Below are 144,179 nucleotides of genomic sequence, written 5' to 3'. Positions count from 1 at the left end.
GAATTATTTCTCCTCAGTCCTTCAGCTCCTCTCAGGCTGCAGAAACACTGCCACCAGATTTAGGCAAAGTGGGATCCTGAAAGTGAGCCATCTCAGTGTTGGAACATGCCCTTGCCTCAAATGTGGACATTTTCTGCGCTGCGCTGCCATTTCTTGTAGCCTCCCTGGGGCTTTGCCTGCAGGCTTTTGTGCAGATGGTTTCCAGCAGCTTGTGGTCAGACTGAACCTTCAGAGGCATGCTGAGCGCATACTGATGGGACTCGGTCATGGCGAACGCAGTTGCCAACAGCTCCTTTCAATTTGAGCATAATTCTTCTCAGCCTGCCAGAAGATAAGTGGTGTGGAACCCAAAGATCATCGGAATGGCAGAACAATAAAAGAGCAAAACAGGGACAACGCATGCAAATCTAATATCTCCCCTTCCCAGAAGAACCCACTTCCCAGCCTTTCTTCTGTGAACATCCATCCATCTATGAAAATTCCATTTCCCTTCAACCTAGGCTAGGCTTTCATCCTGTTCAGCCTCCCAAAGGCTTCTTTTACCCAGCTCTGCTCTTTCTATCTCACCCAGTCATTGCTAAGCCACCATATGTTGTTGGACACCCAACTCTACCATCCTCTGGGAAGCGTAGCCAATGGTCAGGATAGACGAGAGATTTTGGTTTTTCTAATACAGTTCAAAAACACAAACCTTTATTCCTGCAGTCTGAAGTAGTCTGTTCTACCATCTCAGGTCTCTACAACCGCAGTGAAGCAGAATTAGGTGGATATGTGGTAAATCCAGCTTTAGTTATGGGTCTGGACAAAAATTCAACTCATGCTACGGAATTGTTACTGTGTTGAAAGCAGTGGCCAACATCCAGAGGGAGGATTTCGTTGCTAATAATTTTCAAACTGATGTTATTCATCCCACTTTCATTGAAATTCTTGGAAATTTAAGCAGCTTTTTACTCCTTGCCAATGGAGGTTCTCTGCATCAAATATGATAGTGACTAGATCATAGCAATGTTATAAGAAACATAAATTGTGTGGTTTGAATAGAAACTGCAACATACCTTAGCTACAAAGCTGCTTCAATGGCTCTGCAATTAATCTCATCAGCAACAGAATATTTTCGCCCATTTCCCTTTCACAGAGAAAATATTCATTTTTATCAGAGTTATTAACTGAGGCAATACTTCCACTTTCTTCCCGCTTCTCACTCCCTTAAGAGGTTTTTAATGAGTTTTAGAATGAGAAGCATCTGTGTGATTTAGGTGATTAAGTCCTCCCCCACCCCCTTTTTTTTGTTTTGTTTTTTTTGTTTTGCACAAAGGGCTAATACTAATTCAGGCTGCAACACTGCTTCCATTTCCACCTTGCAAAACGGCTCTATGCCACACTGAAAATGGCTGCAATTGTATGCGCATCACATGTTCGGTTTCTGCACTGGTGGGAATCACCATGTATAAATGCAAAAAATAACTTCATACAGAGTTTGGACCAAGGACTATTTTCACATCCATTTTAGTATCATAAGAGGATAGTTATTCATTTATTTACTAGTTGAAATACTTACACCTCATCCTTCACTTAAAAATGAAAAAAAAAAATGAAGAGCTGCTTACACAATCATAAAACAACAGAACAATCACAAATGCAATAAAACTCAGTGTTAAAAATTACATCACATCAACAGAATAGTGGAAAACTAAAGACCAATTTGTTTCTTGGTCATTGATCACTGTTGTAGATATATCTTCCTAGCCAAGGTCCATGTGGACTAGAGAAGTTGAATAAAACAATTTTTTTTGGTTGTTCGATTGTTTTTAAAAAAATACATATCTGATGTGTAGCAGATCTGTAATGGAACAATTTTGTTATTCGGCAGAATTGTACTTTAATTTCTCGCTAACATATTTCTACATAAACCAAGTCAGCATAAGTGACTCCTTGAAAAGTGGGCTTCAATAATAGTTTTTCCTCCAGAGGTAAAATCAGTCGAATTACCACCCTAATTGAGAGTTCCTTTGCAATGTGTGGGCAGGAGAATGAAATAAGCAACAGCCTGGTCTTTTCCAAACAAGGGAAGTTTGAAAGGCTATGATTGAAGGTTTATTTCAGGAAAAACGGCTGCATCAAATTGACAGCCACATGTACTCCTCTCACATAAGGGTGGTTGAATTCTTTGAAATGTCTTCCTCTCTTTTTTGCAATATAAATATATTCAGGAGCACTGAGATGAATATAGCTGGCTTCCATCCGTACTCCTAGGAAGAGCAGTTAAGGGGGTATTGAAGCTTGTAAATCTCCCTCTCTGCAGGAAGGTGGAGAGGAAGGTCAGTGTACAGAGAAAGAGTTGGGAGACAGTGAGGGGGACAATGCTAGCACACTTCTCTGCCTGCTGTGCCCTTTGCAACTTTACTGTCCCCTATTCAAAACATCTGGAAAGGGGTACTTTTTGTGCATTCTTCCTTTAAATTTGAATCACCCAGCATCATATGACACAAAATGTCTTTGGCTGCCCCTAGTGGCAGAACTTGATAATTACAAAACTGTGATGTGACTGTTCACCTACTTCTTTTCTTCTCATAATATTGACGTTTTGGTGGCATGCATAAATGTAATCCATGTGTAACCTGAAAATTTAAAGCTGCCTAATTGCTAAGCTTCCTGGGATGCATTTAATTATACTATTTCAGTTTTATTTTGCTACTGCTAGGAAGCAGCATGCGAGAAAATGAAAGGTACTGCCAGCTACAAATCCAAAGCTAATATATAGCCTTCGTTTAATTATGCCAAATGAAAGCAGGCTGGCAGCAGAGTTCCTAATGATTACACTCTGTTTTAATTATCTGTTTTATTTGAAGGCTTAACTGAATCGCCCTCTGCTATATTTGCACTGTGTTATCAGTTGTCACTGATCCCTAAATCATTTTCCAGGTTAGTGCTACCCATGATAAATTCCTTTAATAGCCCAAAACCCATGGCTGAAAACAAAACAAAACATTTGTTTAATTTAGACATCCATTGGTCACCACACACCAGTAATTACAGGAGAAGAATAAGTATTCCTCACTCTGCTTCTGGTGACAAAAAACAGAGCACAGTTGAAGTATGGCTTTGAAAAATAGCAGTATTGTTAACAGGGCTGTATTTTCCCAGGGGTGCAAGGGGGTGGACTACCCGGGTGCCAAATTCTGGGGGGGGGGCTCACAGTTTTTGCTGTTCCCCTCCTTAAAAGCTGAACAACTTTGACCTGACCCTCCCCCCCAAAAAAAAATTAGGCGGCACTCCGGCGGCACATATTCCAAAGACAGACCTGATTGTTAATGCACATACTATATCCCCAAAATTAGTGAGTGTAAGGCATGCTGTTCAGTTGTAATTGGACACCTTTTCATTTGTTGTTGATGGTGAAGACCTGGGTCTCTCCCGGCCTAGTCCACTATGCCACTGAGATATTTGGGTGGTGGTTGCAGTGTTTATTATCATGGCACACATGAAGCTTGGTAATAATCTGAGTGTGGGAAGAAGCAAATGAACTAAAATAATTAAAAGCTGTGGCAAGCTGTTCATGCACCGAGCTCTATACAAATTCAGAAGTAAAAAATAAACCCATGGAAAGTTGTTAATACATGGGTTTCACTACGATTTATTTGCTGCATCTATATCCCACCTTTTTCTCTAAGGAGCGCAAAATGTTGCACATGGTTCTCCACCTCCTCATTTAACCTCCACCACAACCCTGTGAGGTAAGTTAGGCTGAGAGGTGATGAATGGCCCAATGTCACCCAGTGAGCTTTGTGGTTGAGTGGGGATTTGAACCCTCTGACGCTCTAATCACTATACCATACTGATTCTACAGGACATGGGTGGCGCTGTGGGTTAAACCACTGAGCCTCTTGGGCTTGCTGATCAGAAGGTTGGCGGTTCGAATCCCCGCGATGGGGTGAGCTCCCGTTGCTCGGTCCCAGCTCCTGCCCACCTAGCAGTTCGAAAACACATCAAAGTGCAAGTAGATAAATAGGTACCGCTCCGGCAGGAAGGTAAATGGTGTTTCCGTGCACTGCTCTGGTTCGCCAGAAGTGGCTTAGTCATGCTGACCACATGACCGAGAAGCTATACGCCGGCTCCATTGGCCAATAAAGCAAGATGAGCGCTGCAACCCCAGAGTCGGTCATGACTGGACCTAATGGTCAGGGGTCCCTTTACCTTTACTGATTCTACAAGAACAAATAATTTGGAGTTACAAAACCTCGAGAGAAATTTAGATGAGAATTTTTGGGGGGAGAACCATCCCTAAACATATATCGATGGGATAGAAACTACTTGGGGAGGAAACTTCACAGAAATTGCTTCTTCGGTGTACAAACATTATAAGTAAATGTCTCTAGAATGCAATTCATCCATAGCACTGTCTCCTCTTAAACCTTGCAACATCCCCCCCCCTCCTGTTTTGGATGCAGCCCTTGAAACTGAGCAACGGTGCCTTGCCTGAGGCCATGCAGTGGGTTCCTCTCTGAGGAAGAATTTGAACCGAGCTTTCTGAGGTGCAAATCCAACACTTCCTCCTGCAGACCACATTCTTACTGCAGCATCAGCAACAGATTGCCTCAGCACACTCCTCAAACACAGCTAGCTGGAGGGATGAGGAACAGCAGGGAATTAGTGTTGCACTGACATTTCAACCAAGGTACATACTTTTGATCTGCCTTAAATAAAGAAGCTGACCCCATTTTTATCCAGTAAACAAGAGGCCCCTAGTGTTATATTGAAAATCAATCTTCTTGTCCAAGCATTTGAACTTGTTTTCTATCAGCCTTTTTTGGTGTTTACCATCAAAACGTTAGCACAACTACAAGGAAAGAGAGCCAAGAGAACAAACAGCCAAAAAGCAAAACAGGTATACAAGAACAGAGATCCTCCTATGAATTGTCTGGTAGACCAACTCAGTTTCCTCTTCTCCAACATTTGCACGAAGTTCTCCATTTTCAAATGGACACATGAAGCTACCTTATGATGCGTTATACTATTGATCTGTTTAATCTAGCACAATTAGCAGCTCGGGTATTTACTCATCTAGAGTAGGACTGAAATTGCTTTTTAAAAAGTGGTTTTTTGAAATACCAAAAAAATGGTTTTTTGTTCCTTTCCCTCCAGCTGCTCCTGAACTGTTGGAGAATTTCAGTTCTCACCTAGATAATCTTTGGCAAAATGACCTCCTTAGTTTCACAACCTCATTTTGGAACTTTTTATTTTTCTTTCCCCCTCGTCCCTCTTACCTCCTGCTTTCTGTAGCATCTTGCCTAGTTAATCGTTCTGAGGTTTATCTTCTGTGAAAAAAAATGTTCTGTGGGTTTGTGTTTTGGGGCTCTGGCTCCACCTCTCTCTCGTACTAAATTTATTTTTGTAATGGTGCCCTCATGACTTCCACAAAGTTTCAGATATGCCCACAGTCCCCAAAAGGCTGGGAACAACCTGCAGTAATCATTTTGCTTATTTTGTTTCCGAAGTTATGAATCAGCTTGCAATTGTACAATACCTTAACGAAAAGCTTCCCTGTGAGGTGCACAACAGCACCAACAATGATTAGAAACTGTCAGGTGCATTATTATTATTATTATTATTATTATTATTATTATTATTATTATTATGTCTTTCTTCCAGGATCTCTGCACAATGAATAGCCGAGATGCTAAAACAAATATATACATTTCTCCAAAGTAGAACTAAAACATGTACCATTCACCAGGGGTTCAGTACATTAAAGTAATGGTGAAGGCATTAGCAGCAGTAATTGCAGAATTTTCAGCTTGTGCTTCCCAATGAAACCTTGCGCCTACTAGAGCATCCATTAACAAAAAGGGAAAAAACATATCGGAAAGAAGTTTCCTCTTGTGAGCAATTTGATTGCCTGAAAGGCCAGGCAAGAAGACTTTAGATTAAGCAAAGTAAAATATAAGCAGCTGGTGATTCCTATTACTGCTATTTGAGGCATTAAGATAGAAAGAAACCTAAAAGGATCAACAGTGTGATAGAAAAGGCTGGACACAAACAGCTAGCTTTCAGGTGGATTAAGGTTCAAAATAGATGTAATGGTGGCAACAGCCGTGTATAAAGGGGATGTAGGAGTCTAACAGAGGCAAAAATTGGGTGGTGAATAGGAATTTTTCACATGCCGGTCAGATTGTGCAATTAATTAGACACACTAAGTTAAATCAGGGAGTCCATGAAGTCCATGAAGTGGCTCTGTAGACTCAGCACCTCCTCTCCAAAATGCTGCATCTTGCATTTGCCAACTTCAATGCCTCTTTTTTTCCTCCCCTTCTTCCTCCTGCTAAGCAGGAGTGGCTCAACCCCCCCCCCCCTGCCTGCTGCTGGCTTCATTCCCTCAGAGACAGCAACCATGCTTGTAAACTGCATCTAACTATGGCTGAAAATAAAAAGTTAGAGATTTTTTTGCTCTCTTTTTTTTAAAAAAAAACCACATTAAAACAAAAAACCCTTTAAATATTTCCTGCAAAGATCACCCACTTCTGTAAAAGCAGAAAGCAAATTTCAAAGCCAATCTTAGATTTCCTATTATAGTCAATGAGGGAGAAAGAGCTTCAGATACAAAGATATGTACCCAAATTATTTGAAAGAAGAAAGGCACAGAACAAATCTGAAACAGAACCTGCTACTTCCCAACAGTACAGCAACAAGGTGAATACTGTGGTTATTACACAGCCCTAATTTATACATCAAAAGTGTTGTGTGCATTACAAATACTTAATCCCTTCTTCTGCATTGTGTCCCCAATTCCATCATCCCATATTGAATATGATAAAAGAACTATTTGAGAATCCCTCGATGGCAAATCCCCACCCCCAGTTTTCTGCATGTAACCACCCTGACATGGGGCATTTTGCAGCTGTTCTAATTTTACTCTCTTTTGGCTATTTTATGTGGGGGTTTTTTCAGCATATTATTCTATGGAGATCTATCAAATATTGAATATATATACCTGTGCGAACGAAACCCTACACTAACTCCTAGTTTGTGTGCCTGACACCAAAGTCAGAGATAATAAGGTACATTCAACAATCATGACAGATAAATATTTGATAGGAATCCATTAATCCTATGAGTGCTGCACTTTGGGGAGTTTATATGGAAAAGCCATTAGGGCATCTCGCCAGGTCATTTTTTTCCACATGGCTTAAAACATCTAAGAACTAGAGATTTGCTGTATTTGCATATGGGGACAGGTTAGATATGTTCCATGACTGTGCTTCTGTAAACTGTGAGTTTTGCCAAATTAATTCTGCCATTATATATATATATATATATATATATATATATATATATATCTCACAAGTAATGTGCAGAATTCTTCTTCCTTGTTTGCTCAGTTGCATAATCCTTTGTTTCCTTAAAATCTCAGCTTTAATCTGTTTTTCACCCTCTTTTTTTGCCAGTGGATAAAAGGCAATTATTCTTGTTTGCCATCTCAAGCATACCCTGCTAACCAAACAACCACATTTTACTTTGGGCTAACATAACCTATTGACGTAGGTAAGAATGACACAGCATTTGCCAAAAGAGTTTATGGGGAGAACGCAAATATCGCTGCCGTTTAGACACAGCTGTGTCTGCGCTGAAGCCACTTTCACATGCAGTAACCGTTCACATGAAGTCCTCGGCTATGTGGGATTTCTTCTTTAAACATCCTCAGGTTGGGGTTTCAGGGTGGGGGATGGGATCAGGCACAGTTGGGGCTTCACACAGTTTGAGCAGAGTTGTTATGTCTTGAAGGGCAGAGACCAAGTAATGTCAGTACAGAAGTCCAGTCTAAGTAGAGGCTGCCAGACCAAGGTGAGGGGCTACCCCAAATACCCCTGGAAAACCCTTTGCTCCCAGGATCAGCAAGACCTCTCCATGAGTGGAAGTATTACCAGAGGCGCCAATCTGTGCTGCAGATTGGGGGGCAGCAGCGTACACTAGTGCTGACACACACGTTGGGAGCAGTTGGGGCCTCCTTCCACAGCAGCAGGAGGAGGAGCTGGCCACAGAAGCTGCACCACACTTGACTCGATGCTCAGATTCCTGCCCCCCTGATCATTTGTAACATTTGGCGATGCCCCCCAAAATTGGGGGGGGGGGACATAGCTCAGCTCCCATGAAATGGTGCCCCGGAGTATTACCTTAGCAGCATATTGAGGCCTTAGAATGACTGGCCAGCTATAAGATGACACAGAACATGGTGCGATGACAAACATGGGTTTGTTGATCCTATTGAGTCTTCAGTACTCATCTGAATGTGTGTAGTTAAGGAAACACGTGGTACAACATCACAATAGGTAAAGGTAAAGGACCCCTGGACGGTTAAGTCCAGTCAAACGCAACTATGGGGTTGCGGCGCTCATCTTGCTTTCAGGCTGAGGAAGCCGGCGTTTTTCCACAGACAGCTTTCTTTCTTTCTTTTTTTAAATAATTTTTATTAAGTTTCCATTCACCAAATCAAACATATCATACCAATTAATCCTAATTATAACAATACAAATAATAAAATCCAAATATTTTCCAAATTATAATTTTTTGTGGGGGGTACCCATGCTTCAAGATTGGTAGGAGTCCAATCATCTATATTTCTGCTGCTTTAGCGTTACAATGATGTTCCCAGTCCCGTCTTCTCGTCTCCTTGTCATTACTCATTTTTCTTTTCAGTCACCTCCGAGTTTTCACCGCAAGTGGTTTGAAAGAAACAGTCTTGTTTATATTTCTGTGTGGACTTTGTAATGCTCTCTTGTAAATCACTCACATAAATCCAATAGTCCAGGAATTCCGTTCTAGCAGTCATCGCCATTTTGTTCCATTCCGATGAAATACAGTCTAGATGTCCGCTCATTAACTTTCCCAGACCCGCTGCATCGTTAATTAGTCTCTCCAGGAGGGTTCTTGCCCTTTCAAATTTACGATCCCATCCTGATAACAGATCGACGGCTCGCCCTCCCTAAGACCATATATCATGCAACGAAGGTCTGCCTGTCCATGTCGGATCTCATTTCTTACCGTGTCACAAAGAGAGCCTCTCTTCTTTCCAAATCTTTCACAGAATAAAACCTTTCATTCATATTATTTTCCCCCACACAGTTTATTTTTAGTCCCACTTGCAATTGGTCATTATGGCGGTTCTTCTAAGTGGGAGGGTTGTTAGGTAAATCATGTTTAAAAAGTAGAAAGTTCCCCCCCCTTCCGTTCCGTTCCACATACCAATATGTCTGCGATTCTTTGATGTTATCTCTGTTCCTTCCGTCCAATCTTCATCATCTCAGTGGTGGAATTATTTAGCAGATAAAACACTCCTGACCTCGCTTGAAGCATGTGCGTTTACTTCTCCAAAATTTTTTCTCTTAAGCAACGCAACCAGTTTCGCTCTTGGAAGCAGCGTTGGAGAGTTCCAGAGCCTGCCTGAGGGCTTTCCGCCCAGTGCCTCTCACCCCTTCCTTTTTCCGAACTCGGGGGTGATTTGTGGCAACCGTGGGCGAGGCAGCATCTCCCCAAAACCCCGGGAAGACGAGGGAGACTGATTTACTCCCCATAATCAGCCTCTAATTACCTCGTGCAGGCTGGATAGATGGTATTGTCAGCCATCTTCCAAGGCGCCCCTAGCGGCCCCCACAGACAGCTTTCAAGGTCATGTGGGCAGCATGACTAAACTGCTTCTAGCTCAATGGAATACCATGACAGAAACCAGAGCGCAGGGTTTCCTGCCACAGTGGTACCTATTTATCTACTTGCACTGGCGTGCTTTCAAACTGCTGGGTTGGCAGAAGCTGGGACAGAGCAATGGGAGCTCACCCCGTTGCAGGGATTTGAACCGCCGACCTTCTGATCGGCAAGCCCAAGCGGCTCAGTGGTTTAGACCAAAGCACCACCTGTGTCCCTACAACATCACAATATAATGTGTTCCACTCACCACCACCCCTGGAACAGTACTAGGAAAATGTACGCCATGGGCAGAGGAGAGGAAACATGACATGGTGGTGTTTCTAGCATGAAACTCACATCTTTTGCCTAGTTCACTGTAGATCTAGGTACCTTTGCATAAGTTCTTCCAGTACATGCTGCTGGTTAACTCAGTTTGATCTCACTCTCAGTAAAATACTCTATATATTAATGAAATCACACGTCTGGCTTCACATCTCTGTTCACTTGCAAGAGACATGCTGATTTTCCCTGCCATATTCTACTTTATTCTATGGATATTAATTAAGCTAAATTCTTGCCCCAAAGTTCTGTATATTGTTTGGTAGTATTCATTTCAGAAGCACCGTCGCTGCTTATGATCTTCATAACGCTGAGCTTCAAGTAGAATGAAAAGGAAATCTGCCAGCTAAGTTATATAAATGTTAATTCTTTATTATGTGACTTTTCCACATTTGACTTTTAATACCCTGTCCAAAAAAAAGGGGGGGGAAATTGTGCAATACCTTTAAATGAGAGGAATAACTGCAGGATTCCAAAAACAATGGTCTGAATAAGAGATGCCGGATTATTATAATGGTTTGTGACCTGCTGCTTGTCTTCCCCTCACCCCACCCCAGATGAATATCATTACAACCATATGTAAAAGCCTCCTGCAATTTTCTATTCAAATGCTAAATGCTTTTTGAATAAGCCACTATTTTTTAAAAAAATGGAAATTCAATTGAAATTGGCAAAACGAAGCATACCCTTGCTTAACTGGTTTGTGAATTGTTGCATGAATGCTGTTCAAATTCAATTAAGGCAATTATTAATAGGCTGCAAATGCTGAACTTACTTAAACAGTGTAGTGACTCAATTTTGGGTTGGCAATCCTAGATACTCCTTCTTGGAAGTAATTCCCACTGAAATAAAGTGGACTTGTTTTCCTGAAACTCATTTGGTAGTAAGGCTCCTCATTCATCCACACTAGCCAAGTTCAGTTCAACTTACCCAAGTGATGTCAGTGGTACAAAACTTTTAAGAGGCATCAAAAATAAAACCGTAGACATGGAGCAAGTGTAGTCCTCAGTACCTAGCAGGGGGGTGTTTACTGGAGTGGAGTCTTAGAGGGAAATTGGTGTAAGTTCGAATAGGGGAAGGAACTGGAGCTCAGAGTGGCAGGAACCTTATATCGTTTTTAATAATATCATTTAAAGTGATGACAACATAATAGCGTATGGGTAGTATTCAACCAGGGACGCGGGTGGCGCTGTGGGTTAAACCACAGAGCCTAGGGCTTGCTGATCAGAAGGTCGGCAGTTCGAATTCCCACAACGGGGTGAGCTCTTGTTGTTCGGTCCCAGCTCTTGCCCACCTAGCAGTTCGAAAGCACGTCAAAGTGCAAGTAGATAAATAGGTACCGCTCTGGCGGGAAGGTAAACGGCATTTCCATGCGATGCTCTGGTTCACCAGAAGCGGCTTAGTCATGCTGGCCACATGACCCGGAAGCTGTACGCCAGCTCCCTCAGCCAATAAAGCGAGATGAGTGCTGCAACCCCAGAGTTGGTCACGACTGGACCTAATGGTCAGGGGTCCCTTTACCTTTAGTATTCAACTATGCTTTACTCAGAGTAAACCTACTGAAGTTGATGAACCTGACATGTTCATTCATTTCAATGGTTTTACTCTGAGTAAAACTTAGCTGAATACCATCCCATGCATCTTGTTTTAAGGAACCATAATGAAGTAAAGTTTATTAAGTAAGCTCACAATACATCACCATCTGTTAATAGTAATGACAAATTTAAACAAAGCAGACTGTGCTTTATTTTTACTTCTAATTTGGATCTCTGTGCTGCTTTGTCCTACACTTAGCCAAAAAGAAAATAAATCGAATTGAAATAATCCATGGTAACAGCAGTCAAAAAAGCTAAGGAAAATAAGTAATTGGTCATGACATTGAAAAAGAAAAATAGGTAATATCAGATAAATCTAACATTTCAGTTGCCTTTCAATAATAAATAAGTAATAGAGAAATAATCCATAACAGTCTTGTGAAAAATATTGTGCTTTTTCTCTTTAGACTGGATATGTATTTATTGTTGCTGCTTTTATTGAAGTTGTGATGTTTACATAAGGGTTGTGCTGCACTCTCATTATCATTGGAATAGCATTATCTGTTATTTTGTAAGCTTAAGCGAATTTTGCTCATAAAATTGGCCTATAGAAATTTTAAATATAAATAAATATTTTCGTTTGTGAAATCCTGAAAGGCATAAAATTATTTAATCTATTTTTTTCCTTATAACAAAGTTAAGATATAGGTCAGGTTGAGTGACTATGACTTGGGTTATTCAGTGACCTTCCTGCCTGACCAGGGATTTGAAACTGGATGCCCCATGCTTGACCTCAGTATAATTATTTATTGTATATGATATTATTTCCAACACTAATGCCTCTCCACATTGTAGATTTTACAATTTTGTTGTATTGTTCTGCTCAGAGATCATACAGTAAGGTGGTTTATCTAACTGGAGGAAAATAGATTTGTTATTCTTACTGTGATTTTTTATTTGGTATCCAAAGTGATTTCATTTACTGGCTTTCTCTCTCTCTCTCTCTCTCTCTCTCTCTCTCTCTCTCTCTTTTATTTCATGAAGCATACACACGGATAAGTGTTTGCCAGGGAGGTATTTCATTTCATGAACTGTATTTTGATCTTTGAGTGTCCTTAAGTAGGTTGCGTAAATGGGTAAAACAGATTTTAAAAATACGTTCTTTGTTTTGGAGATGAGTTTTTGTTTGTGGGCTTAGCAAACAGAAAAAGCTTGCCAAAATCTCAAATACCTTTGAAGGCTGTTGGCCATCCAGGAGGGAAATCAGACACAGCAGACTACTGCAAGATTAATCTGAGGCACTGAACTCTCCTTCATGGGCTTTAGAAGGTTCAGGGAAAATCCTGGCTTTTGGGTCTCATTTGTCCAGTGTTTAGGCCTCAGGGGCTACATTAAGGAAGCAACCATCATTAATTGGTCATTTAAACATTGCCTCTAATGTTACTTACGGTAGGTAAGAAAAGAATTTCATGCCACCTTGGCTAGACTGCGGCGTAGACTGTAAATCCATTATCATTTCAAAGGGCTAAGGAGACCTTTAAAAGCAATTCTGCTCCTTGTTGGACACATTAGCAGCTCCAGTTAAATAATTCCAGTGAAAGACACAGCCTTTTGCCCCAAATACACAGATTCTTCAGGGAACACAGATTTGGCTTTAATGCTCCTAAGGATAATAGTGTGTACTTACCTGACAACATTCTGAAACAATGAGAGAAACATGAGGCTCCTGATTCACCTTGTAAAGCAGCTTCATGAACTACGAACCCCAAAATCTGGGAACCCCTGAAAACTTGTGCCAAAGTTTTGTGATCGTCTTGTAGTGTTTTGTGGTGAAAACCCTGCCATTTGTAGTGCCCCACAAATGGAGCAATAGATACTCAAACCTGGCGGTCATCCAAAAACCCAACGTTGTCCGATCCCATTGAAACCAGTGCCAAAGTTTTGTAATGGTTTTGTAGCATTTTGTAGTGAAAAGCCCACGTTTTGTAGTGCCCCATATGTGTTTGAAACCATAAAAAAATGGTTTTATTGATCAAAGTTTGCAGTTCGCAAAATAATCGTTAGAAAATAATGAAAAGTTAATGTCTAAGATGTATAAACTATTGTTGGAATGGGAAACAAAGGAAGAAATTGTGAAATCAGCAATCATTTGTTGGGCAAGAGATGTGGGTCACAAGATTGAAATGGACCTGTGTGAAAAGCTGTGGAAAACAGGGCTGAAATTTATGGCTTGCTATTCTTTGAAGGAAAATTATATGAAAATTATTTACAGATGGTACCTGACACCAAGTAAATTAGCAAAAATGTGTAAGTCAGAGTCAGATAATTGTTGTAAATGTAATGATAGGGAAAGAACTTTCTATCATATGTGGTGGACCTGTAGATAAGGAATATTGGGAAATGATTCATAATGAGTTGAAAAGCATGTTTGAAAAGAACAGTCCCAAGAAGCCAGGGGCTTTTCTTCTAGGTATAATAGGTTCAGATGCTTTTATTTCCTTTTCTTTTTTTATATGTCTGCATTTTGAAATTTTATTATTATTATTAATAATAATAATAATAATAATAATAATAATAATAATAATAATAATAATATTTTTTTAAAAACAGTATTTGGCAAAACAATTTGTGAGGCCCTTTATTATTATGTGAATAAATGTTTCTGATTAAAATGATTTGTAGAAGTGTAGCATTTGTTTGGGGCCCTGAATTAAAGGTTTATTTCCATTGGGATATTTTTGACAAAAAATAAGCACAGCAACAGTTCTCCCTCAAACCTTTTGTTTTCAGTACATTGTAACTGGTCTATCAAGACCCTGTCCTCCTGGGCAAAATGGAAGTGTCCTGCCTGCTGGGGGGGGGGGGGACGGTGCAGATCTGGTGAGACTCGCAGCCACTGGTTTCAGTCCAGAACAAGGTGGGCTTTGAGACATAGGGAACAGTGGGAGGTATGCTACAGCAGGCTGAGGCAGGCAAGGACCCACAGCTCTGGTCGGGGGTTCACTAGCTTGGGGAAGAGGTGAGGGTTACATGCCTCGTCAAGCCCAGATGTTGGAATGAACATGCAAGGCATAAAAGTAACCATGGTTGGCAGGGTCATTGGCCTGCAAGACAGGGAGCAGGTCCTCCAGGACTCACAGCCAATATTTATGACAGAAGAGCACCAACATGAGACATGGGAAATGTAGGGTCTGAAGGACAGAAGTCCCTTTGAAATTAAACGGCTGCCACTTAAAGCATGAAAAGAAATCTATAATGGTGCACAGTGATGGGGTGGTGATGGTGGCAGGGTGGGGTTATTTAGCTGTTTATTTAAGTCTGCACAGAATTATGCTTCTCGCCCATCCAGTTAAGGATTGTCTGTTGGTCTGCTATAAAGCTAAATTTAGTGTGATGTTGTATTACATCTGTTTTGTATATTCCATCCGAAACCGCCACGTGCTGACACTAACAATCCAGTCTTCGTGTGGCTTTAGAATCCTTTCGGGCCCAATGACCCGATAGCCTATTGTTGTTAAAATGTATAGCCTACTTTTTATCTCTAAATAAAACTCAAAGAAACTTACAAAAAGGGTCTTAAAATACATAAAAACTGTTCGGACCACCGAAATCAATTTCATACAGTGAAGAAAGCAAGAGCAGGATAAGGCCAATCAGCATCAAAGCTAAGAGACAGAACTTTACAATGCGGCCATATGTGATGCTGCACACCAGACAACTGCTTATCCACTGCAAAACAGGTGCTTTGCAAGAGAGGTGGGGAGCGGGACTCCACTTTGAAACTCTGCTTCATCTGGATTCCAGTTCCACTGCATAGTAAACATATGCAATGGTATTATGGTAGGGCTCATTTTTGGAGGAAACTGAGCTTCAGAGAAAAACTGGAGGATTAAACACACCCTTCATAGTCACCTTTTATTACAAATCATCCTCCCTCAGCCCACCTCTCATTAGTGATGTAGAGAGCCTTCCCAATCATGCTACCACTTCCCATGACTATGCTACCACTCAGTGGATTTGTAACTGGCTGACTGACTGAACCCAAAGGGTGCTCATCAATGGTTCCTCCTCATCCTGGAGAAGAGTGACTAGTGGGGTGCCACAGGGTTCTGTCTTGGGCCCGGTCTTATTCAACATCTTTATCAACGACTTGGATGATGGACTCAAGGGCATCCTGATCAAATTTGCAGATGACACCAAACTGGGAGGGGTGGCTAACACCCCAGAGGACAGGGTCACACTTCAAAACGACCTTGACAGATTAGAGAACTGGGCAAAAACAAACAAGATGAATTTTAACAGGGAGAAATGTAAAGTATTGCACTTGGGCAAAAAAAAATGAGAGGCACAAATACAAGATGGGTGACACCTGGCTTGAGAGCAGTACATGTGAAAAGGACCACAAACGTGACATGAGCCAACAGTGTGACGCGGCAGCTAAAAAAGCCAATGCAATTCTGGGCTGCCTCAATAGGAGTATAGCATCTAGATCAAGGGAAGTAATAGTGCCACTGTATTCTGCTCTGGTCAGACCTCACCTGGAGTACTGTGTCCAGTTCTGGGCACCACAGTTCAAGAAGGACACTGACAAACTGGAACGTGTCCAGAGGAGGGCAACCAAAATAGTCAAAGGCCTGGAAACGATGCCTTATGAGGAACGGCTAAGGGAGCTGGGCATGTTTAGCCTGGAGAAGAGGAGGTTAAGGGGTAATATGATAGCCATGTTCAAATATATAAAAGGATGTCACATAGAGGAGGGAGAAAGGTTGTTTTCTGCTGCTACAGAGAAGCAGACATGGAGCAATGGATCCAAACTACAAGAAAGAAGATTCCACCTAAGCATTAGGAAGAACTTCCTGACAGTAAGAGTTGTTCGACAGTGGAATTTGCTGCCAAGGAGTGTGGTGGTCTTTAAGCAGAGGCTTGACAACCATATGTCAGGAGTGCTCTGATGGTGTTTCCTGCTTGGCAGGGGGTTGGACTCGATGGCCCTTGTGGTCTCTTCCAACTCTATAATTCTGTGATTCTATGATTCTATGATTCAATCACTCTCAGAACAAGGATTATAAAAACAAAAACAAGACTTGGGAAATAGCTGGGCTTACATGAGAGCCAGTTGGACCTGTTTTGCTCTTGATGACAGCATCAGGAATCCATCAGGGTTGAATTCCTCCTGCAACCCATCACACCATCTCTCTCCCCTGTCCCCTTGGGAGTTTTCAAGCCATCTGCTTCCAGATGACTGCCACTGAACCACAGCTAGTGGAAGCTGCTAGAGTCCTGGGAACAGGCTTCTGGGCTCAGGTTGCTTGAGAATGCAAAGTAGGTGTTAGCTGATGAAAGAACATGTCAATTTTTTTCTCAGTTTCACATTTTTTCCAGTGTTAAGCTCAGCTTTCCATATTTCCACATCAGGATGGGGTTTTTTAAGAGCTCAGGGGGAAAAACCACATTTGTCCTAATATGCACATTTTTTGTATGAAATTTTGCCCATCGTGCACATTTATGCAATCTCTTCTCCCTAATGTAATACATTTTGTATGTTATTTTCGCTAATTTATTCATTTTGTAGGCATTTCTTGATTGGCTAATGGCATTGCAAAATTCAGGGAAGTGCAAATTTCAGTTTGCAGATTATTTCAGGAAGTGTAAATTAGAGAACTTCACACTAGAAGGTGAACTGAACCAAAATGCTCTCCCATTCCTATTAGGTAATAAATTCCAAAAGCAGGAGAGATGAGAAGCAAAGTTCATTCCATCAGTTCTGCTGTGAGGCAAGGCCATGTCTCTCAAGCTTCCTGTTCCCCAACTGTTACCTGGTAACAGGTACTAGAGGATGAGCTGGATATGCGCCAATGACGTGAAGCTGATTCCTAAATAGACAAAATGTGTGCTGAGTTCATGAGTCTAAGAGGGAGTGAATGGCCTATTTGATGTCAAATGGCGAGGGTATGGATTGCCCAAACCAGCCTCATGTCTTGGACGAAATGGAGAAACCTGACAGGCCAAAGAAAATATAAAAATAATAAGTAGTCTTGAAATTTTATCAGACTAGAAATTGAGCCTAAAAGTCTGCAGTCATGGATACACCTGCCCTATTGAAAACAGGGCAACTTACTCCTGAGTACACATAGTTCAGCAAATTTTGTTTCAAAATACTAGCAATGACTCTAGTATAAGCATGATTCCCCCTCCATACATGCTTGCATGTTATTTCTGACAAAGCCATTTTCTGCCAATAATATCTTTGTTCTGAACTCAAAGTGAAGAAGAAGAAAATAAATTTAGAAACCAAGATTTAAGCATGTGGTCTGTGAGGGATAGTCCCCTTTTCCTTTTACTTATACATTCTGATCAGATGTTTTGTGCTGGCATGAATTTAATCTTTCTTTTTTAAAAAGGTATCTATCGTGAGAATCTTTCAAAAGATTCTCCATAAATGACGGCTTATTTCAGACACCCTCTGTTTACTGACATTGATTTTACAGGGCGATATGAAACGTTAGCAATTTCAGGTCAGGCCACTGTCTAGCCCACATCACAATTGGCATGAATTGGCTTCTGACACAGTCTGGGTATAGAAGCCAGGGAAGGGCTGAAAGGCTGACCTCTGCTGCTGCCCTATAATTCTGTCTGGCAGCACAAAAGGTTCTCAACTTGGTCTGCAAGGAGGAAATTTTAGCAGTGGCATTTAAAAGTCTCTGTAGGCCATGGTCCAAGAAAGAGCTAGGTGCGCTTAAGCTCTTTTATCCAAGTGGTATAATTGTTACCCAGCCCCCATTACTCCAAGCAGACAATACCTTCTTAGACATTGAGCTGCATGCTTTATCTGGAGAATATACTTGATCTCAATATATACAGTGACAGACACTGTAACTTGTACAGAGGAGGGCAACCAAGTGTCTGGAAAGCAAGCCTTATGATGAATGGTTGAGGGAATTTGGTAAGGTTAGACTGGAAAAGAGGAGACTGAGAAGAGGTACGACAGCGCTCTTCTAATATCTTAAGGGCTGTCACATGGAGGATGGAACAAGCTTGTTTTATTCTCAGAGGGTAGGACCCAAACCAATAGCGTCAAGTTACAAGAAAGAAGATTCTGACTAAACATCAGGAAGATCTTTCTGACAGTAAGAGCTGTTCAACAGTTGAACGGTCTCCCTTGGACGGTGGAAGACTCTTCTTCATTGGAGGTTTCTAAGCAGTGCTTGGGTGTTCATCTGTCATGGATGCTTTAATTGAGATTCCTGCATTGCAGGGGGTTGGCCTAGATGACCCTTGGGATGCCTTCCAATTCTACGATTCTCTGGGATTTTGAAAACGTGTTCTGTGTCAAGCTGACGCTGAGCAGTCAGAGAAAGCCCCTCTTTGAATACCTGTTGCAAGTAGTCTGCCAGCTCTATTTGGCTTGCGAGGTTTTCAAGGCTGATAATTGTCAGGTTCTTTCGTCTTTGCTAAGTTTCTAAATCGTTAAGGTGACGATTAAGAGTGCTGTGAGAGCCCAGTGAAAATGTCTCAAACGAGTCCAATCTGCCTTCACAGTTCGCCAGTTGCACCCGGAACTCATTAAAGCCTTCTGTTAGAGTTTTCAGCTGGTCTTTTATGTGATTTAGGGTTTTAAGCTGGGCCAGGATATTTTGTAAAATAGCTGTCTTTGGGTCTGCCTGTTTATGCTCAGTAGCCTCTGAGTCAGGTTTTTTTTTTGCATCAGCCATGGGGTTTTTTAGTGTTAGCGTCTGCCATTTTTTCTTTCTTTCGGCGGCTCTCGTATTGGTAGACATGGTCATTTATCTTAATTAGTCTTGTAAAGAGATAGTAGAAAGTTTATTTACCCTTTGATTTTAATCTTTTGGCAGCACGGAGTTGCTTTCCAAGTATTTGAAGGCCTTGTAGCCAGAGAGATCAGAAGGACATCCCTCATGGTTCAATTCCTAGACCGGAAGTGGTAGAAGGGAATAAGATGTTGGATAGATGTTGTTAGTACACTTGTCATCATGATTTGCTCTGAAGGATATATGAAGTTTTAGCAGCTCATTACTAAATATTGTGGTGCTTAACTGGAACAGGAAATCAGAGAACTTTCTGGTGCATTCAGATTGCTTCAGATTCACATGCAAATTCAGATCTAGTGACCTTTTCCTCTAGTTTTAATGGGAAATAACATTTCCTTGACACAGACTGCCTATAAATGAATGCAGCTGAGGTCAGGAAATGCTGATTTACTTGAAATATTGTTCTTCACATTTGGTAAGCACAAAAACGAGAACAAAAGCACAGGAACAACAGGGATATTATCTGCTTCATCTCTCGTTTGAATTGAAAGACTTTTACTGAAACAGAGCTAACTAAACGTCAGAGGCCATTTCCACCCAGAGACCTACCATTATTTGCCCAAAACAGTTTCAGAGGGGTCAATCATTAAGCTCTATCATATGCCACCATCACAGAATGAGAGGGGAGTCCATTATAATTAGACACTGGACTTTATACCAGGACATTTGTCAAAATAGCCAGTGTTTGGGTGCAGGCTGAAAAGCACTGAGTAAAACATTCATATTGAAAACAAATCCAGGTCTCTCCATCCCAACGCAGTTTCTGCTTTGCTTCTTATGCAAAACAGAGACTTTAAAGTCTCCTGCTTTACATTCTGTTTGTTAAATATAGCTTCCAGAGGCATCTGGCTGGCTGCTGTTAAAATCAGAATGACAGCCTAGATAGACCATTGGCCTGAACCAGAGGGGCAGTTCTTGCATTCTTAAGTGCTATTTTATAGTAGCGTAACAATGTTCATTTTGTACATTCATATTGTAGTGGCCTCTTTGTTCCACTACAACCATCATGAACTCTAATGCACCAATGTCAAATAACAAAATAGCCTTTGACATAAAGTAGCCTCCCAAACTTGGTCCCTCCAGATGTTGTGGACTCCAACTTCCATGAGCCACAGCCAGCACGGCCAACTCATAAGGATGATGAGAAATTGGCTCTCCACACAGCCCTAAAATGTTTTCGCCTGGCTGGAATCTGCCAATGAACTGTGACAATGCCTTTTGCTTGCATGGATGGTTGATGGAGAGCTATTGTGTTGAGTTTTATACGCCTAGAGTGTACCCTACTGTACAAAAGATGGAGCCACATCCCACAGTCCACCCACTTCTTCCTCTGTCCCCAAAACTACTAACATGCAGCCCCAGTTCCTCATGAGGGAATGTGGTCCTTAACTTGAAAAGGGATCCCCACCCCTGGGGTAAGCAAACTATCAGCTTCTATTACATCTGGCATTCTCTCCCTTTGTGAAAATTTCGGCCCAGTATACCAAGCCATTGTTTGGCAAATCACTACTTTATTGGAGAGCGACTGTTGTTCCACCATCTTCCCTCTCTACAAACAAGATCTACAGGGTTCCTCACATTCAAGTTCTTTGTCAGATAATCTCAGGGATGCTGTGTAATCTCTCTTCACACCAGGCATTGAAAGTGCATCCAACACACTTTGAAAACAAATGACTTCCCCCAATGAAGCTGTACTTTGCTCCTTAGTGAGAGACAATTCCCAGTACCTGTAATAAATTACAGTTCTCAGATTCACTGGTGGTAAGGCATGTACTTTGAATGTGTGTTGAATGTACTTTAAATGTATAGTGTGTACCCCACTCTCTGATCTCAAAGTTGCCAATTTGCTCCTGGCCTGATATAAAGAACAGACCATTTTGCTGTGTTTAATAAACAAGCATTCATTTCATTCTGATGCCTTCATCCTGTCAATGTATAAATCAGGTGCATGATGAAAGAAACGCCTCCCCCCCCCCCAGTTCAAACTGGACTTCTCTCATATTTCATAGAACAGAAATATTTATCAAAGGTGAAATGTTCCGGACTTCAACACTGGGCAACAGCATCAAATTCCTGAGTAGCAATTGCTGTTAAATTATACAATATTTGTGGCATTTTCTGCTTTCTTCACAGCCTAAACATTTCTATGTTTCTCTGGAAGCTACGCTGCTTGTTTTGGTATCTGGTGGTTCAGTATTTTTAGAAGTTTTATTTTGGGGCTTTGTTATTGGTGGACTAGATTAGACGTTTTGCATGTGGCGGATCTTGACATTATTTTAGAAATAGAACGGTCTAAACATTGAAGCAACTTAGCCTGCATAATGTAAGCTAGATTTTGATCTAGCACTTTAGTCTGCAGGAAAGGTGTCACTGAATTTAAGTTTCATATTTGAAAAACAGGGAGCATGAATCTTTCCAGAGCTCATTGCTCAAGATCTTGAGTCAGCAGGCAGTCTTTTACCATTTTATTGCTCTAAAAGTTGGGGAGTAGTATGGGTGGCACATCTACACCCACTGGTGGTACATAGGCATCCATGTAATTTTCCAGAGCCTTTTCAGAGCTTTGGGGTCAAGAAGACAGCCTGTTGTCAAAGCTGTACTTCTGCCATATCTTTCTTGCTCCTCACCCAACCTCCAGCAAATTAAGCTTTTTTCTGTTCTAGTAGGGCTTAAATGCCAGCTTATCTCAATGAGGATTACTGAAAAACCCTAGGGATGGACATAGCAATCCAAGTCCAGAGCACAACACTTTTGCATAGCATTCATAACCTCTACAGCATGTTCCATCCCATTTCTGAATTAAATGACAATAAGTCTTATTCGATTGTACTTACAAGGTACTGGGGCGCTCTCTTCTGTTGCTGCTGCTATTGTGGCTATCTGCTCCAAAATGCTAGAAATCCAGCACTCCCGTTGATTTGCCATTTCAACCTCATGATCACCATGCCCTATGATGCCGCTGCTGAGGAAGCTGGCTCCGTAGCATTGCCACATCAGTCACTCCTGCTTCTTGTATATTAAGGACAGCCTCTCCCTGTATGAACTGACCTGGGACCCTGCACTTGTCATCTGAGGCCTTTCTCTATGTCCACCCCTCCCTGAGAGGTTTGGAAGGTGACAACATGAGAACAGGGCTTTTCTCCACCCAAAGAGGCTCAGCTGACCCCATCACTGCATGCCTTTAGGTGCAGACAAAAGCTCTTTACCCAATCTATGGCCTGTTAAATACAGGCAGAAAATGTGCTTTGGGGGAGTGGTGGAAGTGGGGTAGGACAAAAGAAGACTTATGCCTACACCAAACTCTGTTCCTCTTGTTCCTGAAACCCAGGAGAAATTACACCAGAAAAAAGGCTAGTGTAAGTCAAACTCTGTTTTAAATGCTTTACCCCCCTCCATCAGCCGTGGACCGTCTCAACTAGCTATAACCCCACTTCTGAGTTTTGAATAGGAGTAAATTACACAGGCATAAATTGCACTGGTTTCCTATAGTTTGAATTGTTCTGCCTATCCGCAATCTTTTCCTCATAGTAGCCCATCACATGTGTATCAGAAGTCTGCCAGCATCAGCCTGCTCTCTCTTCCTTCTGGTAGTTCTGAGATTGCAGATTTTGTCCCAATGGTCTCTTAGCATTTCATCTTTTTTCTTTTTTACTAATTCTTTTATTTTGCATTGTTGTTCTTTGGGTGTTTGAACTGCTGCGGTTTTTAATATTCTTTATTCTGAACGTACTGCCTTATTTTGCTTCATTCTGTGTTGGCATTTGTATTTTTTTCCAGGATGCCTTTTTTGATAGAAAAGCAAGGTGTTTAATAATAAACTAAGCAAACAACATAGAGGCAGTTGTGGAAAGGCCAACAGAATGCAGAGAGAGAACACTGTATGTGTTGACTTTTCACATGCTGTTCTTGGAGTGGTTTTTCAAGGATTTGCTGGAGGATTATCCAGGTAATAGTGGCTGCTCTGAAGCCTGCATAGGCAAACATCCAAATTCAAAAGGGAGGGTTAGGGACCCTCTTTAGGGAGGAATCTTCCTGTTTGCTTCCAGTTTAGTGCTATAGCATTAAAGTTTAAATGTGTGAAAGCTGATGTCTGAATATGCCTTGTGTACTAGAAGTCCCAGAGAAGCCTAATGAGGAACTACAGTTAGTGGTTGTTGTGAAAAATCTAAAACACAGAGAACATGAATAATCATCCTTCTGTAAACGGCAGTCCAGGAATGCATTTCAGCACAGCAGAGATTGTTTTAATAACTTTGCTGTCAGTTTCAGAAAACCAGGGACCTTTGTCAATCTGAGGTAAGCAACTCTCACAAGTCAGAACCTGCAGAAACTGGTGTTAATTAATGACCCCCCACCCCGGAAATTTCAGTCAATTTTGAAGGCATCCACTAATTTTTGCACATTAAACCATGGGGTAAAATGAACTGAAAATAATTCCAATATATTTCACATCTAGCAACCAATGTGCTCCTTTGGTCTCAGATAGCACATGGGTAGAACAGTCTAAAAAGCCCAGGACACAGATTTTCACAGCCCTCTAGCAGCTGGATGGTGGATCATTTACCAGAAGTAATGTATTTAGCATTAATTCTGGAAGTGTACACTTAATTCTGACCAAACTAAGCCTCCTAGAACAAAATATACATAAGAAGGCTTAGTTTGGTCAGAATCGAGTATACACTCAATTTAAACATATACTGATGATGATCTCCAACATTAGTCAAATGTGGAATAGACCCAATGAAATCAATAATGGACTTACGTTATTCACACCTTGATTTCAATGAGTCTACTATGTTATGTTATGTTATGTTATGTTATGTTATGTTATGTTATGTTATGTTATGTTATGTTATGTTATGTTATGTTATGTTATGTTATGTTATGCATGGAAGGTGAAGCATAACAGGCCTTCAGCAATATTTCATTTTTCACATCTTTGTTAGGCTGCTTTTCACAACTATGCCCATTTCCTTTCTTACAGGGCACTTATCATACCTTTTAGTGAGAAAACTGCTGCTGTTTTGTTTACTTGTTCTCCTGTTGATCCCTTTAGTCATTTCCTGCTGTACAATCCTCTCCTCTTATAACAGGCATATTACTGAGAACCCATCTGTCGGCATAAAAACGTGATGACAAAAGATGTGAAGGGCGAAGAAGCTCAGTTTCACAGTTTTCAATTTTACCATTTCTAATTCAATTTATGAAGTACATTGACTCACAAGTGAAATATTTCGTTCGACAAAGGTGACATGTATGACAAGTTAATAAAATCAATTCAGAAATCAAGTTAATTAATTTCCAGTTCATAACGAACACAGTTCCAGTAAGTCCTCAAGCCACTAAAGGCATTCAAGCTTTTTCTCTGACACGGTTATGCCATTATCCCCATGGAAACATTTGGAGTGACATTTTTAAAGTGTTTGTTTATTCCAAGAATTTATAAGCCTCTTTTCTCCAGAGGTCCCAAAGTAGTATACAACAATAGTAAAATGGTGTAATCAGTAGACAAAGATCAATTAAAATCAAAATCATGATTTCAAATGTGTCTTGGTGTGGTAATATGCCCCCAAATAAAGTCACATGCTGTCAGAAGAAGGGCACTTTATCTGTTTCTCTGGGTCAGATGTTGCTTTTAAAAAAACCACATGGGATATTATTCACCCTGATGTATTAACAGTGCCTGGGGTAAAAAAGGGGGGGCACTTTGTAATATTATTTGTCTCCTGGAAAGGTTTTTGCTCCAGGCATTCTTTGGTTTGCAGAATGAAAACTGCAAACAGTATGTGGCTGAAATGTGGAGATGACAATCTACAGATGACAATCAATTAGAAGGACTACACATTAGGTCTACTTCTCTGTAAATTATGCAATGAAAAGTGCAGATTCCAAGGTGGATTTTCACCCCATTTGTCAATACTAGAAAATACATTTATTTATATATGTAAACACACACAGGGAGGCTAGAACAGGCAACCGTGAAGGAAGGAAGGAAGGAAGGAAGGAAGGAAGGAAGGAAGGAAGGAAGGAAGGAAGGAAGGAAGGAAGGAAGGAAGATGCTTAGTAGAATAGAATATAACCTAGTAACTGAAGAGATTGCTCAGGTTGCTAGCACATGTTGTGGAGACAGATTTCTGATGCTCAGCATGAGTATGCTGTGAGCCAAATAATCACACTGTTTATTGAAAACATCCATGGCATTTCAAATGTTGGGGTCTTTGAAACTCCGCAATCCAGCCCTGCAGTGATTTCTCTCATTTTAGAAAGAAGCAGGCACATAAATACTGTTGAAACATATGGAGTCCTCTCAGAAACTTCCTGCCCCCTCCCATTTCTTTCTTCCCTCCTGGCAGGAGAGCCGGCTTAGCTTGCTTTCCTGGTTCAAATCCAGGAGTGAATCGCTTCTCAGACAGGACTGACGACACAGCTCATGCAAATTATGTTGCTAGGAGAAATGGATGATAAAGTCTGCTTTTCCAGGTGGGAAATGACGGTAGCAGAGCTCTCTGTATGGTCGTCTTTTGTATATATATTTTTAAAAGTGTCATTCAGAATAACTGAGATTTCTCTTTCTACCAATGTCCTTAGAGAGAGAGGACAAAAAGTGTGGCTACTGCCCATGTGCAAATAAAGTCATTTATGACCTTGTACATTCAGCATTTGAGTGTTTTCTGTGTAGGACACCTTTGAAGAACAGGCAGTAGTATGCATCTGGCAGTTCTAATACGAAAAACACTGTCTCGGTATTCCAAAGACTTTACTGGCTTCCTGTTGCTTTGCAGAAAGAATTTAGAGTGATGGTTTTGATCTCTGAATCCCTGTATGGTACACAGATCATTGTCTCCCTGCCCCAGTTTCTCCAGTCAAGAAATCCGCTCCACTTCTGGGTGGGGAAGAGTTGCGGTCAGTCCACGTGGCCACCCACTCCGTTCTGGGGGAGGCGGCACTGTGTCTCACATCATTTGGAGGTCCCAGACGCATCATAGCTCCAGCCAATCAATCCGGCTGGCTAGGGTGTAAGGCCAGGAGCATTTAAGCCTCAGTGTGAATGGGTGCTCTTGGTAATGTGTTGAACTTTGACTTGGACTGTTGTGTATTGCAGCTCATGAGACTTAGGGGGAAAGCCTGGAAGCAGACAAATTCTATTCCTGCTTTTTCTCATTTTCATTTACGATTTGAAACCAACACTTGTTTATTTAAAACATTTTATACTGTGCATCATTGAAACAGATTCCAAAGGTGGGATACAAAGGTATAGGTAATTAACTAACGTGGTTTCTATGTTACAGATCAGACTGTGGGGGCTTCTAGAACCAGACAATTTAGCAGCATCCCATCATTGCTGTTCTGCTCTAAACTGCAAGTGAAATAGCAAGAGTGATGCTTTCAGAATTTTACCAATCTCTAGGCAGGGGGTAATACCCTCCTTCCCAGTCACAAATGTTACAGGGAGGTGATTTTTAGTGGGAAAGTGCTCAGCACTGAGGTATGGAAACCCCTTACTTCTATGAGCTGGGTGTCCCCTTACTTCTATGAGCTGTGTGTGTGGGTGTGTGCATGCGCGTGCGTGTGTACACACACACACACACACCTTTTGTTCCTTTTCATGCTGCTAAAATTATAGGGGGGAAATGAATTCATTGCTGTATCTCAGCTATCGCCTACATTTACTCTTAGAAACTTGGCAGATGTTGAAGTGAGATAAGGAGCAAAATGTAGCAATAAACATTTTGCCCCAAGGCACTATAATAGGGAGCAGGTGCACAAGAAGCATATGCTAAGCAGCAGAAGCCAGAGCACATAACTCTCTAGAGCCCTTTCAACCTGGGGAAATGCTTCAGCTGGGAATAAAGTGAATTAGTAAATTACATTTATTTAAAACTTCTGCTTTGTTAAAACCAGGGTGGTTTCCAAAACATACAACTCACACACACCACATAAAATATGAACTGGGTATGATTCAACCAAAGTTACACACTTTGTGCAGTACAATATTAAGCATTTATTCTAAGAAGAAAGTTCAACCAAGGCAATTCTGTTATTATTATGTTTACATGTTGGAAGCTGCTTTATAAGGGCATGGCCTTAAATAGCAACCTAAACATTGTTCATATAAATAATACATGTCTAATCTGAAGTAAATCTCTACATTATTATTTATTTATTTTACTCCAAGGTAAGCGTGTATAGGACTTTAGTCTTATTCCCTACTGAATGTTCTTAAGAACAGACCCTAAAATATGGTGCTTTAAATCTACATGAAACTGCTGAGTGGCAATCTGCTCTGTTGCCTCTTTCCATCAAAACCAGGTCAGGCAGTGATGGTGCTAGATTGGTGCCTAACCACTGTATTGGACTAATTGAAGGCCAATAAGCTGAGCTTCAATCCAGATAAGCTTTTTTGGATGGAGTTGAATCCCATCCTGCAAATATGCAGGTTTATAGTTTGCAGGTGCTCATTGGTTCATGTTTGACAGTAGAGGCATAAGTGGCCTGTCTTCTATCACTTTAATTTAGTAGCGCAAAGCCGGTCAGCCAGTTACAACTCTGCCTAGACAGGGACGGCCTTCCATTTGTGATCCACAACCTACTAACTTCTCCTTGGATTCCTGCCATGTGCTGTATGTGGAATTGTCTTTGAAAGTTCAGCAGATGGTGAAGATGGCTGAGAGAGCATTAATTGGGATGGGGCATTATGAACATATGCCAATGTGTCATCGCCTTCACTGTCTCCCAGTCCATCTCCAGGTCCAATTCAGAGCCTTGGTTTTAACTTCTGAAACAGCTGCAGAACCTGTGGCCCTCCCAGCGCTGTTGGATCCCAAATCTCTTCATCCCCGGCCAGCCCAGCAAATGGTGAAGGATAATGGGAGTTATAGTCCAGCAAAATCTGGAGGGCTAGAGGTTCCTCAGTACTGTTTTAATGTCTTTCATAATTTCTGAAGGATTGCCTCTTCTCTTATGCCTTTAGATAACTTGCTGAGGCACCTCCTTCCTGGTGCCAGTGGCAAATGAGGCATGGTGGGTAGTTATGAGACAGACTTTTAGAATATTAAAACAAACAATCAAAACATTCCAGAGGTCACATCGAGAGAGATAAATACACAAATGAACTATGCATCCTCATCACACATTTGGGAAAGAATATGTCTATGAGTGCCAGACATATAATATTTATTACAGCAGCAGACTTCCAAGGTTAACAACAACCATGTTTAAACCTTGACGATTCAGTGGCATGATATTTAAATAAAGAAAATCTGGACCATCAAGATAGAGTTCAGGATAACATACCTCTCCAAAAAGAAAAGTGAACAGAAGGTGGTCTAGGTCCTTCTGGTGAGGAATTAATGAAAGAAATGAAAGGAGAGCAGTTATTGTAAGATTTATCTCTGGCAATGTCGCTTCTGACTACTCTGTAATGTGTTAGTTTATCTACAAGTGCAACTTTCCAAAACCAGTTTTGCATAGTTAACAACACTAGAATGTGATAATCATCTGGGCTGCTTCCAGGAAATAGATTATTAACAGCTTAAAAAAAATCTTTATTCATTCCTTGAAGTAACAATAGCAAGGCCAAGCCTGGGTCTTTAACCAATATAACATTCAAGATTTTAGAAATTGTGTGGAACACAAAATCCCAAAACTTGCTTGTGACCTGAGAGGGTCTTTTCACCAGCAGTCCTTAAACTGTGGAATGCCCTCCCCAGAGGTGTCCACCTGGCATCTACTTTAATGTCTTTTCAGCTGTGATATATTTTACTTCTTTCTTCACTTTACTTGTTTTAAAGTGCTAGTTTCATTTTTTAAAAACTGTTTTAGCTGCATTTAAACTGAGTTTTATGTAAAAACTGTGGTTTTTAACTTTGACATTGTTTTACCTTGTATTTAGGCTATCCATTATTGTAGAAAAGCTTCAAAACTGAAATTAATAGAACGCTGTGTGCTCCATTCATTTCAGCGTGTGGCTTAACAGCAAAAAAAAAAAAAGTCCACATGTCTACTCAGTCAGAAGTAAGAAACTCATTTAGCTAAATGGAACTTACTCTCAGGTGTATAGGATTATAGACACTTGTTTACATCTCTCCCATTGGTCTCAGTAGAACTTAAAAGTTGAGCTGAGGTGACTACCCACAGCTTTTCCTCTAGATCTGAATACTAACCTGCAAAAGTTGTATGAGTCACAGACTGATAATTGCTGGAGAACATCTTTTCTGTCCATGTGCCAAAACCTTGCAGCTTACAATACCCCCTTCCCATTGCAATTTTTCACAATCTCACAGTGTGGCTACTAGGGCAGGGTGACATCTGGTTTTCAACATCACGATATAACACCAGCTAAATATCATAATATCATGATATAGCACGATATATATCTGCGGCAGTGGAGGGCGAGGGCCTTAAAATGTAAGGTTGACTAGTGATGGGCAAACTCCTCTTGGCACAATCATGAAAATTCCTCACCATGCTAGGGCAATTTCCCCCTAATAAGCATAGGTTAGCAAACTATTTTGCCTAAAATACACCTTTTTGCAGAGCATCAAAGGTTCAGTATTCTTTTTTCAGTATCAGGGGATGCAGGAAATCTAATGTCTGAGCATGAGGTTTTCAATAGTAAGTGGATACTGCAAATTATTTCACAAAGTTTTTCTGCCTTCGGAAAATGAGACCACAACGATCATTATAATTAAGCCTGATTCTGCCAATGTGCATCCTGGGAATCACGCTGGCAACTTGACCATTGCCTGGGGCCAAAGCGGATATATCTCTTGCTTCTTGAAGCCACAGATAATGTGCGTACACATCTTAAATTGTTATTTTTGAATTGTTTTCATGAATATGCTGGAGACCAAGCCTTTGTTTGTTCATGGATTGGAATTACTCAATAATATTCCTGTTCCAGTGGCTGTTAATGGGGGTAGTTTGTTCTGCTTTCATGCTATTGTGTATTTATATTTATGGTTTTAACGTGTTGTGAGTTGCTCGGAAACCTTCAGGTAACAAGCAGCTAACAAATCAAAATTATCATCATCATCATTGAATTGCTAGCAGCAAGTGCAAATGTCCTCATGGAAGCACCTTGAAAATCCTGATATGCTCCTGGAAATGAAGACATTTGATAAATACTACATAATAAAAATGAGACGCGGGTGGCGCTGTGGGTAAAACCACAGTGCCTAGGACTTGCCGATCGCATGGTCGGCGGTTCGAATCCCCGCGGCGGGGTGAGCTCCCGTCTTTCGGTCCCAGCTCCTGCCCACCTAGCAGTTCGAAAGCACCCTTAAGTGCAAGCAGATAAATAGGTACCGCTTTATAGCGGGAAGGTAAACGGCGTTTCCGTGTGCTGCGCTGGTGCAGGCTCGCCAGAGCAGCGGTGTCACACTGGCCACATGACCCGGAAGTGTCTGCGGACGGCGCCGGCTCCCGGCCTCTAGAGTGAGATGAGCACACAACCCTAGAGTCTGTCAAGACTGGCCCGTATGGGCAGGGGTACCTTTACCTTTACCTTTACATATTAAAAATACTATTATGTACAACTATTCCACCCACATGCTGGGTGCACAGAGCTTTTCACAAATATTTGTGGTTTGCACAGATGTATGTTGTTGGACCGCCATGACTCACAGAGGATTTATGCTGTATAACTGGCTTCTAACTAACTAACTAACTAGTTAACTATACACAGAGAGAAATAGACACACACACACACCATTGGATTGTAAAAACAAACAAACCTCAAAGTGTTTTACAAACAGAAAAGAACAATAAAATTATCAGTAAAACAGCTGTTTAGAATATTCAAGTCATAATTAAAATTGACAAGCCTCCCCACTGCAGAAATCCAACCCACAATGCACAGAGGGGGAAAAGCTGGAGACAGTGATGGGCAACGCCTGAAGTGAGCTGTTGTCTCTCTAATATCTCCTCAACAACATTTTCTCAACAACCAAGGAACCAATCTGAGGGCAGGCCAAGGGGACTATTGTTCAGTCAGCACCATTTGCCAAGAGACTGTATGCGTGTGTGCCCTAGGCATGCTCCGATAACTAGGAGCCATGCTCAAACAGGTAAGACATAATACAACACAAAGTTAGACATATTTAAGCTCACTGAAATCAAGGGCCTCAGTTTGGTTGAAGTTTGCCACGAGTAAGCTCCGCTGAAACCGGGGGTGCAGTTTAGCCACAACTATCTTAAGCCCATTGCTTTCAGTGGAATGTTGTCAACTTAAATTAAGGACCAATGTGTTTAAGGCCCAAAGTAAAGAAAGATGCTGAGAAATCTCTCTGTGCAGTGGGACAGTTTGCATTCTTTAGAAAAGAACAGCTCATCTGTGCTGTTGTGGTTCACAAGCAGCTGCTTAAAATGCTTCTGAGTGTGTGGTCTAGGAGCGTAACTCTGTTTTTGTTTGTGGCTCTTGTTTGGGGGTGGGGAGAAAGTTTTTTTTAAAAAAATCCCTGAAGATTTATGCCTGACAAAAAACCCTTAAGTAGAGTGAAAGCTCATAAAACATTTTAGGCAATGTCTAATGAAAGAAATTGACCTCTGTCCAGTTCTGATTGCATTTTGATGGGTGTCCCTATCTATAGACGAGAGTGAGTTCCAGATTAGCACGACAGTGCATATTTGCTTTTGGGCCTACAACTGCACATGCATGACCCTATTTTGCTTTGATATATATATATATATATATTACGTTGTAGATGACTTAACATTATCATCACATTTAATTAATAGCCCTTCTGATCCAGCAGCTTCTTGTGGGTGCATGGGCCCCAAAGTGTACACAATGCTGTTCTGTATCTCTGTGTGTGCACAGCACTCTCTTGTGAAGAGGCTACAAAGGCTTCAGATTCAATTCCTTATGGGGGAAAGGCTTCCATGCACATTATTTGCATGCCTTCCACTGAAATGAAGAAGCCTTGCATGCTCCTGTATCTGGAGCAGTTTGGTGGCCTTTTGAAAAGTTTGCTCTGGAGTGACTAATGGACTGGGGGCATAGCTTTACATAAAAAAAGAAAGATGTTAGGCTCCATCCCTATCATTTCCAGGCAGGGCAAGGAGAGACTCCTTCTTGAAACCCTGGAAAGCCGCTGTCAGTCAGTATCAAGTACTGAGCTTGATGGAGCACTGGCCTGACTCAGGAGAAGGCAGCTTCCTATGTACTCTGTGTCATGGAGGTGGTGGTGGTGGTGATGATGATGATGATGATAATAAGCAAATGCCTCTTTGCCTCTTTCCTGAATTCCTGATGCTTTGCACTTATAGCATAAGAGAAACAATTCTATCAGAAATACAGTGGTACCTCGGGTTACAGACGCTTCAGGTTACAGACTCTACTAACCCAGAAATAGTACCTCGGGTTAAGAACTTTGCTTCAGGATGAGAACAGAAATCGTGCAGCAGCGGCGCAGTGGCAGCAGGAGGCCCCATTAGCTAAAGTGGTACCTCAGGTTAAGAACAGTTTCAGGTTAACAATCCAGAACGAATTAAGTTCTTAACCCGAAGTACCACTGTAGTTTCAAAAGATTCTACCACCACCCCCATTATCAGCTGTCATCTTTTTTGTGTGACATCTTCTGTTTTGCACAGTTTGGTGTGTTCTGGTAGGCTTCGGCCTGCTTTCAGGAGGAGTAATGGAAGTGGTTTGAAACTGCAAAGGGATCACCATGCAGTTGCAGCAAAAACTACTTTTACTGTATTGTACTTCATCAGGATTTCATTATAGAGTCTCCTTCTCCTCTTTGCCACTCCCTTTCTATTTTTCAATGTGTTTTGGTTTTTTTTAAGGGAAATTTACCCAGCAAAATTCTTGCTGTCAAATCAATGTTCTTAAATAAAAGCGTTTAATTTATCACTCCCCCAAAAAAAAGAAAGAAAAAAAAGACGGTCGTTGTGGAAAATCCATTGAGTTCTTTCGTTTGCCAGAAATGATAGGTTAAACAAGAGGAAACGTTTATTTTCACGTGCCACTTGTTATTGTTGCTTTTATAGGTCGGGGAATTATAAATGGCTTTAAGTGCTTTGCAATACCAGCCTTTCTTCCTCCATGGGCCTTTTCGGGGGAGAGGGCTGGGTGTGTTAGAAATAACACATTTATGTTTATCAGCACCAGTTTTATCATCTGCGTCTGATCCGGTTGACTTGAGCTGCCTATAGATTTTTATGGCTGTGATTACCTAGCTGATTTTATTACTGTGTTTTAATGGTCTAAATTTGCTTACTGGGTAATATAAATCCTGAAACGGCATAACAAATGCCAATCAGAGAAAAATATGGCTCTTTTCCCCGTGCGACTACTTAATGGAGACGTTTAGAGCTACTTTGCTTTCTGTGATGTGATTGGCTGCATTTCCTTCCCTGAGCCTTTCCCCTTGGTACTTTCTATCTCCCCCTTTGGTCTTTAGCAAGTTCTCCATGTCCCCTTGATTTGTCTGCTCTCTGGCTGCCATTCCTTGCACCCAAACGCTCTAGCATAACCTGAGTGTCAAGCCCCATAAAAACGGACGAACCTCATTCAAGCAGGACTTCTGTGTGTGCCTAGGAGTGGAATTAAGGCTCTGCACCCAGGCTTAGGGTACAGACCTGCCACCATTTCTACTTAGCTTATCCACTTATTTCAGTAGGTTGAAACGTGTATAGACAAGGGCGGCTGTAGATTAAAACACACACCTCCCAAATGGCAAGCATGTTTTGTGAAATACACTAGCAATTCCTTGGGCTTCTGTAAACTGAAGTGAAAATGTGAACTGTTTTCTTCCTTCACTCTGATTTGGCATTCCTACATCACCATGTCTCCAAACCTGTTTTGCTGCATCATGATCTGACACCATCACGATGCATTTGTGATCTCTGATTACCTGGGGTCACTTCAGGTAGGAATTTATGAAATATGTGTTGCATATCAAGAGAAAGTAGCCACTGTGCACAGGTCCTATGGACGTGGGCAGTATATTCCCACCCACCCCCTACACAGAATGGTTACAAACTTGTCAAATTGACTCAATACAGAATTCAGGCTTGAGGAACATCTTGCTAAGTTCAGTAATGTGCTCCACCTCACAGGGTAAAGAGATACATCCAGGCTAAGCAACTGATAAGAATATCAGACATGTTCATATAGTATGTCTGCTATATATCCTAGGAAGCTGAATCTGTCTTCTATACTAGAGCTGAGACAAATTTTCTCAGGAGGCTTTTTTTCTAAGACAACTTTGCTTCCCTGCCACCACCACTCTCACCTGCCAAAAAGAAGACCACTTTACATTATATCCCCTGAATATTCACTACACTCTCTCTCTCTCTATATATATATATACACACAAATTTTACATATATGTATACCATATTTTTCCATTTATTGGACGAGGTTTTTTGTCTCAAAAATCATGTCAAAAAACTAAGAGAAATTGATGAACTATGCGGAACTGGTGAAATAGACCTGCAAATTATGAGACAAGGACAACCGTGACTTTAAAGAAGAATGGGAACCTTTTACAAATTATTTAAAAAGACAACAAAATGAACTGGACTCATTGGAAGGTTTTGAATAAACATACACACATTTATTGAGGGTTAACATAAGTGGAAAACCAAAAAACCCAAATCTTTAGGGAAGAAATAAAGAAGCTGTTCCACTGTTTGTAGGGAGCCCTGCCTCCAATAAATTATTGGAGACTTTCTCCGCATCCAGAATAAATCTGGTGAAAATGGACCACCAGTTTCTTGGTCTGCAAACAAGATGGAGTACAGTTTGATTGTTTTTATTATTATCATTATCATTATCATTATCATTATCATTATCATTATCATTATTTTACAGTGGAGAAGCAGAATCTAACTAAGTCTACAGAACAATACTCTAATGGAACAAATGCAAAAGTAATAAACGTGATGGGGGACGGAATTAAACTATAGAGATTTTCATCTTATTTTGGTAACATTTATGTCTTTAAAGCAGGAATAGATTGTATTTCTAAGAAGCAAGCTGCTATTGTTTCATTTCATTCACCTCTTCCAAAAGTAATGTTCTATCATGCAAAGGTATATATCAACCAAAATGTTTAACATATGTCGAAACCTGACATATGTAATATACTATCGAAATGCAATAAAGGTGAAGTGTACAATCTAGCAGAAGTTAAATGTTTGAAACCCCAGTTGATGTCAACAGGCAAGTCAAGGACATGCATACACTTCTTCCAGATGACTAAAAAATGTGCGACTTTGACTGGATCTTGCTCAAAGTTTTGCAATCTAGAAACAAAAACATAAAATAGGAGAATAATTACTTCTTTGGCTGCTCCTCAATACCAAAGTGTATAATTATGCAGCTATTTAGAATTAAAAACAGCCCAGAAACCTCTTTAAATGGCTCCAACACATTTGGCCCACATGTGTCCATACACTAGTGTTCATCAATACGTCCTGTTTGGCACTTCTCATTTTCAATTTTTAAATATCTGGAGCAAAGAGATTTGCATGTTGCAACATCTTTGCTAGGACGGACAAGTATGAAGAAAATTGTCCTGAGCAGATGAACTGTATTGGCATGTATATCCTATATGCCAAGATAGCTTATCTTTAGATCAGAACTCCCATCATCTCCAGTTACTGATCATGCTAACTGGGACTGATGAGAGTTGGAGTCAAGGACATTGGGAGGGTTGCAGGTTAGCCACTCAATGCACCCTTATCCTGTGTGCCATTTTGCTAGTGCAACAGAACATATGGTCTTAAATTAAGAGATATATATATATATATATATGCAGGTTTTGGTGTCTTCGGGTATCTTCCCGTGTAAGAGTTGGGGTGTCTAGGCGACGTTTCGACGAGGTCTCACTCGTCATCTTCAGGCTGGTGCTTTCGGCTTCTTGTTACTAGAACAGAGCAGGATCTCAGTGTTTGAGTTCCTATAAATACTGTTGAGGGGGTGTGGTGTATAGCCTCCAACGTTCTGGGCAGAGAGGAAGTTCCCAGGTTATTGTGCCTTTTCTTCTTTTGTTCATTAATTACTTGAGGGATATCTTGAGTGATTTCTTGAGTGATATTCTGAGTACCACTTAGGAGGGTCATTAGGTGTGGATTAGTTGCTAAAGCTTTCGTGTCTTGACCTCTTGAGCTAGTGAAGAGTTTTTCTGAGAAGATGGCTGTACTGCACTTAGTTGTGCTCTGGCTTGGCTTCGTGTATAGGGGCGAGCTGTGGTTTTGTGCCCTGTGCCAGCCAGATCTGTGTAGGGATTGCAGGGGGGTGCAGCATCCGGAGGTGCCACTATGGTTTGGCTACTGGATGGTGTCTGTAATTTATCTGTGGAGAGGGTCTGGGTTTGGGTCTGGTGTGGTTGATTGGAGATGGCGTTCTGTGTGCCTCTGGTTCTGGTGTCGGTTTTTGTGGGGAGGGCTAATTTCCAGATGTCTGGCAGGCGGGACGTGTCGTCACGCTTGTTCATGTTGTGAGGGTGTTTCTCTATCTCGATGGCTTCCATGATTATTCTCTTGTGGTGATGTTCCATGTTAAAGAGCAATTTGGAATCTGCAAAATTAATTTCGTGTCCTGTTTCTTTCATGTGTTGGTAAAGAGAGGAAGTTTTTTCTTCTTTTTTGACGGCATTCTTGTGTTCTGCGATACGTGCATTTATTCGTCTGTTTGTTTGTCCAATGTACGTGGCTGGGCAGACTTTGCAGGGTATTTCATAGACCCCTTGGTTTTCTAACTGGATTTTATCTTTTGGGTTTCTGAGGATGTTGGCTATTTTTTGGTTGGTGCAAAAGGCTGTTTTGATATTGTGTTTATGGAGGATTTTGCTAATTTTATCTGTAGTGCCCTTGATATAAGGAAGGAGGGCCATGCCATTGTTTTCTTCTGTGTCTTGGTTTTTGGGGGGTGTTTCTTTTTGGATTAGCTTCGTAACCCTGTTTTGCTGGTATCCGTTGGCGATTAACACATTTGAGAGATTCTGTAACTCAGTTGTCAAGTGGTCTTTGTCAGCCAGGCGTTTGGTTCTGGAGATGAGAGTCTTGGCTACGGAGTTTATTTGTGCAGGGTGGTGGTGTGATTGTGCATGTAAGTAGCGGTTGGTGTGTGTTTTTTTCCGGTAGATAGTGTGTCCTAGGGAGCCATCAGGTTTTTTGTAGATTAGGACGTCAAGGAAGGGAAGTTGGTTGTTGGCTTCTATTTCCATAGTGAATTGTATTTTGGGGTGTAGGCTGTTGAGATGTGTGAGGAAGCTATCTAGTTTTTCCTTCCCGTGTGGCCAAATTACAAAGGTGTCGTCAACATATCTGAGCCAAAGTTTGGGTTTGTGTTCTGACTTGTCTAAAGCATTGGTTTCAAAGTGTTCCATGTACATATCTCAACAGCCTACACCCCAAAATACAATTCACTATGGAAATAGAAGCCAACAACCAACTTCCCTTCCTTGACGTCCTAATCTACAAAAAACCTGATGGCTCCCTAGGACACACTATCTACCGGAAAAAAACACACACCAACCGCTACTTACATGCACAATCACACCACCACCCTGCACAAATAAACTCCGTAGCCAAGACTCTCATCTCCAGAACCAAACGCCTGGCTGACAAAGACCACTTGACAACTGAGTTACAGAATCTCTCAAATGTGTTAATCGCCAACGGATACCAGCAAAACAGGGTTACGAAGCTAATCCAAAAAGAAACACCCCCCAAAAACCAAGACACAGAAGAAAACAATGGCATGGCCCTCCTTCCTTATATCAAGGGCACTACAGATAAAATTAGCAAAATCCTCCATAAACACAATATCAAAACAGTCTTTTGCACCAACCAAAAAATAGCCAACATCCTCAGAAACCCAAAAGATAAAATCCAGTTAGAAAACCAAGGGGTCTATGAAATACCCTGCAAAGTCTGCCCAGCCACGTACATTGGACAAACAAACAGACGAATAAATGCACGTATCGCAGAACACAAGAATGCCGTCAAAAAAGAAGAAAAAACTTCCTCTCTTTACCAACACATGAAAGAAACAGGACACGAAATTAATTTTGCAGATTCCAAATTGCTCTTTAACATGGAACATCACCACAAGAGAATAATCATGGAAGCCATCGAGATAGAGAAACACCCTCACAACATGAACAAGCGTGACGACACGTCCCGCCTGCCAGACATCTGGAAATTAGCCCTCCCCACAAAAACCGACACCAGAACCAGAGGCACACAGAACGCCATCTCCAATCAACCACACCAGACCCAAACCCAGACCCTCTCCACAGATAAATTACAGACACCATCCAGTAGCCAAACCATAGTGGCACCTCCGGATGCTGCACCCCCCTGCAATCCCTACACAGATCTGGCTGGCACAGGGCACAAAACCACAGCTCGCCCCTATACACGAAGCCAAGCCAGAGCACAACTAAGTGCAGTACAGCCATCTTCTCAGAAAAACTCTTCACTAGCTCAAGAGGTCAAGACACGAAAGCTTTAGCAACTAATCCACACCTAATGACCCTCCTAAGTGGTACTCAGAATATCACTCAAGAAATCACTCAAGATATCCCTCAAGTAATTAATGAACAAAAGAAGAAAAGGCACAATAACCTGGGAACTTCCTCTCTGCCCAGAACGTTGGAGGCTATACACCACACCCCCTCAACAGTATTTATAGGAACTCAAACACTGAGATCCTGCTCTGTTCTAGTAACAAGAAGCCGAAAGCACCAGCCTGAAGATGACGAGTGAGACCTCGTCGAAACGTCGCCTAGACACCCCAACTCTTACACGGGAAGACACCCGAAGACACCAAAACCTACATTCCTGTACCCGTGAAAATCTACGAAAGCATATATATATATATATATATATATATATATATATATATATATATATATATATTAAAAAGAAACATTTCTGTTGCTTGCTTAAAATAATCCAAAGCATTAAAGTAGGCAATAATGAGGACTAAACAGTTTAGGTATACAGTGGTACCTCAGGTTACATACGCTTCAGGTTACAGACTCCGCTAATCCAGAAATCCTCAGGTTAAGAACTTTGCTTCCGGATGAGAACAGAAATCGTGTGGCGGCAGCAGGAGGCCCCATTAGCTAAAGTGGTACCTCAGGGTAAGAACAGTTTCAGGTTAAGACTGGACCTCCATAACAAATTAAGTTCTTAACCCGAGGTACCACTGTATGGTTTATATAAAGCTGTTTAAAGCTTATAGAAAACCTACACTGTCACTATATTCTATCAGAATATATATATATATATATATATATATATATATATATATATATATGGGACGCGGGTGGCACTGTGGTCTAAACCACAGAGCCTAGGGCTTGCCGATCGGAAGGTCGGCGGTTCGAATCCCCGCAGCGGTGTGAGCTCCCGTTGTTCGGTCCCAGCTCCTGCCAACCTAGCAGTTCAAAAGCATGTCAAGTGCAAGTAGATACCTTCTGGCAGGAAGGTAAATGGCATTTCCGTGTGCTGCTCTGGTTCGCCAGAAGCTGGCCACATGACCCGGAAGCTGTCTGAGGACTCTGTAGAGCAAGATGAGCGCACAACCCCAGAGTCGGCTGTGACTGGACCTAACGGTCAGGGGTACCTTTACACACACACACATACACACACACACACACACACACACATATATATATATACACACACTTTTTTTCTTTCTCTTTCCTTTTTTCTTTTCCCCCATTTTCTCTTTTTATTGTTTGTTCATATTAGATCTGTTTGGTTTGGTTTTTTATTGTATTATATGTTGAAAACCTTACATAAAACTGATGAGGGGGAGAGAAAAGAAAACACTTTATGCTTATTAGATTAAGTTTGGCTACCTCTCCTGGCTTCAGATTATAGTGGACTGCAGTGCTCCCTTTGCCTATTGAATGTCTTAGCCAATGGCCAAGACAAAAGGCTAGTCAGGTCTCAAGCAATCTGCCCCCAGCCCCTGTTTTGCCAATTAACATATGCAAGGGTGCCTGTGGGATCTATTTTACAGTGGATAGTCCACTGTTTGAGGAGCTGTCACAGGATGGCCCTTTATTCTATGGCCCACGTCCAGCTTAAAGTAGGGCTGCCATATGCCATGATTTCCCGAGACATTACCAGGATTTCAAAGGTGGAAAGCTCAACAATTTGAAATACGGCAACCAAGGAAAAGGAGACCAAGGGCCTTGAAGTTGCCTATTAACACTTAACAGTATCTGGATAGCAGGTTGAGCAACACACTGGTCATCTGGTCAGAGTCTTACATGATGAGTTATCTTGGGTTTTAATTCAAATTTCAGTAGTTATTGCTAGATCTATACATGTAAATCAGCATGTGCAATTTTTCAGCAACCCTGTGTTTCTCCTGTGTTTCAGTTTCTCCTTCAGCACAGCTGCTGGTCTTTCTTTCATATTGTATAATGTTAGAATGGGATGGTATTATTGTTGTTTTTGAATTCAAGAGGAAGAAAGGGATGTTTTGCTGCAAGAAGGTTGAGTGGTAAATCAGAAAGGAATGAAATAACAGAAGCAAGGTTTAAAAATAAGAGAAAACAGAGCAGGGACGGAGCACTGCAGAGTAAAAGAGAAAGTAAAAGCAAGTCCATGAGAATTAAAAGAAACAAACTTCTAAAGCTATGGATCCTTTAGGAAAGATGCCTCAACTTCAGAATTTTGATTTTCAACATCTAAGCAGCAGGCCCACATGTTCTGGATTTGAGAGGTATAGGGTGGCAAATGCTCTAAAGTTTGTATTGGGAAACACTACAGATGATATTTTATGTGGCCTAACCCACACAGCAGAAGACAAAAGTTATTATGAGGAAGTGAGAGGAGCTTTTGATAACCATTTCATAGGAAAGAAAAATGTTGTATATGAAAGCAGGAGATGCCAGGAGCAGTGGGAAGCTGTCAAAGATTTTATCACTGCTGTACACACCCTAGCCAAACACCCCACAGCAATAAAAGGGTAGCTAAAAGGCGGCAGGATCATAGTGAGGATTTTTAAAAATGCAAAATTGGCAGCTCAAGTTGGATTTGTGATCTCACATTAGCCACTACAGTATCAAAAGTGAGAATGCACGAAACCATAACCAAACAACAGATTGATTTACAGACTAGCCCCACAATACCAAATGCCCCGGATAATGTGGGCACTGTAGAAATGAGACAAGAACAAGTACTGATTGCCAATGATGAAGATTTTGGAGAACCAAGATGCCAGTAAGGGAAATACATATACCTTCATTTCCCCAGTGTGCCTCCCTCTATCCAATATGTAGCTAAAGGGCAGAATAGAGAGTGCCAAAATCTGCTCTACAGATGCAGCCCAGCAACTGGACTTTAAACAGCTAAAATGTGCGGACAGATTATAGGTGCTCTATATCTGGAGCATTTTGTTTCATCACTGCTTTTCACTTTAATGGTGTCAAATGCATTTTCTGTAAAGACAGATGCTCTTTTCAAGATGTTGCCAGCTTCATATACACATCAGAATCCTGATAATCAGCAGATGTCACCACTGGAATGGTTTGGGGCTCACACTTAACAATGAACCTATGTTTTTATGAATATAAGAATCCACCAAATGGTATTTAACGTAGAGTTGCTACCATCTGAATTTCTTATAATATTATAACTCCATGTTCTGGTATTTTAAAACACACACACTTTTCACTATTTGTTCACTGAGACCTTCAGGATATTTTGTGTTGCTCCACATCATTTTTTACGGGTTTCCCCCTCTTTCTTAAACTACCATTTTCACATGTGACAAATGTCACATGATTCTATCAACATGCCCTCCAACATTTCTGCAGTGAAAATAGGGATTTTATTATTTGTATCCCGCCCATCTGACTGGGTTGCCCCAGCCACTCTGGGCAGCTTCCAACATATATAAAAACATAATAAAACATTAAACATTAAAAATCTTCCCTGTCTTCACGTGTCTTCTAAATGTTGTATAGTTGGCTCAGGGGTTGGTGCAGCAGCTGAAAAGGACCATGGAGGAGGAAAGTGCCTTTGAGCATCACTTTGGGAGCCCACACACTCACAAGGTCTCACTAGGCCATAGTTTGGCTTAGCATGTCATGTGAACTGGGCCCGGGTGGAACAACAAGTAGTATTGTTGCACCTTAAAGACGTTTATTAAGGCATTAGCTTTTGTGGAATACTGTCCTCCCCATCAGAGACATGAAGTGTTATCCAGAGTTACTGGTGTACGGGGAGGCGGGGAATTGTAAACAGTAAGGGCGGAGCAAAATGAAATGTAGAAAATAAGCAATGTAATGTGTAACCATAGTGTGTCTGTTCACAAGCCATGTAAAGGTCAGCATTAATTTGCTTTTGATTTCAGCATTGTTAATCCTACTGTATATCTTAATTTAATATGGTGAAAAATCAGGGTGTGGCCTATGATGTTGTTTGTGATTATGCAGAAGAAAACTGAGATAAAAATAGCACATTTAGTTCAGAAGCAGTTATACTGGTAAACAGATTAAGGTGGCAGTCCAAGGAAGCTAATTAAGGTATGGTGCTTTTTAAGATAATGAGGGAAAGTAGTTCCTTAGTCTTGAAGCAAAAATGAGACATACATGAGAAGTATTGAGTGCATCACTGTAAATATAAGAAGCCCTATCTGCATTAGGAAATAAATTTATTTATTTTTTAATATGATATTTATTGAAAATTTTTGAAATTACATAGAAAAAACAAAACAGAAAAAGAAAATAGAAAAAACAAAGAAAAAAAACAAACCTCCTCCAACAATACAAATTCAAAAAACAAAAATACACCGCAAAAACAAAAAGATCCCTCATTCTCAAATCCTCAACTCTCATTACCTTCTTTCTTTGACCTCCTCCTCATCCCTTTTTTTGTATCCTGGTTAATAATTATACAGCAAATCCTTTCCATATTTCATAGTATTCTATCATTACGTTACCTTAATCTATTTTCATCTTATCTTATAGAAAACCTTAAAAACTTAAAACTTAAATCTTATTTTTACCGACTTCTCACAACCATAATATTCTTACCTAATTCTTTAAACATTTTTACTAGAGCCGAATAATTTCATTCCAACATTTTTCTAATGCCCTGATAATAAAAAGAGAAATAAAAACAATCCAATCTTCATCCAGCGTCCCTTCCTCCTGGTCCCGGGTTTTGTCAGTCCTTTTTATCCCATCGATCTAGTGCATTAACCTGGCAACCTTGTATCCGAGGCCCTTAAATCTCTTCCATGTCCCTTCCGCAGCTCTTCTTCATATTCTCCTTTCACTCGTGGGAACTCCAGCTTGGTGATGTGTTGGACCCTTTTCAACAAATCAGCCCCCAGACTCAAGTCCATGTAGTATTTAAAAAGATGTTTCAGAATCCCTCCGAAATTGAGAGCCCCCACAGCTCCAAACATCTCACGGCCCATTGCCAGACTCGGAAAGTCCAAACATCCTTGCATAGGGGGGTCTATCCAGCCCCCCATTTCCAGACCAGTCCAAACTCTATCTTTCCAAATCTGGCTTTCTCCAAGTTCATTTGTCAAATTCAAAGGCTCTTGTTCCTGCAGGGCCGCAGCTCCCTCCATCTCTGGCGCCCAAGAATCAGCAACATCCTCTTCTCTCATCTGCTCTGTCAGGACACACTCCTGATCTAATTCCTGAGTGGGCTCCACATAGTTTCCCACTGCCTGTTCAAAAATTCTGGCTGCATTAGTCATCAAATCCATCTTCTCACTTAACTGTTCCAGTAGGGCACTTGTTTTACAGAGAGCACACAACAGAGCCTCTGAATACATTGTCCTACAAGGTCACAAGTCCATTCCCACGACTGTAATCTGAAACAGCTACAAGCTCCCTGGAATTAGTTACAGTTTCACAGTCTCCCTCTAGGGGGAGAATTTCTATTTGTTCTTGCAACAGAGTATCCTTTTTGAGATATTTTGTCGATATTTGTTCCTTTAAAGTGCGAAACGAAACAATGGAATCACTATGTTTCTCTTCCTTTAACTATCTGTCAAAAACGTATGTCTCTGGTCAATGAGCTTCAAAACGTCAGTCCTGACACCCCGCTCCAGGATCAGGACGGTGGAAAATTACTTTACTTTAAACTCACTTCTGCAGGTTTAAACAGTCCAAAAAAGATCCCCCTTCTTCTCCCGCTGCCGAAGGGGGGTTCAACAATTTTAAATGATGAAAGCCAATCCTTTAGAAGCGATTTTCTGAGCTCTAGTTTACGTTGTCTTTGCTTTACTCTGTCTACAAAGAAACGGAAGGCTGACTTCCTGTTTAGACCTTCCCGTTTCAGTACCAAATTAAAGTAAATTTTTTAGTCCAATTCCTTTCTTCTCGCAAGTCCTTATTTAAAGTCCGATTGTTCAAAGTTTAAGTACTCACGGGTGCTTATTTTAGAAACCGAATTGTCCCAGGAAAAAGGCAGCGCTCTCCGGCAACGGCTGTGCGGCTTCACTCCACGGAAATAGCAGTTGACTCACAGCACCGTGCCACTTCCCCCTCTTCACTTTGGAGCCCGTTTGTGGGTTCCTTTGCGGGTTGGGGGGGCGCTAAGGGTGCCCTCCGAGTCCCATGGTCACAGGCTTCATCTGCCTGGGTCCCCGCTTCGCCGTAGCGGAAAAGACCCGTTTCACACAGAGCTAGTCCCTCCAGTTCAGAGGGAGTCCGCCATTACCGATGGCACCACCCCGGAAGTCCAGGAAATAAATTTAGTCCATCATCTGCATGGGATCCTTAGAAATATTTGAAAATAGCCATCATAACATCTCAATTTTTCCAGGCAAAATATATGCCTATCCTTCAACCTTTCCTTAAAATGACTTCCCTCATCATCCAGGTCACCTGCCTCAGGACTCCCTCCAGTTTCCTGTTGGGAATGAAGGTAGGGTTGTTGATAATAATAATGTTGTTGATTATGATGATGATAACAAATGGTTTTTTCAATCTGGTTTTACTTCTGTGAGCTGCTTTGGCTCAGTTTAAATAAAGTAAACTAGGGTGTGAGATATTAGAATGAACAAAATAGAAACTAAGTATTTGTCCTCATAAACAAATCTGGGATCAAGATAATTGCCAGTACATGGGGTTCCTATAGGTGTTTGCTTGCTTGCTTGTTTTCTGTAATGCTTTCCAGAGCTGGAATTAGGAAACCTGACCATCAAATTCCTTCTGAATCATTTATTACAACTGTGTGTTGATCGCTGAGAAAAACAGTTTGGCAAACAGTTTGTGAATTTATTTTACAGTGGTATATGTATGAATGAGATATGAAGAGGGAAGATCATATAAAATGTTTGTGAGAATATCAGTCGTGGGCCAGATAGAGAGCCCAGGAATTCCTCATCTGGCCCCTGTCCCTGATGTTCACCATCCCTGATCCATAAATTGATACCTAACGCAGAACACCTTGAGATTACTAGCAAATCTGACCTGAATTGTTTTCTAGCCATATAACTCAAATAAAGCTGAATAGGCAACTGTGATTTTGGGAACCTGCAGATAAAAACATAAATTATATAGAGCTAAAGTGCGCAGTGCATACGTCTGTATTATTGCATTAAGTAGATCTAATGTAGTCACCCTCAGAACAATTCAGGGAATGAAAGATAAATATTATTTTTAAACATGCCAGTTCCAAGCAGAGAAAAACAAAAGCCACAATAATACAATGAAACAAAACATAGATTGTATGTAGCAGCATGCATGTGGCCTTGTGCCAAAAACAAAGTCTTATTTTAGTGAATCAGTCTCTATAAACAACTTACTCATAATTGTTTCAATTGAGGAGAAAAGGTGGTTGTCATTTCTGCCGAATCAAAATCTGAGAAGTGTGTATTGTTACGTCTGTGTGTCCCATTAAGAAATCTGGGCATGGCACAGTAGTAACTGATGCTTTATTAGGGAGACCTGTTGCTTTCTTTCTTGCCTGTTTCTGAACTAATAGACAAAGGCACATCTGCACTCGACGTTTAAAGCAGTTTAAAGCAGTATCAAACCACTTTAAAAAGTCATGGCTTTCCTCAAAGAACGCTGGAAACTGTAGCTTGTTAAAGCTGCTAAGAGTTGTGAGGAGAACTCCAATTCCCCCAACAGACTGTTCTAGGGCACAGTCATTTTGAGTATCTCGAAATTGTACTTCTTTGTCATGACTTGAACACATATATAACCAGTCTATGTGACGGTGGTTGAAGTTGGTCATGACTACAAAATTTCCCCTTTTGGATGCTTCCTTGATTTCATTCTTCACCTCAAGATCTCATTGAGCATTTTAATAGAGGTGAAAGCAGAATGTTCCCAGTACTATTATTCCTCCAGGCCAATATCACCACTCAGAATGATTCTATGGAAGAGTCTGCCACTTTAGGGACCTCTACCTTGCTGGACTCAATGACCTCTTTGACATACAAAGCAACATGACCTCCCACTTTAATGGTAATAACTACTACAGTGATTGACTGTGGTTTTGTTTGTTTGTTTAAAAAAAGAATATCCCATTCACCTACAGCCAGTGTGGGGTATCTGTGAGCACCCAAGTATTATTGGGCTCCAACATATGTGATTGCCAGGGATCATGGGAATTGTAGTCCAATGAGATCTGGAGGACCCCAAGTTCCCTGGCGTCATCCTCTAGGGTGGCTTTTCATTAGAGTGGCTGGGGAAACCCAGCCGGATGGGTGGGGTATAAATAATAAATGATGATGGTGATGATGATGATGATGATGATGATGATGATGATGATGGACCACACACTACATCATCAGCATACTGAAGTTCTACGACGGAAGTTGTGGTAACCTTAGTCTTTGCTTTCAGCCTACTCAAGTTAAAGAGCTTTCCATATGTTTGATATATGGTTTCTACCCCAGTGGGGTAATCCTAGAAGTAATATACTGTCGTCATGAGTAGTAGCCATTGGCAGCCTGATTGTCCACAAATTTGTCTTAATTCTCTTTTAAAGTCATTTGCACTGGTGACCGTGTCCCCATCTTAAGACAGTGAATTCCATAAATTAATGTCCTGTGAATCTTATTCATTTCAGTGATATTTACTTATAAATGAGTTTGGTGTTTGAGACGAAAATAGATTTGGTAACCTTTACTCCTGCTGAAATGTACTAAGTGATGTGTCTTTTGAGAAGCAATTTAATGGTGGTATAAGGAAAGAAAGAAAGAAAGAAAGAAAGAAAGAAAGAAAGAAAGAAAGAAAGAAAGAAAGAAAGAAAGATCTATTGCAGGTTTTGCTTGCCATAATTCAGGGATTATGAAGCCAAGGTTTAACGTCATCACCAAAAATCTGGTTGTCTCACAGTTTACTGGCATAAAATTCAGCCTAATTTTTGAATGTTTGTAGAGTAAACAGTAGCCAGGAAATTCTTCTAGACTTGTTATATTGCTCACACACTTTCCCTTTCCTCAGATGTTTGAGCAACATGGTCTTAGGCAAGCAAAGAATGGGTCTTCTGTTTATGTTTTGTCTGTTTTGAATGGCATCCATTTTATTTGCTTCAGTCTCTTACCAAGTTGTGTGACACACAGAACCTGGATTTTAAATCAAGAAAATAACGTGTGCATTTTGTCCTAAGCTGGTTTCTCTGCTAAAATCCAGTATGCTCAGGGGGTGTGGGGTGTGGAGAGGTTGGTTCTGCCTATTAATTAAAAGTATTTTCAGTCAATTAGTTGTCTGAATCTCATTACACACGAATATGCATACAAACATTCATCAGAAGCTTCTTTCACATTCCCACACTCACACTTGTGTGAACTTTTATATTCAAAGAACTTTCATAGGATAGATAACTTGGGGAATCAAGTCCAGTTCAAACATATTTTACCCATCTGCTGATTCTTCATATCCTGGAGGACTAGAAATATTGGACAACCCTTCCAAAATATGGAGATTCTTATACATAAGTGCCTTATACATGCATGCATTCCTTTCATCTGAAAAGTGTGTGTGTGTGTGTGTGTGTTACATACATGTGTGACCTAAGCAACACTTGTTTATGCATATGCTGAAAAGAAGTACATGTGCCCATTCTTCTACTATGTTAATAATAATATTAATAATCGTAATTTTATTATTTCTACTCTGCCAATCTGGGTGGGTTACAGGGATCAGCCAACTAGTTAAATTTGTGTTGTGGCATAGACCTTGTTCTTGTTTTCTAAAGAGATCATATTCTTCTCTCTGCTATAATTGAACAGGTCATTTAATGAATACAAATAATATTTTGGAAGCTTTTCTGCTCCTTTTGCTATTTCCACAAACTATCTCACATAATGTATTTGGCACTTGATGACTCTACTGAACAAGTGAACTCTCTTCAGGATGTTCAAAATTCACTTATCTTCCCAACTCTTTAAGATACAGCAGCCTTAACATTAAGAGATTGGTTTCCCTTCATTCATACATAGGAAAAGGGTATCATTCTGCAGCTCAGATGTACAGGCAATTTTCCAGCTCCTCAGAAAGTCCAAGAAACGTGACGATTGCAATGAAAGTCTGTTTGTTAAATAGAAGCACATCTTTGTTTCTTCGTGAAGGAACTTCTGGAATGAATCAGAACAGAGAGAAACCTTTGGCAACTGCCAAGCTGCAATTAATTAATTGGAGCTTCTTCTGCCCCCCTCCCCACTCCCAGCCGCCATATTACTTTTTAATGTTCTTATTGTATTTCACTGAGTAGCACCTATTTAATTACGTTTTGGCTGAAAGACAGAAGCAGATGGTGCGTGATACAGAGGGTGGTGGGCAAATGTTTATGGAACAGAGGCTAACATCCACTTATTTATACAAAGTACGCGGACGATGAACCTTTTTACAGTAAATGGTTCATAACTGAATATTTACCAAACGTGGCAAGGACAAGCTGGAGCTGATTCAGGTATCTGTGTTCTCTTATGTGAGTGAATTTTTTTTGGGGGGGGAGGGGATGAAGAAATGTATGCTTCTTTGCATTTTTTGTTATTTCTATTTATTTATTTTTGACTGTTGACACAGGCAGCGCACAGGCAATCAAACACCAGTTATTGGCGAATGTCTTCAAGTACCTGCCGCAAGAACACTACTTTTTCACTAATAAAACATATTGGCTCAGGTGTTGGTCATTACGTTCCGAAGCTGAGGAGAGAAAGTCTTCTAAGACTCATATGAAATGCAAGTACGTGTGTAACACTGTCCTGAATGTTCCTGAGAGGAAGCATAACGAACCTGACACAAAGAGGAGGCCAGAGAAGTTAGGTAGAGAGTGATGGCGAGTGGTAGAGAGCATGCGTTGCCTGTGGAACGTCCTAGATTCCACCTCCAGCATCGTCTCTGCCTGAAATGGGTTGCTATTGTGGCACCCATGGGTACCAGTGTGCCCAGCAGTACATCCCATGGTGCCTGCAGAAAGCAGTAAATGTTCCCAAACTTCCAAAGTGGATTACTGCCATGCACTTTGTGTGGGTCTGCCCTTGAAGGCTACTCGGAAACTTCAGTTGACCCAAGTGTATTACCAAGATGACTGGCTGAGGTTCCATCTCACATAACTCGTGTTTTAGAACAGCTGCATTGGTTGACATTTTATTTCCAGGACAAATTTGAGGTGCTCACGTTAATGTTTAAACACAGGCCCCAAATATCCGAAAGACCACTTCCTTCCCTACGGAAGCTCTTGGGTGTTAAGGTTAGCACTCTTAGTAGTTCTGCTGCCCTCAGAAGTGCAGGAGGTGGTTGCCCACGGGAGAATATTTTCTGTGGCAGCCCCTAAGTTGCGGAAAGCCCTCCCCACAGAGGGACACATTCAAAAACATATTCTGTCAGTGTAGAAAGTTTGTTATGCACCACATGCCTAAATTAATTTAGAAACAAACATTTGTATCTTCATAACCTTTTGCGCGTTAAGCCCCGAAACCCACCCCATGGAAATAAAGACGCAGTGGAGACAGAATTTAGTTTAAAGATTAATGGGCAATTTTAGGCCACAGCTTTATTGAATACACAAGTGTGACTGGCATTGGCTTAGGCATTGGTATTCAATGACTATAACTGGCTCCTGCCCACCCTGCTGGGAGCCTGCAAAGGGTAAACTACCAAGAGGAGGAGCTCCATCAATGTCTATTGACTGGTGCTCACCCCTGAGGCTCCCGGGGCTCCTGGCATTACCCTAGCCCCTCCCCGGGCTTTGGACAAGATCCAGACCCCTGGATTCCTTTAACGGAATACCCTATCAAAATGGAGGGGCAGATGATGGTCGCACCTTCCCTCCCCACATTCCCCAAAACCAATGCCGAAGCAAGAGGAGGTCCCCATGTTGCGCTGCCGCTTAAATACCCCGCCCCCAACCATGCCACCCTGCTGATTGGCTAAAGGCCAGTGGCAAGATTGTGGCACCACCAGCTGGAGCAGGGCAAAGCCCCACCTCCAATTCAGTTCGGGGAGTCCCAGTTCTGCGCACAACATGGACCCTCGGTTAGGAGGATCCAACTTGTCACTCAAGCTAGAAACACTGTTTTGCTGTGATGGTGGTGAATATCTTGCTTTCTGACTGCTTTGAGAGAACAAAGCAATAAATAGATCCGTCATGATTGTAAAGATTAGTGGTCGTGTCAGAATGCCTACATAGCTACGGCATCCCTGTGCCACATTGGGCGGGGGGGGGGGAGGGAACGATGTGTAGCTAACACCTCATATTATGCCCCATAAACAGCATCTACATTTGCAGTCATTTCATCTTAAAATATTTATTCAGCTTAAATGAAGAACAGATTTGTAGGGAGATTTACAAGAGGCTTACGTGCTTCTTTTGGGACTTTGTCCTAATGTTCCATGACCTCAGCATGCTCTGTCTTTTCTTTTCTTTTTAAAAAATATATCCAATAATGATTATGTGAGGATTGGGGGGGGGGAGCATATGAGCTTCCAACATTCTTGTTCTTTTGATCAACTTTCATTGACCTTTATGGGTCTGTTTTCTTATCTAAGCAAGGGATTTTACATACATTACTTGGAGCAGTTTTGGGAATTTCCCACAAAACCACCCACAAACCATATGTGTTATGATGCTCTAGGCTACACATTATCTTTAAATATATGAAAGCGGGAAGAAATAAGGAAGCTGAGATTGCTAGGGCTGTAAACAAGCCATAAATTCTGAGACCACTGCAGTCAACAAATAATTTGTCATTGTGTTATTTGAGTGCATAGAGGTGATCACAACACAATGTGCATGTTAAGGTCACACTTGAAGCAATAGTTCATAAATGTTTGGAATACAAAATTCCCTTAACAGTTGAATTAGATGACTGTGGATCCATGGAAGATAGCCAAGAGACCTAAAGCAACTTCATTATTATTATTATTATTATTATTATTATTATTATTATTATTATTATTATTATTTTATACCCTGCCCATCTGGCTGAGTTGCCCCAGCCACTCTGGGTGGCTTCCAACACACACAAAATTAATAATAAAGCATCAAACATTAATAGTAACAATCAGATCATATATAAAAAATCACAATAACTTTAAAATAAAAAACTTATACCAAATAAAACAATATGCAATAATGCATTAGAATCCAATAGTAAACACTAAAATTAAACATCAGCAAGTAATAATTAGACAGTTTACACTTATTACACTAAAGAATTACTCATCTATAATCGATAAAAATCACAATGCATAAAATACCACAAATCATAAAAAACAATGTCAAAGGATTAAATTAAGAAACAAAGACACACAACTTATAAAATTATTTAAAATGAAACAAAATAAAACAAAATATCCCTGAACTCTCCTCCTGAGCTCTTTGCTTTTTCAAGAAACATATTCTAAGTATTTCTAACGTATTTTTATTCCAGAAGAAATAATGGCAAACCAATTAAAAGAATCATTCATTTCTAGGTCCCACCATCAGTGATGGCCTTTTTATAAGGCTCCAATCCACCCTCTGCCAGATGTACCAGATTTCTAAAAAGCAGCCACTACATTCACTTCCTCAAAACTGCAATTGAACCACTGCTTTTGTCTGCCCACCCCCCAACACAGTTACAGGCAGAGATCAGTGTAGGCTATATCATGGTTTTGATGGAATTCAGAAGTGATTTAGCCTAACCTTTGTACCTTCTGAACTTCATCTCGTGAAATGGTAAATTCAACAACATATGACATCAGTTGTGGTGCAGTGATTATCATTAGACTGGGGTGATCTGCATTCAGATCCCCAGTGAAGTGGTGGTGCTCAGTTGGGTGGGCTTGGGGGAAATTCCCAACTCCCAAACTAATCTGCCTGATATGGGTTTTGCATTGCTTTAGGTAGCACAATTTCATATTCAGTGCCCTAGATGCCTCTGAGGAAGGTGCACTACAAATGTGCACTACAAATTCCTAATCACAGACCAGAGAGAAGAGCCTCAAATGTCAGTCTCGAGACTCACATGACTTTATATGTGTGCGGATAGTTTTGGTCCTAGACTGTTAGGGCACTCGAAACAGAGCATAGACGTGATGAGTTGGCAACCAATAAAAATGGTGTAGCACCAGTGTAATGTGCGCTGGCCATCTTGCTTCTACCAGTACCCTGGCAGCTACATTGTGCATAAGCCGTAAAAGAAATGCCAGTGGACGACTTTGTAGCGTGTGAGTCGGTGGTCTAGGCCCATCTACCCTAACCTTCTCAATGTGGTCCTTCAAGCATTTAAGTTGCTAAATAGGGAGATGGCATTAACGGTTCATTTTGAGGCAATCATTTCTAAAAGTGATTTAAATCTGACGAGTTAAAAGCGTGAGCTTTCTCTGGCTTCCTACAGGCGCCCTGTACCTCCGAAACCACAAATTTGTGCACGCAGTGGATTCTCTCTGGCTGCACTTCCAATGGCACAGTCTGTAAGCTCTTTTAATAAGATCTTGTGACATACTTTCCCCTCCCCCTGGGCCCCGAATAGGACTAGTCCAAATCCCTTGTGACCAACAAATCATTTACATGTGCTCCATCTTTTTGGAATTATTTTCCTGTGTCAGCTTTAAGAAAGCGGTTGCATAACTTTCCCAAAGTCGCTGCTCTGACAGTTCTAAGTAGGTCTGAAGTGTGTTTCCAATTACAGGCCATTCAAAGAAAAAGATGGGAAGTCATTTCACACAACTGCCGGTGCACATTGCCTCCGGAAATGCAGGACTAGTGATGGGTGGAATCTAGATAGATGAAGACGCAAGCATGTGGCCACTGAGAAGAGGAATAGTCGCCCAAAGCAAGGCACATCTGCCGCAAGCTTGCCACAGATAATAAAAGCAAATGGCCAGCCTTATCTCTCCAGAAGGAAATATGTCTCACCACTGATAATATAGCACACAGAATAACTGAACATACTAATAGTTCAACAGGGAGAGAGAAAACTAATAATAACAACCCAATTTTCATCAGTCTGAATGGCTCAGCTACCCATGATCCTATTTCTGCCAGTCCCCAGGCATGCCTCAATAAGTTTCCCTCCTCCTGTCAGGGTAGTAAAAGCAAGTACCAAAAAGGGATTGTGAGACACTCCAAAAAGATGTCTCCAAACTGGATGAATGGACAATAAACTGGCAAATACACGTCTTGGTATGCAAGTCTAAGGTAAGGTTACCAGATTTTTTTCAATGAATCCAGGGACACTTTTCAACTTCAATGAATTTTGTATGGGGACTGATTTGTAAATCCAGGGACTGTCCCTGGGAAACGGGGACGTCTGGTAACCTTAGTCTAAGGTGATGCAGATTGGGACAGAAAATCCTAAGGACATAAGCAGAGTCCTGCTGGATCAAGCCAGCGGCCCATCTCCTCCAGCATCCTATTCTCACAGTGGCTAACCAAATGCCTATGGGAAGCCCACCAACAGGGCCACAGCGCAACAGCACTTTCCTCATCTGTTATTCCTGGAAACTGGGGTTATGTGGTATTACCTCCAACAGTGGAGGTAGAAACCATTGACAGTCCAATTCTTCATGAATGTGTATGGTCCTTTTTTTCAAAGCCATCCATGTTGGTGGGCACCATTACATCATGTGGGACCAAATTCCATAGTTTAACTGGGAAATGTGTGAAGTAATTTCTTTTGTCTCTCTCGAATCATCAGACATTCAGAACTCAGTGGTGTAGGTGGGGAGGGAGGGAGGGAACTGCAGCTTTCTGGTCCTTGTTGGAAATGAAGTGCTCTTTTCCCCTCGATCACATTCTGGAGGCAGTAACAGATCCCCAAGCACCTTCTAGCACACAAGAAGAATTGTGCACTTACTATTCAGCAGCTCCTTGGAGGCTGAGCATGAAATAACTCTCTTTATGTCCTCCTCTAACCCACCACTGCTGAATCGAACCTGCTGTTATTATTCCCTTCTTGCCTCTTCTGGTGGAGGAATGGCGGCTGACTTGCAGGCAAGCTTTATGGGACCGAATGTGGTAAGGATGCCCTTTCAGTAAAGTTGAACCTCTTACCACCTCAGGAGACAAAACACCTCAAAATTATGTCTGGTGCAACTAATTTATTAAGGCTGGTGTGTGTGTGTGCTTTAAAGTTCAGAAATATCAACACTTCAGAGGTAAGGGAAGCCATAGCTGCCCTTAGTTACCCTCACTGACAGGAATCTCTGACAAACAGCTTAATTTCTTTGCACTATTATATTTTTGCAATGACCTACCAGGGCCATTCATGGAATTACCAAGCATTTGCAAAAGTGCTTTGAGACACAGGCATGAAAGTATTTCTGCGTATGTATGGTATTATTTTTCTATGCAGATTTGTTCAGGTTTCTACTCTACGTGCATCTGAGAATGTACTATGTCCCATATTCTTCATCCATAAAATATTGTCTGTTTTTGAACATATTACAGTTTTTCCAAGCTACTTAAGGAAGTACCTGACCTAGTAATATACAGTTAATGTCTTTACATTCACTCTTTTCGTTCCAAGATAAATATATAGCGTTCAAGAGTTTTCAGTGCGGTTTCATCTTCTTGCTCCTAGGCCAATCCCTCTAGTCCTATATAAAACAGAGCTGCTTTTCCTTTTTCAATGAAGTAAATCTAGATTTGTTATGACTCAACGGCTAATAGCATTTTGCTATTTATTGGAAGCGTTCCACTTTACTGTCGCTATTTAACATTTGCTTAGTGCCAAGAGGCAATTGACAAATCTAGGGCACCGGGAAGGTAGAAGAAAGTTAGCAGGGATGGGAGATGAGAGAAACAGAGATGTGAAGCTATTCGGACACCGTTTATTTATTTGTTTTATATAAACATTCATTAAAAGGGGCACCCAGGGCAGTTCACGGCAATTACGCATTCAAAACCAAGGCGAGGGCAACCAGAAATGCCACTAACATTTGGCCTGGGCACTGTCACTGGCTTTGCTCACAGATCTGCTCACTGGTTCAGGGGAGTGCTTCGGGAGAAGGTTGCTGTTCTCCTAATTTTGAGAATAATAACCACAGTCGTACCTCGGCTCCTGAACGCCTTGGGAGCTGAATGTTTCGGCTCCCGCACAATCAAAAACCAGAAGTGAGTGTTCCAGTTTTCGAATGTTCTTTCGAAAGCCAAACATCTGACAGGGCTTCCGCAGATTCCGATTGGCTGCAGGAGCTTCCTGCAGCCAATCAGAAGCCGCGCTTTGGAAGCCGAACATTTCAGAAGTTGAATGGACTTCAGGAACGGATTCTGTTCAACTTCCAGGGTACGACTGTACAGCAGTTCTCCTGCAAAGGCAGGCATTGCCATTTCAAGGTGGATGCAAACAGTCATGGGGGGAGATAGGTGGTGGAAGAAGAAAGGATTATCAATTTCCCGGAAAAAACTGGGCCACACACAGACACACTACCAGAAATTACTCAGTAGCCCTAAGAGTTGTTGGTGGCGTTCTGCTCCCCTTCCATGGATTTGTAAGAATACAGCCTCTTCTCCCCAGCAGAGAGATTTCTCTATAAACTTGCATGGGGGAAGGGGGAGTAGAAGACTTGCATAATTCCCCAGGAATCATCAGGTTGGGCAAAATGTCAGAAATATTCCCAACAAGGACACTGTTATCCCAAGGATCACTGCTGTGTTAAATGGGTTTCTCTTTCAGCGACTTGCACGGAATAAGAATGTAGGATCAATCTCCAGAAAAGGCTGGGGTGTATAAAGTGTCACACTCCTACCCAACAAGGACCCCATTACACCAATGGCCATTTGTAGGGGTGTGCCTCTACACCACCTATGGAGTTTTGAGGCTATAATGGAGATCCATCGATTTGCATACAAGAAGGCATAGATCCACATGGGGGGGAACACACCATTTTAACCCCCTCTCCATTTAAATTTTATTTATTTATATTTTTGCTGTGATTGGAGTGCCCAGGGAAAATTTCACTGTAATTAAAAGCCAGACCTGTAAGTCAAACAAATGATGCCCCTCATCATCTCCCTTTCTCCCCTCCTGTGCTCTAATGAGGATGGCATCATGGATCCAGCATCCCATTCCCAGAAGCAGCAATACTGCTGCATTATGGGACGGTGTAGGGGTGGTGCAGGTTGGTAGTGAGGTCATGCACACTGGTAGAGCTAATCTATCACTTCCACTGGAGTACCTTCACTGCTCCAATGTAGTTGTGGCTGTCCCAACCACAACTGTCTCATATGCAGCAGCATTGCTGCTGCTGGGAGGTCAGGTCTGCTGGTCCTAGGCTGGATCTATACAGATTTAAAAAACACTATAAAAATGCTATAGGGGGAAAGAGCTCCCAAGGCAATCTGCCACTGACTTTGGATTCTGTTCTACATCACCATCTGGTGTCACATTTTTATAACACATTTATAACGTTAGAAATTGACCTGTGTAGCTGAGCCCCTGGGTAGAGATGGTGGAGCAACTTTGTTCCGTGCATGGTCGCTGCTGGTTATTCAGTGCAAAATGTTAGATCACAGTGAATGAAGTATTCTATAGGTTTGTGTAGAGGATAAGCTTCCATCAGTCTTATTCATTACTGTTTGTCTCGTTCTTATTCTCTCTCTCTCTCTCTCTCTCTCTCTCACACACACACACACACACACACGGCCTTTCATTTCATTCTTCCTTTATCTCAAATGTATTTTTAATTGCTGCTGCATGTATCCATTCACAAATGATATACAGAATGCAGATTATCACCTTAACAGCACACTAACTGCCTGCCTCTAGGCAGAACTCATATTTTTTAAAAGAATATATATATATATATATATATATATATATATATATATATATATGCCTAATAATCTTAATAGTGTTTTGGGCAATAGGTAATTTAAGCATAAAAATGGTTCTTCTGGCCAGAAATGTGGCTGTTACAGATAATTTCCTTGCAGGCGGAAAGCCATTTCATATTTTCCAGGGACTGCTGAGATGGTAAAGCAAATCAGTCAAACTACCTTGGAACACTGACTAAAATTCCAGAAACGATACAACTTTACTAAGCTTTTTACCTGAGGGTGAACTCATAGTCACCTTTTGAATCATCTCTGCTATTATAAATCATCTTCATTGGAAGTCTTTCATCTGAAATGTCTGATCCACATTTCCATTTTTTTCCTCTGCAAGGGAAGCCTTGAACTCTGAGATAGAATATAGAATTTATCTGTAGGGATAATGAGTAGTTCTTCCCCAGCTCTGCCCCCCTCCAGCATCTACTTGCCAAAAAAAAAAAAAACATTAAAGCTCCTTCATTTGTCTAACCTAACAGAAGTTTCCCATCTGTGTTACTCTACTAAAAATGTGAGTTTTGGACTCTTTGAAGTCCAAATAAATTTTGCTTCAAATGTGCCATACCATACAGCTTAAATAAGTCACTTGCCGATGGATGCTCCTGAAGAACAGCTTCCTGAAATGTGCATGGTTGCCATAAGAGTGTTCATTTAAGGAAGATTATATATATGTATAAATATTTCACTTTTATTTTATTCCTGCTTGTATAGAAACTAACTATACATAAAGTGCCAATAGATGTACCAAGAGTTCACACACCACAATCTTGCTTTGTTTGAAAAGAAGGCAGCTTTGAAGTAAGAGTGCTTGAAGAATTCGGTGGGTCTGAATTCTCAAGTGAAATCACCTGTTTTGCACCTCCTGCATTTATGTGTAAATCAGAACACGATCCTCTTTGGAAACTGCACCCATAACAAATTTTGTGAGGTGGTTGGAGGGCTAACTCTTATTCCTTTATTTAAAATATTCTGACATCACACTTAACTGAAAGATTTCAAGGCAGTATATTGTTATTATCATTGATTTGTTACCATTCATTTATCGCCTTGTATTCAATCAACTTTAAGTGAAGTATGATTAAATATTTTTAAGTCACACTAAAATACCTGCTCCAGGTTACTGCAGAGTGGGCTTCTTCTGATCTTTGAAACTTTGCAAGAGAAACTCTCCCCCAGACCACAGCAATCTACTCTGCATACAACATAAGCCAATCAGGATACATAAAGCATAAAACAATAACCACATCATCATTAAAAAGGCAACAATACCATCAACGCAAAATTATATATATATATTCATCTGCCTGAGTAAGCTAGCTGGCAACTAAAAACCTTCAAAAGTAGGTATATATATATGAAATCTAGGACACAATATTTCAGTTTCTTCCACCATTTTAAAGCAGTAATAGCTATCCAGAGTGGCTAGAAAGCATGGCTTATACCTTGTGAGTTGAAAATGCCCTTGGAATGATGGGGAATCTTAATGGGCTATAATAGGAGTTTGTATTGGGGAGGGGGAGATGGCTGCCCCAGGAGAGGCCGGTGGGGAGGTCAGTTATGTGCAGGCAACTTGGTGGAGCCAATCAAATGCTCCCACCAGTGATTTTGCACTGCACTGACCTCCCAATTGCCTCTCCCCTTCCACTTATTGTAAGCTGCAGAAATGCCAGTACCAGAAGGCCAGGTACCACTGCCTCTCTCTACCGTCCACTCCTGGTTGCCCCATTTCCTGGCCACTTTAAGCAACTATTTCCTGTTGTTTTTGTTTTAAATCCTCAAACCACCTCATCAGACCTTTAATAATAACTAGATTTTTTCAGGAGGGTGGAGAATCAGCAGATGAAATGCAGTTTGAGCAGATAGAGGGTGGAGAGGTGTGTGGTCTTTCGTTTTGACAGAGAAACCTATGTTTTCTTCACAGCATATCATTTCTCAAGGGCACTCCAATCACAGTCATTGGGGTGGGGGTGGATTTTGAAGTAAATATTAAATACTGTGCTGTGGTTTTTTTCCCCTCCACCACCCATTTCCCAATGCAAATCAATGGAGAGAGTTATCTCTCCCAATTGGAAGAGGTTGTATTCCCAAATATCTGTGGTGGAGGGCAGGGGCCCAGCCCCACCAACAACTGCTGCCAGCTCCTGGGAGGAGCAAGATGCAGGGAGTTCAGCCAGATGTGGGCACAGCAGCAGACCAAATCCAAAGCTTCTGCCACCTGCACCATGCTGCCGTCCCTGTGCCCCATCTTTCACTATCTCTCGAAGTGGCAGCAACAATCAGTATTATGGAGGCACGCAGGCAGGCAACAATACCCTGCTTGCACCACCCCACTGAACATTACTGATAGGCAGTGCAACCAGTCCCAAAGAGTTAATCGCATTGTCCCCCCACCAGCACCCTGGGCACTGAAAGCAGAAAATAAAAATTGCAAGGCTGCAAAACTGTTTAGCAATATGACCTAGTGGATCATCAAGAGAGAATGCTAGGAGATGAAGTTGTTGTTTCTGTTGTTATTTAAAGTGGGCTCCGAGTTAATCCGGAGCTTTAAAAATTCATTACCACGTTTATACTCCAGTATTTTGGGTGTACCCAAACACTTAACTGTAACCATATTTATAAGAGTCTCCTAATTTCCTGAAGATTCAGACTGTATGACCACAGACCACAGTTAGGAACTTAATTTATTTCCAACCCGTTCCCCACTCCGCACTGTTATTGCCTCCATTTGTTGTGGACGCTGCCCCATATCTCAGGCTTCCAGATTTCCTCAGGATCTCTGCTGCTTTCATAGTTAATGCTGAATATGTGGAGAGCAAAGCAAACACACAGTCATGGTGGTGCAATGGGAAATGTTCATGTCTTCTCAATGCCTACTCAATTATGCTTGTAAACCATGACTAAGTTCGCCCGCACCTGTTTGCATGTCAGGTTAACATCAATCATCGTCACAGCCCCCAGCACCTTAAACTAAAAATGGGTTGTTTACTGCCCACTTAATCTCAGCACAAAATGATGAGCGATGGAGTGCTTCCTGCTTGTTACGTGTCACAAATCTTCAGCGCAGCTTGAAGACAAATACATCAGTTACCCTTTTCAGTCCTACTTCATTTTATTTTTTTCTAAGCAACAGAAATGGCCCTTTGGCCAGGTTTGATGAGTCAGAGAATGGTTTATAGAATTTACTCAGCACCTACACTCAATAATACCATGACATTTGCTTAGTCTGGGCCATCTGAAATTTGTTTCCTGACAGGAGGTAGCGCAGAACTGCTTTGTAAAATTCAACAGCTATTAAGGAAGGGCAAATCTGTCAATTTGGATTTCAATTCTGTCTCCACATTTGCACATCAGTTTGTGACTTAAAAAACCCAATATCTAATGAAAATTGTAAGCCTTTAAGAGTGCATTTATTCTAGCATGTACATTTTGGTATGCAAATCTGCTTAGTATACATACTTTTTGCAAGCAATATGTCTTAATATGTGCGTTATTATGCTGTTTCCTGTAATAGATGCATTTTCGTGTAATAGATGCATTTTTTGGTTAGAGTACTGCATCTCAAAATTCAGAAAAGTGATAATTTCAAAGGATAGCTAATTTCCGTTCACATATTGTTTTATTAAGTAGATTTGCATTAAAATTTGAACCAAACTGAGCTTCATTTCCATCCCTAATTGCAACTAGCTCCAATGGAAGTTTTGCGATGCGCTGAGAATTTGGTAGTAGCTGAATTTTGGTAGAATAGGAGCACATGGAGAACTTGAAGATTGCAAATTAAATTTTAATAGCCAAATTCTGATTAGAGATGGCTCCTTCTTTATTTAAAGATAAAACATTAGGAGGATTCCATCAGCATTGTTAAATACCATAAATAGGAATAGGAAAATATCACAGCTTTTACTCTTGCCAATAGTCCCCCTCATCGTTTATTTCCACACTATGGCTGCAGACCAAATCACCTGTCAGGAGAGTTATGAGATTCAGATGCCTTGTCAATCCCAGCAGGTATATAAGAGGCCTTCTCCCTGGCCAAAAAGAAAGTGCTTGGACATGGACCCGGAAAACACAGGGCTACAGGTAAATGTGAGTGAGCCCAAACATGGGTAAGCTCTCTGGAAATTATTAAAATATTAGTGACCCTCTTGAAAGGAATATATATGCCAGTATACCTGAAGGAGCGGGTCCACCTCCTTCATTCAGCCTGGACACTGAGGTCCATTTCCAAGGGTCTTCTGGCAGTTCCCTCACTGTGGGTGGGGTATAAACAATTATTGTTATTATAGATGGCTGTCCTAGTCAGTTTTAACCAAATTACCATTCCGATTGAGCTAAATGCATTGCCAAGGAACTGCATCAGAACCAGAGCACAAAGTACTCTTTTGTGATTCATTTTTAGTGCACGATGCATAAAGATTAACATTACATAAAACCATTACCCTAGTTTTTTCTAGGAATTTATTTTCTAGTTGTAAGAGTAGAAAATCGATATATTATATAAAATCCCCTCAGGAAGGCACATATGGTGTATATATATTCCCACCCCACCCCCTGTATATAGGACAGAAGTGTATATCAACAACAAACAAAAAATAAAGTGTGTGTGTGGTCTGCATTGTTCATTTATGCAGACAAAGAGAGAGCTGTCTAGGCTGGTCACAATATGTTATGCTCTGTGTTATTCACTCAGTACAGAACTCCACAGTGATCTCTGAATTTTTGGCAGTGCCCCCTTAATGTTTGTGAAAAATGGAAACCATGTTTCAAGAAAATTCCTTTGTCTAAAAACCCCTATTGCCAGTTTGCTTTCATGTATGAGTTTTTCTCAGAATTTGCCAGAAACGGGCAAACCGATCTGGTATTGTATTCCTAGTTTTCCAGTGTTTGGCTATTTCGATCCCAGCAGCTGCCAGAGAAGGATGACTAAGGCTGAAATCCTAGCCCCACCTACCTGGGAGTAATTGCCATTGAATTCAACAGGAATTACATCTGAGTAGACATGATTAGGTTTGTGCTGTTAATCTTCAGGCAGAAGGTGATGATCAACAGAGCTAACAGTGTCTCTGGGTTACCCATGGGTTGTATATGGGGAAGGCTCATAGCTCACTGGTAGAACATTTGCTTTGCATCCAGAAGGTCCCAGGTTCAATCCCTGGCATCTCTAGGTAGGGATGGGACCATACCCTGCCTGAAACCCTGGAGTGCCACTGTCAGTCAGCATAGACAACCTAGTTCTGAACTAAATGAACCAATGGTCAGTTTCTGTATAAGACAGCTTCTTATCACCCTTTGAAAGGTTCCTATACCCAAAACTAAGTCACCATGAGGCAAGCCCATCATATCTGACACAGCAATCATCTCTCCTGACAACCTCTCCACCAGTTAAGGGACAAAGTCCAATTAACACAGTGCAAACAAACTCATGTGTAACTCTACCTAGGCTTTTCTTAGGATTGTGAAAAGCATTTTCTAAAAAGCTACATAATACTAACAAAATAATCAAAAAAGCCATTCAGAAGATGAAGCAATGAAGTTTGTTATGCTTTAAAACGTTTTGGCATTATGAACTTGTTAAATGAGTACAGTATTTAATTCTTGTGCAGTATTCGGCTTAGGAAGTTTCAATTAATAACTTGCCAGTGGGAACTGAGGTGGCTGCACAGCATAATGAAATGGGAATAATCAGTTCCCTCATGTGGGGATGACAGTCGCTGCATCTTCAGAAACAATAAATTGAGCTGGATGTGTAATTCTCTGGATTGGCATGGAATTTAAGACAGAAGATAATGACCAGATGTAGTTCTCACTCAATAGCTTATGAACTACTAAGTGTAGCTGCATGGGGGGGGGGCATTTCCTCCGTAAGCTCTTGCCACACAGCAACTGCAGTGTTACCAACAACTTCCACCCAAAGCCATTCAGATGAAGCAACACCAAAACACAAGGGTCACCTTGCTGTGTCAGACCAAGTCTATCCAGTCCACCTTTGCCTGATATAGCCATCTCTGCCTCGTTCCTGTCCAAACTTACTATGGGTAAATATTGTACAGATGGCTATACCAGCTATGATTGCAATGGAAAAACTTCTTTGGGGCTGCCATGACAGAATTCTGGGCATATGGATTCATAGGATATGTTTTTTACTAATGAGATGCAGATCCTGATGTCCAACTATGATCATTAGGTTCCATAAGAAATACATCAGAACTAGTCCTGAATACCATGCATAGTTGCCTAATTTTTTAGTGAGTTGCTTTAAAAAAGTAAGATTGGTTTTTGTAAAGGATTATTTGTAAATTTTGCATTTATGTATTTCTATTATTTTTAAAGAACTCTGTAAACTTTTAATATGTATATGATTTTCATATACTGGTGGATAAAGGTAAAGGGACCCCTGACCATTAGGTCCAGTCGCGGATGACTCTGGGGTTGCAGTGCTCATTTCGCTTTATTGGCTGAGGGAGCCGGCGTACAGCTTCCAGATCATGTGGCCAGCATGACTAAGCAGCTTCTGGTGAACCAGAGCAGCGCACAGAAACGCTGTTTACCTTCCCACCAGAGTGTACCTATTTATCTACTTGCACTGTGTGCTTTCGAACTGCTAGGTGGGCAGGAGCAGGGACCAAGCAACGGGAGCTCACCACATCGCGGGGATACTGGTGGGTAGTTTTGAGTAAATGATGGGCATGTGTGCCACTCTGATAAATTAATTAAAGAACCCCATTTGCACAAGCCCCAAATAATGCAAGCATAGATTGCTATGATACAGCTGGCTTTCCAGGTGTCAAACTATTCTTTACCTCCATATACCTTTGTAAATTTAATGTTGTCACAAGCTGTCTTTAGAGTTCCAGTTTCCCATAGAAGCAGCATCTTGTGGACAGACTAAAATGAGGATGAGACTGCTAAGTCCCACCCCTTCCTTTGTAATGCCAGGTGTCTTCCAGGTCAAGGAATCCCGAGAAACATCTTTCTAGAGCATGCAGGTCTGTAGAATGGACCACTTTCCATAGGGAGCTATGGTTCCTAGGCTCTCTGAATGCTATGGTAGCATTCTAGGTATGAGGGAAGAAGTCCTCATCCAGACTTCTCCCAAGAAACTGCTGTTCCCAGCTAAGTTTAAGTCAAGGGGAGAAAACATTAGGGCAGGGCTTGGAGCAGGTGGGTTGACTGGAATCATGGAGGTGGATGGGTAGGGAAAGTATCAAAGGCCTCCATACTCTCAGAACATCATCTAAGCCTCTGCTTTGAGATGGCTGTATGGTTTCTTAAAATGCTTGTTTTATTCGCTGCTTTATTTCTTCTCCGTATAAACTGGAATTGTGGTTTTTTAGCATGTTTTATTTTTTTTACATCACCCATAAATTACTGATATCAGAAAAATGGAACAAACAAACAGGTTTCCCAGTTTCAGAATTGGGAGTGGAATAAACACAGTTATTTCCCAATTTTTTTGGAAATTGTAGTACAGCAAACTAATGATGGGGCTGTTGTGCTTGAACAAGCCATTTCTATAATGGCTCCATCATTCACTTTCTGGTTGCAAAACTTGTGCAAAGATCATGCATCCCACTGAAACGTCTGAACATTAACGTTTTCAACGTTCTTTCTCTTTATAAATTGCAATGAACTGTAATACTCCAGTAGTTTTGGTAACTTTCCAAACCTCCCTTACAACACATATGCACAAATACAGAGTTTTTCACTGTGGCCTGGACTGCCTCTGAAAATGTTTTGGAGAAATTTCCCTTCTCTTGTTTTGATTTAAAAAGTAAAGGATTCCCTCCACATTTTTCCTAAAGGCAGCTTCTCAGAGAAGAGAAGGTGTTTAGAAACTGTCTTTTAATGCTCCTGACCCACTGCAGTTTACTACGCACATCTCTTTTGTCATCATCAAAGGATCTAGTTACCTAGCACTCTGTAAGTGTTCCATGAATGCTAACTGTAAGATAAAGAAACTGTAACAGGAAAATAAAATGAGTGTTCAGTTTACAATTCTTTGTAGAATCTGGAAGTTGGCCATTTTGGAAACACTTGAAAAGGAGCTTATACTGCATTTACAAGCTTCATATTTTGTTAATTATTGAAGAATGTAATCAGAAATTTCATGGTATAGTTTAATGGAAACTTAGTGGAAAATATGAAATCGCTGGTCTCTGTAAATCAGAAGCCGGAAATGTCTATGCCCCACATATTGAGTCTGTATTCTAACAGAGTTAAGCATGCTTATGTAAGTAGACTGGTAAATCTAGGGACAACATATTAATGTTGTTAATAATAATAATAGTAGTAGTAGTAATAATAATAATAATAATAATAATAATAATAATAATAATAATAATAATAATAATAATTGTGTATATCTTTCAAGTGTTTAAAGCACTTCACATACATTATCTAGTAATAATCCTTATTACAACCCTTTAAAGTAAATCAATATTTTGCCCATATTGCAGATGAAAAGAATGAGGCTGAGAAAGAATGGTTTGCCTGAGATGACCCAAAAAATTCATGGTACAGTTAGGTTTAGGAACTGATCAGAACAGGTTGACCAAAATAAGGCACCTAGGTACTTCAGTTTCATCATTTGCTCAATGGGATTCCCACCCAAAACACTTTTGGGAAAGAATATCTTTGTTTTGTTACAATTGGGCTTTAATAATTCTGTTTGACAGCAAGAAGAAATTAAGGGCACACAATCAAATGCACCAACTGGCTTATTGTTTTTTGGGAATCTAATTCAGCGTCTTTATGGTAACTTTGTCAGTGTAGCTTGATTTCAAGCCACACAGGAAAGGAAAACTTTGTGTTGTCATTGTGACGTCAGTTGACCTACAGCTGGATGGCTCCACCCACCTGTCAAAGTTGGACCACTGGGCTTGGGGAAGTAAGGATCCAGCCCACCAACTGGACCCAGTTCCCCTCATACTATACAGCATTGCTACTGTGTACAACATCTGCCCTGTTCCATTTTAAGGCTATTACAAACTTCAGATCAGGGTTGTTGCTGTTGTTTTTCGTCTTACCCAGAAATGTCCTTATCTTCCCCTCCCAGCACTGGCTTTTGCTTTGTAATTTAAGGTCCAGCCTGACCAAACAAGAAACACTGTGATGCAGTGAGAGCTTGCTGACTTCTCTGGGACCTTTTCATTGTTCCGCTCCTATTAAATCTGCTGTGCTACTGTTACTTTTGGATTGTTATTTTTAATCTCCTTCTCATGGGGTGACCCAGCAATCTGCAAGCATTGAATAAAGACGCCCTGAAGACTTAAGAGTCCAGTCCATATCACGGACACCTTTCAGAGACACATTTGGGAAGTCAGATGTGGAAAGTTGTCTTTGCAGCTGTTTTGCTTTGTTTTAATGTGCCTTGTCTTTCCACACCCGGCCAGTTCTGTTTTGTGTCAGATGTAAATGCATTAGTAACAAGAGACCTAAACTGATGAATAAGGACATACTGCTAAAGAATACACAGTCAGGTTTTATATATTACTTCATTAATTTCGGTATGACTCAGGAAATTAAATGTGCACTTACAAAGTGAATAAATGAAGCCATGAAGTTCTTTGGATCTTTTTGTGAGTTTGGCACCCTGGAGAAGTATGGACACGCCACTCTGCTACCTTCTAAACACGAGAGGAGAGGAGACAGGGGCTTTGATTGTTTCATAACTATTGGTTCCCAACTTCATGGCTAGGAATGTAATCTTGAGAGCTTTTTTGGAACATAGACAAAGTGTGTGTGTGTGTGTGTGTGTGTGTGTGTGTGTGTGTGTGTGTGTGTGTGTTTTCATGCACATGTGCATGTTTCAAGAAAAGAAGCCAGAAACAAACAAACAAGCAAAAAAATTAATCTGGTCCAGAGACAAGGAGTTGTTTGGCTAGCTTCATTCTCCATGGCAGGAGATATTGATAGGCAGCAGGAAAAGAATGAATGACTTGGCTTCTGCCAAGATTAGATCAATGTTATCCTCAATGCCAAAAATTACCAGGGTGTGCTTAGAGGAGCTATAAATCAAGAAACATGCTTTTCAAAGAAGAAGTCAGCAAGAACTTTAAAACAGGGAGGGGGGGTAAACATATTGGACAATGCTAGCTTGAACTGGTGGATTTTCATGTCAAGTAAATTCCTGCATGTTGTTTCAAATGTTGCAAAAAGGACCCTTTGGCTCCTGCAGGGCTCCCTAGCTTGTGAGAGGCAAATAAGAAGCCTAGGAGTAGATTCAGCTCCAGTCCAAGTGTGAAACCTTGCAGGCATTTGGGTGGGATGCACCAACATAGGAAAGCTCCCAAGCTGAAGATATGGCTCTCATATGAATTTGTAACCCGTTGGCAATCTGTCCTTAAGATTGGGCAGAAATTCTAGCCCTTGGTTGACTCGAATTCCATTTGTGCACCTTTGAAGGTGACTCAGAAAATACAACTAATCTAGAATGCATCTGCTAGACTGGTGACTGGAAGCGTCCCCCAGGACCATATTACACCTGTCCTAAAAGATCCACATCAGCTCCCAGTACATTTCTGAGCACAATTCAAACTGTTGATGTTACTTTTAAAGCCCTTAATGGCCTTGGCCCAGTATACCTGAAGGAGCATCTCCATCCCCATCATTCAGCTTGGACATTGCCCTCCCATCAGATGTGAAAATTATAAACAAGCACACAATTTTCCAAAGACTTCTGAAGACAATCCTGTGAGGAAGTTTCTAATGTTTGTTGTTTTGCAGCCAGATGGGTGGGGTATAACTAAGTAATATGTTGTTGTTGATTATTATTATTTTACTTTTTTGCTTATTGATCACTAGGTTTCTTCCCCCAGTCTCAAGCAATCCTACCTTTATCTCGTTTTTCCCCAAGCTGACTTTATTTCAGCGGCCTTTCTTATCACTCTCCTTCCTTATCATAAGTAAGATTGGAGAGAACATATGTCCAGGGCACAGGTGCCTGTCTTTCATTCCTGTCTGCAATAGCACTGGTGAATGGGATTTTGGAACAACTGCATTATATGCCATCTGCATTGTGTTGAGCTACGTTGAATGGTTGGCCCAATCGCATGGTCATGAAGTACACCATAGGATTCAAAATGCATATAGATATTTCTCCATATGAGGAATTCAAGGGGAAGTCAGAAGACTGTGGGAAGGACTACTTACATTTATTGGGGAATGCTATCATGCATTCCTAATTCAACAACACAAGATCAATCCTTGTTGATCGTCCTAAGAAAGGCACAGCTTGACTGAACTTCCCATCTAAGAGAATAAGAACCCAAGTGGACCTGTTTGATGATGTGTAAGCTATGCAACATTTCTGGGGACATGGGTGGTGCTGTGGGTTAAACCACTGAGCCTAGGACTTGCCGATCAGAAGGTTAGCAGTTCGAATCCCCACGATGGGGTGAGCTCCCGTTGCTCGGTCCCTGCTCCTGTCAACCTAGCAGTTCGAAAGCACGTCAAAGTGCAAGTAGATAAATAGGTACCGCTCCAGCGGGAAGGTAAACGGCGTTTCCTTGTGCTGCTCTGGTTCGCCAGAAGCGGCTTAGTCATCCTGGCCACATGACCCGGAAGCTGTACACCGGCTCCCTTGGCCAATAAAGTGAGGTGAGCGCCGCAACCCCAGAGTCGGCCACGACTGGACCTAATGGTCAGGGGTCCCTTTACCTTTACCCAAGCTATGCAACAATATGATCTGCATAGCCCCATTCATCAGGAGGACATTTTACACCCATAGCAGCCTTTAGCACCCACAGTGGTAGCAGGAAGGAGATCACCCTGCCACCTTAGTGATCACCTTAGGCAAAGTAAAAATGCTGGTCCACAACTTAATATTTTAATAGAAATAAAGACTGATGCAGTACAGTGGTGTTAGCTACCTCCAGCATGGAGTGTGTGCTGCACGTGATAACTGTTTGATGGTAAGGCTGGCCAAAGGGAGTGCCATGTGTAGAAAACTTTTTCAGTATGCAGTATGCAAGTTCCCCTTGCTAGACCATGGTCACTGAGCATAATCCTGAAGTCAGTGACTCAGTCCCAGCGCCTCTTTTGCAATGCCTGAATTGCTTATTGCCTAACACAAGAAAGAGCAGAATGGTGTGCATGTTGCTGACAGCAGCATGATGATACGCAGATTTGGACATTGTTTGCATCCCCAAAGGGCACATTAATTGAATGTGACAATTTAAAAAATGAAAACAGGCATACCTCCATATGCCTTTTTTTTTTTTTTACTGCTCCAAGCTTTGCTATACAAAGGGAAAATAATTAAGCAAAGACACTTTTGAATTAACCCATGATTTACACGTATATTTGTCACATCTTGGAAGGGGCACACAAAAAGATGGAAATGAATGGAACTAAATTCTGTTTAAAAATTCAGAGTATAAGATTAGAAAAACAAAAGGAATTTAATAGCTATAGAATGCATATTATTTGGGGTGGTATTAAATGAAGTCTTTGCATAAGCAGAATGACTTTCTTCCCTTCTGCATTTCCTGTGTCATCCCTAGATTGGCTCTGGGGGGTTTAGGGGAACCCACAAAACAAATATAAGGGAGCACACAGGGGGAGAAGAGGGGGAAAGCCCCATTGCACAAGCTGAAGTTGCACAAGGATTTACTTAGTGCTATGCTGAATGCAACCATTCTTATTGGATATCCATATTTCTTCAGTAATATAACTTAAGGCAGTGTTCAGAGAGTTCCTAGAATGTTTCCTATTCAAGCACCAAGTAGACCTAAACCCAGTTGGCTGTACTGGGCACCACCTGTGATAACACACACACACACGGCTATTTATGATGACATTTAAATGACATCCAAAGCATTTAAATGCTCCGTGATAGATAGCCAACTGAAGTGCTATGGGGGGGGGAGGGAGGGAGTAATTTGGTCTGCTTCACAATATGTAAACTGAAATATGGCGATCCTTCAAAATTCACACTTTTCTGAATTTTGCATTGCTGTTTTCCAACCAAATGATACAGACCAAAATGTGCATGTTAAGGTAGAAGGTGCATGGAAAGAAAGACATATATTAGTGAAAATAACATACAAAATGCTTTATATCCAAGAAAATAGTTTTGCAAAAATGTATATTTTAGGGAAAACTGCATACAAAAATGTGTATATGAGGATAAATGCATGTTATAATACAGGTGAGTTTTGTGAGGTTTTTTATTTTTAAAAAATAAACTTATGCAGAAATGTGGAAAAAATATACTTAAGATTGGGAAAATGAGGAAAGATTAGGTTTGCTTTCTTTACTTTGGTGGTTAGTGCCACTGCAATCTGAAAAGAGGCCTATATTTTATCCCTCCTCTGCCTCCCACCCACCGCTTTATCAAGACAGGGAGACAGATGTTAATAGCACTGGGCATCATCTCCTTTTACCTCCTCATTTCCTTTAAATGCTATATAATGCACAGCACAATCCTTTCAGTATGAAAAGCGGTTCAGTCTTTACTTGCTGGAAGCTTTACCTCTCTCCCCAAATGGCTAGTTTCCATGCTGAAACTGGAACCCTGTGAAAATCCAGCTGAGGGAAATCAGAGTTGCCGTGAGTGAGTTTCATTTCAGAGTTGCTCAGCTGCTGAAAGCAATGAAACAGCAAGCCCGCCACATGGCTTGCAGACAGGAACAAACAAACAAAATCCCATAGAAGGGAAGCAGTAAGGAAACCTCGAGCTTGAATTCGGCACCAGGGTTGAGAGGAAGGAGAGCATCTATCAGCAACCTAAATAAATCAATTATACTTTATCGTTTCAAAAACAAATTGTTCCCTCGGTTTCTATGGGAAGGCGTAGCCCATCTTTGATCACAGGTTTCCTGGTGATAACGAAAAAAGGTACTTCTAACAGAACAAACACATGGCCTCTGGATGAATGTAAAGCAGTATTGTCACTTAAAGGGAAAGCAAACACTTGATAATTTTGCATTGTTAATGCAACCAGTGAAAACACAGGGTGGTATTCAACTAAATTTTACTCAAAGGAGACCTGCTGAAATGAATGAACATGACTATGTTAGGCCCATTCATTTCAATGGGTCTACTCTGAGTAAAACTTAGTTGAATACTCCCCATCGTACTTAGGGAAGTGAATCGCTTTCTTTGGTGAGAAAGTGTTCAGACTCACAAATACCAAAGGTGTGAAAATACAGCATCCTGGGCTTTCAACTGACAAGGCATTTATATAATTCTTTTTTTAAAAAAATCTATGCTGGCCTGATCTTCTTTGCTTTACAGAGGGAGTTCAAACACTAATTTGCTGGTGTCGAATTCCAAATTCGGAACTATCAGATTTAATGGGATCAGTATAAGAAACTCTTACAGTTAAGAAGGGGGCAGTACATGGAAAGAGCAATGGCTGTTAACTGGACAGGAGATTGTGTAGATACTCCTCATATTGGTTCTGCAGGATCCATGAGTAGGATTATGTCCAACGCTGTGCCAGTGCAATTTCTCTGGCACAATTGTTTCCTCTCCTCACTGTTCAGACACACCAGAATTATGCTTTGGACCTTCTGGAGCTAATTTTGAGAAGGTGCGGCGTGCTGGAGTGGACAAGTGAGGAAGAGGATGTTCCATTGCATGCTCACAAGTCCCTTGCACCGGTGTATATGCAGCATTGTATATACAAGGTCTCCTCTAGTTGGTGCAACAGAGGAGGCCACAAGAAGAAGAAAGCAAGGAGCAGGATTCAGCATAGTGCTAAGTGAAGTATGCATGTGGGGAATGAGGTCCGCTCATGCAATGGCACTTCCCTGCTCCCCATGTGCAGCCCTAAACTTGTTCTAGGAATTTCCCCAGCCCTCCGGAGAAGATTTGGAGGGCACAGGGGGCAAAGAGAGGGGGGTCCATGGGTGAGCAGGCCTTGTTCTGCCCATAGAATCATAGAATTGTAGAGTTGGAAGGGACCATGAGGGTCATCTAGTCCAACCTCCTGCACTGCAGGAATCCTTTGCCTAATGTGGGGCTCAAACCTACAACCCTGAGATTCAAAGTCTTATGCTCTACCAACTGAGCTATCCTACAATTTAGCTGAATCCTACAGAGGAATCCATTCTAGATTGCAATGGATGTTCTGTTATCTCTAAAATATATTTCACATTTAGCAATTGTCATATTTTTTTGAGAGGGATACACTTATTTTTCTTTGTAGCTGTTCACAAGGGGAGAATCCATGATGGGCTTTTCCACCAGTGAGGAAACTGGCCATGAAAAAAATCTGAAATTTAGGGTTGAGAATCTAAAATATTTGAGTTACGAACATTGATGCAGTATGGCCTAGCGACCCAAGCTCATATCAACAATGAGCAAGCCATCTAATCATCCCTTTATTATGGCAATGTTCCCTGGAGTAGAAACATATATTTTAGAAGGGTTAGTGCTGGCAGTAATCTGTTTCCAAGGAGAGCTGATAGAAGCATCATCTATCTTCTCACAAAATTTCTAATTAACAAACCACAAACATCTGGCAAAATATTCCTTAAGAAGGTTACAGTGCCATGGACCAGATGTGCCATTAAGCCTGCTACACAGAGATGTGCATATGAGTCTGATTTAAATATTGTTATGGATTATTAATTGTTTTATAGCCATGTTCTTCCATCCGGAGTGCGTTTTTAGAGTTGGAGTCAGTTTTTTTATTATTACTTAAAAGCAGGAGGATCTGCATACATGGGATGATGGCAAACTATTAACCAAGCTTCAAACTCTTTGGCTGGGTAGATTCACGCCATTGACACATCGTTGTGGGGAGGGAATTCCACATCTATGGGGCTGCCACAGAGGATGCCCTCTCTGGGGCCACCACTGGTTTTGCCTTGCAGGTGAATCTATGCCATCCTTTGATCCTTTCAGGTGGGGCCAGCCACGTAGAAATGTGATAGTCTAGTCTCAGTGTGATGGCAAAGAATGTCATCATCAAACCTTTATTGGCATCACTTACAAACATTCAGAATAAATAAAGGTAAAGGGACCCCTGACCTTTAGGTCCAGTTGTGGCTGACTCTGGGGTTGCGGCACTCATCTCGCTTTATTGGCCAAGAGAGCTAGCGTACAGCTTCCGGGTCATGTGACCAGCATGACTAAGCCGCTTCTGGCAAACCAGAGGAGCGCACAGAAACGCCGTTTACCTTCCCACTGGAGTGGTACCTATTTATCTACTTGCTTTTGAACTGCTAGGCTGGCAAGAGCAGGGACTGAGCAATGGGAGCTCAGCCCATCGTGGGGATTCAAACCGCCGACCTTCTGATCGGCAAATCCTAGGCTCTGTGATTTAACCCACAGCGCTACCCGCATCCCTCAGAATAAATAGACCAGTACAATCTCGTCACCATTTCAACGATACAGTCATTTGCCAAAGGGCAGAAGAGGAGGCGAGCACTATATTTCACCTCTTTGGGTCTCCAGCAAGGGTAGGGTCCTGTAGCCTACTTCGGCGACAAAAAATCAAATAGAGAAACTTAGCTACTGTCTTGGTGAGCTAAGTCTGCTAAGAATTTTCCTCTGGAATGAGCACAACTATAGCCTCACTGGTTCAACACAAAAGCCTATTGGTTGAGCCTCTGTTTTCCCTCAGTGGCAATCAGATACCTCTGTGGACCCCACAAGCAGAGCAAGAGACCAAGGGTTTAGCCCCATTTGAGTTTTCCAGCAGCTGGCCTTCAGAGGCACAGGACCACCATTCCTGAAGGCCACCTTCAGCTGTCATAACCAGCAGCCAGGGATAGCTTTCTCCTGCATAAACTGCCCTACTGATGAACAGCACCGTGTGGACCAGATGAGGGAGCACTGCAGGGGACGTGACAGGCCAGACAGTAGCATGTTGTCAAGTAGTAAGGGGGAAAGGAAGTTGGGAGGTTCTGATGAGGAAAAAGGTGGAAGCCTAATGTGTCTGACAAAAATAAGCAAAGGTTCAGCTTCTTCTCCCTTTTCACATAAAATGTAATTATATATAGAAACTGTGATCCAAGCGCCATTTTATAGCCTATAGTACAAGGAATCTAGTATGCCAACACATTTTTGTGGGTAATTATACACGAAGGAATCTATAGAACAGATGGCAATATTCTTTTACTATATTGTTTTTGTAGTGCGATATAAGACGTCTTGAGAACTTCTTTCAATAAAAGGCTAAGACTTAAAACAATGAGCAATGGCTCTTGTACAGCTAAATATGCTTTTTCTTTTGGTCAGGAGGGTGGGGGAAATAAAATTAAAATGTTGTAATATATGATGATGGTCTCTCCCATCTTTTGAAAGCTGCTTTGGGAGGCTCTCGGTGAGATAAAGCAGGAGAAAACTTTTCTAAATAAGCAAAGGAAAAATTCACACTAAAATACTGAATAATTTTCATGAAGATTCTTTTAAAAAGAAAAAACTGCAAATTGCTGCACAAACTTGGGTAGCTGAATGTAAGATTGAAAAAATGAGAAACTGGAAGAACCAAAGCTGGCAGATTCACCCATCCCTAGTTTGGAGTAAGGCATACAGCCGGAGACCCTTCTTGCACAAGTCGCTGCCATTCATGGGGATGTGCTGGTGGTTCATATCTTCTAGCTACAGGTTCAGTGTCTCATGTTTCTTGAGTGGCCTTGTCCTACACCTGGCTGCTCCAGAGCTGCTCACTGCCTGATGCTCCTGTGTCCTAAAGACATGTATGCTGGACTCATACCTGCCAAACTTGTGTGCCACAACACATACACTGGTGCCATCCCATACACAGTCCAACACTTCCAATTTCTTTTCCAGCGTGGGTTTGCCATTTTTGCCATTTTAAAATTCACTTCCAGTTTTTGTGCGATGTGCATATGCGTGGTCACACACATATTGAACGAGTCCAGAAGCAAATATGAATAAAACCTATACAATGAGGTAAAGGTACAAAAAACCGGCCACAGTTAGTAGCTCTGCAGTCCCTAAAATAGTTCAGCCATGATCAGGAACAGCTGCTGTTGATGCACTTCACAGCCTCAGAAGGAGGCAAAGACAAATTGTTCCGAAAACTATTAACTAAATGCTGTTAAACCAGCCTGCCCCAGTCTAAAGACTGCCCCAGTCTAAAGTCTCCCCAGCCCTGTTTTTAATATTAATGCTGTATTGTTTCTAACACTTGACTGGAAGCCGCCCAGAGTGGCTGGGGAAACTCAGCCAGATGGGCGGGGTATAAATAAATTATTATTATTATTATTATTATTATTATTATTATTATTATTATTAAAGCCTTTCAGATGTTTTGGACTACAACTCCCATCAGCCCCAGACAGCTCATGCAAGTTGTAGTCCAAAATATCTGGAAGGCCTCTGAGTGGAGAAGGCTGGTTTAACTCTAAATGCATGTCTTCCCAAATGTATGGTCAGGAAGAAAGCCTTGATATAATCATGGTACTTAAAATGTCCATCAATATGGGTGGTATCTCTGCTAGTTTGAATTCTATTTTCCCACTTTCAGTATATTGTGGCCATAGCTTTTGATGGCGGATGGGGGCAGACATTTTTGCGTTTGCTGGAATTACGGCTGCAAAGCACAACCTCGGCTCTGTCTCCTGTTTAAGCCTGTTCATTTCGTCTTGTTTTATTGTTCTCTTCTTAATCTAAAATAAGTACCATTCTGGCAGCATGCATATGGATTCTCTTTGCACTGGAAAAGAACGTAAGTGGGCCCCACCCAGCGCTGCCTGTTACCTCAGGCATCTGGTGGGTGGGGTTCACACTATGGAAAACAGCTTCAGTTTTCATTTTCACAGATGTCGCCCAAGGGGCTTGTGCTAAACTGGAGTCAAAGATAGCTCGAGTTACATAAGCAATTAATCTCTTTAAAATAATTTTTACATTAAACAATGCCATATCGTGATTTATTGGGGAATGGCACCGTCTCCAAAATGCAACTGCAGGCCTTCGTTTCTTTCTGCTTAAATGGAAAAGCAAATTCCAGAATTGTGTAGCAACAAACAGCATTGATTTGATAGATGCATGCTATTGCAGTTGGGGGTAACCCTGCGCCTTAGATTCCTCTATTTCTGTGGAGCCAAAGAAGCTTTGGACTACAGCTCCCATCAGCCCAAACAGCGTTGGTTGGGTCAGATGATGATGATGACAATGATGATATACTTATATATACATCACCTTTTTCCTTGACAGGGAGTCAAGGCAGCTTAAAGATAAAATAAGAACAGCTAAAAGCACTGGAGGTGTAATTTTAAAAAAACTATTTGAAATTAATAGAATTAAATCTATTAAAAACACAGAGACAATCACAGCAAAAACAGAACAGCACCAGCCCCCTCATTACAAAAAAAGCAGTCAGTTCCCAAAAGCCTGTTCGAACATTAAAATATCCACCAGACAGCAGAAGGACAACAAGGAGTGAGCCAGTCTAACTTCTCAAAAGAGGGAGTTCCCAAACCTGGGAGCAGCCACAAAGAAGACCCTCTGCCATGTCCCTACAAAGTGTGTTTGTGAGGGTGGTGGGACCAAGAGAAGGGCCTCCCCTGAAGTTGCATGGCGAGTTCCCACCTCCCACCAGTAGAAATAAAGACACATGACACACCATTATATTAGGTTAATGGGCTAAAATTGGCCACAACTTTATTGGTTACAGGTAAAGAGCGGTATGCCTTCAGCTCCAAGACAGAGACACTGGAGGGAAAGAACACTGACTTCGGTGCAGTATGGTCGCTTTTGACCCAGTTACCATGCCTCCGCAGAATCAGCAGCAACACAAGGCAATAAAACCAACTCGGCACCAGCCCATAAGAGGACACCCCCCCCAAGTGCTTTCAGCTCCAAAAAGGCAAACACGCTCGGCAATAATTTCAGCTCTTTTCTTCCTCGATCTCCAAAAGGGAGAAGCCCTCCAAAGGCGGCCAAGACGATCAGGCGGCCTGCGGCAGCGTTCCCAAAGAGCAAGAAGCGGCTCCACGACACAAGATGGCAGGCACCAACAAAGAAAAATTGCTAAAGGCAGCGACAAGCAGGATGCCAAAGAGGGAGATCCTGGGGCTGCACTTGCCTTAAATGAGGTAAGACACACACCCTGAGCCAGCCGATTGGGGCCGATTGGCTGGCTCAGGGGATGACGTGGCCCCAGGATTCCCCTGATCATGCAGGATTCCCCTGATCGTGCAGGATTCCCCTGATCGTGCAGGGCTGGAAGCCAGCCTCTGCGCGCATGTTGGGGGCGTGAAGCCCGCAACACCATCTCCCCCCGAGGTCAGAAGTGGCTATCTCAGAACCTACACAAGTTCTTATGCAGGAATAGGGTCTTGGAGATAGCTTGGATATAAAGTTGATGGGAAGTTCAGCCCAGAACATCTAGTGGGCACCAGCCTGGTCAAGGCTGAGTTAGGAGGACTTTTCCTGCGACCCTCTGTGAATAAGATTTGGTATGGCATGGTTGTGTTTCAAGAATCCATTCAAGGCAGCAGAAGGAGCAGTGCTCTCCATCCCGCTCCCCATTTCAAGCCACATGTGATTATTTCTCAAGAACATCTGTCCACAGCCAGCTTGTTGGATCTACTTACCGAGCACTTTCTTATGAAGAATTAAATGGGTTTATATTTCAAATGTGTGTGCCAACAGAACAAATCTATTTGTTTCCAGAACTGAAAAAAAAAAGGTGCTATGTTTGCTCTGTGTTGATAACATTGCTATAGTTATGGGGTATGAAAAGAAGATCTCTACAACCAACGCTCATGAAATGCGCTCCAGTTTTTCTACTTAATTGTCAATATATCCTTTGAACCAGCTATAAAACTGTCCACATACCTTACTCTGAAACTGAAATACTTCTCAAGCTCAGCTCGTAGCAGCAACAAAGCAGTTCCAAAAAGCAGCTTCCATAGTGCAATCCATAGTTTTGAAATAGTTCTCCTTGTTCTTTTGTTTTCATTTACTGTTTCTTGTTTCTTTCCTCTGTGCATATATAGTCAGTGCCTCTTGTTTTGTGTTGAAGCAGAAGCCCTAATTTTACATTATAATAGCCACATTCAAATGTCTAAAGGGCTGTCACATGGAGAATAGAGCAAGCTTGTTTTCTCCTGCTCTATAGACTAGGACCAGAGCCAATGGATTCCCATGACAAGAAAGCAGATTCCAACTAAACATCAAGAATAACTTTCTGACGGTAATAATAATAATACAGTGGTACCTCGGGTTAAGAACTTAATTCATTCCGGAGGTCCGTTTTTAACCTGAAACTGTTCTTAACCTGAAGCACCACTTTGGCTAATGGGGTCTTCCACTGCCGCCGTGCCGCCGGAGCACGATTTCTGTTCTCATCCTGAAGCAAAGTTCTTAACCCAAGGTACTATTTCTGGGTTAGCGGAGTCTGTAATCTGAAGAGTATGTAACCTGAAGCGTATGTAACCCGAAGCGTATGTATGCCTTCAGATGTCTTTTAAAAATAGGATAGCTGCTTATTTCCTCGACATTTGATGGGAGGGCGTTCCACAGGGCGGGTGCCACTACTGAGAAGGACCTCTGTCTGGTTCCCTGTAACCTCACTTCTCGCAATGAGGGAACCACCAGAAGGCCCTTGGCGCTGGATCTCAGTCTCATCCTACTGATCCCTTGCAGCTCTCCAGTTTTATTATTCTATGAACAGAATAGCTCCTCATTTTGTAGCAAAGAGTCACTATGTGATGGTTCCCATGAAGTCTGTTGACTAGGCCATCTTACCAAGGACTTCTGGTAATTGCAGTCTACTGCCACTGAGGCTCTGTGTAACAGCAGAACCACCACACCATATATAGCCCAGCCACTCATGATGGAAGATAGGGGGCAGGAAGTTGGGTCTGATCCCTGAGCCAACTCTTAACTGAATCCAGGATTCAGCAGATCCCAGGTTGGCTCCGCCCTAACCCAACCCCAGGAATGCCCCATTTCAGGGGTGCCCACTGGCCTCCACTGATGGGGCTTTTGTTCAGGATGTAGCGATGGCCTGCACTCATGCTGACTTCATTCTGCCAGCAGTGGCCAGCAGGAGGCCAGCTGACGCAACAGAAACGAGCAGAGGGATGCCACCACTCAATCCAAACCATCCAAAGCCCAAAGGTAAATTCAGATATTTCTACATCCATGAGTATAATGCAACCATATACATGTCTACTGAGAACTCAAAGAGTTCAGTGGGGCTTACTTCCAAGTAAGTCGGTACAGGGAAGCATTTGCAGCCAACATTTTAAGAAGGTTTCATAAAGGCACAGCAAAACTTGCTCAACTGTCTTGAGTTTCCAACACAGATAGCATTGCCCACAGGCAAGCTGAAAGCAAAGATCTCGGATGTATGAGTGCCAATAGGACAATTCTGCACAGGCAAGTAAGACAACTGCAGAACACTAGATTCTTAGATTACAAAATAAGTCTTTAGTTCAATAGCAGTATGTTTTATGGTTTTAGTTTTCACTGTTGCTTATCCTTTTTATTACTCTGCCCTTTGGTCTGATTTATGTTACAGCTATAATATGCACTGTGAACAGAGCTCTGCTTTTGGTTTGGTGACTTTAATCCATGGGGGTGACAGTGAAGCAATCCATCCTACATAAGATTAAAAGCTTTCATTTATTTCATCATTTATATCCTCAAGGCAGAAAATAGAGAGGGATCTTGTTCGCAGAATAGTTTCTCCTGATACTCCAAACCACAGAACTCTAATAGGTTTAGATGGTACATAGTTTCCTAAAATAACATTTAAAAATAGACTAGCTTAAAGCAGACATCCAGGGAAGGTTAATATTAATTGTTCTATAATTACAAGCAAAATAATGCTTAATAATACAGTCCCCCTCAAAAAAAATTATATCTATCCATGTCATTTGGGTATACATATTATATCTACTTATTCTCAATAATGAAACTTTGCCAAAAATTATTGAAATATGTATTCATATATTTAGGAAGTGCAACGTGTACACACAGAGACACTAATCTGGACACTATTCTTCTTCAGATGTTTCTCAGTGTAGTGGTAGAGTATAATTTTTAATTTCAGATCTTTGCCTGGTTATTTTACGACTTCACTTTTACGTTAATGTAAAAGCAAGTAGCCCTAGCAATGAGAAGGCAAGCAACGAGAAGAAACCCACAACAACATTAAAGTCCTCCACCTTGTGGCTGAACTTTTGACACACATTTCCTCTTTTCTGTTGCGTAGCCGAAATAGTAACCAGATCCCCTGTGATCCATAAGCATTGCTTTCCAGCATGCAGCCAAAATAGCTCTGGAGAAGGCATTAAGATCGTTAGTGAAATTCCAGGTAGCAAACCTTTCTCTCCTTCATTGTGTTGTTCCGTCCTCATAAGTATGCTGTGTACTTATAATGCCTCTTGCTGACTGAACACCATGCCATGGGTAGAGAGCAGCTTCTTAAGAGACACACATCACAGCAGTGCCAAGGAATCTGTAAAGGTAAAGGGACCCCTGACAGTTAAGTCCAGTCGCGAACGACTCTGGGGTTGTGGCGCTCATCTCGCTTTACTGGCCGAGGGAGCTGACGTTTGTCTGCAAACAGTTTTTCCGGGTCATGTGGCCAGCATGACTAAGCTGCTTCTGGTGAAACCAGAGCAGCACATGGAAATGCCATTTACCTTCCCGCCGGAGTGGTACCTATGTTGTAAATAAAAATATGCCCTTTTCCCTTATGGGGTATCCAAGAGCCCATATAGAGTCCTTACATAGGTTCCCTATTGGTAGGAGAAAATAACAGAGGCCAACCAGAGAATATTGAGAAGCAAAGCAGCTAGTAAGCTTGATCTTTATTGATCTGTTGCAACAGGGTACTCCCCTCACACGCAGGAGAGGAAGAGGACCCAGAACAATGGCCTGCAAGGCCTTATAAAGACTTTTGAAATTCCCCTTCTCTAGATCAGGACCACCCCCAGAAACATTATGCATACATCACAGAAGGGGTGTAACCTAAGACCACCCCTCAGATACACCCCACCTACATCACAGAAATTTAAATGTTGTTTTTCTCTTGTCCTTGTTTATCTCCTGTCTAGCAGGTTACTTGATTGGATTTTCTGGGGAGCCTGGCCATTCTTTTGTAGTGCTAAAATACTTATTTCCTGGGCCAGGTCACAGGCTCACACCTTATTCAAACACAGATTAAGACAGGATTTGTGAAGGAAGAGAAAATGGGGAGGCTTTTCCATTTTTAACCTTGCAGAGAAAGGATTTGGTCAGTTTAGGAATCAAAATGGTTCCAGGTTGGTTTTCCTGTGCTGATCTATGTATGTGCAGTTATGAACATTTCTATATATCTAAGACCATAAAATTCCTATCACACCTATTTATCTACTTGCACTTTGACGTGCTTTCGAACTGCTAGGTGGGCAGGAGCAGGGACCGAGCAACGGGCGCTCACCCTGTTGCGGGGATTCGAACCGCTGACCTTCCGATCGGCAAGCCCAAGGCCCAGTGGTTTACACCACAGTGCCACCCGTGTCCCCTCAAGGGATCTGTACTGACTGCTTATTAGCCACCAAGCCACTTTTAAGGTTCTGCTACTTACACACAAAGCCCTAAGTAACTCAGGACCAGGTTACCTGAAACAATGTCTTCCTCTTCACTGCCCAGTAAAGACACAATGGTCAGTTAATGGTTAGCTTTGCCAAAGCCTGATAAATATCAGCTTGTGGTGACATGGAGGTGGGCCTTGCTGAAATATAAAATGCCCCCTCTGTGTTGGCAGAATGCATTGGCATTCTGCTGACACACAAGTTTAGGCAAGAATTTTTCCAAACTGAACAAGTGATTTTATGGTTTACATTTTTTAAAATGGATTGATTTTATGGTTGCAAACAGCTTAGAAGCTATTTTGGCATATATAAATGAAATCATTACAATATGCATATTTTAGTAAAAAGATCCAGGTATGGGAACTTGTGGACCTTTCTTTAGCTTTTTTTAGGGGGAAGACTTTTCTTCTTTGCCTGCTTTGCATAAATTGCTTTGCATAAATATGTATTATAGAGGGAAATGCTGATCAATTTTCACAAGGACTTTTAAAAGAAGAATTCAGAAACTTTGAAGAAATGTCAAGAGTGACATCCAACTTACGACTGGAAAAATGAGAAATGGAGAAAAATAAAATAAAATTGACACATTTTCCCATCCCTGTTTTAAAATGATCCCAGGCCTGGTTGCAGAAAAATCTGAGCAATGAACAGTGATCTGCTTCTTGCCCTATATACCTGAAGGAGCATCTCCACCCCCATTGTCAGCCCAGTCATGGAGATCCAGCTCCAAGGGCCTTCTAGCAGTTTCCTCATTGTGAGAAGTGAGATTACAGGGAACCAGGTGGAGGGCCTTCTTGGTAGTTGTGCCTGCTCTGTGGAATACCCTCCCATCAGATGTCAAAGAGATAAACAACTATCTGACGTTTAGTAGACATTTGAAGGCAGCCCGGTACAGGAAGTTTTAATGTTTGATGGCTTTATTATGTTTAATGTTTTAATTTGTTGGAAGTGGCCCAGAGTGGCTGGAACAACCTAGCCAGGTGGGCAGCATATAAATAATAAATTACTACTTTTACTACTGCTACTACTATATTTCACACACAATATTTATTCAAAGGTAGCAATTAATCTTTCTAGGGTGTTGCTTATATTGGAAAAGTCCTTATATACAGAAATGGTCACTGAAATAAAAGGAACATAACTTGAACTAAAATTTATGCTCCACAGAAAGCAGAATATTTTCCATAATTATAAACAGTAAGCTTTTTTTAAAAAAGCAAATGCTTTAATTGTCTTAAATTGTTAATTGGCCCATTTCTCCCACTGAAGTCAGATGATTTATGCATCCAGACCTCAGTTGCTCCTTTATAGATCCAAGTTTTTGTCTGCCCTGGGAAGCAGTGTCAGTATCTGTTTATCCAACTTCCATATTTTTCAGATATTTTGATTTTACCAACTGCTGACATTTGGCACTACAATTCAAATTAATTCAAGATCCAATTTTTATTCTAGTTCTGATTATTGCTGACAACCATCTTGTAGGGGAAAGAAGAAACTTTTGCTAGTTGAGGGAACTCAGCTTGGGAAATATATTACAAGCTGTTAAGTTATTCCAAGGAGAAGGGGGTTGGGGAGAAACATATCTGCATTAAAAGGAACAATGGCATCACCAAGCCCAGCTAAAAGTGAAGAAAACTCTTAATTAGAAATAAGTAAGAAGCTCTTAATTGCGGCTAACTAGTCACTGTGATAATATAACTGGGCTATGATGGATTTTCTATGCCTTGAAGTAATTACAGAGGATATTTCCTTCTAATACACCCCAGAAATCCTGGCTTTGGTTCAAGAGTTGTTGATTTTTGACGTGCTCTGGGCATGTTTACATTGAAATGTTTTTTAAAAGGTTCCAAAGTATGTTAAATCAACACACCCTGTTTCCACAAGCCACGTTGCACTAGTGCACAGCTGTCTGCAGTAACTCCCAACAAGAATGTGCAGTGCAGTCTCCCCCCTTACAGTGGGGAACAGGTTGATGCAAGGAAGGTTGACAAATTAGAGTTGGGTACAGAACCATAGTGGGTCCCTTGGTCAAGAAGGCTGTTTCTACATGTGCCGTAGAGGGAAGTGAGGGGCAGATGGGGCTCATCAACCTGAGAAAGCAGCTCATCTAGGAGAAGGAAAACTCTGATCCTAAAGCTCTGCCGCCTTGTGGAGCATCTTTGGGAGAAGAAAGGGCTAAGGAGTAAACCCTAAATAAATGTGGAGTGGTGTCCCTAAGACAGTTGGATGGTGCCTTGAATGCCTCCTTCCAGCAACTCCTGCAGACAAACTGGTGTCAGGAATGAGCCAGCTCCGAGCAAAGATTTGCAGCCAACTGCAGAAAGCAGCCAGGAACAGAGAGGCTTAGATGTTAGACAGGCAGCTGCAGACTTTGGCTCTTCCTGACCTTGACGAACCGACTGATAAGGCAGTAGCTGAGAGCAGGCAGGAACACAACCAAAGCTCACAGGAAGCACAAATAGGCACGAATAGACTCAGCCTCTCAGCACAGGAGGAAATTGGAGCTGATCCACTAAGTCTGAAAAGTTGGCGAATGGGAGGGCTTCAAGATAGGAAGCTGAACAAGAGATGTAAGAGTCGTAAGTTCAACATCTTCTGTCGCGGCCAGAAGGAGTCTTCAGAAGGGTCATCTTGAGTAATGATGCCGGCGGCTTTGTCATAGCCGTCCAGAGCTACCTGTTTGTTTTTGCAATAAGTCCTCCTTTTTAATTACCCACACTTACTGCGTTATCAAGCTAGGAATCTGGACTCCTGACATCTGCTTTCCTTTGAACCACATCAGTATAGCCGAGAGGGGGGTCTTGCCGTCTGGGCGGCTCAGGACCGCCATACACAATGCCCAGGTTTGCACCCTGGGGAGGTCACTTCAGTGATGTCACCACAGCGGTTTTACTTCACCCATGGAGGCGCATTCTATTGTCTCTTGAGACAGACAGAGGCCAACAACAGGCTAGCCCTCTGCTGCCAACATGGCTTTGGCCCATGGGAATGTGGTCTGGCAAGCTAGATATGGGTAAAGCTTCACTTCTTTCTTCAAGTCTGCTCTGCCAGTTGGCTGCACACCTGTATTCAACAGATGAATAGAATCGCTGGATGTGTGCAGGAGGTATAATGAAGCATGTGTTTTTGAAGATGTATTGCTGGGGCACAGAAAAAGCTGTGTTGCACTGTACATTTCCCATCAAATGTGAGTTCTAATCCTGAGCAAGGGTAGCCAATGTAGCCCTTCAGATTGGGGAGAAATATGATTCAGTTTGCCTTTAAATGTGAACTTATGTACCATGCACTTTCTGAAACAAACACGAACTGAAATGGAGCCATCCTTGCACTTCTCCAAATTTTGCAGTGCATTCAAACTGGGGCTGGATCTAGACACATCAAAAATGTGTTCAGGAAAACGAGTTATAAACCTCATAGTGTGAAATAACGTTGACAAAAGACGGGACTCCACAGCACTATCTGGTGTCACAGTGTTATAACCCGTATAAAATGCTTTTTCTTTACTAATGTAGCTGAGTCCTAAATCCAGTCAAGGATTGTGTGCAAAAAATGCATATACTCTGGTAAAATGTGCATAGAAATGCATATGCTAGTGGAAATAACATACAAAATTGTGTATGTTAAGACAAAATTGCACTGAAACGCTGATGAATTTTCACACGAACTTTAAGAAAATAAAATAACAAACTGATGTGGATGTGTGGAGAACAAAACTTAACAATGGGAAAATAAGAAAATGAAAGAAACTGACTCATTCTCCAGATGTTTCAGAGTTCGCCTCCCATCATTGCTAACTAGCTGGGGCTGATGGACGTTGTAGTGCCCAACCTCCAGAGGGCACCGTGTTAGTTATCCTTGAATTAAGACTCTTGGCGTTCTCAGCTCTCATTCTCCTGCCAGATTCAACCTGTAAATTTGGAGGGATCAGCTAAGGCTAGACCTTGATGCCGAAGTCCATGGTCCCACAGGGCTCCCAGATGATCACCCAAACAGCGGCAGATGCACCTTGGACAAACATACTGTACTGCTATATATAAGATTCAGGGAGCAGATGACTGGTCATGTACATAATGGTGCTTATTTTATTATAGTTATTTTTAAAAATACTGTCCTTTTCTACAATGAGTAGCAGAAGCAAAGTCTGTTTTATTTGTGTAGTCATGATGGTGTTTTGATTTAAGTGAAATTAAAATGTGAAAATGTGCATGCTCAGAGTATTTCATTTTTAAAATGAGCCCTGGTAAACCTTTATTTTATTTTATTTTATTTTATTTATTTTACTTATTTCTCTCTGTGGTATTTGTTCTATATGTCAGGAATGCAGAAGCAGCTGTAAAGCATGGAATGGTGTGCTTCTGGGAAAGGGAAAGCATTATTAATATATGCTTTAAAACTGAAGTAATACACATGGCCATCTAGGTGGCCAATCCATCAGCTGTTCTTGATCGTCTTCCCTGATAAAATCAGAGAGAAGGATCTGTTGACAAGGAGAAGTATTCACCATTTGATTTTAACTCCCAATCAAGATGTACTGTTAAGGACAGCTGATTCTATTTTTCAATTTACAAGAATCAAATGAGAATTGTGGCTTAGACTTCCAGGCTTTCTATTGAATTCTGAGATATTTGTGGGTTAAATCCACATAAAGTGTAAAGAAGGGGAAACGTACTTTTGAAGAAAAGATGAAGAGTTGGCAAAAAAGAAACCTGATAGGTCCATGCTTAAATCCAGAGCACATGTAAAGAGAATGTTGCATCCATAAAAATGGAGAAGACACAAGGCCTTTGGCTGTGGGTAACTTGCCATCAGCTAAATTCCTTCTTAGATAGGTTGAATGTCTCACCTCCAGGTTAATTTAGGCTGAAGAAGGGAAATAAAACATAAGATGCACATGGTTTTCAAATCATTCTTCAAACCTTTTGATGGATAAGAGCTCAGACAGGTAAATGTGTATATATAGAGAGATAATAGTGTGGTCCCCAAAGTCTATGTTTTCCAGCATCAGAACATGAATCCCTTTAACTCATGATGCTCAGTTGTATTGTAAAGCATACCCTCCAACATTTCTCCGATGAAAATAGGGACATCCCATTCCATAATGATAATTTTACTATTTATACCCCACACATCTTACTGGGCAGCTTCCAACATATATAAAAACATAATGAAACTTTAGACATTAAAAAAACCCTTCGCTATACAGGATTGCCTTCAGACAGCTCAGGGGTCGGATAACTCCATACCTTCCAACATTTTTCCAATGAAAATAGGGAGCTCCTAAGGAAAAGAGGGACATTCCAAGATCAAATCAGAAACCAGGACAGCTTCTCTAAATCAGGGACATCCCTGGAAAATAGGGACACTTGGAGAGTCTGTAGAAACCTTTTAGAAAAGTTTTTCTCTGACTGGTTAGTAAGACATTCTGGGTGCTGTAGTTTTTAAGGACACCTTAGAACCTATATTGTATTATAGGCACTCTAGAAAGAACTGTAGCTACCATAACGCAATGGGGCCCAACACTCTTTTTAGTCTGAACAATGCAGAACTTAAGCTTTATGAATGTCTCCTTTTTTAAAGCCAAATTAAACTCTGAAGAACCTCAAAGGTCTTCCACTATCTCTAGTAGTGTCCAAAGCTAAAGGGCCCCTGGGACATGAACTGGGGAGACCAGGAGAATAAACCTGAGTTGATAGCCCAGTGATTATATGTTAAAATCCCTGTGGAAGAACAATCCACTTTCTCCCTGTCTCCCAGCAATGATTTCCATGAGAACATTTTTAAAAGCTTATGTGAATCATCAGTTGGATGCTGTAAGGCCCAGTCAGCTCATAAATTACTTTCTCTTCACAGTGATGGCCATGGGACCACTCGGGGGGGGGCTGTATGAACTGGGCCAATCTTACTGGGGTTTTTCAACACAGACTGCTGCTATAGGTGAACAATGCACAGAAGGTGTGCATCATGCAGAGTCATTTCAGTCATGGAAAGGAAGAGCTCTCTGCCAGCTCTTCTGTTTGACTTTTGCTTTATCTCAGCCTTCAGAAGGGTCAACCTTTGTGACTTGGATCAGTTATCCATGTGACTGCATGGTTGGTGATGCAGATGTGTTTTCCTGATGAATATTCACATTTTCCAGCTACGATCACAGCAGCTGCGAGCAGAGGCTAAAAACAGTTTAATATAACTTCTGTTTGGAAATGCTTTGTCATATAGCTAATCTATAGCAGGTGACTCTTTAATCCAGAACAAGCCTTTCTTGATCCTTAATACTTAAAACTGGACTGCGCTACCATCAACCTTAGAATGAAGGACATTACTGACTACTAAAGTCCAAGCAGATTAAATTGCTTTGGTTAACAGGGGGGCTGAGAGTGCAAAAGCTTATAAGTCTCATTATTACTCCAGCTATTAAACCAAAACATTTGAAGAATCTAAATAAGCTTTTGATTTAAAAATGATCTGTAAAACCTGCAGATATTGAACTCATGGACTGAATTTAATGTTGACCTATTCCCGGGATACAATCTCTCTCAATATATAAAATTAGCTCAGAAGGCTCTGAAGTTTTGCCACATGGCCATACAAACAAGTAGGCCACCTTTCTGGTTAGCTTAAGGATAGGCAAATCTGTCATTTTTTGTTTCTCTCAGTTTCTCATTTTTACAGTCTTCAGTTCAGTTCGGCCTATTTCCATATCTGCCTGTGATTTTTTAAGAGAAGTCTTCATGAAAATTTATCAGCATTGTAATGTAAATTTCTCCTAATATGTACATGTATACTTAGGCTATCCTTTATTCTAGTATATGCATTTTTTTGAACACACTACGTGGCTGGGGAACTGCATTGCAAAATTCAGAGGAGTGTGAATTTTGAAGGAGGGCTATGTTTGGGTTTGCAACTTGGTTTTGATAAGTATGAAATAGGTAGATTTGCTTTTAAATGAATACTGAATCCATTTCACTCCCCACTCATTTATACAGGCATTTGTTTTCTCCGACAAATTTCCCCCCAGTGCTTTTGTTTTAATCTGCTGCACTTTCTCTGTTGTTTTTTTTTAAAAAAAGAATTATAATTTCTAATAGAGTTTAAGTGCTTTTAGCTGTCCTGAGGCACCAGAAAAGGCTTGATATTATAGATAGACAAATACACTACTGCCCCCCCCAGCCTCAGCTCAGTATACCTGAAGGAGCGTCTCCACCCCATCGTTCTACCCGGACACTGATGTCCAGCGCCAAGGGCCTTCTGGCGGTTCCCTCACTGCGAGAAACAGAACTACAGGGAACCAGGCAGAGTGCCTTCTCGGTAGTGGCGCCCGCCCTGTGGAACGCCCTCCCATCAGATGTCAAAGCGATAAACAACTATCTGACGTTTAAAAGACTTCTGAAGGCAGCTCTGTTCAGGGAAGTTTTTAATGTGTGACATTTTAATGTATTTTTAATCTTTGTTGGAAGCCGCCCAGAGTGGCTGGGGAAACCCAGCCAAATGGGCAGGGTACAAATAAATTATTATTATTATTATTATTATTATTATTATTATTATTATTATTATTTCTCATTTAATAACATATAGAATTAACCTCCTGTATGATTGTGGTAGCAAAAATGATGTATGGTTAAAAAAAAAATGGAAAGCTGCAAAACTATCCTTGGCCAATGACTGGATCATCAAACTCTGAGAATTCTAATTATCAGAAGCATATTGGTTGTAATGAAAGACAATGTAACAGGAGAAATAAAATCATGAAAATAAAAAACTTTATCAGCACAATTTACAATTATTCATTAATTATATTTTTGATATAACAGAAATACTTTTAATGCATTTTTATAGTGTTTTTAATTGATGTGCGTAACTTTTGATTTTTAAACCCCGATTGAAAACTTTTCTATTCCTTCAGGCTTATGCAGACAATTAAAACAATACGTCTTTCAATAGCTGTTAGCTGATTTCTGATTTTAACATTTTAATATGGCTTCACTGTTTGGTTTCATGTATAATTGTTGTAAACCACTCAGATACTATTTCTGAATAGGGATATATGCATATTTTTCTAAATGAACCAATAAATAAGAGATTGTGAAACTTGTTGAAAATAAAATAAATAAAATGGTAAAAATAATACAGCTATATTAAAATAAAATAAGCATTGGAAAGCAACAGAATTTTCATTTTTGTACATATTATGTGGTGGGAGAACCGCACTGGAAAATTCAGAGTAGGGCAGATTTCCAAGGATGACTGTGTTTCAGTTTGCACATTGTTTTGGAAACTGTGGATTAGCTAAGTTCACCATGAAACGTGAGGTGAAGTGATTGATGCTTTTAAATGCTCTTAAATTTTATACGTATAAGATGGATTCTGCATCTCTGACATTAGCCAAAATAAAGAAATACTGACTTGGTTAAGATCATTTCCCAATGATTTAGTATTAAATTAAGCTTTATTCTTTCATTAAAATTATCTCCCCTTCCACACACAACTCCCAGTTGCCAGTTCTTTCTACCTTAAAAGGAGGCAGTAGCACTTAAGGCAGTTCACAAGAGGCCTTGGCTAGGCAAACTCTGGGAGGGGAAGAAATTCAAATATCAATACAGAACTTAAGACTGTGGCATGCATCTCAACACTCCCAATTTGAGTGGGGACACCCCAGAATTAAAGAATCCATCCTGGCCTCACAGGTATACTGAAAGCATGTGATATTGTGTGTGTGTGTGTGTGTGTGTGTGTGTGTGTGTGTGTGTGTTCCTTTGCACAGCAAAGTCTGTAATTCAGAAAAATATTATTCAGAACAAAACTGTTGCAGGTAATAGTACCAAGGGAAAACCCATTGGCTTGCTTTTTAAAGAAGACAACCATTAAAAAAATAATAATCACAGAAATCCCTAAATAAAGGGTTTTGTGGAAAAAAGAGAGCAGTCTTCCTTTGATAAATAGCCCTGATAACTTTGACGCAAAGTTATGTGTTATGATTTCATTCCATACTTTCAAAGCATCATTTCCCACAAGCAGGGAGTAAATGAGTCTGGGCTGAAAGTGCTATGTAAAGTTGCTGTGATTAACGTGTTTTTGTTTTTTAAATGACAACACTGAGATAACTAAAGGTGTTGTTGTTTTTCATTGATGTGCTTCAGAAAAAAGAGTGTATCATCTTTTTAGAAGTGCATTGTGTGCCTTGTGCATTACTCCTGCTCCTACTACTGTTACCCAGTGGTGTAGCGTGGGTTGTCAGCACCCGGGGCAAGGCAAGTAATTTGCGCCCCCTAACCCGTGGATTTGCGCCCCCTAACCCTAACCCCCAGATGTTGCGCCCGGGGGGCCGGCCCCCCCTGCACCCCCCACGCTACGCCACTGCTGTTACCCGTCCTTCACTATAATATCTCAGTGTCACAACAATGTAAAATACAAAATTGAGAACAATTTAAAAACTGCCTTAAAGGGAGACCCAAAATGACCTACCAGTCTTGATTAGGGTGATCAGAATTAAAGGAAAGGTGGTTCCTCATTCTAGAATAGTTATGCAGAATTGGTAGTTTGGCCAGGCACAATTTATCAGATGGAAGTGAGATAAGTTCAAAATGTTTCATTTTTGACTGGGTGGTTAACTCCAAATGTCTTGAGGTCTAAATAGCTTTAAGTTTAACCTGCTTCTGTATGCAGCATGGCTAGCCTATGGGTCTTTGGCTGTTGTTGTGGACTACAGCTCCTGTCATCTCTGGCCGTTGGCCATGCTGGCCCTGCTTGATGGGAGTTGGAGTCCAACAATATCTGGAAGGCAATAAGTTAGCCATCCCTGTGCTATATGAACCTTAACAGCTACTTGAGTTGCAGGTCATTTAAGTAACCACTTTTGGGTGGGAGTTAGCACAAAGAAGGCTGATTGCCGAACAATTGATGCTTTTCAATTATGGTGCTGGAGGAGACTCTTGAGAGTCCCATGGACTGCAAGAAGATCAAACCTATCCATTCTGAAGGAAATCAGCCCTGAGTGCTCACTGGAAGGACAGATCGTGAAGCTGAGACTCCAATACTTTGGCCACCTCATGAGAAGAGAAGACTCCCTGGAAAAGACCCTGATGCTGGGAAAGATTGAGGGCACAAGGAGAAGGGGACGACAGAGGACGAGATGGTTGGACAGTGTTCTTTAAGCTACAAGCATGAGTCTGACCAAACTGTGGGAGGCAGTGGAAGACAGTAGTGCCTGGCATGCTCTGCTCCAGGGAGTCACGAAGAGTTGGACACGACTAAACGACTAAACAACAACAACAAGATTTCCAGTTGCCTTGGTTTATTTGTAAAGATTATTTCCCCCCAGATTAGTTGGCATTAGGTGACACAGACCTTAATTCAGAAAAGGATATCTGTACTTTTAGGGGGGTGAGGGGAGCTGGACTTAACTCTGCTTTCCATTCCCTTTCTCCACTCAACAACTAGTGGTGAGATCCCAATTGTTTGTGTTAACTTCACGTATATGTGTAACTTCACATATGTTGTGCCCTGTGTTGAACTGGAGCCATTTGGACCAAGTTCACATTTCCTTTTCAAGCAAGAATATCTTATGATATGGACATGGTGTGGATCAAACATTTTAGGAATTCAGTAAGCAAAATAGCTATTGATCCTTTATGTGAGAAATGTCTGAATATGTTAGAAAGAAAAAAGGACAATACAAGTCATTGCTATGAGTCACAATCATCTGGCGTATAAACCAGTTTGCCTAAGAATGGGGAAATGATGTAATCACTAATTAATTTTCAGTTGGAAGTCCACATCTCATCAAGGTAGAACTCCCATGAATTTGAATGAATCTCGGCTGAAGCCTGCCAGAGTAACTCGAAAGTCAATTAGTTAACAGAAAAATGCAATGGATGTCTGTGTGACTACTCCAGAGCAAAGCTTGTAAAAATTGCTTCTGGCATTTAACTTTGCAGTCTTAGCCTTTCAACACTATGTGAGGTGAAACCTCTTTCCCCTCCCAGTTTTATTGATCTGTGAAATAAGGGTAAAGAGTTTAAACAACTTGCCAAAGATTGTGTGGTATGCGACAGAGCCAAAAATAAAGCTTTGGTCTTCTGAAACCCATCCCTGTTGCCTTATAACCACAATATCATGCCTTTTCTTTCTCTAGGATTTCTTTGAAGTTTTTCATAATTTATAGCAACCATGGAAGATTTAACTTTCCTGGACTTTTACAATACAGGGAGTTTTATTAAAGGGAACAACGAGTCATAAATCACCAAAGCTGATTTGAGAGTTCACATCAGAAGGCAGTGTTTAAAGAAAAGAAAGGCCGAGTTTGAAAGCAAAAAGGCATGTTGTCCTAATTGTACAGCAGATAAAACACACATTTGGCTTTTGCCAGTGTAAGTGAGATGAAACTTGTGCAGCCTAGCTATAACCCTTAGCCAAGTTATAAGATGGAGGCTGGCTAGAATTTTGGTTCTCCTAGTCAAAAGACAAGACAACATGTGCAATCAGAAATGCCATATTGATTTGTTAATCATATAATATGATTTCTGTTGTAGTTGTGATCTTTTTTAGTTGCTATTTTGTTAATAGTGTTTTATAGATTGTAATTGTTTTATTGATACGTTAATTATTTTATATGATTCATGCTGTATTTATGATGTTCTATTATGTTTCATTACGTTATTGTTATTTATTGTTTGTAAGCTGCTTTGAGATTCATTTGAATGAAAAGTGGCATAGGAATACAATAGTTTAAATCACTAATGCTCAGTTCACACATTGTGCTGCTTTTGCTAATACACAACTTGCTGTATGTTAAAGGGCGTAAGTAACATACAAACTGGCCTTGATGACCTCTAGGGGCCACACCAATTACAGCAAGGCATGAAATATAGTCACATTTCCAACTCTAGTCCTGCAAATGTGTGCCTCTGAAGAGATATGTCTCATCTTAAAACTTTCCACACAATAGATGCACTCTTCCATTAAGCATTTTGGAACAGGCACTTGTAACATCTCTAACTTCCTAGCACTTCCAAAGATGACTTATTTAGAGTCAATTTACTCATGGCAGAACATCCAAGCATTACAAAGATGTGTCCTTACCATTTCTGTTTCTCTACACACATTTTCACAATGGGGGCACAGTATGCAGCATCAGAAGAGATCAGAGACAGAGATAATATGTGCACTTATCTGTACAATTATCATTGTTGCCTCTGTTACATGAAAACAGACTCAGCTGCTCTTTACAGTCATTGGAGAAGGTCCTCTTTGTCATGCTTAGGCTGCCAAATAGACACCTAGTAACAGTGGCATCAACTCTCTGGAACATCCCTCCGCATGCAAACTGAGAAGTGTCGACTGTGACATGCCTTAGATGTCTCTTAAAATCTTATTTTTTGGGGGGTGTCATTTTGATTCTCACTTTTTATTGTGATATCCTGACCCATAGCAACCATGGCTATGATGTGGACCATTACATATGGTCTGACAGCCATTTCCTAAGAGTAGTTCCAACACTGCTTATAGTAAAATGACCATGTCACATGCATAATGTAGATCCAGCCCTATTGCCTTTCTTTCAGATATGAGACAAATTGTTCCTACATGATAGTCTTGTGGTCTGTGATACTCATCATCGTTCCGCCAGAATTACAAGTAAAATTGATACAACTGATACACTTCAATGGATTGTATAAACCAGGCAATGACTGTGTTATTTTTATGGGCATTCTGGAAGCAGGTAGAAATATTGTGTTACTTGCCAATTTAATGACAAGATAGCAACCACATACATGCCACTGTTATAGTCTATCACACTTCCTGATTCAGCCTCGGGGAAGCTGACAATTGACATTGATGGTCCATTTGAAAAGGCACCTGTTATTATGCTGTTACCATTACAGATTATTCTAGTAAATGGCCTGAAGTTCCTTTTACTCCACATGTTATTTCTGTTACTGCTTTCAAGTTTCTTACTTCAGTTTTTAGTAGAGAAGAAGACCCCAACGGAATTGATCTTAGATAATGGCACTCAGGTTTTCTTCTGTAGAATTTGAGACTTTCCTGTCAGAAAAGGATATCCAATATACTAAACCAGTCATTAATTTCAGTGGTTCCAGTCTGAATACGATTAACATCAGATACATCCCAAAGTCTACAAACAGCTGGCCTAGAAGATTAGACATGGAAAAGGAACCCATCACCACAGATTTCTTACAAATCTATTTAGCTAAACAAAATGAATGAATGAATTTATTAATACGGTCACAGACTAGCCACAGCTAAACAAAACGCCACAACACAAGTCACCAGCTGAATACTTACAATGCAAGTTCACTGTTGCTGGGCAACAGATGCATAAGCCAAATGCACTCTGACAGAAGGCAAACAGGACAACAGAAGCAACAACAATATAAGAAGCATATGGGTCACCATAATGTAGCCAAGGCACCAGAAATACAACACAGTTCACTTCTGTCGGTTGGAAAACTGAGCATCCTGCTGAAAAAAGAACCAAGGTTCACTTTACCTCTCAAGGTAAAGGATAGGAAAGTACACTATGAATTATCAGATGGCTGGCTATGAAGTGCCTAGCATCTGGTTCCTACCCATTATGATTCGGCCACAAATGGCCACATAAGACAGGCTACACACCTGGACCCTGCTGATTATGATGCATCTACTGATGTCTGGTCTCTTGCACATAGTCGCCAACCAGAACATCTGCTGCTCAACAGTTTCAATAGAGCAGGGGACAATAGTTAAATTACAACGCTGATGATTCTGGATTGGTTGTCAATTGCAGTTATATGCTTAAATATATTTGCAGGAGTTGGTTCTTCTTAGATAAAGGGATATATGGGTAATTTGCATAGGTAGGGTTGTGAGTCAAGGCATAAAAGGGAGCAAGGAGTAATAGGAAGGACAAGGTGGCTTGGAGTGTTTGAAGAAGGACCAAGTTCCACTTCAGTTTCAGCTCAGAGTAAAGAAGCTTCCAGCATTTGGCTTTGGTTTTTTTGATTCCCTCCCCCCCCCCAAGCAACACATCCCCAATTAGAAGTGAAAAGATATAGCAGCTTTAATGTCAAGAGCAAAATAGGTGCTTCTGTTTGTCTCATGAAGAAAAACAAAAACATTATCATTTGTTACATAGGTGACCACAGGATAGGAAAAAATTGTTATTTCAAAATACCATCGCCAATTAAGGGCACATTCAGTTTTAGTAAAAACAGAAACTTTTGGTTCTTCACAGGTTTTGTTTAAAAAAATCACTGGTAACAAACAGGGAGAAGTTTAGGGCTCATTATAATAGAACGACTGGTGCCTTTTGTTTGTAGATAGCAAAGTACATGACTGAATGTACTAATGGAATATATAACCTGTGTCTGCTGTCAGACCTCTGCTAATATAATTATGACTCAGTCCAAAACACACTGTCTTTTGTTTCAGCTTCTAAAACATGCTGGTGTCAGCACTTCAGGATCATCCTACACATTTTAAAGAGTAAGATGTCTGAACTTATCACACTATCAACCCAAGGATCTTCGAGGACCTTTGCACAGAATGGAAGGAAAATAAGCCAAAAGGAAAACAAAGTGTAGACCAAGAGCAGGAACAAATACAAGATTCTAGCAAAGCAATAGCCTAAAAGATTTTGCGGGAATGACACTTTGTGTAATTTTATACAGTGTTTCCTACACCAAGGGCTGACAGCATGATTCCAACACTCCTTTATGTCTTTCTGGTAATATGTCTATAAACATAAAGGTACAAGGTTAGCAAAAATGTGGGCTGCAGTGGAATCACTAACACAGAGAAGTGTAGCTTTGGATCTCAATATTATTGTTTCATTGGGCGTTTAGCTTTTGATAGCTTTTATTGTTTCGTATTGTGTTTTAACTGTATTTGTTCTGTGAGCCGCCCATAGAACATATGTTGAGGCAGCTATTATAAATTATGTTAATAAATAAATGCCAAATTTATTAACTTTGGATTTATTTATTTCAAAGATTTCTCAGTAATCCTTCACCATATGGTCTCACAGTGGGTTACAATAATATCATCATACAGTTGTAAGAAAGAAGTAAAACAGTTACCATTCAAACTTTTCCAACCAAAACAGAACAGTATTGGTTCAACAAAAGAGGTGGGTCACACAAGACAAGAGACCTTAACTGTCAAAGGCCAAGAAAGAGGGGCCTCTTTTGGGAGGAAAGTGGGCAGCAAATAAAACACGAATGAGAACAAAATTGAACATGGTTCCTGTGCGCCAGTGACTTCAGGCTGAGGACAACATGAGGAAGGGAGAGTCAGAGAGTCAGTACAAGGACTCAGGGGGACAGTGTCATCATGGGTAAGGAGGTGGGAAATGATGAGGGTACAAAATAACGAGAACACTTGGGCTGCAGAAGCAGGATAAATAGGAGAAGATATGGCAGTGGCAGGCGTACACAACAAGGTTTTTTATTTCTGTGACGAACAAAAATATCCAAAAATTATTCATTTTATTTATTGATCATAGAGTTGTAGAATTGGAAGGGACCATGAGAATCATTTGGTGCCACCCCCTGCAATGCAGGAATCTGTTGCCCAACGTGGGGTTCAAACCCACCACCTTGAGAGTAAGAGTCGTATATTCGCCCAACTGAGCTATCCCAGCCGCCACGGCCAATCAGTGTAGACAGTGCTGAGCTCGATGGACCAATGATCTGACTTGGTGTAAGTAGGTAGAGCATGAGACTCTTAATGGTGTAAGTTGGTGGAGCATGAAACACCTTTTCTACTGGGGGGGGGGTGTTCAGCAGAGGTGCCACTCAGAAGAGTGTAATAGATTTTGGTTTCCTTTGGTTTTTTTCTCTTTCTCTTTTTGTTTTTATTTAGATTAGTTTCTTGAATTATGATAAAGCTTCAATAAAACTTTATTATAGAAAGAATAGTGGGGTAGAAATGTGGTTTATAATACTACATATTGAATAACCAGAGGTTCAATAAGAGAGCTGATCATAGGCTTCGTAAACACATTCTATACAGTGGGAGAGTCGTATATTATTCTCAACCCAGAGTTCCAAGTTAAATTGCTGAACTCCTTTTGAGTTATTTTTAGCAAAGCACAAGACATTTAAGATGTACTTGAGTGACTTCAGCCCTGAAAAGGAGAGGGGAGCTCCACTTCATGTCTGATTTCAGATCTGTTTGCATTGGGTTTGATTTATCCCTTCAAGACATCTTCATAAACTTGGACCAAAAATAAAATGGAAAGGAATGTCCTGGGAAGAACACTTAACTTTCAAGTATTTACCATTGATATTCAAGTGCACTCACTCCCTTTGTGCTCAGCAGAACAAAAACAATGGCTTTCCTTCATGGTGGGGTGACTCGTTCTTTCTTGATGTTCACTTTCATCTCCAGTATTATCATCACAATAGAGCTATTTAATTCGGATGCGGCAGAGAGCTGCATCTTGCTGATAAAAATGCACACAATATGTTTTATTATTACTTAGAAAAATATAAGCATTTAACCAATGGGGTACCCAGGAGGCTGATGACCATCATCAGCCACCTGAGGAAGTTGCCTCACTCTGCCTAATGGAAAGGCTGGTGTTGCCACAGATAACCTCTTAGGCTAGGTGAGGGGGGAAGAGAGGCCTTGCAACGTCCTCCTCTTCCACTCCCTACCTTGCCTCCTGTCAGGAGATCAGAGTTGACATCTGTTTGGCAACGAAGTGGCTCCACAGACATGCCACCTCCTACTGTAGCTCCTTTTCCTTGCATGAGGGTTAGATCATGAGACAACAGAGAGATGTTCCCAAACTGCTTCAAGAAGACTACAAATCACACCACAGATTATTCTGTTATAGGACATACGCTAATGGAAGTCCCACAAGAACAGTTGTGCTTGCTTCTGACATTTCCACAATATACTATGATATATTTTTAGCTTTATTCTGTGTTCTGCTCCAATCCTATTATGACCCTTTGACAATAGCTCAGCAGTTTGTTGCTGTCGTTTTCTGGCTGGTTTTGAGCTTCTCGAATAATTGCACGTGTTGTTTTACTTATGGGGGGGGAGAGACTCTTGTCTCACTAAAAGCAATGTCCATTTTGAAAGTATCTGGTAATTGGGAATTATCTGGTATTTCTGTTTGTGCTGATTTTATTTTATTTTTAAAAAATGCTATTAGCCTCCCTGAGGTTTGGAGGTTAGAACGCTAGAAGTCTAAAGTAATGAGGTAACTAAGCTGCAGAAGACTGGAGCCACTGCCATATCTGCAATCAAGCATGCTGGCCGGGACTAGCAGGGACTAGCCCATGGTCACTGTTAAGTTGTGGGTGAACATATCAGACGACACAGCGATTCTTCAAACAGCTCTTGTTTATTCACAGGCCAGAACAGAACTGACCTGAAGGGTTCAGCCAGCCTGCTTATATAGAGCTCCACTAGAACGCAACAGTAACCATTTTCTGTAACTATCCAATCACTGAACGTCACTTTCAATCCCTTATTTGCATATGTTGACCTGAGTGAAAACTATCTACAGTATCCCCCTGCTGGCCCAGGGTGGGAACTTCAGTCCATAACAGTCACCCAGTGAACTTCATGGCAACTGAGCAGCAACTGAGCCCAAATGGAGCCTGATGGTGTTGTGTGATGGCAATAATGCCAGGCTCAGCTCCCCCCTTCCCTGTCTGAGAACCAGGGATGGCTCACTCATGAGGCAAAGTGAGGCAATTGCCTTAGATGGCAGCATCCACCAGGACAGCAGATCCTGATGTTGATCTTTCTCTCCTCCCCTCACTTGTTCTAATGTAGATATTCCTTCACCCCTTCTTCCCTTGCATGGGGGGGCAATTTAGAGGTCCACCTCAGGGGCCAAAATGTCTTAGGCCAGCGCTGCCCAGAACCCATTTCAGGGTTCCTGTTGGCAGATTCTACCACGTTCAGCAGGCAGAAGAGGGAGGTCTGCATCGTGGAGGAATACCTTCTTCCAATCCAACTCCCACTCCATTAAACTCTAAGGTAGTTCCGATTGCTATGTTAAGATGAAATTCTAAATATACTTTCCTGGGTGTAAGTGCCACTTAATTCAATGGGACTTACTCTAAGCAAACATCTGTAGAACTGCACGATTAAAAAAATGACATTTTAACTGTCTGAATACCTTCCAAAGTCCCACACTTCCCACATTTAGCCAGGATACATTTTGTCCCTGAAATAAACTTTAACATACAGATCATCTTTCTGTGCACGGCCCTTTTGATTGATGCCCTATATGCCGAATCAAGACTACAAACCAAACAGACTTCAAAGATTCTCATGTGCAACTACATGTATGTAACCTACTTCTTTGTACAAGGAACTCTGGGCCAAACCAATTTTCATAGCTGTTCATAAACTATCGACTAATCACATCTAATCTATTTTAAGAAGATATGTGTTGCAGGGTTTCGCTTTTCTGCAAACCCTTTGAAGATCAAAAGCGCAATATGCATACTAAGTGCATACTTTTCAGCCTCTTCTGAGACAAATGTGACCCACATCACAACTGTAGGAGAACCAGCCTCTGCCCTCACATGATTCACACCAAATAGCAACAGCATGTACCTATGCAAGGCAAATGACCATTTAAGAGAGCCCCACCCCCACCACACATACACATGCTGCCTTGTCATATTGAGATCCCTATTCATATAATGTTAAGCAGCACATGGGCAACAAGTTGAGTATGGGGAAACAGTACTGCTCCGCTTCACATCTGGACATTGTTTTCATCATTTTTCCATAGCCTGAAGGAGGCATCCAAGACCTATACCTGACCCACAGCCAGTCAGCTTAGATTTTGTTTGTAATATTTTTACAGTGACAGAATAGTTAGTTCTTAGAAAAACATTATTGGACATAATTGTTTATTGTCAGATTCCATGTGTGTTTCAGCGGCTTTCCCTCGCCTTGTGCTTTGCTTGTCAGTCTGTTATGACATGCTATCCTTGGGAAAAGGCATCTATGAATAGAGTGACATTTTAATTAAAGAACTAAGCCAGCTGAATGCCATTAAACAGTCGCAATAAACACACACACACACACACACACACACACTCATTGTTTAGGGATGGAGAGATTGGTCTTTTTCTGGTCCATGTCAATTTGGTTTCTGTTCATTCATAAATACATCCCATTCCTTTTCTACAATAATCTGCCATAAAAAAGACAATCAACACAAACATATAGAATGTATTTCAGGGTAGGCATGTTGGCACCGGTCTGCCTCAAAAGACAATGAAGGAGTGTGCTATCAGGGGTAAAGTCAAAACATTGGAAGGCTCCAGGGTCTGCTGTGGCTATCTTTCAATATATATTTAATATTGTCCTAAAAATGCATATTCTGAGGCATTTTTGTATGTTTGAACTGAGAAGTGTATCACAAGATTTGGAGAAGTAGAAGAGCTACTCTCTCATAAATCAAATTCCTCAAACAGCTGTAACTGTGAGACAGAATAGTCTTTTGATCCATAAAGTCTGAATTCTGCATCCCATTTGGATTCGCTGGACCTCATGGTAATTAAGAACACAGCAACCTGTGCCATATCAAGGCAGACTATATGTTGATCCCGCACACTATTACCAATTACTTGGCTGGTAGCAGTTTTCTGGGTTTCTCATCACCTGGGCCATTTAACCGGCAAGGCAAGGACTGCATATCAGGGAGCTTCTGCATGCAAAGGATATGTGCTATGACTGAGGTTTATTCACTCTGCAGTAGGCATGGACAAATCTGTTCATTTTGGTTTCTCACTTTTTCTATTTCTCTCTATTTCTTACTTTCCCAGTCTTAAATTTGATTCTGCACATTCCCTCATCAGTTTCCATTTTTAAAAAGAGTTCTCTTGAAAATTTGCCAGCATTTTATTGCAAATTTCTTCTAATATACAGTGGTGCCTCGCAAGACGAAATTAATTCATTCTGCAAGTTTTTTCGTCTTGCGATTTTTTCGTCTTGCGAAGCACGGTTTTAATGGTGTTAACGGTTTTAAGAGAAAGGAAACAAACTCGCAAGACGTTTTCGTCTTGCGAAGCAAGTCCATAGGGGAATTTGTCTTGCGAAGCAACTCAAAAAACGAAAAACTCTTTCGTCTTGCGAGTTTTTCGTCTTGCGAGGTACCACTGTACATGTCTGCATATTTTGCCTAATAATATAATATATATATATTATTGGTCCATGGGGTCATGAAGAGTCAGACACGCCTAAACGACTAAACAAATTATATAATATACATGTCTGCATTATTTTGCCTAATAACACATTTTTATTAAATGTGGGTAACCAGTGCTGCTATCGCTGAGGGCAAATGAAGCTCATTTAGTGGGGGTATAGCCAATTCAGAACAATGCATCCTGAATGTTCCATCAATTCCACAGCAGTACACACACAGCCAAAAGGGACATTTTTCAATGATGATGGAAGTATTCATGAAAATTGCCTGACTTCTCCTTTCGCCTTTAACAAATCAAAATACAATAGAGTTGTTTTCTGAATAAAAAGGACTACCATCTTGAATTTCTTGGAGAAATGACTCAACACAAACAGTTTAATAGATTCTTCAAATCAAGAACTGGCCTTAGTGAATAGATATTTTCAAATGTGCATTATGAAAAGGACCTTTAAATTTTGAAATAGAGAAAGCTTTGAAAGATTTCTGTTCTTCTGAGTTTAACATATTGTAAACCTCATTTCTGCAATTTGGAAAACAAATCCATCAATGATGAAACACCATGGGACATTTACCCTGTATCATCATGATACAGTGGTACCTCAAGTTAAGAACTTAATTTGTTCCGGAGGTCCGTTCTTAACCTGAAACTGTTCTTAACCTGAAGCACCACTTTAGCTAATGAGGCCTCCCGCTGCCACCGCACTGCCAGAGCACGATTTCTGTTCTCATCCTGAAGCAAAGTTCTTAACCCGAGGTACTATTTCTGGGTTAGTGGAGTCTGTAACCTGAAATGTCTGTAACCTGAAGTGTATGTAACTCAAGGTACCACTGTAATTGGAAATTACAGTCATACCTTGGGTTACAGACACTTCAGGTTGCGTTTTTTTGGGTTATGGGCCGCTGAAACCTGGAAGTACCGGAACAGGTTACTTCCGGGTTTCGGTGGTCGCGCATGCGTGCGCAGAAGCGCTAAATCAAGCTTTGCTCATGCGCAGAAGCACCAAATCGCAACCCGCTCATGCACAGATGTGCCACTGCAGGTTGTGAATGCTGCAGGTTGCGAACGTGCATCCCGCAAGGATCACATTCACAACCCGAGCTTCCACTGTAGTATATTATTGTCTATTACAGCTGATATAATCACTATCATTCTTATTGCCTGTTGCAGACTAGCAGATGACCACATCTGACAGATGTCCAGAATGACAGAAGAAGAAGAAGAAGAAGAAGAAGAAGAAGAAGAAGAAGAAGAAGAAGAAGAAGAAGAGTAGTAGTAGTAGTAGTAGTAGTAGTAGTAGTAGTAGTAGTAGTAGTTTGGATTTGATATCCCGCTTTATCACTACCCGAAGGAGTCTCAAAGCGGCTTACATTCTCCTTTCCCTTCCTCCCCCACAACAAACACTCTGTGAGGTGAGTGGGGCTGAGAGACTTCAAAGAAGTGTGACTAGCCCAAGGTCACCCAGCAGCTGCATGTGGAGGAGCGGGGAAGCAAACCAGGTTCACCAGATTACGAGACTACCGCTCTTAACCACTACACCACACTGGAAGTGCTGAGCTGGCCTACTTGTACTTTACAATAGTTAACTGCAAACCAGGGGTGGGGAACTAGTGGTCCTCTAGATGTTGCTGGACTACAACTCCTATCAGCCCCAGCTTGCATGACCAATGGCCAGGGATGATGAGCGCTGTAGTCCTGCAATATCTGGAGGGCAACAGCTTCCTCAATCTTGTAGTAAACTGAAGTAGCTTAAATATAAGAGTGGAAGTTTGCAGATCATGCCATTTGAAATAATTTCCAGGGGAGCAGCCCTATTATTGTTATTTTTCCTCTGTCTAAACACAGTCCTTTGTGTGTACTGGATATCTCAGTCATGCTAGCTGTCTTCATGAGAAGCTTCCAGCAGGACTATAAAAACAGCAGATAGATATTTTTAAGAAATATGGTCTTCCACATCCTTTTCTTGGCAAGGACTTAGCAATGGCTGCCTCTGAGCATTTGGAAACTATTTCCCTTCCTGTCTTAGGGATGAGGGAGAAATGTAATTTTATTTGCGTATTAATTTGAAACTACTTAATTTACATGTTTTGAATCAGTACAGGGACTGGAACACAATTATCATTTGAAATTAACACTTCTCTTTTTTGTGCTAAAGTTGCCAAACCAAACAAGGTGTAAAAAAGAAATGCAAATATTTAAGGGAAAGCACATCTACAAATGCATGCATTAGTGGAAATAACATGTATTATATGAGATAAATGTGCTTGCAAAAATATATATATTAATGAAAACAATACAAAAATGTATATATTAGGAGAAATTCATACTGATGAATTTTCACAAGGATCTTCAAAAATTAAAGTTGCAAATTGCTTCAGCAATGTGGAGGACTGAATTTGTGACTAGGAAAATGAGTAACTGAGGAAAACCAAAATTGACAGGTTGTCTGTCCCTACTTATGATAGCACATTTGGCATATATATATATACAAAACCACAGCTCGCCCCTATACACGAAGCCAAGCCAGAGCACAACTAAGTGCAGTACAGCCATCTTCTCAGAAAAAACTCTTCACAAGGTCAAGAGGTCAAGACACGAAAGCTTTAGCAACTAATCCACACCTAATGACCCTCCTAAGTGGTACTCAGAATATCACTCAAGAAATCACTCAAGATATCCCTCAAGTAATTAATGAACAAAAGAAGAAAAGACACACTAACCTGGGAACTTCCTCTCTGCCCAGAACGTTGGAGGCTATACACCACACCCCCTCAACAGTATTTATAGGAACTCAAACACTGAGATCCTGCTCTGTTCCAGTAACAAGAAGCCGAAAGCACCAGCCTGAAGATGACGAGTGAGACCTCGTCGAAACGTCGCCTAGACACCCCAACTCTTACACGGGAAGACACCCGAAGACACCAAAACCTGCATATATATATATATATATATATATATATATATATATATATATATTCAGCTAGAAGAACACCAGTGAGGGACCGATTGCTGCAGCTTCCCATCCAGAACGAGAAACATGAACAAGAGTCATCATGTAAACCCAGGCACAAGTTAATGGAGCTGCTCAGATTTATGTGCAGACAGGCAAAATGGATTCCCTTGAAGATAATGAAGAATGTGTCCTTGGCCCGAACTTTATTTCTCAAAAGTATAAGATGATGACATTAGGAATGGAGCTGGACAGAGTATTTGTCTGGAAATTCAAATCCTGGAAAAATGAGCTCACAAGAGCCTGCAAAAAAATAATGAAAAAAACTCGGCTATCATCCAGCAGAGAAAGATCCTGCTGACATCATTAGCAAGTGATGTGATTTAGTCCAGTGCTAATACAGCCTGTTAAGCAGTCTGAAGTGGAGTGTCCTTCTGCTTGCAAAAAAACCAATAGAAGAAGAAGGATTTAGTTCCTATTTGCTTGCTTGCTTTCAAATATGGTACAACAGAGAGAAAGGGAAGGAACATTCTGGGGTGAAACCAAGCATAGGAGCCAACTCCAGGAGGCTGCAGGTGCTTGGGCACCCACAATAATATAATTATGGGGGCAGGGCACCCACAAAGTCATTGAGAAAAGCTGGCTGGCGGCAGTGATGCTGCCTCCGAGAGAGAAGCAGTTCAGCTCCGCCCTTCACAGCCAGCAAACAAGGCACCTTTTTCCTGAGGGGGCGGCTCAGACTTGCTGGCTGTGGATAGGAGGAGGAAGAGGTGTGTGCCTGTGATGTCACACATCTGCATTGTGGTGGCGGGCACCCACAATCCTGAGAATGAGATGGCACCCCTGAAACCAAGCCATCCATGAACAAAGGATTGATGGTTCCTAATTTCCGAAAAAGAAGGCTGAATTGATGCTTTTGAATTATGGTGCTGGAGGAGACTCTTGAGAGTCCCGTGGACTGCAAGAAGATCAGACGTATGCATCCTTAAGGAAATCAGCCCTGAGTGCTCACTGGAAGGACAGATCGTGAAGCTGAGGCTCCAATACTTTGGCCACCTCATGAGAAGAGAAGACTCCCTGGAAAAGACCCTGATGTTGGGAAAGATGGAGGGCACAAGGAGAAGGGGACGACAGAGGACAAGATGGTTGGACAGTGTTCTCGAAGCTACCAGCATGAGTTTGGTCAAACTGCGGGAGGCAGTGGAAGACAGGAGTGCCTGGCGTGCTCTGGTCCATGGGGTCACAAAGAGTCGGACACGACTAAACGACTAAATAACAACAACAATTTCCGAAAGACTGTTTGGTGAATAAATTGAATCCACGCCATGCTTTCCTTTGGGTAGGAAAATGAGAAGACCCTGAAGACTCTTTTTACAGCCTAACCTTGAGACTCTTTTGTCTAGCGAGGAAGTGTTTAGTACAGAATGAAACAACCATGATGCCACCACAGACATTTAGCATCAGCTAAACAAGTGTAGCCCCCCGCCTCCATGTACATTTTAAAATGGTGTCCTTTATAACTGCTTGTGCCTGAATTTGTCTATGCTTTACTGTCCTTTCAGAAAAATATAAAGAAAGCCAGATTATTTTTTTATTTAAAAAATACATACATTAGAAAAATGGATAATTGGAAGGAATAGCACTTAAATGTGAAGAAATGCCCATGGGCTTACATGTTAATGGGGGAACTGGGGGGGGGGGAATGGCTTTGGACAAGGTGTGATACATAGCCATAAATCTGTCTATCTATCCATTCAACTATCCATCCATCCATCCATGTAAAAGGTTGGAGACAGATTTGCTGCTCATCAAATGGAAGAAGGCACTGAGATGCAGCAGACACTCCTATTGAAGCAGTTCCATGCGAACCAGGAAGCAAGCTCTGCACACAATGGAACAACTCTTCTTTTCTTATCTCTGCACCTCTGATCTGCAGCAGATGCTGTTAGGCAGTTGAATGTGCATGCATACTCTGTCTGATTCCCTCCCTCCATGCATCCCCGGGCACTGGCAACCCACGCTATGCAGCTGCATTGGAGAAAGAAGAAGAAAGGGGATATTCACCAATCTCCTCTTCCCTCCGCAGTCCTCCATTCCACCTCCAGAGCTTCAGGTTTGGTGAAGTATGGAGGAAAAGAGAAATTGGTGAAAATCACTTTCCCCATCGTCTGCCAAGAGTTGGCAGTGAGGCTACTTCCTTGCTGCCATTGTTGGCAGCTGCTGCTGTTCATTGGCCTCAGTGTTGCTACCACCTGCTTACTTCTCAGATAGAGTCAATGGGAGCACAGGCAGTGACAGTTTTATCTTCCCACTACAGCCCAGAACAAGAGCCAGGTGAACAAGCATAATGCAGTGGGGAAGAGGAGGGGCAAGTCAAAGGAGTTCTTCTCAGCGGGTTCCCGACTGCGGGTTGGGCAACGATACTGAGCCTCAACACCAGCCCTAGTCCCATCAGCAGAGTTCCACACATGGCGAATCTGGACCCAACCCATACGCAATAAATTCTTTGCTTGCTTTATGCTTGACTTATAATAGAAATTTTAGATTTCTATCAACGAACAGCCTTTGCCAGATTGTTTTTCTCCACCTACAGGCACTGGTAATAGCAGGCAGAGAAACCAATTATTCTTCTGTGTGATTTCAAACCATTTGTTTCAAACTACCTTTTTATCCAGCCACCCATCATTCCAATCTTTATATGATTAATCATTGAGTCCTGCTTTCAGTTTCCCACCAGCTGAATAAACACACATGCTCTCTTATAACTTTTTCACCCGAGCTCTACTTGGCTGTAGGTAGGTATATACAGTATGACATCTCAAAGGAAAATGCCACAGTTGTCAGTAAACTTGGGCTAATGTTGCAGGGTGATAGCAACGCACAGATTTAGGTCAGTGAGGGGTTTTCTTTAGGAAGCGGAATGAATTCTTTAACTCTAGACCACTTCTGAAAATGGAACCTTGTGATGGTGACTAATACCATTGCCATGTAGCAAACAGTCAACAGCCCCATATAAAGAAATGTGCATGGTGCCAGGAAGTTTCAGGATATGGAATAACTGTTGCACACTGCCTTTCTTTTTGCAGTAATGCCAGGTTTTGCAGGAGGGGTGGCGGGGTGGGGAATATGTAATGGTAATTGACTTTACTAATTAGGAAATACTTGTTTGGCCAAACTATAAATGTCATATTTGTGTCTGAAATTACAGAAAATGTTTGGGAAGCCAAAGGTTTCCTGGGTTATATGTTTTCTTTGATGTGTATGAGAGCAGCTATTCGTATTTTAGGATTTGAGTCATAGCTTTACATTTGGCATCTTATAAAGTTCTGCTTTGGAAAAATGTCGTCGAGTGCATGCAGGAATACTGGTGATAACTTTAACTTTGCTTGAATGCCTTTGAGACGTCTGTTAATTGAGCAATCAAACATTCTCAGGTCAATTCAGATTTGCAGATTACTTCATTTCCGCCCTTCCGGGTAGGCCTGTCAAAACACAGTATCAATATTTGTCTGGATAAATACAATTTTGAAAAGTTGAGCAGACACTGGTCTTTTTATTAGGGGACTGATACCTCAGATGAGCAGCTAATAGGTGTGGAGCGGTATGTTGGGCTTCCCCAGACTTCCTGTCTAGCTTTGCAAGGAGGCTGCCACACATACATATTTGAGAATTTAAATATGGGGGAGGGGAACCATTTCCGAGGAATTATGCAACTTTGTGAGTTTCTAGCAATTTCCAGCCCAAATAACAGACACAAAATATTCTTGGCTGGACAGTACAGTGGCATAGATTGCCTGCCATATGATCTGTCATTGTTGGATTTTAAGGCCCATTCACACACTAGCCACAATATGTCCTCTCCATATGTGGTGTTGATGACTGTGGACTCTTGCACACCCACACATGCTGCCATTTGTACTCTGTTTACATCACACATAGCCCACCTTTCACATTGACTGAATCCATGGCTACCACAAGGCATTGCTAGCAGGTCCATTGTTGTCAGAAGGGTATAATCCTGCTCTCTCCGTGGGGACAAAGTTCATACAATTTTATTGTGCGTTTCATTTATTTATTTCATTTTATTACATATTTTACATATAAACATTTTATTTCATATAATTTTTACATATAGAGTTTTTTATCATTTTCTTGTCTGCTGCACTGAAATTGTTTATATTGCTGTCTTGTAAATGAATTATTGCTATGTGTTTTTTATTGTAAGCCGTTCATTGAAAATTAGTTGGGGTATTGTTTTGTTTTGTTTGTTAAGCAAATGAAACAAACAAACAAAAAACTTCTAAATCAGAGGAATGGCCAAGCCTCTCTCTGTAAATATTGAATAAAAAGCGGATGGCAAGAAACTTTTCCTTGTCTTTGTATGTTCTTGGCAACCAGCCATGCAAGTTTCTTATGTAAACTGTGTTACTTTTACTGTTGTTAGCCGCTCTGAGCCCGGCTTTGGCTGGGGAGGGCGGGATATAAATAAAATTTTATTATTATTACAGTGGCCTGACACCACCCAGGCACACCACCATAATGGGAAAGAATCACTGGTGTTGCTGTAGCTCATGAACCACTGATTTGCTAGTGAGACAAGTAATAAGATGGCATTGTTAGTACATTCACAAAGACTGTCTGGTTTATGGGAGAATTTTGATTGAAAATATCCTCATTTTTGTTCTCTGTAGGAACTTCGCTTTCCATCCCATATTAATCTTCAGTGAATGCTACTAATCTTTCAGTAGGATGCCATTTTCTGGTCCAAAGGTTTGTTTTCATTTTCTTAATTAATCCAAATAACAGCAGCTCAAAATCAGGTGCAAGCCGGTTTTATTAATTACAAGGTCATAGTTTGAAATATGTGGAATGGCACTAAATGACCTACTGTCATTTTATATGTACATCATGTCTATCTTGTCAATTTATACGTTTCATTGTAAAGAACAAGGAACCAAGAAAAAGGGGGGGGGGATGTTGCTTTTGTTCTTGGCTATTCACTCTTGGAAGGGATTTTTTAAAAAAAGATTTGTGAGTCAACATGATGCAGAAGAGGAGGGAGGCAGACCGAGAATCATGTGGGTTTAAAATCTAAATTTAATCCAGTCTTAATGGTCTGTGCTCTTAGTTTACTAAAAGTTCCCTACCAGTGATTTTCTGCTGTTACCTAGGGAAAATTAATTAACAAAACAAGTTGAATCCTGCATAATCCTCTCTTCAAAGCAGCGTTTGTATATATTTTTTTCCAACAGGAATCAGCAGTTGATTTTTTTAAAAATATACTTGACTGAATGTTGAGAGCCATTGGAACAAAACTTGCTTTTTAATGTGGGTTTATTAACTGCCATGTTCGCCCCCCCCCCCTCCCTTTAACAAGCAGAGCATTATTCTTCTGCTGCAGCGACATCCTTGTTGGTCTGCTCATCACAGTTTAATGAGCTCCAGTAGAACTTGGTGGTGTGAAGAAGAAGAAGAAGAAGAAGCTCCTAATCATGATGATTACATCTGCCTCTGTGTCCCTTTTCCTGATGAAAATGTATTTTACATCTGTGAGAAACTACTTAAAGATTATTCAAAATCCATATTCCGTGAGTCATCTTCAAGACATCACACTTTCCCAAATCATATGTAAGGACAAGAGGTCTTGGTAGCACAAGTTCATTATCCTAAAATGCTGTGTTCTCTTCCAACCTTGATTTTCCCTCTAGTCTAGTCAATTCATGTGACTTGTTAAAATATTCCCCAGAGCACTGGAAATTCTTGTGCAAACTTTCCCACTGCTTCAGACTCTGCTAATATTGTTCTGCATCCCTGCTACAGTTCATTGATGTGAATAGTTTCACTATTACCAATCCCAAAATTGGGTCAACACACATATTATTGGGTCTACACACTGTATTATCACACTGTATTATTATTATTATTATTATTATTATTATTATTATTATTATTATTCAATTTATTACCTGTCCTTCACCATCAGGTCCCAGGACAAGTTACAACAATGTAAAATCTATTTAAAAAAACAATTTACAGTCACAGGAAATGGGTAGGTCCTGAAAACATGTGTCTTAGTTGTCAACACAGCCAAGAGACACATCTTCAGCATATGACAGAAACTACATGATGAAGGTGCCACATGCACTGATGACAGTATTACAAGATCCGGCAGGTGTCCAGGTAACTGTTCTCCTATTTCTAGCTGCAAGCAACACCCCCCCCCCCAAAAAAATATTGATGAGTCAGTTGCTCATTAATCCCTCTGCTGAGGTCATCAAGGTCTTCATTCCATCCCATGAATGAATGAATGAGGCCACTGGGCTAGATAGCATGGATACTTGCCATTTGCCTGTACTGTATACTGGCAACACCCAGTTCTTCCATCTGACCCATATCCTGATGCCTTAGACTCTAGAGCTTACCCAGGGTGTTGTTGTTGTTGTTGTTGTTGTTGTTGTTGTTGTTGTTGTTGTTACAAATTGTTAGTCACCCTTTACCCTTTGGTCCCAAACCTTACCTTGTTTAGTGACTGGGCACTTTGAAACAAATGGTAGTTTGCAAAACTTGTGAGAGACAGAGAAAAATGGCCTTCTGTTATCACTAGAGATCAGCATATTTTGTGGGTACTGTTCATTATGTATTTGTAATCTTGTGAATATCCACTTGTGAATAGTATAGTGGCAGATCACCAGATACATAATTCATCTACATCAAAAATATACCTGCTATGTCGCCAAGGTTCAAATAAAGGTGCTGGCTATAACCCCAAATGGCCCCTGTTGAGAGACAGCTTTCACTCCTATGTCCCATTACAATTTCTAAAAAGTCAATCAAGAGCACCATCTTATCCTTACCTTTGTCAAATTCAGACTGCTGCAGAGAGATTTCTTGGTTGCTGCCCTTCAGAACTGCTAAAGGCATTTCAGCAGCTCACGAACAGCTAAACCAAAGTGTTTTGTCACTCAATTCAGTGTAACCCATGGATGGGGACTCTGTGGCCCTCTAGATATTGTTGGACTTCAACTCCCATTACACCCCAGCCAACGGTCAGGAATAATGAGAGCTGTGTATCGGCAATATCCGAAGGGCCACAGCTTCAACATCACCAGTGCAATTGCTAAATATATATTAGTTTTCAGCATAGTTGCCTACATTGTTCCAATTCTGCAGCTGCTTATAGCTGGGAACTCCACTGGCAGTGCTGCAAGGGTTGTGGGTTATTATGAAAACAGTAGCAGGATGCCTCCCAGAAACCTCCAGCCAACATCATCTTCCTGTCCAATGACCTGGCCGGACACATGAGTTGGAAACAGAAGTATATAAATGTGGGCTAGAAATGGGCTCCGCTGCAGACCTAGTCTCTCATGAAATTTCCTGGCAAAGAGCTGTAAGCATATCATGTGGCCCTCTGGGAGAGGTGAACAAATGTTAAAAATGCTTCAGATGTTAACTAAATGTTAACTAAAATTAGAACAAACCAGATTCTTCATTTAGAACAACGTACATTAACGTTCATGAGAGCAAAAACTGTTTGCAGAGCATTTTTCTTTCGTTTTCACATTTCTTAACATTTTTGTATCCACGTATGACCCAAAATAATAATAATATGATCCTATGTAACAACAACAACAAGCACCAGTACTTAAACATATACAGGACATGTATATCCTATTTAAAATACATAAAACTGGCTGCCCATTATTACCATAAGCAGAGGCAAGGAGTTCAGGAGTATTGTTACTTGCCATAAACTTTTAAAAAATAATAACCCCAATGAAAGCCATTTTGCTATAGTGCATGAAATGTTAAGTTTCAACAATGGAGAATGAGGCTAATATTCCCATTTGAAGCTCATCCATTGTTCTTAAGTTAGTTACTATACCTGCATTTCAACACCTTGTTAAATGATAGTTTAGCATGAAGAAAATGAGCCAAGGTGAGCCTTGTTCTCCCCTCTCCTCCTTCAGGGATGGCCACAAGGAAGAGTGTGGAAGCTTCTCATTCTGATTTTGATTAATCACAGGTAAGCATTAAATCTGAACCCTTAATTGTGGTTCATCTTAACTATAGTTCATTGAAGCATGCCAACTTCATAAGCCAAAGTTTGCAGTTGGCTTGCTTCAAATGAACCAGAGTTAATATTAACCACCGTTTGTCAGGTTTGGATGGCATGACAAGCTGTTATTTAAATAATAATAATTCATGGGTTACAAAAGCACATACATCATCTCTGTTTTCAGATCATATAGTCCTTAGTTTACTGTGTATCAGCAGTGTTCAAGTGCATGCAGCCTGATTACTCAACAGTGCTTCTTCACTAGCATGAGTGGGAGCAACATACCACAACACTTCACTTATCTTGGCAGCTGAAAAAGGTGCTAATGGATTTGGTTCTCTCCAAACAAACCATGATCTGAAGCCAAGGTTTGTTCTTGGCTTCTAGATTGTGGGTCGAGTGAAACAAACCACAAGTGCTGCTTTGGACATCATGGTAAGCCAAGGGTCGTGGGAGCCAATGGGAGCTAGAAGAAGAGAAGAAGAGGAAGAGGAGGAGTTTGGACTTGATATCCCGCCTTTCACCCCCCCCCCAGGAGTCTCAAAGTGGCTAACAATCTCCTTTCCCTTCCTCCCCCACAACAGACACTCTGTGAGGTGAGGCTGAGATACTTCAGAGAAGTGTGACTAGCCCAAAGCCACCCAGCAGCTGCATGTGGAGGAGCGGGGAAGCGAACCCAGTTCACCAGATTACGAGTCCACCGCTCTTAACCACTACACCATGCTGGCTATTGGGCATCATATGCCACACCCTGCTCATTCACAGTAAGCCATGGTTTATGGTATACTGTGATGCCCAAATGTACCCAATGACACATGAAAACTAAAGTAGCCTCAAAGTGTTCCCTTAACTCATGGATTGAAATTTGTACCCACCTATTAATCAATCAAAGCTTCATTTAAGTGGTCCACTGATTAAAATATAGTGGTGGTAAGGGGCACTTGTTAGATCCTGTGGGACAGAAGCGTTAAATATACCATTCACACAGGCATGCAATCAATTCCACATGGCTCTAAGCTGCTACCACTGATGTAGGAAGGTTAGTAGAACGATTCTGAGCAAAGAGATTCTCAGAGTTCCACCACTGTGCCACTACTACAGCTTAGAGATATTGAAATGGTTATGTTGTTCTTGTTGTTTAGTCATTTAGTCGTGTCCGACTCTTCGTGACCCCATGGACCGGAGCACGCCAGGCCCTCTTGTCTTCCACTGCCTCCCGCAGTTTGGTCAAACTCATGCTGGTAGCTGCGAGAACACTGTCCAACCATCTCGTCCTGTCGTCCCCTTCTGCTTGTGCCCTCAATCTTTCCCAACATCAGGGTCTTTTCCAAGGAGTCTTCTCTTCTCATGAGGTGGCCAAAGTATTGGTGCCTCAGCTTCATGATCTGTCCTTCCAGTGAGCACTCAGGGCTGATTTCCTTCAGAATGGATAGGTTTGTTCTTCTTGCAGTCCATGGGACTCTCAAGAGTCTCCTCCAACACCATAATTCAAAAGCATCAATTCTTCGGCGATCAGTCTTCTTTATGGTCCAGCTCTCACTTCCATACATCACTACTGGGAAAACCATAGCTTTAACTATACGGACCTTTGTTGGCAAGGTGATGTCTCTGCTTTTTAAGATGCTGTCTAGGTTTGTCATTGCTAGGCAGGCGTCTTTTAATTTTGTGACTGCTGTCACCATCTGCAGTGTTCATGGAGCCCAAGAAAGTAAAATCTCTCACTGCCTCCATTTCTTCTCCTTTTATTTGCCAGGAGGTGATGGGCCCAGTGGCCATGATCTTCGTTTTTTTGATGTTGAGCTTCAGACCATATTTTGCGCTCTCCTCTTTCACCCTCATTAAAATGCTTATAGTTGCTTTTAAATAAAATAAATACTCTTAAGATGCTATGGGGTGGAGTGGAGAGTTTTCTACATCTCATACAATCTACAATTCCAGTTGGAAAAAGAAAACTAATTCTTTTACAGGGTAGGCAGTTCAGGTCACAGGGGTAAAAAGTACATTCAAAGACATTGCAGCATGCTTTTTTGGTTGATTACAATAGATGTTGGAAATTATACATTTTCTCCTTGATGCATATTCAAATCTCAATCCAGGTTCTATTCATGGAAAAATGCTTCATTTTCTTAGCACTCATGACTTCCCACAAATTTAGATCATACAGATGGCACACAGAGGCATTGTTTGCATGCACACGAATTTTCTTTTCCATGAGATACTAATCAGTATATTTTGCTTCACCCATCTGTTCCTTGTTGAATATTAAGAGGCTCTACCTAGCCACTGCCGCTATAAAAGGCAAATGTGCTTTGCTCCAGTTCCCCCTGCAATTAGCATGGTGTAAGAAACTAAAGAGCAAGCATCACAAAGCCCAACACTGAACTATGATAAATCATAATGCTTCTGAGTTGCAAAAAGCAATAAAGGTGTCATTGCTTCTTAATGATACATAGATAAGAGAAAAAGAAATTTATTAAGACTGCAATCTAAACACATTGAAGCCTGAAGAAGTCAATGCAGTCCATATTACAGCCATATACAGGGTGTTATGTTGATATAATGGGAAGATGGGTATGCTTGCATCCAGAGAAAATCTATAGGACTTGAATTCAAGTTAAAAAGGGGCATAGTTATACATAACATTCTTGAGACTGCATCTGAGCACCACAGTCAAGTGAATAGTAATTTGAATGGGGCAAAAGGCTTTCCTGAAGTGGATTGCCATGACTATAGACGTAAGAAGTTGCTTTGCAGAAATGTGCAGGGTGTAATATGAGGTAGCCTAAACTTGCCCCTTGAGGGGGCGTGATCATGTGATGTGTCACGTGGTGCATCATATGATGCCACCCAGCGTGTGGTGGGCAAGGGTGGGATGTGCGGAGGCTTGTCCCAGCCCCCCCCCCCCCGGGCTGCCAGGCTGCTGGGCTGTGGCTGGAATGAGCAAAGCAAATATCTCCTGCGCTCATCCCAGCCACTGCCTGGCTCCTGGGTTGCCAGATGGAGGTTGGGGCTGGGGCAAGCAGAGGGTGCCCAGCAGGGGGTGGGTGGCCCCCTCAATATGGGGGTGCTGCCCCCTGCCCAAAAATATTGGGGGAGCTGAAGCCCCCTCCTTCCCCTCTACCTGACACCGCTGGCCTGAAGCGTGTTGTCCAGAGGGTTCAGAGGTTCCCGGCAGAATCCCCTTTTCCTTCTTGACAATCATCTGTTCATTGACAGTGGGAATACCACAAACATCTGGACAAATGTGTTTAGGATGGGGATGATTAGGGTTAAATGACTCCAACCATCACTAAGTTTCCAAGTACTAAATTACAGCCAAGTCTGCAACACATTTACCCAAAGTAGGGATTGGCAAATAGGACAATTTTTCTACCTCTCCATTTCTCATTTTTCCAGTGGAGAAGTTCAGTTCTTCACATTTCCACATGAGTTTGCATTTTATTTTATTTTTTAAGTATCATGAAACTTAACCAGCATTTTTGCATGGATTTTCTTCTAATGTACACTTTTGCATGCAATTCTGCCCAATATACCCATTTTTATTTTTATTTTGAGCAAGCCAATTTCTCCACAGTACAACTCATTGTTCTAAGTTACTTTCAGATTTTGTGTGTGTTTTATTCTGCATTTTTGTACTTATTACTTTGCTGAATTGCATTGCAAACTTCATAGAACTCTCAAGTTCAACCAATAATTGCGTTTCAGTCCTTGCATTGTAATGGAAATTATGAATTAGGTGCATAGCTTCCCCTTTAAATGTGAACCAAGTCAAATTTCTTCCCCATCCCTAGTCTTAAATATTAAGTTGGTTTTTCACCTCATTCTCCATTTTGATTGATCCACTATGCATTCAGTCTTGCTTCTCAGGAGTGTGCCCAGGATTATAACCTAAAGGCTATTGCATAAAAAACAAAGCTAACACTGTAGGTCTGGACTGCATTCAGCAGAGAACTACAATGAATTCTTATTCCCAGGTGACCATAACTTTATGATACCCATTGCATTCACACAACTACTGTATATTTGCAGGCAGACCTTGAAAACATCTTAGGTAAAAAGTAATGTCTGGTATGGTTCATCCTGTACTGAGATTATTCATTTGAGAATAAACAAATCAGTTAGCCTTGTTAATGGAGGTTCTGTTGACCATTGTGCGTTGTGTGTGTGCTTTTTTAAAAAAGGCCATGTTGCTGATCTTTATATGCGTGTTGTTAAGGAACAAGCATTCTACCAATGACGCACCAACCACCAACAGGAAAGGCATGCTAAGTGTATTTTGTGACTCATTTCAATTTGCTATCTAGTGCACTCACAGTTTGCTTATTAGCCTCAGCGTCAGTAACTAATGGATACTCAGTAGGAAGCAATTTTTCATCATGAATGTTTGATGGAGAAATGGAAATGGAAATTGGGAAGATCTAGTCAATGGCAAATCATATAAAGGCTGGCTAAAAAAGGAGCATACTTTGCGTGTGTGTGTGTAGACAGAAAGTTATTTTAAACATTTTAGCCCCCTTCCTTGAAATATTTTGCTATTCAACACAAAACCATCTATATATGTGAGATGAGTCAGAGAAAGACAGAGATAAGGAAGAAATGTGTGGTCAAGCACATTAAGCTGTAATACCACAGAGATAGCTTTCTAAAATAATAATTTTTAAAAGCAAAAGAGAAAGGGCAGAAGCTTGTGCCCCATCTGAATTTGCAGCAACTCGTTCCAGACAGAAGAGGAGCATGCAGTTCCTGTTAGTGCCTCCTCCACCAATGGAAGCCCCCCCATGCTAATTGACATGCAGGGAGGGAGGAGTTACCAAGACCCTGCCTTAAAACTCACCTCTCCATATGCCACAACGCAAATGACTCACACCCTCTGACTCTCACAAGTTCCCAAGGACCACGCTCCCATGTGGGGGGAAAACCTTTCAAGGGTCACATGGCTGTGGTGGGCAGAGCCAAAGGCAAAAGTTGGCATAGCAATGAACGTGATTCTTAGTTCTGTGCAGCAGGCTATATTCTGGTCACACAAAGTTAGAGGTTTCTACACGCACCCACGCACCCTCTAAGAACATTTTCCGAAGCACGCAAGAGGCTTTGAGGTTCTTTGACAATCAAGTCGCATATAGATGTTATGAAATAAATAAACAAAATGGTCACAGTTCAAGGACACAGTCCTACCACAGAAAAGCACTCAAGGAGGGTGTGCAGTGCTGGTGAGGGATGCAGCCTGGGGAGAAGAATGGCCTAGGGAGGGGAATGGCCTGGGAAGAGTCATGAGGGCCAAAGAGAGGTGCCGGGGGCTACATTTGACACCCATACTGGGCCTGAGGCTACCCACCTTTGCACCACATGATAGCTAATCACACAATTTATGTATTGTGTGACTGAGGAATTCTGTAGTAACCAAAGTTAAATTTGTAAGCTCTGTTACATCATATTGTGTGCTTTACCTATTTGAACTCCTTGTGGCAACCTCCCTCAAGAAAGGAGGGAGCTAGCTAACATGACTGGATTTGAGCATTTTAAGATTTAGACATTTCCTTATCAGTAACACTTGAGAGGTATCTAAACACACTCATTGAGGGTTCCAGCTTAATGATGACTCTGATAAGGAACAACATTGTGTTTCAGTCAAAACTTTTCACAGAGATAATTAAAAACTTTACTTAAATCTCTCACTTTAACCTGCTTCTGAATAAACTGTTGCCTCCTAGAATGGCTATTTTGTTCTACTAAGTCAGTAAAGCACTCCCAGTCCCTTCCAGGGTCTTTACTTTCCCCTCAGGGTAGTCATCTGGTTTGCCCTGCCTAGGCACTTTCTAAGCTCGATCTGACAGTTTAACTGTCGGGCTCTAACTTTTAACTGCCTCTAGAATGGATGACACACCACCTGGGTCTGATTGCTTCTGGGTCTTCAGGAGGCAGACCCAAGGTCTGTCCATCACACTCCAATTAACATTACACTATTTGTGTGTTAATAGGCCTGAGCTTCAATAAGTCTGCCAAAGGTGGTTGAAGGGCTTGCTTTGCCTGTGTTTAATGGATTTTTTATACTATTTTAATTCTATTAGTGTTTAATTACACCTTTTCTATGTTTTTAGTTTGTTCTGTTTTATCTGTGGGAAAGGCATGATGATGATGATGATGATGATGTGTTTTAGAAGATGTGACCAACATAACATATTTATATTAATTTATTAAATAAATATAACAGTAGTGGCAGCAGTGATTGGGTAGTAGTAGTAGTAATAACAACCACAAGAATTTATCTGTAACTTGGATTACTATTTCTTCTTCCAGCTCTATGTGCTTTTCAAGACTTTGATTAATTCTACTATAACCACTTTTGATAAAGGTCCTTTAGAAAAGTTAAATTTGTGTGTGCACTCTTTCTGTCTCTTTATGAGGAATAGAAGTGACCAGCAGCACTTCCTCAAAAATCCAAAAACATCCACCGGCCTAAATAGGTTGGTGATCCCTGCAATAAAGTGTTTAATTAATCACTTTGCCTGCCTAGGCTTCTGTTGGTCTGTGCGGTTTCATGCACATGTCTGCCAGAATACAGTAACCAAATGGCTTAGGGGGAGCCATTAATTAGTGTGATCTTTTAGCAGAGTACCGAGTAAGGCCAAGGAGTTGTAGGCACAGCCAATTTTAATGACTTTGCATGATCTGCCCCAAAGGATAATTCCAGAAAACCTACGTCATGCCAATCATTAAAAAAATGACATTGCATCTATAAAAATGAATGATTCTGGCATTTGATTATTTATAATATTTGGAGGGGGGAAACAATGTCAGTCTAATGTCCATTACAAAGCACTGCAATGTGTTAAAGCACTGCTGTTGCAACCTTTCACATTATGACACCCATGAAAGAAGAGGAACTCTGACATTTGAAAGGAAACGACCAGCTGCAGGTGTACAGCTGAAGCTGACCATTATTCATTCTACTACCAAAGATGACCCTCCAACACTACTGTTATTTTTTCAAACTATATTATAATCAGGACAGCAAGGATTAATGCTGTTTGACTGCAAGGTCATCCCATGAGCAGGTGCTAGATAATATTTGTCCACCCACTCACACACAGCCACAGTCCTCTTCAACTTCCTTCCTGTTACAGCTCAGAATCAGAAATTAATCATTTAGAATTGTATTATACTGTTTGCTGATGTGTTCTTTTTCCTTTCTTCAAGTGGAGATTAGGGGAGATTATGCAGTAATATAAGCAAACCGGGTTTTTTTAATACTGGGTAGAGCTACCTGTTCATTTCCAGCACCATTGTAATCGAAAGCTGGTAGATCTGTTCCCATTGACTACAGATTTAGGGTACAGCCAAAGTGGTTTTTGACATGACTGGAAGCACTGCCAGCCAGTTGGGCCAGTCACTGTTAGGAGGGGTGTACATGTCACTTCCTGCCAGTTTGCATAGGGTTGGTGGGACTTCCTAAAATGTTCAAAGTAATTGTCACACAGCTCTAATTATGGAGCTCAGTCCTTCCATTTCAGTACCTCTTAGACTCACAACGGGTTGACTCCAATTAGCTTCTACTCAGAAGTAGACCCATTGAAATTAATGGACCTTAGTTAGTTATAGTCATTAATTTCAGTGGGTAAACTCTGAATGTGACTAACATTGCACCCAATGCAAGTGCAACAGAAGAAAGAGAAGATAGTGAGACAGGAGGATTAACCTAAAAATAAATAATAAAAAAGATGTGTTTTTGATTCAATGCCCTTTCAAAATGTGTTTGGTGGGGTTTACTGGGTTGTTTTTGTTTTTGTTTTTATTATGTATTTTGTGTTTTTATATTGTGCTTTTGTCCTGTGAATCGTCCTGAGACCTGCAGGTATAGGGTGGTATGCAAAATTTAATAGTAATAGTAATAATAATAATAATAATAATAATAATAATAATAATAATAATAATAGTTTCAGCTTTTTGCTTCCGGAAATGGATCTTACATTGTACACAGTCAAACACACACACATGCCTGAAGCAGAAACCAAATGCTAATTCCCTGCTACGGAAAATGCTTTAAAAGATCTTGCTGCACCATTCAGGCTGCAGTCCTGAACACATTTATTGGGAGTAAGCCCAATTTAATACCTTAAGCTTTCATTCTAAGTAAAAATGAATGGGATTGTATTATTATTATTATTATTATTATTATTATTATTATTATTTTAATATAATACATTTGTATAATTTTGTATATTCAGTATATTAAATATCAGCTGATGCAGATATTAAAGGGTAAACCCAATTGCAGACCAAAACTATTCTGGCATTTGATTTTTAGCAGTGTCAGCACAAAGACTTCCATCTTCCCAAACAATGGAGCTCTAATGGCTAGTGTGCACTACCACTCTGGCTGTGTGCACCATTTTGTTCTCTTTGCTTATGGCAGGAAATGATGACATTGGGCTTGCCCAACTTTCTCCTGCAGTTGCATGCAACATTCAGCTTCTACTCATGGTAGAGAATCACCCCCCATTTTCAGGCTGGTTCCACAACAGAGGAAAGTATGTCGTAGTCATTAGAGTATGGCTGGAGCCAATGAGAATGGCTCCCACCACTTCTGAATGCACACTAATGCATGAAAGAATCAAACTGGCAGTACAAGAAGCTCATGTGCAGTCCTATCCTTTATGAGACTGACGTTTCTTCCTGATTTCCCAAGCTTACTAGAAACTTCTAAGGTAACACAGATTAGGGCCCAAGTCTTTACATAGGAATATAGTATCAACTTGATTGGGTCAACCAAAATCCTGTCATCCAAAACTGAGAATACTGGTTGCTGAGAGGAAGCATGTAATAAAAAAACCCAGCATGTTCCAATTTCCGTCCTTCGCTCTGAGCATTTGGCAGTCTAATGCTTAGAGATGTTGTCATCAAGGTGCCCAAAGCCACAAGCCTTCAGGTTCAAACAGAGCCACATCAGAGCCCACCAGAGCACCTGGAAATTGCCAGAGATGGCATGAAGGGAAGGCTTCCCCTAAACTGTGCAGTCCAGCTGAAATGTGCACTTAGACTTTGACCCATGATGAACAGTGAGATGGAAAAAGAAAGCATGCTGCAGAATAAATTAAACCTTAAGCAGTTCTTAAATAACTAAACGATGCTGAAGCTAAGGAAATATGCTCAATTTAAATAATGCTTCTTTAAGTTATTGTTGTAAAATGTTTACACTTCATTCTGCCCTGTAGCTGTAAATAAGAAAGAACTTTCAGGCCACCAGACTTTTAAAAGTTTGGAAGTTTAGCCAAGAGAGTATATCAGACAAGGTAGTTTTCCATGCACATTACAGACAATGGCCAGGAAATGAAACACCTGTGGAAGGCCAGACCCCTTTTTCTTCTTCTTTTTTTGCTGAAGGCATAGGGATGTCATGGAAATTAATTTAGCTTGTATTTTTATGCAGATTTGCCAAATTCACCCTTCCTGAAAAAGTGCCCCAATCCTTTAAAATTCAGACGTCTCTGAATTTTGTAATGTGTTTCTCCTACTTAATGTGTGAATTAAGAAAGAGCAGAGGGCCAGCTTAGAGCTTGGGAAAGGACTTCTGATTTTGGGGGTCTGATTTTGGCAGGATTTGTTGTGGACAGGAGTGCTATGTGCCTCTGCCATGCTTACCTTCCATATTTTTGAATACAGCATGAAAAACTGCTGTAGCTCTCCAGTGACCCTTCTTGCTGAAAGGAACCCAGTCTAGATAAGCACTCTCTCTCTCTGAAGCTTATTTCTACCTAGGGACAGTGAAGCAATATGTCAGCGACTATCTGGGCACAGAAACAATATCTGAAGAATATTCAACAGCAAAAAAAAAAAAGTTACAAAAGGAACATTTTGTAGAATTTCTGAAAACAAATCATTTTCGGGCCAGCCAGCAGACTTCCTGGCAGTGCTAATAAATTTCCTGTTGGCTTTCAGTGACCAGATGTAATCCCTGTAGTGTATCAGAGGCCTGGCTGGAGGCAGAGAGCAAGAAGTGGCAACAGCAAGTGTGGTTGAAGGTGGGAACGGTGCCAGCAGAGGGAGGGAGACGAATGGCAGGCGCTGTCCTTCTTTGGCCTGTGATCACATAGGCCACGAGCTGCACACTTCTAAGCCCCATTAATTTCAACAGGAGAGTTAAGGATGTGCTGAAGTCTTTCCTATTGAAATACATGGGACATAAAACTGCTCGAAAGCCTGCTAATAAAAACTACATGGATTTTGGGCTCAGCTTTGATGAATTTGGCCACTCCTAGCAAGGACACTGCATTTACTGAAAAGGTTTTAGAAAAGACAGCATAGATTTATATGAGAATTTAGTTTAGTCACCCACCGTATACAAGGACATAATTCAGGCAAATTATGTGTTGCTTGCTTGTCGGGAATTACTTATAAACCGGAGCTGACTATATTTGCAAAACGTGTAAGATCCTGGCCTTCTCCATTCCCAGATAAAACTAAATGCCTCTGTTCGGTGAGCTTTTTGTCATTCCATCTTGGGATGGGGAGATAGCAAGGTTGATTTGGCTGCCAATCTTCTCTGTAAATATGTCAAAATGCAGACTGTTAGACTTGGCTATTACATGTTGACTAAAGAGGTGGACTAGCGTAGGGAAATAATAAATACAAAGTGAGGTCTACTTGTCTTGGATGAGATTTTTTTTTCCAGCTTACTCAAATATGAGCTCCCCAGCTCTTTTTGGCACCTGTTAGGGAATGAGTAGCCAGAGTAAAGCAGAAGCCTGCTTTAGCACTTCATTCATATGCATCATTTGAAAGTTATGCATGCTTTACACTTTTTTCCAATCACACCAGGCATTTGGAGATGAAGGAAGATCATACCAGGGCCCAGAAAGGAACCTTTCTCCCATTTCAAAAGGAATGGGGAAATTATATTGCCTCCCAGGAAGATCTCCAAATGGGAAAGCTCTGTCACTTTCTCTCCAAAGAGATTTAATACTCATTGCATTTTAATGATTTGTTGGATGCACATTTCTGGGTCCTTTGAACAGATGCAATCTTTAAAGTCTGCACTGGTGCACTGAAAATCGCTTCGCATATTATTACTTTTTAAGGCATACACATAATTGTTTTTTTCTTTTTTCAAATGGACACCTAAAAGCATGTGGATTCATTTATTTATACTAATAAATACATGGGGTGTGCATTGGCTTTTTGTGGGAGCCAAATACTAAGGCAAATTGGGACACTTCAGTGTGCTTTCCCTTCTGCCAATTCCAAATGCAAGAATCTCCCCCGCTCCTCAAGTTAGATCATGGGTCCACAAAAGCTTTGTGTCACTCTGTTGCTCTATTGATTCTGTACCAACACAGGTCTACCTTTCCTGTATCTCTGTGTTTCTCTAGCCCAATGGACTTTCCAAGAAGTGAAGCTGTCTCAAATGCTGTCTGCAGAGCTCAGGATGTTTTGTTGTTGTTGTTGTTAAAACATAGCAAGGAAAGATTTTTAAAATACAGTGGTACCTTGGTTCTCAAACAGAATGCATTCTGGGAGTCTGTTCGACTCCCGGAACTGTTAAAAAACCAATGAGCAGCTTCCAATTGGCTGCTGGGGCATCCTTCAGCCAATCAGAAGCCGCAGAAGCCACACCAGACATTTGGCTTCTGAAAATCGGAAACTGGAACACTCACTTCCAGGTTTTGATCATTCAGGAGCTGATTTGTTTGGGAGCCAAGGCGTTTGAGATCCAAGGCATGACTGTAGTTGAAAACTTCATATGTGTTTTTAAAAAGCAATGTTACTTTGCTTTAACAAAACAAAAGGCACCACAAAGTGAGGAAATTAATCTGATTAGAAAAAGTGTGCTGCTGTTCCTCAGACTTCATAGGGTGATGGCACTGCCAAGCAGGGCATCCCTTTCTGGGGGCACAGAAGCAGCACTCTGCTGTCCAGAAGGTGTATCTACTTCCTGCATGATATTGTAAAAGATCTAATGAACATCTCTCAGACTGTTTTATAGTCATTTGGACAGCCAATAGCCTTTTACTCCTTCGTAGCAAACAGGTTATCTGATTCATTTGCCTTGGGGAGAAACTACAGTGGTGCCCTGCAAAACAAATGCCTCGCAAGTCGTAAAACCCGCTAGACGAAAGGGTTTTCTGTTTTTCGATGCGCTTCGCAAGACGAATTTCCCTATGGGCTTGCTTCGCAAAACGAAAAAGTCTTGCGAGTCTTACAATTTTTTTCGCTTCCCCCCTTTTTCTAAGCCGCTAAGCTGCTAATAGCCTTTTAGCCGCTAAACCGCTAAGCCTTTAATAGCCGCTAAACCGCTAATAGCGCTAAGCCGCTAAGCCGCTAATGAGGTTGCTTCGCAAGGCGAAAAAACCGCTAGACGGAGAGACTCGCGGAACGGATTAATTTCGTCTTGCGAGGCACCACTGTAAACTACTGCACCTCACTGCTGAACCCATACTGAGATTTTTTACAGTAATATACAAAATGGTGGCTATTTCTCAACCAGCATAAATGTGGCAGCCGTGTGCATTATGAAGTTGACAAGACACAGTGACATTAATATGACATAAACATGTGCAGTATAACATAGATTAAGAATTCAGGAGAGGAAGAATTTGTTGGTGCATATGGACCATTAATCCCTTCTTCCTCTCTCTCTCTCCCCTGCTCTCTGTTTTATTGCAACAATAAATGTTTGATGGATTTCACTGAAGAGGATGCCCACAATCTCGTTTCACTTAGACAATTACAAATATGCAATATTGTGTGTTCTGTTTGAGTCACCGGTGGCGGAACGGAAGTGTGACTTAACAGGCTATTCATGTGTACTGGAGAATGTTTGTTTCACGTTGAGACTCAGCTTCCCTTGGCACATTAACGTAATTGCTGGAATTGAAATGACAAGAGCTGTCCACATCTGAGAGTAAAGGTCACTTTTTGAAAATCCTTTGAGGAAACAAAAGGCTTTATTCATCCTGTGTTGAATTTTTTGCGATTCACTTTGCCTTGGGATGGCACCTGGCAAATGAGGACATGACAAACGTTATCCTGCTCAGATAAAAAAAGATGCAACTCATATACAAATGAGCAGCCAATATGCCAAGAGAGCTGGGTGGCAGAAGAATATGCCTTGGATGTTGCCCCTTGCACTCCCTCTGTCCATGGGAGCAGGGCTCCCTCTCTACAGTGATACTGGGTCTTCAAAGTCTACCAGGACAAGTGTGTTTTTTATATAAAAAAACCCCCCACCTGTTTTGATTTCAGCCATTCTCTTCTTAATTCACTTATTTAACAATATTTATATACCACTTGACTACAAGAAAACCTCTAAGTAGTTTACAAGAAATAGTAAAATTATCAATAAAAACAGTTAAAAGCAAGTAATTATAAACAAAAGTTACCGTATTTACGTGAATCTAATGTCCCATCCAATCTAATGAGCACCTCAATTTTCAAAACCTTGAAACCAAATAAGTATTTGCTGGCGAATGTAAATGCGCCATCAAATCTAATGTGCACCCTAATTTTCACAAAGCAATTTACCCAACATATGTGTGCCTCACATTCGTGTAAATATGGTAATTAAAATCAACAGTAGACTAAAAAGAGATTAAAACACACCAATATCTAGGTGTCTGGATAGACTTGCCGAAACAAAAATGTTTTAATCAGGCCCTGAAGAAAGTACAGCGGAGACTCCTCCTGCCTGGTGTCAAGAGGCAGGGAGTTCCAAAGTGCAGGCGCTGCCACACTAAAACACTGATTTATTACATGGCCTGGTAACAAATTGGCTGGCAGGGTCTCACTCATCTCCCCATTTTTGGCAGGGGGATGATGTCGTGTTTGGAGATCCAGTCACAGGATCTTGTTGTTGTTGCTGTTTAGTCGTTTAGTCGTGTCCGACTCTTCGTGACCCCATGGACCAGAGCACGCCAGGCACTCCTGTCTTCCACTGTCTCCCGCAGTTTGGTCAGACTCATGTTTGTAGCTTCGAGAACACTGTCCAACCATCTCGTCTTCTGTCATCCCCTTCTCCTTGTGCCCTCCATCTTTCCCAACATCAGGGTCTTTTCCAGGGAGTCTTCTCATGAGGTGGCCAAAGTATTGGAGTCTCAGCTTCAGGATCTTGTTATCCAAGTTTAATTCTTGAAGGAGTAAAACAGAGTGAACATAGAGGCCCCTTCCTATTTCTTTCTACACTGTGGGAGCTTCAGATAGCTCCCTAGGCACATCTTTCATCAGGAACCCAGCATCTTTCTTGGCAGGCACAATCCTTGGGGATTTTGGATACAATCTCAAGGCATAGAGTAAGTTGAGACTGCTTATCTATCAGAAGTTCTCTCCAGAATATAAAACGAAGTTAAGATGTCTGGTGCAAGAGTTGTTTTTATAGCATGCTATGGGGGGGGGCGCTGGTGGTGCTGTGGGTTAAACCACAGAGCGTAGCACTTGCCGATCAGAAGGTCGTGGTTCAAATCCCCGCAACGGGGTGAGCTCCCGTTGCTCGGTCCCTGCTCCTGCCAACTTAGCAGTTCGAAAACACGTCAAAGTGCAAGTAGATAAATAGGTACCACTCTGGTGGGAAGGCAAACGGCGTTTCTGTGTGCTGCACTGGTTTGCCAGAAGCAGCTTAGTCATGCTGGCCACATGACCCAGAAGCTGTACGCTGGCTCCCACGGCCAATAAAGCGAGATGAGCACTGCAACCCCAGAGTCGGTCACAACTGGACCTAGTGGTCAGGGGTACCTTTACGTTTACGTTTATGTTTACCTTTACCTTTACCTTTACTATGGAGGGGGAGGTGACACGCAAGGTAGTTTCCTGACTGACAATTAGTTCTGTCAGAAAGTCGTTTGAGGAGGGTTCTGCAGGTCCACAGATGTCACTCCCAATACAATTTTTAAAGGGGCTGCTAATGGAAAGGAGTGCCTCTCAAATGGCCAGATTTGACCCAGGCAACTACCCTAGTGGAAATGGGGCTAGCTGTTGAGGAGGACATACAAAAAAGGACTCTGCACATATGCTCCAATCTGGTTTGTGGCCAAAGGCTGCAATCAAGTGGTACAAGTCTGCAGGCAGCTATGTGATTCTGTCCCAGAGCTCTATGTGCCATAGCATAGCATAGCATTATACGTCCATGGGCACATGAAACCTTCAATTGCAGCTCTGACCAAGTTTCATATCTGTTGAACCTTTCCTTATGTTGCACATAGGGCTCACACCATGATAGTCTATTTTATTTTTAACAACAATGAAAACAGTCTGGCCTTCAAAAATTGAATAGTGTTACCCTCAGTCCTTCAAGTACTTCCCTAGCAAGTTGGCTTCCACCAGGCTAAGTTACCTTAGAGGCAAAGTGGTTCACTTAGCACAAGCTTTCTTATTTCATTATTTTTCTTTGCTTTAGAATGGGCTGTAAAATACTGTGAATGAATATAAATTAGATACTTTTAAAAAAATAAATCACAAAACAATGTTTTTGTCGGCAATGAAACAGCCTACATTTAATCAAAGGACAAATTCCCTTTTCCTCTATCTTACCATAGTGGGGGAAATCTGGAATATATATATATATATATATATATATATATATATATATATATATACACACACACACACACACACACACACACACACACACACACACACACATATACACACAGAGAGAGAGAGAGAGAACCCAAACAACCCAAACACAGCTATTATAGATAAGAAACTAAGCAGTTCAGTGGCTCATATAATGGCAGCTTTTTCTTCCACTGTTATCAGATTTCCTCCAAATGTTAATTAAAAGTGAACGTAAGAGGGTAATCCAATAATGACCCAGTTGCCAGCTTCCTTAAACCAGAGAGCAAACAACACTGCAGACTGTTTGAGGAAAGGGCATTCAGATTAATTAGGAATGCAGTTGATCTTACTTTGAAATGTAATGTTTTGGTGGTATGATAAACTAACCACCCTCCTGGTCAGGAAATATTTTGATTTCCCTGTCATCATAACCGATTGAAAACAAATTGTTCAGAAATGGCTGACTGGGAGCCAACTTTATCATGTTTTAACAAGGTGCTTATACAAACAGTCTGAAGACTTGAAGCAAACTCTGTGAGCAGGGCATAGCAAAGGGGATAATGCAAAAGTAAAATAAGAGGACATAAGCCCCATTTATTCCCACCATTATTTTGAAACTTAAAAGCAGACTCCTTTTCATTGATGGACGTGTCATGGAGAGTCAGGATTCAAGTGTTCTTAAGTACAGAAATCATTTGGAACTAAGGCTGCCATCCAGGCTGTACTTACCAGGAAGAAAGCCCCACTGAATCGACTACTGGCTAGGGCATACTTCTGAGTAGATAAGGTTCATATTGTGCCATAAATGTAACATCTTGGTCCCCGTTTCTAGGATGGCTTGCAGCTACCATTTGTTTTGTCCCTGACACTGAACATCGCATTGGCTAGGACAAGCCTAAGGAACCATCCCACACAACTCCTGAACCTGGATGAGAGAGTGTAGTCCCTGAAACCACGTTGGTGAGATGCCAGAATACTTGCCTCCAAGGGCATCACACACAAGGTAGGCAATGTGCCTGGCACAAACACCTAGAAGGACAATGGGGTTCTGGGCTCCGGACTAGAAGCCTGCCCCTTGAAGGACTGCCACTTTTCAAGGAAGGGGGCAGAGCCTGAGAATGGGTTTCAGATGTCGATGCATAAAAGGCTTCAGCCTGGTCCCAGATGATGTCAGATCAAGTTGTTCATTAGGAGCTGTCCGTGGTGCTGCGATGCCCCCCCCCCTTGCTGCACTGTGGCTCATGTCCAGAACCAAAACAGGACAAAGTAACATCCGCCATTGCCTTGCAACACTGTAATGTCTGCCACGAAATCCTCCATGCTTCAGCCTATGTGCTTATTTCACAGAGTGGCACTGCATAGGATCAGGTCATATGTCAATAAGGAGTGTTTTTATGCTAGGAAAGCTTTTCTCACATCCGTCTAATATGAGCAGGTATGGCAGCTGTTTCCGAATGTACAAGAGCACAGGACACTTAGTAATCATAACTTCAACATCTGCTATACTGTTTTGCAGAATCACCCAGGGAACATTTCCATATTTCATGAAATGATCAAGCAAATGAAGCATATTTTTTCACATAATAGTTCTGACATAACAAGTTTTCCTTTTTGCAAACCAAATTCAATGCACTCTGACATTAGGGTCTGGGGGGAAACATGGATCTTTCTCAAATCAAACTTCCTCAAGTCACACTGTTGTATTTAGGGCTGGTTCCAACAAAAAACAGCTTGCTTCAGACCAGTAGTGGACCTTTTTAACCTTTTAGCAGGAGACAGAGAGGATGGGATGTTCAGGCCAATTATTTCAATTGCATTTCCAAACACTCTTCCTCCTCCTCTGCTTTACCCCAGTCATTAGAAAAAAGACCAAACAAGGTATCAGCCAAAAAATACTTTGATAACTGCCACAGACAAGGGAATTCCATGCTTTTAAGCAACTGCTGCAAATAACTCTTAGTGTCTTCCTGCCATTCAGTGGCTTGGCTACACTCTCAATTAATCTTATATTTTTAGTCTGGCCTGTAACATGTTTATGTTTTGCCTGCTGTTAGTCAAAAGAAAGAAGAGAAAATTAAGAGTCAGTAACGAACCCAACTTATTCCCCACCATTCCCCTTTTCTGAACAAATATGACTTGCCTTTCTACTGTCACCAGGGCTCTAAAGTTCAGAGAGAGAGAGAGAGAGAGAGAGAGAGAGAGAGAGAAAGAAAGACATACAAGAAATGTGTGTGTGTGTGTGTGTGTGTGTGTGTGTGTGTGTGTGTGTGTGTGTGGTATGTAATTAACTTCTAACCCTAAGACAAAATAAAGCTGTCCCACAATCTCCTTTATGTCTCAATAGAAATCACTCACAGTCCATAAATACAAAGCCATCCATCTAATTCGATGACATGATAGGAAGGATTTGGTTTTGAGAGTTTGGGTCACTGATAAATGTCAGGTCACCAACATGCATTCTTTCCCTTGAAAATGTATCTGTTTCACATTCTCCACCCTGGGTGGATCTCTGGGCTGCTGCATTTGAGACCATACACTATGTAATATATAGTAATGCTATATTATTATAGCACTTACTATATAAAGCTGTACAATCAAATTGCGAATACATTCATCTGTACCACATAACATTATGCCCACATGCTCTGGAGGTTCTGGATTTGGGAAAAGAGGATACAATGTGAATGTTGTGCCTTTTAATTGATATTTACGGGCATAAATGTTCCCAGCAGATGAAGTCATTCCCCCCTCCTCCCTCCATCTCCCGCCATGAATTCTCAAGCATCCTGGACTCTCTGCCTTAGATCACAACAGAGCTGGGCATGAAGGATGGAGGGGTGGTAGAGAGAAAAATTAAACTCTTTTAATTGTATACTTCATGAGCAATAACATACATATCAGTGGTACCACATTCTCAGCTGCAACTTGCTAGATATGTGGCCTGTAGCTGTGCACTAATTTGATTCAATATTGCCCAGGTCTTCTGTATTTTAGGCTTTTATAAATCTGTGTTGATTATTTTATTGTACCCTTCCATGATATTTTTCATGAGCTGGTTTCTAAATACTCTTATAAATTACTACTGAAAAATAAATAAATACTACAGAGAGAGGAGAAGCTTATCTCTTCCCTCCCCAGCACAATTGAAATGAAACTCTCCCCCATGCATGTGCCTAAGAGATAACGGGGACTTTTAAAATAAGGTTCCTACTTCAAGGGAAGTTTCTGATCATGCTGGGGGGTTCACGCCCCACTTCTTGTAATTAAGTCGGCAGAGGGGGAACCTAGGTGTGTAACTGTAGACTATGTATCCTGTGAACATCTCACTTGGACCTGAGAGCAGCATTTAAAGACCCCCTCCCCTGTTCCCTGGATAAATCTGTCAGTTTTGCTTTCTCTCAGTTTCTCACTTTACCAGTCTTAAATATAGTTCACTCCATTTCTTAATCCATTTGCAAACTTCTTTTCAAAAGAAAGAAGTCCACAAGAAAAATTGTATGCACGTTTGCATGCATTTTTCCTTATATATCCATGTATGACATTGTTATTGCGTTTTTGTGCACACTTCCTCCTAATATATGCTTTCCCCCTCTTTTGCACACATTTTTGCTGGCGAAATGCCATCACAATATTCAGAGAAATGCAAATTTCAAAGGGGAGCTGTGTTTCAATTTGCGCATTGGTACGTGAAGTGTGAATTGGATGTGTTTGCAGCCAAATTCAACCTTAATTAATTTCTCCCTCGTCCCTACTGTTCCCTCAAGAACAGTAAAACTTTCAAATAATATAATAAGACTCATACAAAGGATCCCCAAGAGGAAGGGACCTAAACTCTTGTTACAGTTGTGCAAACTTGTGGCAGGCAAGGGAAACAAAAGAAGTGATGCTAAAGAAGTATACAAAGAGGAGATTAATCTGAATTTTTTATTCACATCGCAGAGTTTGGCTTCCCTTAAACCTGAATTTGGATGGTTTGTGTTTGTTTAAATGCAAACTGCGCAGCCCTGATTGTTCCCAATCTATAATCCCTGGAAGAAAGAGGATGGAATCTTCCTTCAGGTGTTTGTGAGTCACAGTTTCCAAGATCCGCCAGCTCATCAAATTCTGTTCTTAATTCAGGTCACTGAACAGTGTTCTGGGAAGCTTAGAAGCTTCTATACTTGGTCCATTATATTGTGTTGCTAGCTTTTTAGTATTACTTATCTTCTAAACATAGAGGCAAAAAAAGAAACCACCCTCTACTGCAATGGGTGTCATTAGGGTGTCTATGAACACACCCTCAGCGCCCATAAGGTTTCATCTCCCTGCCTCCCCACTGTTCCATTAGCTAACACATAGCATTTTAAAAACAGTGGGGGGTTGTGGGGCAGTTACAGGTAGGAGAGCATGCATGATACCACATGCATACCAGTAGAGCATTGCAGCATGTATGTGGCATCACAACCGTGTCTCCAGTTTGCAAATGTGCTGACAGGTCCAATGTCATTGGCCATCGCAATTCTACTAAATGGGAAGTCATCCCACAGTCTTAGCTTCAGGCTTTCACTCCCAAACAAGGGCTAGCATGGTTCCTCCACCTTTTCCTTCATCCTTGCTGTTAAGATGGAAGAGTAATGCTTGGTCAACAGCTGCAGACAGCTAGAAACTTGCAAAGGGTCAGGTCTAGGAGTAGGGTACCTGCGCACCAATCTTTTTTGTGCCTGTAGATAAGAGTTTGCTAGACCAATGTCTGACCTTGATAATAGGCTGGATGAGAGTCAATAAACTGAAGCTTAATTCACTGTTACTAGACTGGATGGGTAGATTATGGCCTACTTTGGGTGGGGTTTTTCTCTCCCGGAGAACTCAGTGTGGTAGGAAGGTGGAATAATAATGTAATAAATAAAGTTTCCTCCCAGAAAGTTTATTCAATGGACAGCATTAACCCTCAGTGATCATTTATCTCAGTCACCTCTGGCTACGAAACAAGGCTTTCCACATGAGTAGATTTTCAATCCCTTTTCACAGCATTTTTCTTACCCCAAAGGGATCAGCGATCCTTCCTTCTCTCACATTTTAGCAGTCAGTTCTTCCTTGATTTTCCTGCATTATAGATGTATAGGCTTGTACGTTAAGATCACTTAAGTTTCAGCCTCCTCTGTGGTGCCTGTTTCAGCCGCACTCATTATGACTGAAAAGCCCCAGGGCATAACAAAATGATTGCTTTAATACTTCCCTGGGTCAAACTGTTCATTTAAGAAACCAAGCCCAGAGGAAAGTTGGGTGAGTGTAGGAGGAAGATGCAGCAGCCAAGTAACTAGTAAGCTAGGTCTGAAATAATGGAAATAACCCCATAGGTCAGATTCTCAGCCATGTCTTTTGTGTTCCTACAGAGCCCGATTAAACAATAACCCAGATTTCAAAAGAAGTCATGGAGGAGTAAAAGATTAAAGATATTCTACTGTTAATATTATAAATCTCAATTAAAAGAAAACAAAATAGAAAAACAAAAGGATATTGCATTTCTTTCCTCTAGCCTGCTTAGAATTCTCTCTTTGATACTTTGACATAATGGAAGTGGGTTTCTTAAATGGAGGCTAGGTAGGAATATTTGTAATGGAAAGGGACTGGCAGTAATTAGACATTTGAAAAAGGAAAGTGGCTTGGCATGGGCCAGGAGCATATACGATTAACTCTCATTGACAAAGAATATTTTGTATGGCCCCACAAAATGTATATCTCACGCATATTTTCCATTGTTAGAAGAAGAAGAAACCTCTCTCTTTCCCAGTCTCTTTCTCTTGGCAATAAATGCAACTTTGTTTCCAGACATATGCTGTCAATCAGCATGCAGGGTTCATTTTGTCATTGAAAATCAGAACTTCCTAAGCATCAACTCTTTTCCGAGAACAGGTCAGGCAAAGCCAACAGAGCGAAAAAGGTCTAGTAGTTATGCTAACTGCAAGGACCAGGTGCTTTAGGAAAAAGTGAGGCAGGCAGGTTAGTGGGGAAAGTGAACACTCACAAAAAGACCTATCTTTGCTACTTGCCTCCTCCTTCGCCACAAGCACAGAGGAAGGCAGAAACAACCATTCTACAAGTCCAGGCAGAACACCTTTTTTTCCTATCAGGGATGGGATTGGGACTACACATTTCAGAATCCCCAGTACAGTGGTACCTCGGGTTAAGAACTTAATTCATTCTGGAGGTTCTTTCTTAACCTGAAACTGTTCTTAACCACTTTAGCTAATGGCGCCTCCCGCTGCTGCCACGCGATTTCTGTTCTCACCCTGAAGCAAAGTTCTTAACCCAAGGTAATATTTCTGGGTTAGCGGAGTCTGTAACCTGAAGCATCTGTAACCTGAAGCGTCTGTAACCTGAGGTACCACTGTATGCAAATAGTAGTTTGCTCATAGTTCTCCATTCCACTGACCAATGGCAGGTGATCTTCCTTGGGGGCAAGGAAAGGGAGTGGTGGTTGTGGTGCACACAGTATTCAAAGCAAGCAGGACACTGCTTTAGGTTACTTTGTGAAAATGTGTACCTTGGGCAATACTGCACGCAAAAATGTGTATATTAGGTGATATGTATATATTAGGTGACATAAAATGCTGGTGAATTTTCATGAATCAAAAATATTCCCAAACAGATGTGGAAATGAGGGGAACTGAACTGAAGATTGGAAAAATGAGAAACTGAGAGAAACCACAAGAGAGAGATTTGCCTGTCTGTAGCTGAGGCCCACTTCCCAGTGGCGGAGCTTCATGCTCCAGGGCAGAGAGCAGGCGGGGGCAGGGCTGGCACACTTCCCGGGGGTGGGAGGGGCAGCCACGATGGAACCCCACTGGAATTGCACTGCTGGGGGCGGTGCACTTTCCCCCAGCCCCCTCTTCCTCCGCCAGTGCCACTTCCGCCTTGGAACCTGCTTGAATGCTAAGAACCAATGAAGAATAATATGCAGCTGGGTCCTTCTTGAATCTCAGAAGACACTGCTAAGAAATGGCAATGACAACTATGTCCTTGGAACTAGAACCCAATGCTTGCATTTTATAGGGATAGGCTTTGGTGACTGGTGACATAAATGAACCACCTACTGGAAGAAACCCAATAATTCCAAGGCGAATCTAGTTCATTTGTCACTTGTCACTTCTGCAAGAATGTATTTCTGCATGTTTGAAAACCATGCTAAGGGTCCATAACACAGATCCTTGTGAATTAAAGCTCAGAGAACAGCTACACCATATCTGGGACATGATGTGATCCACTCCCGTCTTTTCTGCTGTACAAATTTCTCCCTCCAAAGGTATTTTTGACAGCTTAATGGAACAGAACTAACGAGGTGTGCCCAACAACCTCATGCCATTCCCACATTAAATTAGTCAATTTTCAACTATTTCTCCAATTGACCCTTCACACTTTTAATAATTTCCTTGTATAAGTAATGGGAGCTCCTCCATAGCCTTTCTCTTTATTTTGTCTCTAAGCCTTCAAAAACAATCAGTTATCCTGGCAAAATCCAGAGCCTCCTGAATTGAGTGAACTTGTGAAAATATCTGTGAAAATGTCTCCTATTTCAATTTTCTACTTCCTTCCACTCTCCTTCTTATGTTTTCTCTGGCCCGAGCACCACGCCAAATTTACAAGCAAGCTATTTCTCCTGCTATCCACATTCTTCATCTCACGCCCTTGTGAGCCAATTCAAATGTTCAGCAAAAGCACATGGTACAATCTTCCTGGGACTCTGCCACTTCAGAATGTAGGTAGGGAATAGAATCTTAACATGCTTTGAAGATTTATCACTTAGTCTCTTCCAGTTACAGGGAACATTCAGGTAGCTTATTTCCTGCATCAACTGATAAACGATTGAAAAGGCTGAAGTGAATGGTGCCAATATAGAAATGAGTGTTCTGTACAAACAGTGGTGTGCACGCTTAATTGGAGGTGAATATGCTTATAGGAATCCTTATTTTATTGTACATTGTATTAAGCAGTTGACCTAATATTCTGCAAAAGCCAGGACCGTGAGGGCTTCTTGCACCTGCCTAGAAGTGACACACATTTCTGTTGCATGTGCCATTCATGGTAAAGGATAGCTATCTTAACACAATTGCAAGATAATTGCCCCATCTATTTCAAAACACCCATGAAAATGAAGTTTAATAACAAGGGCAACAACACAAGTGCTTAAAACAGCCAATCAGATAACCGGACTGAAATAATGAACAGCGCTGATAGCACAAGCCACAGAAAACTCTGTTGCAGTACCTTAAAATGGTTCTTAATAATAATAATAAATTGAAATATTAGGGAAGCAAACCTAAACCTATTTACTTGAGAATAGGCTGTATTTTAATATTCTACTGGAAGCCGAGCAGAGTGGCTGGGGAAACCCAGCCAGATGGGCGGGGTATAAATAAATTATTATTATTATTATTATTATTCAGGAAAAGTCTTTTTTTTTCAGGTTTCGGCACAGAAACGGCCCTGGTTGCCTCATTTGATGACCTCTATCAGGACAGAAACAGGCAATGTGTTCCTGTTCATTCTCCTGGATCTCTCAGCAGCTTTTGATACCATCAATGACAACGTTCTCCTGGAGAGGCAATGGGGATGGGTGGCACTGCTTTGCAGTGGTTCTGGCACTACTTGGATGGCCAACTTCAGTGGGTGATGCTTGCGGAGCATTATTTGGCACCTTAAGGCCTTCAGTGTGGGGACCTTCAGGGTTCAGTTTTATCTCCCATGTTGTTTAGTATATATATGAAGCTGCTAAGCGGGGTTATCTGGAGTTTGGGAGTGTGTTGTAAGCAGTAAGGGTGATGCTCTGTGGTCGACTGACCTACCGGCGTTGGCTCTGACCCCCTTTTAAGCTTATGGCGCAGAGCAGAGCAGAGCAAAGCCTGCCCTCACTCAGTCCACTCTGGTTGCCCCGCCTCCCAGTCCACCGTGGATAGGCCAAAATTTGAATCTGGGTTTGGCGGGAACCCAGCAGGCACTGCGGTGGCCAGGGGAGCAGAGCAACGGCCAGTGAAACAGCGTGGCTTCAGGAGGATGGGGAAGCCGCCCACCGGAAGACAAACGCCACCCACTGCCAGACCTGGTGGGCGGCTTGTGTGGAACCCAGAAATTCAAAGGTTAAGTGGATGGCTTTGTGGAGCAGGGTCTTCTCTATGGTAACACCCGCTTTGTGGGTGAGTTTGCCAGGCAAGTCTTGCTGAATCAGTTCATACACTTCAAATGCCTGCAGTTTATTTGCACAGGCTTTGAGGATTTGAATGCTTAGTGATGGAGCCGTTCTTGCGAACAGATCTTTTACAACCCATAAGCCACCGTGAGAGTCTGCTGAGAGGTTTAATAGCAGGAGATTATATATATTAGGGTAAGACGTTTTATAGGGCTGAGGTTCCTGAAATGCCTTTGATTTTGCATATATATCTGCATGCCACACTGGGAAAGCACATTTGCATTAGCTGAAGGCTGATTTTTACAACTGCTATTTTTACAGCCTAGATTGTTTTAGGAAACCTCCCCTGTGTACTCTCCTTCCCGCTGCCTTTCCATTTAGCTACTGACACATTGGCTGTGCTGTATTATAGCGTGTTTGAATTAAACCAGTACCAATGCAAACATCGAAGGGTCCATTTACCCACACTCTGCCCAGCACTTCTCCATGGAAAACCTGCATTGGTTTAAACAATATTAGGATTTTTTTTTCATTAAAGAAAAACACAAGAGTCTACAGGGCATATCTGGCATACCTTACCTTTCAGCGGGGGTATGAAGAGAGGCAAACTAATGCCAGTGTACTGGAAGAAGCAAAGATTATCAGTGCCAAAGCAATGATTCTTCAACATCAACTTCATTGAACTGGTCATGTTGTTCAGATGCCTGATGATCATCTTTCAAAGCAACTACTCTATTCCGAACTTTAAAATGGGAAGCGTAATGCTGGTGGTCAACAGAAGAGGTTTAAAGACTGTCTCAAGCCAAATCTTTAAAAAGTAGAATAAACACCGGCAATTGGGAAACACTGGCCTGTGAGAGCTCCAATTGGAGAACAGTCTTTACCAAAGGTGTCGTGGACTTTGAAGACGCTCAAACTCTAGACAAAAGGGAGAAACGTGTAAAGAGGAAGGCACGCTTGGCAAACCCTCACCGTGATCAACTCCCGCCCGGAAACCTATGTCCCTACTGTGGAAGGACATGTGGATCCAGAATTGGCCTCCACAGTCACTTACAAACTCACTGTTAAGACCGTGTTTATGGAAGACAATCTTACTTGGCTATGAGTGATAGAAGAAGAAGAAGAAGAAGAAGAAGAAGAAGAAGAAGAAGAAGAAGAAGAAGAAGAAGAAGAAGATATTAGTGGAAAAGACAGTGAAAACATTTCTTTTGCTGTATTTGGCATTTCACAGACCAGCTCATTTTTTAATTTAGAATTAAACATTTTATCACTTAAAGGGTAAAAAATAAAAAATAATAGAAATGCAGGGTTATATTTAAATAATAGAAAAGCAAGTCCTGAATCCCTTACAAATAAGGATGGGAAAGAAATTTGATTCAGTTGTCATTTAAAGGAGATCCTACCTTTGGCTGATTAATATTCTACAGCCTTTTAAATGTGTCTGTGGGAAGGGAAGGGGTTTTTTTTGCTGTTTCGTTTTAATCATTTACTTGTTATTGTCTTGTATTTTATTCTGTGAATGGCACTGGGATCTTATGATGAAGGGTGGTATATAAATCTAATAAATAAGAATATAATAATAATTTGTACTTTCCAAAACACCACACAATCTGAAACACATGTTACCACATTTTGCAGTGTAGTATTTCAGTGAAGAAATGTGCACACAAATGCATATACTGAGATAAAGTGTGCCTATAAATGAATATATTGGTGGGAATAACATTAGAATGCATTGCATTTGGGAAATTGCTTGCAAAAACATGTCCTTTCAGTGCCATCAAGGGCTTCACCATTTTAACTTCTGAATGTCAGGTTGCTGTTAAAGGTTCAGAAGTGGGACCAGTAGAAAAAGTAAGATTGCACTCCAATAGACATTTTCTTGGGAGCAAGTGGTACTTCAAGACCACAGGAACTTAGCATGTCTTAATAACCTGGATTGGCGAGCCCTCGCCTCTCGGCCACTGCATGGGCGACCATGAGGAGAAGGATGAAGGCCCAGCCCAGGCCAAACTTGCCTCCCCACAGCTCTGGAAGGTGGCAGGAGCTCAGCAGGAGGCCTTTCATGGGTGTGCCTGATTGCATCCCCCTAAGGATTTTGTGCCTGGGGCCACCACCCCCTCCCCCCACCCGCTATGCCACTGGAAGGTGGTCCTTATAGTATCCAGATCCCATTTGGGGTTTGATATTTATCTCATTGCTGCAGTGGCAATGCATTCGGTTCATTTCTTTGTCACCCAACGTTATTTTCTGTTTTCATTTCTATAGAACATTTTCTCCAAGCAGTAGCAGTGGTATAGCTCCCTCCCTCCTCCACCATCACCAGCTATATGAATTGGGTGAGTCATCCATAAAGCTCTGTGAAAAATGAAGGGAAGGAGGGATGTGACACTGTGCTGAATAAAAATCCACACTCGCACTGAATGATATATGAAGGCTTTCTATCTGTCTGAGGAAAGATCATATTAAAACACCACAAAAATCTTCTGCTTCATCTTGGAACAGGTACAAAAGTGAGCGGGTGAGAGGAGGCGTTCTGCCTATAAGGTTTCAGTATCTTTTATTTCATTATTAGCCATTCAGACTTTCTTTTCCAATGACAATAGTACATGTCATAATGGATAATGTGCCTATTCTTTCACCTCCAAAACAGCTGGAAAGTAAAGTAGGGAGAGAGAAAACAGATATTGTTCCTCCTGATTTCAGCTGGGAAGGACAATCTCCTAACAATTACTCATGTGCTATCAAGCAAGTTAATTGCAAATGTTCGGGTTTCTTCAGTTCTTCAGCCCCAGGTCAGACATTTGCCCCAAGTTCCTCAATGCTATGAGGAGCCACTGCAGGAGTTCAGGGGGCAGGAGGACAATGAACCCAGTGACTATGATGCTGCAGAGGAGGTGGAACCAGGAGGCATTCCCTGCCTCTTCCCCCTCACATGATTGGAATCCTGAATGGGTAAATGCCTAAAACAAGCTATAGTCAACTCCAAATGGATATTCCATACCCAGATTGTGTTCCCTAGTAAACAACTAGTTTACATGCTCAAATACTATTTGTTATCTGAAGATCAGTGCCTCTAATTCATAGTTCCTACTTAAAGATTAGCGGGACGCGGGTGGCACTGTTAAACCACAGAGCCTAGCACTTGCCAATCAGAAGGTCGGCGATTCGAATCCCCACGACGGGATGAGCTCCTGTTGCTTGGTCCCTGCTCCTGCCAACCTAGCAGTTCGAATGCATGCCAGTGCAAGTAGATAAATAGGTACCGCTCCAGTGGGAAGTAAACGGCGTTTCCATGTGCTGTCTGGTTCGCCAGAAGCAGCTTAGTCATGCTGGCCACATGACCTGGAAGCTGTACACCGGCTCCCTCAGCCAGTAAAGCGAGACGAGCGCCACAACCCCAGAGTTGTCCGCAACTGGACCTAATGGTCAGGGGTCCCTTTACCTTTTTACTTAAAGATTGGAAGCTTTTCTTTTTCTCATTCTCAACAAGCAAGTGTGGGATAAAACACCTTGAAGGAACGGCATCTTCCATTCCACTAGGGAGGATAAATTTGAAAGAAGCCATCTAGTTTCACAAACTGATTATTAGTTTGGGTGGGAGAAATAGTTCTCTGTGATGAATTGCCACAAAGTTAGGAATGTAGTGACAAGCTGTATGCCTTTTCATAAGCTACCATAAGATCAGATCGACCGGCAAAGAGTTCTTAGATTAGCATTTCTAATTTTGAGTCATTTATCCTGTGTGGGGCTGCACTTGATAACAGTTTAGAAGTTTCAGCCAGTGCAGAATACCATCTACACTGCCCCCATCCATGGATGCACTAATGGGAGACAATGATATAAGTCAAGGTGTTAGTTTTAATTCATAAATCTGTTAAATGTTTCATCCCAACACAATTCAGTTTTGTCGTGCTGGCATTTAGCAATTTAGCAATGCTGGAGAAATCAACCCATGTCCAGAAAGGAAATCAATTCAACGAATACAATCAGCACTTGCTGTTCTTGCTGCTTTTGGTTCCCAAATGAGACGTAATTGATTACTTTTTATCTCATTTGCATTGTGTTTCCTTGGCAATTGAATGAATGGAGTGGAATAACCTAATGCCAATGTAATTCACATAATTAATCTAAGGAAGGTAATTTTGCAACTGTGGACAGTAAGACAAATAGTGTAGCTTTCTGCAGTGGAACAGAAACAGTGCTGCAAGTGATGAATGCAGAGTGGAACAGAAAACGATGTCTTCCTACATCCCAAGTTATATTTCAATCAATCAGTCTTACTTCCAAGTTGTTAGAATTGGGCTGTCAGTGAATGAATTATTTATATTTTGCAATATTCATGATAAGTATCACAAATATTTTTGCAATATTCGTGATACTCAACCTTCCTATGAACATCTGGTGATATGCCATCCCTTCCCCTCAATAAAAGCCCATGCTGCTTGCTTGCTTGCTTGCTTTGCCTTCAACATGTGTTGTGTTCGGATCATAAGCTGTCTCTTTCCGAGACCATAATGATTCCTTCTTCTGAGCGGAAGGCAATTGTCAGGGCAAAGCACTTGAGGCACTGAGGACTGCAGAAAGAAGCTGTAGAAAATGCAAGGAGAAAATTGATGCAGCTAATCTTTCAAGGAGAATCACACCATAGCTGGCCACAATATTGGCTAAGCACAACTAGGACAGGGTGTGTCCCTGGGAAAGCGGGAACATTTTTTTTTCCTTTTGAGGAAATTCTTGCACGTGCTACAGGGAGCCTAGATGGGGTGCTGCCGAATTCATGATGGGAGCTCAGTTGTTCCCATTAGCTACGCAGATGGGTGGCAACCAGCCTTGGCTGATCTTCTCTTTGCACAGGCGAGACCGCTGAACCTTCCTTGGCTACAGATATGCCTCCAGTTTCACAAAAAAATGTGGACTGGAGCAGCACCATAGCTCACTGGCCCATACTTTGCACACAGAAAGTATCAGATTCAATCCCTGGCAACCCCAGCTGTTGTGGTTTTAAATAAAAGATAGCAGGGGGTAAGAAAGAGCAATGTTGGAAAGATGGTTTTGATCAGATGAAAGAATACTATGAAAATATGGGACAGATTTCAATGATCATATGACTGCACACATGTACACACAGAGAGCTGCCTGGAAGTGATTTCTACAATCCCAACAGCAGTTCTTCTAGGTGGCAGAATCACAGCAATCCTTGTGTGGTTGCTCATGTGAACAGGGGGACGAATGGGGTGAGCATCACCAAGCCCCAAAATAAGTGGCGTGCAGACATACCCATGGATGTGAATCAAATAACAACATGGACAAAGAACGTAGCCTAGCTAAAAATACCCTGTCTAGATGACTTGAGCCAAACTGCCGGGACACACCATATTACCTAGAAATAAAACTGGATATCATACATGCTCAAACCCTTTTTTGGGAATTGTAAGTCTTATAATGCCAGGCAAAAAGGGTTTGGATCGATTCTTAAGCCAACACCAGCTTTTGCTCCTGTGTACTTTGGCAGCCCATTCCAAGCTGGAAACTACAAAACCATAAAAGCAGAAGACAAAACACAGTTTGCCTCCTTGCATAAAACCAGCAGGGATAGGAAAAGCTACTCAAAATACATGTGAGGAAAAATCTTGGAGAAGGATTCTGAATCCATAGTAGGGAAGATATTCCACCTCCTTGCCTGTAAAGAATTCAAGGAATATCTGCTGAATGCTTCAAGATGTGAGAGATTCTTTCTTGAGGGTCAGTATCCCTGGTTGCCCTTTGCTCAGGCCACACCTCTGAGCAGCCAAGAGTTCAAAGACTGGAAGGGCTACTTTTAATGTTGCCAGTCAAAGAGCTCAGAGTCATGACTGCAAGCTGTCTTGCTACCCCTATTAGTAAAATGATCCAAGTGGGGCCAAAGTGGGAGATGTGAGAGAACAGAAGTAGGTCCAGGCCAGGGTGGAAAGGTAGAGAAACCCAAGATACACAGCAGGGTACAGGGAAGAAGCTCCAAGCTCCAAGCATGGCAGGACCAAGGGTTGTGCACATGCATTTGACTTCATGCAGACAGCAAAGAGTGAATTGTCCAATGCATGCAGAAAAGGTCTTGGGGTGAGCAGTTCTTTAATTGCTAGAGAGAACATACCAAACATCAGGGGTTGGAATAAGGAATTCTTGGGT

The 144,179-nt window shown here is 41.3% G+C and overlaps 2 long non-coding RNA genes across 3 annotated transcripts; one reads left to right on the top strand and one right to left on the bottom strand.

Moving 5' to 3' along the window:
• Positions 1 to 78,373: 78,373 nt before the first annotated feature.
• On the bottom strand, positions 78,374 to 118,232 carry LOC308583445. 2 transcript variants are annotated; one of them, XR_014006223.1, is made up of 3 exons: positions 118,140 to 118,232; positions 80,865 to 80,999; positions 78,374 to 78,514 (listed from the first exon to the last, which is right to left on the bottom strand). It is a non-coding gene; the product is annotated as an uncharacterized lncRNA (long non-coding RNA). The 2 variants fall into 2 exon arrangements; XR_014006224.1 differs by lacking the exon at positions 78,374 to 78,514 and adding an exon at positions 80,180 to 80,278.
• On the top strand, positions 118,185 to 140,351 carry LOC308583442. The gene is made up of 4 exons (XR_014006220.1): positions 118,185 to 118,269; positions 119,017 to 119,310; positions 129,681 to 129,851; positions 140,280 to 140,351. It is a non-coding gene; the product is annotated as an uncharacterized lncRNA (long non-coding RNA).
• The last annotated feature ends 3,828 nt before the right edge of the window (positions 140,352 to 144,179 follow it).

Source organism: Podarcis bocagei (assembly GCF_964188305.1).
Source record: "Podarcis bocagei genome assembly, chromosome: 3".
NCBI lineage: Eukaryota > Metazoa > Chordata > Lepidosauria > Squamata > Lacertidae > Podarcis > Podarcis bocagei.
Note: the sequence above shows the minus strand (reverse complement) of the source record. Positions and strands in the feature narration are given on the sequence as shown.